Genomic DNA, 144,179 nt, shown 5'->3' with positions numbered 1-144,179 from the left:
TGAGCTCTGATCAACGGAGTCGGAGTACGTCGAAAATTGTTTCGACATGGTTAAAGGTAAGTCATGTTACTATTTTGTCGGCATAATAATAAATAATAATAATAATAATAATAATACACTGGGGTTATTTGTAAAACACGATGTAATGTTTATGTAATGTTTGTAGACCACCGTTTTTGCCGATGTCCACGCATCCTTTGACGACGACTTTAGCGGCGTATATCTAACACAATCAGACTACGGTGAGTCAACCGTTCATCTAAGGTAGTTATTATAAATGCTATTAGTTGGTGATTTATTTTATGTATGTAACAGATCTCGTGGCCGCGGCCACTAGGAAAAACAAGCAGCCGACACAAGCTGATTTTGAAACACAAACTCTAGTGCAGTGGTTCTGAAGGAATGGGGTCGAAATACAAAAAGTCCTGCCTACCTACAAAAACAGATATGCTCAAACCTCATTGAATAAAGTACGTAAGCAGACAAGTATATTCACATATTAAATCAATAAAAGAAACATTTTAAGCATATAATTATACCTACACACCAAATCAATAAAGGAGACATAATTAGACATTTTTGATAAGTGGTAATGAGAAAGGTTTTTATAACTTTATGATCTGATATATATTTCTGAGCACTTTGAAATAACAAATGTTTTTTGATATATTGCCTGAATAGCTTAATGACCCTTAAGGAACTGTTTAATGCAGGGGTGGGCAAACTTTTTGACTGGCGGGCCGTATTTGGTTCTAAATTTTGATCGGGGAGCCGAACCAGGAGCAGATGGATGTACTGTTTGTGTGAAGTAATAGAAATTACATGTAAAGGTCATTGCATAAAAGGTTTGTACTTTTAGTAGGTAGTAAAGCATGGATATTCCAAAAAAGCTTTTTGAAAACAAATGCATTTATTAACAGCATTAAAAAAATATTTCACCAAAAAACTACTATCAGTGATTCTCATTAAATACGACACTGTTATTATGAATAATATTTTCCATCACTTCAGCGCCTGCAGGTCAGATTTATGAAATATGTTTATCTAATGAGGCGAAATCACATCAAACGGCAACATTTTGACCAAATACATCATCTTGAAGAATCAGTGAAAGAATATTTCTAAATAAAGTAATAAATAAATCAATAGTATTGTTGGTCTCCCTTTTTTGCTAGTGCATCATGGTCTGGAGTAAAATTTGTTGTGGTAATTCTTAGGATAGAGCCGAGGTGTCGGTCCGTTAACCTAGAGCTGTGACAGGCTTTGTTGACGTTCATGTGGCAGAACGTCTTCTCACACACGTAGGTCGAGCCAAATTGTCCTCTCTATTTTTTTAAACACTCGGCACTCAGTGTCCACCTTTCTTTTCCTCGGGCCACTCATTTTCGTGGAAGGGTTCCAGGGGAAGGTTTGTGGGTGGCATCAACGTAAAACTGTATCTGAAAGCTCAGCGCGCAAATTACAAGAATGCTGTCGTCACAGCCCACACTCGAAATTCGGCACTGATGGAAATAGAGCGCGGAGTGCGCCGGGTCCGTACTACTTAGTACGTACACGCACTTGTGAGTGCGCACCGAGCTTTCTGACACGGCTTCCGGGAGTAAATGCGCGGGCGGGCGCTTCCCCATCTATTGGGGAAACATACTAATTGCAGGGAAAATGACCCCAAAAAAAGTTCAATAATACAATTTATTCAGGTTTGGCGGGCCGGATTAATTCGGCCCTGTGGGCCGGATGTGGCCCGCGGGCCGTAGTTTGCCCATGCCTGGTTTAATGCATGCCTGATGATTTTCTAAATCATGGACACTGCCAAAGTCGTCTAAAAATGTTCAGTACTTGATTGTATCTTATGTTTTGACTAATGCTAGACGCCAGTTTTCGATTACTACTGAACTCATCACCCATCAAACTCGGCCCACAATGTGCAACTGAATATAAGCTGACCAAAGAACCTTGAACGTTGCCTTTCTGAATGGAGACTTTCCGCTCTTGAGCATGGTCGCACGAAGGACCCAGCGCTGTATTGTACTTTCCTGAAAACAGAGCTTTCTTAACAAGAATTGTGATTGAACTCAACCAACTGTGTAAGTCTCATTTCTACTTCAGTGTCTTAGCATTTTCTTAAATCTGAAGAAATCAAACGAGCACACAGTGAGTAAATTGGATAACAGGTGATTGGCAATGGCTTTTGCCGTGAGGCGCAGATAGCGCGCTCCCTAAATTGTGGACAAAATCCAACAGTTCTTAACCTTGTTGGAGGTACCGAACCCCACCAGTTTCATATGTGCATTCACCGAACCCCTCTGTAGTGAAAAATAAAATTATTTTTTTGAAATTCAAGACATCGATGTTTTTTACTGGTGCACAAAATAAGCCGTGCATGAACATCCCCTTGTTCGAATAACAAAATCAACACAATGCATGAACTCACAACAAATTACATACTGGTAAATCAGAATTTACACAATAAATCAGGTTTGTTCGGACCTCCTCAGTGGAGGCTCTGCCGAACCCCTGAGACCGACTCACCGAACCCCCTCGATCGAACCTAGGTTAAGAACCACTGCTCTAGCAGAATCCCCTGTCAGGAAGAGCTTCAACTCCCACCTCCGGCAGAGCTTTTCCCACATCCCGGGGGAGTCCGAGTGGACCATTGTTGAGGCAGCCGAGCGGAGCTGTGGCCGTAAGGTGGTCGGTGCATGTCGTGGCGGCAATCCCCGAAACCGCTGGTGGACACCGGCCATAAGGGATGCCGTCAAGCTGAAGAAGGAGTCCTATCGGGCCGTTTTGGCCTGCGGGACTCTGGAGGCAGCCGACAGGTACCAGATGGCCATGCGGAATGCAGCTTCGGCGGTTGCTGAGGCAAAAACCCGGGCGTGGGAGGAGTTTGGCGAGGACATGGAGAACGACTTCCGGACGGCTTCGAGGAAATTCTGGTCCACCACCGGCGTTTCAGGAAGGGGAAGCAGTGCACCGTCAACACTGTTTACAGTGGAGATGGCGTGCTGCTGACCTCGACTTGGAACGTCGTGAGTCGGTGGGGAGAATACTTCGAAGACCGGACAGGTTTACCACAATAGAGTCGCCAACCGGGTCGTCACTAGAGAAGGAACCCCCGTCGATCGAAAGGTCATCCCTTTGGAGCAACGGGAAAGTCTCAGCTGGTGGAGAGATAGCAGTTGTAATTAGCCTGTTAATTAGGGATCGCAGACAAGGGATGCAACAACATCCACACAAGGTCAAAATGGCAAAGAAAACGGCAACGGAGACCAGGGCAGAGGAAACCAGGGTGCGGTACTTTCCGAACACGTTCAACCAGTCGGTCCAAACCTCTGTGTTCACCCCACTGTGTTCCTTCATCTTCCCGTTCAAGGTCCGCAAATAGCAATAGGAAAGCGAGGATCGATTCCAGAGGACCAGGCCCACAGTTGAAAACCCCAACAAGAAGTGTTAAACAAAGTGGCATTTGGAGGACGAATTTGACCATCAGGGAGTGTAAGAGTCAAAAGGAGGCTTGTGCCCTGATTCTTCAAAGTCACTCGTTTAGCAAAGAACACAGCCTCTTCACTGGAACCAGAGGGCCAATACTCTCGCATTTGTGTGGTGACAAGGGTGCCCCAGTTGGTGCTAACCGGGTGGCCAGTTAAATACCACCAATATCCGAGCCATTTATCCCCAGTAGTGGGGTGACCATTATGAAACCCTTATAAACTTTTCATAGGTAAAATAATAGAAGATGTATTAGGAGCCACCGTAAACATTAATGAGTTATTGTAAGTCCAAGACAAAAGCCATGGTACGCAAGTTGGAACGCGGACGGTTTCTGGAATACAAACAACCTGATCAAAAGGGGATTTAGTGTCGCGCTTATGTCTAGCAATTTTTTCCCATGAGCCATATCGATTAGAATTAGCGTTGGTAGTTGCCTGAGAGAAGAATGTTCGAGGCTCATGGTACTGTATCCATACAAATAAAATAACCCCCGAAAAAAACATAATGGTAACACAAACCAGCAAAAGCAACCAAAAACACATGGTAGACTTTGCGCAGGCTACAGCCCGATTAAAGTACTCACCAAATGACTCTCTAATGCTCATGTTTTCAGATCTCCTCAGAGTCAACACCCTGAGCTTCGGGTTGGTGTCTTGGAAATTGGCTTCTGCTAGCTTTCGTGTCAACTCTGGATCTTGGCACCAGGATCAGGCACTATTACCAGACTTTGCTCACCTTCCGTACTTAGGTTGGGTCTGCGGAGATCACCTTTTTACAATGAGATAAATGAATCCACGTGTTGCGTTCGGCTATTTTCAAAGCATTAGGTGTCGTGAGTAGTACCAAAAAGGGACCTTCTCACTTGGGCGAATGCCAATTCTTCCTCTTGATACTCTTGATCAAAACCCAGTCTCCCGGTCCCACTTTGGGGTCTTCCTGCGGAGAAATCATCATCAGTGTTATTGGTTAGATTCTTTTGACGTTCCAACATTTTTCTCATGTAATCCGCTAACGTGGCTTCCTCGGGGATCCCCCGTGTGTTCTTGAACTGAGGAAGCCTGTAAGGTCTTCCAAACATAGTTTCATAGGGAGTTATCCTTGTTGTACTTGTAATATTTATGTACATTTTGACCAGGTCTAAGCACTGAGTCCATGGTCGTTTGGTTTCTTCCATACATTTCTTTAATCTGTTTTTTATAGTCGCGTTAAATCTCTCAACAAGGCCAGCTGATTGTGGACGATAGGAACAATGGTTCTTTAGATTTATGTGGAACATTCTCCCAATGTTATGCACTATTCGATTTACAAAATGTGGACCATTGTCGCTGTAAATTGTTTCTGGAATACCGTATCTTGGAATGATGTCTTTGCATAAGGCTTTTGCCACTGTGAGTGCATCAGCATGTTTGGTAGGAAATGTTTCTACCCATTTAGAAAATGCGTCTATTATGACCAAACAATATTCTTTCCCTTCACATTTATGTAATTGGATATAATCCATATGTATTGTTTGAAACGGATACAATGGAGTCGGGAATTTCCCTCTCTGAGGTCGTAAATTGCCTTGTGGGTTATGTTTAGCACAGATCAAACACGCTCTGCAAAATTGTTGTGAAAAAGCTGCAAAGCCGTATGTTGTATAAATAGCTTCAACTTGTTTCACCATACCCCCCGTCGAGACATGGGTGACCCCATGACTCGAAATAGCAGCCCATTTGAACAAGTTACGAGGCAAGACAGGTTTGCCCAAAGGTCACACAAAAAGACCATCAGTGTTTTTAGTTGCACCCCGTTTTTCCCAAGAGAGCCGTTCCTGGGAGGGGCTCTGAGACTGCATGTCAAGCAACACATCAGGGGAGACGTGTGACATCGAATCATGAGCTGTGAGAGACGAGAGGACATGGAGCAGGCCCTGGACAGCGTCCAAAAGTTGAGTTAGTATTGTGGAATGGGTGACGGGCTTCCCTGCAGAAGTTATCATGCCACGGTTGCTCCACTGCTGAGCAAAAACGTGCACTGTAGCAAAAGCATACTGACTATCAGTCCAGATAGTGACGGATTTGTTTGCAAACAATTTGCAGGCCCCAGTCAAAGCAATGAGCTCAGCAGCCTGTGCCGACATATTGGATGGCAGTTTAGCAGCCTCCAAAACCTCGTCGGCAGTAACAATGGCATACCCAGTAAGGGTCACACCAGATTCATTTTTCTTAGAAGACCCATCAACAAAAACCACATGACCATCTGGCAGAGGTGTATCTTCCAAATCAGGCCGAGCCTTTGCAATCTGTTGGGCAGCATCAACACAATCATGGAATTCGCCGTCGTCAGGAAGGGGAATGAGAGTGGCAGGATTGAGTGTCGTGCATCTTTCAACGGTCAGATGCGGCTGAGACAGCAACGTAGCCATGCAAGAAAGATGACGTGCAGGCGACAGAAAGCTCATATTAGTCTGTAGCAGAAGAGCCGAGACAGCATGAGGAACTTTCAGCGTCAAAGGATGAAACAACACAACACCAGCACTGCTCTCCACAGCCATGGAGGCCGCCACCACGGCCCTCACGCATGGAGGGAGAGCACATGCAACACTGTCCAGTTTAGAGGAATAGAAAGCAATAGGTCGCAACTTTGAGCCATGTGATTGCAGCAGTCAACAGTTTGGACAAATACCTTATCATAGTTGGGCAAGGCTAGAGTGGAGCTGAAGACCAAAGTCTGTTTGATCAAAACAAAAGCATCCTCAGCTTCAGGAGTCCATTTTAAGTGAGTGGACATTGAGATGTCCTCCACATACATCAATTTGGACAGAGGAGCAACAATTTGGGCATAATCCAGTATCCAGCTTCTACAATAACCCGTGAGACCCAAAAAAGACATCATTTGCTTCTTTGTTAGTGGCTTAGGAGCTTGTAAAATAGAGGCTTTTCTGCTCTCAACTATGGATCGACCTTGGGAACTTAGATTGTGGCCTAGATACTTAATTTCAGTGGACCACAGTTGAAGCTTGTTCTTGCTGACCTTGTGGCCTTCACTTGCCAAGTGATGTAGCAGCGTGTCTTTCTGGCAAGAGGCAAAATCAGGAGGTGCTATCCAAATGTCATCAACATAGAGCAAGATTTGACTTCCCATTGGCGGGACAAATTTAGCCATGCTGGCTGCCAGCACCTGTGAGTAAATTGTCGGGCTTTTACAGTACCCTTGTGGTAACCTTGTAAAGGTGTACCTTGAGCCAGCATATGTAAATGCAAACCAAAACTGACTCTCTTCTGCAATAGGGACAGAGAAAAAAGCATTGCTAATGTCAATCACTGTGAAGATTTTCGCATCAGGTGTCAATGAATTCAACAAGGTATGCGGGTCTGGGACACAAGGTGCTCTCTCAATAACAGCATTGTTTACAGCTTGCAAGTCTTGCACCATTCTCCACCCCACAGAAGGGGGTGCCTTCTTTACAGGGAAAATTGGAGTATTGCAAGGAGAATCAGAGCAAGGAACAATGACACCCGCTTTTGATAAATCAGAAATAACATGCCTGTAAGGCATCAGGTTTTAAAGGATACTGCCTCACACAAGGGCGGTATTCAGTTTTAGGTCTTATGACAACAGGAAGCGCACCTGTCACTAAACCAACGTCAGAAGGACCCGCAGACCAAAGATGACTTGGGACCTCAGCGAGGATGCGCTCGTCATCTGACATCAACACAAAATCTCAAAATGAGGGTGTTTGCTCAACACCAGGATCAGCGTGGATTCCACTAATGAATGACAAGCCTTGAGTCATATTTTGTTTGAAGAGCTTGGTGGAGGGACTATAAAAGGAGTCAGGATTAACCTGAGTCCAGTCAGAAGCTGCCAAGGCATCACCAGCCATAAATCCTAAACTTTCCCACGTTGCGGTGTGAGGCCTGTAGAGAGAGATGTGGAGCGGAGTGGGAGAAACGTGCAACCTCTGAACAGCAGGGGGAGCCGTTTGTATAACTACACAAGCACGGCTTTCACCATCATGCAGAAGGAAAGATGTCGTCAAAGTGGCAGGTGTAGCAGCCTCAAGCATGTTCTCGTAGTTGTGATCAGGACCAGGTGTGCCTTTATGCCACATAGTTATGTGTAGTTTATTGGCTTCCATTGCCTGTTCAGGGCAGTGCAAAAGAGTGGCCACACGGGCCAAAAGAGGGGAACCAAATCCCATCACTTCTGCATCAGCCAAATCCAATGAATAAAAATAGTAGCAGTGAAATTGACCAAAAATCTGTAACTGGTGTCGCCTTTTGACAACAATTTGACCGTTAAGAGACACAAGGGAAAGCCCAAGGGCAGTGAGAGCATCTCTACCTAGCAAATTAATAGGGCAACTGGGCATCAGCAAAATGGGAATGCAACAACTTCCCCCTTCCGAGTCCCGTATCCAAACTGGTCGAGACTGGGGAACTGGAGTTGCCAGCCCATTTGCTGCTCTCACCCAAAAGGATTTACCGTTTTTTTGCACATCTGCAGGTATGTCACGACATGTGGTCACACATGCCCCTGAGTCACACAAAAAGGTTATTGGAGTCCCGTTTACCATTAGAGTTATCACTGGCTTCTCAATATTGTTCATCAACAAATCTTGAATGTTCAAATCTACATCAACAGGGGGAGCTGTTGACAAGACAGTTGTTTCAACTGTATTGTCATCGTCGTCTAGTCATAAGGGAGGTCTACTCCCGCCCTTGTAATTACCTGGGCAGTTTCTTGCTATATGGCCTTTTTCCCACATGACCAGCAAATAGGAGGTTCAGCATTGTACCGTTTTGACTGACCTGAGGCGGGCTGGTCATTTGTTCCATAATTGGGAGAATCACGACTATACCCCCCGCTACCTTTGCCACGGAATTTGTTATGACCACGCCCCCCTAGGCGTGGTTCGAAGGTCTTATTTTGATAGAACACTTCAGACTGCCCTCCTTCAACAAAAAACACGGTGTCTGTTTTCCCCTTCTCTTTTGCTCTTTTTGAATTGACAACTTTTTCGGCGTGTATAGCATGATCAATGAACTGTGGCAAGGTAGATGTCGGGAAAGTGATCATATGTTTAGTGATCCAGGTTTGGATTGCTGGTCACGAATTTGCATGTAGAGCATTTTTGAGTTGTTGGTCATAAACATCAGTTCCATGCTCCAAGCCACTATGGGCTTTGAACACTCTTTCGAGTCTGTGTCTAAAGTCTTCAAACAACTCATCTTCTTTTTGTTTGGTTCGGCCAATGTCTGTGTAATTTGCTCTACGTTCGAATTTTATTTTTATCCTGCCCAATAGTTGGTCAATTTCTGTTTGTAATGGCACCCTGTTACATTCCAATGGACGGCCCCAGGAATCAAAAGGATCCCAGGTGCCTTTAACGCTTGCCCAATGTTTGGTTAAGGATGCCATGAAAACCTGCTGTACTTCATCGCCTCTCAAATTATACGAAGCAATGAGTTGTTTCATGTCGGTACAGTATTGGTCAACATCCTCAGTGGGCAACGCTATACCCTCAATTGCTGATTTAATATCAGCGTTAGTCCATGTTCTGTACACTAAAATTGTGGGTCCTCCATCATCATGAGGATTGGCCACTTCAATCATCGGGTATGCGTCAGCCGAGGGACCCAACTTAGCACGGCTCCGCGTCAACATACCACGAGCAGAAGCACTATACTCAGGAGGATGATCTGTGCTTGGTAATTTGGGGTACAGAGACGGAAAAATTGGTTCGCTTTGGCGTGCTGCAATCTCCGTCTTTACAATTTGATCATTTTTCACATCCTCATTCATCGCATTGTCAGCTTCGGCCTTCAAGCGAGCCCGCGCTGACACTGTCATCATCCTCCTGCCTGTGCAACAGCAAGTTCTTTTTTTTTTCTTGTCTTCCTTATCTTTCAATTTTTCTCTTATCTGCCCACATTTTCTCTTCTCAGCTTCCAATTCCCATTGTACTATTAGATGATATCCGTCTTTATTCTTCTTTACGCCACATTTAGCATCAATTGCTTGCTTTAGGTTATTCAACGAATTCGCTTTCAGCTGATCATCAAATTTGTAATCGGTTATCCATTTGTCAAGATATCTTACATTTTCGGGGTCGACTTCTTCCATCAATTTCCAATCTTTGCATTTTAATTCATGTCGGGGTAGCGGCTTTTGTTTGCTACTTGATGTTCCCATGGTTTATTTTCTAAATTTCGGAGTTGGCAATTCGAATGCCACCTACAGTGTCCTAAAGCCAATTTAATTCACAGGACAGTGGTAAAATATTCAATGAGTGGTAAGTCTCCTTTCCTCTGCTTCCACACAAAGCCACTGTTTACAATCCTGTGTGTTTTATACAAAGGAGAGCTCAAATGAGATCACTCTCAGTCAAACCATACACACACACACACACAATGCGCACTCTTATCGTCCCACAGGCAAGCAGGGGAGTCCGCCCTCCCGTGGATTTTAACAAACTCTAAACTCTTTAACCTTCCTATTGTGTAAGAAAAAACTTATTTTCGCCTTTTTCTTAAAGTAGATATAAAACCTATCTTTTCATGGATAAAGAAGCCAAACCAGCTAAACAAGAGTTAAGAAAAAACACCACAGATGGCAGCAGAAAGCTAACAAGGTTAAGGTTAATTAGGAGGCCCCACGACACCTCAGCGGAATTTAACTGCTCCAAATTACCTGTACTTCTTTAGAAAACAGATGGGTCCGCTCTCCCATGGAATTTAACTGACTTATCAGTCAGGGGACTCCATCATCCCAGCGGAATTTAACTGTTTGTAATTGCACTTGATAGGGTCTAGAATTGTCAAGGTTTTAAGTGACCTCTTGTCACTGCACTTTCATTACTTTTAACAGAATCAAGTTTCGTACTCACAGTCTGCTGGGCCTTCTCCTCGGATGATCTCGTCAACCACTCCGGTGTCCAGCCGACTGATCGAGTCAGCCCCGTGAAAAGGGTTTCCTCTATATGCCTTGGCCAAGGACTTGTCCTGCGTCGAAAAGTCAGCTGGAATCCCGAAATAGGTCTATTGAGATCCCGGACGAGCCCCCAAAAATCTGTTAGGTTCAAAATCAGCAAAAGAATCAGCAGACAAAACCAGTGAGGCAGAATATTGAGTCTTTTCTCGCGAGGAGTGCATTCAGACTTACAGCAATCCGACTACACTAAAAATCTGTTTACACTCCTCACTCTTTTTATTTGGAATGCCCTACCCACAATGTGAGACTAGCCCCTGATAGGTGGGGGGGAAGCGTGGGCTTTGTCTCATGAGAGAAGAAACGAGATTCTATGTGAAACTAGAAGTCGCAGACAGGATACCACGGGAAACGAAGAGTGCATGGACAAAATGCTATATGAAACAAGAAGTCACAGACAAGACACCATGAGAAAAGAGTGCAAAGACAAAATGCCATATGCAGACATCAACAAAATAGATTGAGCTATCAACAACTTTCTTGGATTCCCAGAGGTGTAGAAGGTCAGGAAGCTCCAGACAGCATCGTTTGACTTGTTGTGGACTGGTGGACGTCTGCAAGGCGAAACAGCAAGCATTCTGCGCAACAACTTTGTTAATAAGTACTCATTAGGGAACGCATGATAACATATATATACAATTTATCTAACAGCGAGATCGACAGGCGGATCGGTTCAGTGTCGGCAGTAATGCGGACTCTGTACCGGTCCGTCGTGGTGAAGAGAGAGCTGAGCCAAAAGGCAAAGCTCTCAATTTACTGGTCAATCTACGCACCTACCCTCACCTATGGTCACGGGGTATGGGTTGTGACCGAAAGAACGAGATCCTGGATACAAGCAGCCGAAATGAGTTTCCTCCGCAGGGTAACTCTCTCTAAGGCTCTCCCTTAGAGATAAGGTGAGAAGCTCGGTCATCCGGGAGAGACTCGGAGTAGAGCCGCTGCTCCTCCACGTTGAGAGGAGCCAGATGAGGTGGTCCGGGTATCTCATCAGGGTGCCTCCTGGACGCCTCCCTGGGGAGGTGTTCCGGGCATGTCCCACCGGTAGGAGGCCCCGTGGACGACCCAGGACGCGCTGGAGAGAATACGTCTCTCAGCTGGCCTGGGAACGCCTTGGGAACGCCTTGGGATCCACCGGGATAAACTGGATGAAGTAGCTGGGGAGAGGGAAGTCTGCGAGTCCCTCCTAAAGCTGCTGCCCCCGCGACCCGACCCTGGATAAGCGGAAGAAATGGATGGATGGATGGATGGATGGATGGATGGATGGATGGATGGATGGATGGATGGATGGATGATGGATGGATGGATGGATGGATGGATGGATGGATGGATCCGTGACAATATGGGAAGTAGCTCCAGTGTCGACCATCATCCCTTTCTTCTTGATGATGCGCGCTGCGTGCTGGTCTCTCCCGATGTCTGCGTCCTTGATCCTAAATGCGTAGTCCACTGCTTCCGATCCTGATCCGTTGCCGCTCTCATCTGCGACTTTCCTTGCGCCATCTTGCTTCTCCATACGTCTACGCGTGGCGTCGTTGTGGGTGTCTTTCTTGCAATGGCCGCACCAAGTTTTTCATCGACATGCTTTCGCCCGGTGACCCTTCATGCCACACTTGAAACATGTTATGTCGATATCTTCATTTCTCCTGTCCCGTACACTTGGCTTTGCGGATCCCCGCCCGGCTCGTGAAACAGTGTGCTGCATCACATTGACGCTGGTCCCTGCTGTAGTTAGGTTCTCTATAGCTTCATAACTAACCAGCTTCATTTTGAAATCGACAAACGTTATCGTCTCTTCATGGTGGGCTATGTTTATTGCATATGGTTTGAATTGTTCAGGCCGTCCCCTCAAAACCATAGCAATTAGCAAGCCATCTCCGAAGTCTCACCTGCGTTCCGCAGCTCCGTAATGGTGGCCTTCGCCTTGATGATGATGACGTCTCTCTGCTCGGTTTCTGGAGCGAAGTCAGTGTGGTGTACAGGTTGATAATGCGGGCCTTCCCCTTCCCGACATAACACTCTCGCATGATCTTCCAAGCTATTCTTCCATTGTCCGGTGCATCTCTCATAATTACTGAAAGGCTTTTGTCATCCAAAAACTGTATTAACTCAGCATAAGCATCGGTGTTCTTCTTGCCGCCGGCTGCTCTCTCTTCTTCACTGTTTGGTTCTTCCAGAATAGTTTTCTTCAATCCTAATAAGTGCCAATGTCCAAGCATTTTGGTCTCCCACAGCTCGTACTTCGTTTCACCTCTGTCGAACATGAGTCGAGGCAGCCTGCTTGCTCCTCGAGCCTCCATGATGCTCTCTGTTAGCCGTTAGCACGCAGTCTGTCGCGACTTTCTCTCGGCTTAAAACACTCTTCTCCGAGTTGCTCCTGGGCCCATAACCTGTTGAGCTTCGTGCAGTTGTACTGTGTGACTCGAAGAAAGAGTGCGTTGGAGACAAAAGAAGCTTTTCTTTTTAGGCTCTTCTGAGCCCCTTTTATTCGGAACTATGTACATTCGCTTGAGGTTTCTTTCAACTCTCATAGGCACACTTGCAGTATTATATATACTCAATATTATACATATCACTACATCTGAGTACATCTTAACAACTGTTCCTTCTGCCACAGAGATACTAAGCTGGCTGTCCAAGTTGAACAACAGAATGAGGGAACTACTTTTTAGTGCTCCATATACTTTCTCCAGGCTGTTAGGGCCCTGAACTCGCTACCCCCTTCTGCGTAGCGTGTGGCACTGTTGCGCTATTTTCGGGAATGTCTGCTGTATGCGCACTTGCTCCTTTTTTTTTCTGCTCCTCCTATTTATTTATTTATTTATTTATTTATTTATTTATTTATTGTTGTGTTATTTATTCATTATTTATTCAGCACGCTTTTGTTATACTTGTTTACTTGTTTGTCTGTTGTGAGCCATGTCTTGTCACCGTGGGATAGTAGGGAACGAAATTTCGGTTTCTTTGTGTGTCTTTGGCATGTGGAGAAATTGACAATAAAGCTGACTTTGACTTTGACTTTGACTTTGATACTGCGGGGCTAAATAGTGATCGAAAGGTTAGGCCACGGGATAAACAGCCATAATCTGCGGTTGTGTCCGAATGTGCACCCCAATCACTTGGTCCGTACTATATAGCACTGTAAAGTAGGTCCCTCATACTGTTTGGCAGTTTGGACATCCAGTTTACTAATTTTATCTTTGTCGCATATCAGGTGACCATGTACGTGTACTCGAAACTCTTGTTAAACTCCCTCTAAAGTCTACAATAATTTGGAGTCCAGTATATGGCCACACATTAACAACTGACATGGCAGTTCATCATTCCTGTGATTGCAATAGAATCTCATTCTTGTTCCATAGTTTAAGGTCAGTTGAGAAAGTTCACATTCCAGAGAAAATGTGAACATGACCATTGGTCAAGTTGGTGGGGCAACAGGCATGATGCAAGAATGACTATATATTTGGAGCAGTTCTGTGTGAGCGAGGAACTTTTTTTCAATCGTTTTTTTAATTTCAATCTCACTACTATAAATCCTAACATGTGTTGTCAGTACTTTGTTGCTTTGTGGTATGTACTACTTTTGTTTAGTAGCTTTCATCTACTGGTGATGGAAACTGACTGTCTAAAATCACAGCAACAGCCTCCAAGCCAGTCCAACGGTGAGTAGTAAGTCAAAACTATTGCATGTTTGTCAACTGCTTTGTCACAGAGATGCTTTAAACTGTATCTTTAGAACTGTAATAATTTGTAATGAAGATCAGTAAATCTAAGATGACAGATTGCTTACCAATTCTGACATTAAGGGTTTGACATTATTATGACAATATGTGCAAAGCAAGAATGATTTGGGCAAAGACTAGACTTTGTTTTATCTGTATTTCATGTGTGAACTCAACGTTTGTAAAAGAAAGTGGCAGAGATTGCTGTGTAATATGTATTACTTAATTGTTACCTGCAATATATTATTCTTTCTCTCTATCTCATGTCAAATTATAGTGCTAGTTAGAAAGCCCCCACCCTTGATTTTTGTGTCCTTTTTCTGAGGGGTATTTTTCCTCACCTTTGACACCAGATGGGATTACTTTTGCAGACAAGTCAAGGAAATTTCTGTTACGTACGACCAATGCACGAATGATACCACCTGTCTTTCTCCCTAACCCAATGTAGCACCATCCCTGTTTGAGAGTCTACATCAGTCTAAGTCTGTTGGGTCGTTTGCAGCACCAGTTGGCCGTACGTGGTAGCGCCCGTAAATGGTTTAGATCAGGGGTCTCAAAGTCCAGTCCTCGGGGGCCGCATTCCTACATGTTTTCCAAGTTACCCTCGTTAAACACACCTGATTCAATTATCAGACTGCTGCAGAACGCGAGGATTAACTGATCATTTGAATCAGGTGTGTTTAACAAGGGAAACTTGGAAAACATGTAGGAATGCGGCCCCCGAGGACTGGACTTTGAGACCCCTGGTTTAAGTCCTATTTGGCTGACAGAATGTTTTATTGCTCTGAGTTGCGCACTGCCCCACTGTCGTATGGTGTTCCACAGGATTCAATTCTGGGGCCTCTGCTGTTTTCATTCTATCTGCTGCCTTTGGGTTCCATCTTAAGGAAATTGTATTTCCTTTCACTGCTAAAGAAATAACAGATTCATGTCCTGTTGAGCAAAAAAAAAAAAAAAAATTATTATTATTGAGGCCACTTTTGTTCTGTTTGGAAGAAGAAATCAAGCCCTGGAATTGTTGAATTTCGATGAAAAGAAAACTGAAGTTACAGTGTTTAGTCCCAGTGGCCCTGGTAAATTTCATCCTGTTAATATAGACTTCCTGGCGCCTTACCCAAAACCAATAGTTACGAACTTGGTTTTTCTCATTTTAGGCAGCTGACTAAGGCAAACCCTCTCCTTTCTCAAGAGCATTTTTAAACAATAATTCACTTTGTCTCATCTCAGATCGATTACTGTAATGACCTTTACATGTATTTTGGAGTCAGACAGGGCTCCAAGCGGCTCCAGTTACATAGTTCAAAATGTGGCTGCTACTCATAAGAGAAACACATAACTCCCACTCTGTGCCTTCACTGGCTCTCTGTACATTTTAGAGTTCTTTGAAAGATTTAGTTTGTTTTCAGATCTTTAAATGGTCTTGCCTCACCTTACCTCTCTGAGCTCCTTCACCCCTATGGCCCATAAGACCTCTGCCTTTGTACCATATTTCGACTCAGCATGAGACTAGGTTTTGGTTTTACTGTTTTTGATATTTTTACTGTCTCAGTTATTTATTGTTTTACATATGTTTGTTGCTGTATGATTTAATTTTGCTCCGTGTACAGCACATTGTATGCAGCCGTGGTTGCTTTAAAGTGCTCTATAAATACAGTTGAGGTGAGTTAAATTTAGTCTTCAGCGAGATCAACTGTTTCACATTTTAACTTGATAGGATTCATGTTAAATATGACATTGATCACACTATAAAAACATTTAAACATGACAGTTTAAACATGACAACGATCATGCTATAACATGTAATTACCAGTATCATTGAGACATTAAATGTATCACCTTTTAACTTGAAAGGACATTATATGAAGACAAGCATTTAGACGTATTTCAGCCTTTCTGATATCTGTACAATGATACTTAAAAAAACACCATTAAAATAAAGCCCAAAGCTCATGTATGAAATATATTGACAAAGATGAAAACAAAGAACTTTTCACCATAATTATAGTTGGTTTTAGTTTATAAACATCAAAATTGGTGTCAGTTGTATTTTTTTAAGCTTTTTTAGTGTAATTCATAAATGAAAATGTTTTTCCGTTGTAGGTTTTTTGTTAACAATAACTAACCTTGGCACAAAATTTGAACTCTGCATTTGACCCGTAATGGACAAAGAACACACATGAGAAGGGGGCTATTAGTCAAAGTCAAAGTCAAAGTCAGCTTTATTGTCAATTTCTCCACATGCCAAAGACACACAAAGAAACCGAATTTTCGTTCCCCCCTATCCCACGGTGACAAGACATGGCTCACAGACAAACAAGTAAAAAAGTATAACAAAAGCGTGCTGAATAAATAATGAATAAATAACACAACAATTAATAAATAAATAAGAGGAGCAGAAAAAAAGGAGCAAGTGCGCGTACAGCAGACATTCCACCAATAATCTTACCAGCCGTATTCACTATGCGCTGCAGGGCCTTCAAGTTCTGTTCAGTGCAGTTACCACCCCAGACAGCGATGCAACTGGTGAGGACGCTCTCAATGGTGCCACGGTAGAATGTAGACAGGACTGCCTGAGGAGCACATGCACGCCTGAGCTTCCGCAGGAAGTACAGGCGGCGCTGAGCTTTCTTTGCCAGTGACGAGGTGTTTGCGGACCAGGAGAGGTCCTCACTGATGTGCACCCCCAGGAACTTGGTGCAGCTCACCCTCTCCACCACAGCACCGTCGATGATCAGCGGCAGGTGTGTTGTGTGACCCTTCCGGAAGTCAACAATGATTTCCTTGGTCTTATTGACGTTCAGCAGGAGGTTGTTGTCCCTGCACCACGTGGTCAGAAGGTCAACTTCCGACCTGTACCGAGTCTCGTCGCCCTTCGTGATGAGACCCACCAGAGTCGTGTCGTCAGCAAACTTCACTATGCGGTTGTCGCTGTAGGTCGCAGTGCAGTCATGCGTCAGCAGGGTGAAGAGCAATGGACTGAGCACGCAGCCCTGGGGGGCCCCCGTGCTCAGCGTGATGCTGGCGGAGATTTTGTCGCCAACATGCACCACCTGAGGCCTCTAACAGAGGAAGTCCAGTAGCCAGTTGCAGAGGGAGGTACTGAGGCTCGTCGAGTTTGCAGATGAGTCGCTGCGGCACAATGGTGTTGAAGGCAGAGCTGAAGTCCACAAACAGCAACCTCACATATGAGTCCTTTCTCTCCAGGTGGGTGAGGGCCGAGTGGAGGGCAGAGCAGATGCCATCCTCAGAGGACCGCTTGGCACGGTACGCAAACTGGAAAGGGTAAATGGTGGGGGGGGGAGAACGGACTTGATGTGCTCCATGACAAGCCGCTCAAAGCACTTCATGATGATGGGCGTCAGTGCCACGGGGCGGTAGTCATTGAAGCAGGACGGTGCAGGTTTCTTCGGCACAGGAACGATGGTGGCAGCCTTGAAACATGAGGGGACGATGGCCTGCTGCAGGGAAACGTTTAAGATGTCCGTGAAGACATCCGACAGCTCCCCAGCGCAGTCCTTCAGCGCTCGACCCGGGATGTTGTCAGGGCCCGCCGCCTTACGGGTGTCAATAGCGGCAAGCGCCCTCCTCACACCGTCGGCAGAGAGGCGCAGGGGCTGCTCGTGTGGGGGGGGAGCGGTCTTCAGCGGGCAAGTGCTGTTCTGGGTGTCGAAGCGAGCAAAGAAGCGGTTCAGATCGTTCAGCAGACGGACGTCGCCCTCACAGCTCCTCGGCGCGGGCTTGTAGTCCGTGATGGTCTGAATGCCCCGCCAAAGGCTACGTGCGTCCTTGCTGTCCTTGAAGTCGGTGGAGACCTTGCACGAGAACGCCTTCTTCGCTTCTTTGATGCCTCGGGACAGGTCGGCCCTCGCTGTCCTCAAGCCAGCCTCATCCCCCGCTCTGAAAGCCTTGTCCCTGGGCCTCAACAGTCTGAGGACAGCCCCCGTCAGCCACGGCTTCCAGTTCGCGTGAGTGACGACGGATTTCGAGCAAGTCACATCATCGATGCACTTCGTGATGTAAGAGGTAACAGAGTCAGTATACTCCTCTATGTCCGTCCAATCGTTGTAGGTGGCTGCCTGCTTAAACAAGTCCCAGTCAGTGGTGTCGAAGCAGTCACGAAGTGCATCGGAGGCACCCTCAGGCCACACCCGAACCCGCCTCCGAACCGGCCTGGATGCCTTTACCAATTGTCTGTATGCGGGCAAAAGCAAAACGGTGAGATGGCCAGAAAGCCCCAGATGGGGGAGGGGGGTGGCTTTGAAAGCTTCTTTTTGCGCCGAGTAGACTAGGTCCAGGAAGCTGTCTCCACGTGTCGGAAAAGTAACATGCTGGTGAAGCCTCGGGAAAACAGACTTCAGGTTGGCATGATTGAAGTCTCCAGCGAAGATGGTGAAACCGTCAGGGTGCGCTGTTTGTTGTTCACTGACAGCCTGGTACAGTTCACCAAGCGCAGCGATCCTGTCGCCTTCGATGTTGGAAGGCGGGATGTATACCGCGACTAGCAGAATCGCGGTAAATTCCCTCGGCAGGTAAAAAGGACGGCACTTAATGATCACAAACTCCACAAGCGGCGACCGGTGCTTACATACCACCACAGAGTCACGGCACCATTCTTCTCGGATGTAGACGCATATTCCACCTCCTCGCGACTTTCCCCCTCGTACAATGGCACGGTCCGCCCGATAGCACGCTAGCCGCTCCAGATGCACGGCAGAGTCCGGAATGTTGTCACTCAACCAGGTCTCGGTGAACACGAGCACACAGCAGTTCCGCACCGTCCGGTTCGTAGACCTCAGCAGGCAAACGTAATCCATTTTGTTGTCCAGCGATCGAACATTCGCCAGAAGAATGGAGGGCACCGCCGGGCGCGCTGGGTTGGCCGCCAGCCTGGCCCGGACGCCTCCGCGCTTGCCCCTCTTCTGCCTCCTCGCACACCGTTTCCGACGGCTCCCAACCGGGGGAGGAATAGCGGGTGAGGTCGGCGACGTTTCAGGACGTAGCAGTCCGAGCGCCTTTAATGTCGACGCTTCAAAGTCCAGAACGCCGCAAAACCCACTTCTGCCGATGTCGAGCAGAACCTGCCTGCTGTACTTGTAGTACGATAAAGCACGACGAGACGAACACATAAGACTGTCAGACGAACACTCATTAGACGAACAAATCACCGTACTGACGGGACAGAGAGTGGCCGCTGCGTGTGCACGCGCCGCCATCTTGAAAAAAAAATATATATATATATATTATCTAAGGGCGGCTCGGTGGCGCACTGGGTAGCACGTCCGCCTCACAGTTAGGAGGGTGCGGGTTCGATTCCACCTCCGGCCCTCCCTGTGCGGAGTTTGCATGTTCTCCCCGAGCCCGCGTGGGTTTTCTCCGGGCACTCCAGTTTCCTCCCACATCCCAAAAACATGCTTGGTAGGCCGATTGATCACTCCAAATTGTCCCTAGGTGTGAGTGCGAGTGTGAATGGTTGTTTGTCTCTGTGTGCCCTGCGATTGGCTGGCAACCGGTTCAGGGTGTCCCCCGCCTACTGCCCGATGACGGCTGGGATAGGCTCCAGCACGCCCGCGACCCCCGTGGGGACTAAGCGGTTCAGAAAATGGATGGATGGATATATTATCTATTAGTGTCTCCATGTTGGCAGGCATCTTAGCCAATAGCCACTTAATCATTTGGCTGCCCTGTAAAATGTGGAACTTAAACAGTGAAATTAATCCATAATGTGGTCATGTTTTTTTCTGGTGTGGCAGCAATAAATGAGCCATATTTTTGATCTCTCTCTCTAATGATCTTTCTTCAGCTTCTAATGATGCTCGTCTGGTGGGAGGAGAAAGCTGGTGCACAGGCAAACTTGAATTAAAACATCAGGCAAAATGGAGATTTGTGACTATGACACAGGAAACCGTATCCACATTTGCACAGGTAGCCTGCAGGCAGATGGATTGTGGCTCTTTAGTCTCCATTCAACACAAAAGCACCAATGTCCACCAGCCAGTATGGGAGATTAATATCTTCTGCCGCGGCTCCGAGTCAACTTTGATGGAATGCTACAATCACATAATACGCAGGAGAGTGCAGGGAAGAAATTCAACATTGAACATTCTGGAGTTTATCTGTTCAGGTAACTGCATATAACTTCACTTTTATAGCAGCGTTACCTTAAACCAAATCTTTCACAATATGGTCTGAACCACAACGTCTCAACGTTTTGCTACAAACTACCACCAAAAGTTCATTTGTCTGCTTTGTTACAGATTCATTGAGGGTTGTGGGTCATAGCTATTGCTCAGGCAATTTGGAAGTTAAGACCATAAATGGCTGGGCCTCAGTGTGTGAAGAAGGCTTTGACTCAGAAGCAAAAAAGATGGTCTGCAGGGAGCTCGGTTGCGGCCCCTTAGAAGATACTTGGTCGTTTGGAGGAGAAAAACAAAGAAGGCAGCCTGCATTCAAAAAATTCCAGTGCAAAGGCAATGAGAGTCGCCTCCAAGACTGTACCAGCTCAGACCATGACGACTGTAGACCAGCAACTGCATTTGCATGCATAAGTGTCACGGAACAGAGACAGGACGACCAAGTGCGCACGATCCTTTATTGAAAAGGGGGAAAGGGGAAGTGGAACGCCGGACTTGCGGTCTGGCGTGGCTGAGCAGCAGAGCACAGCGCGTAGTCGTAGTCGGAGGCAGGCAGGCTGTCGAGACAGGCGGCGATCAGGAGCGTGGTCAAAGGACGACCAAGTAGTCAGGGCAGGCGGCGATCAGGCGTGGTCGGTCAGTTTACGGAAGCAGTTGGCAACAGAGATAGTTCAGGGGACAAAAAGGCAGTGGTGTCATGGGCAGGGTAAGGAGACGAACTGACAACCATTGGCAGAATGCACAGAGGTTAAGTAGTGGACCTAACGAGCTGTAGCAGGTGCTGGCAATTCCTTGATTGGGGCTTGGCTGGGAGTCCGGTGACGCAGGAACGTGACACACAAGTACACAAAATATTTCATTTAATGCCAGAGAATAGTTCAATGCCCTAAGCTTTGATGTCTATTCATATGCAAATGAGTTAGGGGTTATGACTTGTTATGGTATCATAAATCACCCTCTTTTGAATTGTGGCGGGGTTGGGGGCATCAAGATGGCGCCAGTCGTGACGGCGCCATCTTTGACTGTCGCCATTTTGGTTTGCTGGCGCCATTTTTAAGATGTGGATATGTATGGGCATGTATTTTTATGAATCAAGACAGGTGTAGCATCTGAGCTAGCTTTGGCCCGCGCGTGTGGGTTGAAGGGGCCCTGTTTTGTTGAGAAGAGGAGGGGTGTTTGTGTCAGTGTGGAGTCGTTAGCATGGTGCCAAAAGTTGTGTGGATGAGAGTCGCATATAATTTGAGAAACATTAGTTTAGCCAAAGGTGTCTGAAAGCGAGACGCATGTAATTTGACAAACAATAGTTTAGAGGATCAAGGGGGTTTTGTTGAGAAAATCATTGAAATGTCGTTAGCATGGTGCCAGAGGTATCTGAAGGGGATTTTGTTGAGAAAATCATTGAAGTATCTCGTCAGCATGGTGCCAAAGGTATCTGAAAGATAAAAAAAAGCAAGGTGTTGATGCATAATTTGAGAAACAATAATGTCTGGGGCCAAAGATATCTGATGAGCTAGAGCCTTTGATACGTCATCAACATACGGCCAGAGTTCTCTGATTTCCCGCGACACGTGATCCCATAGGCGTCGTCTTATCCCCGCCGAATTTAAAGTTTGGTGTGGACGAGCATCATTTTGGAGAAGACAAGACAAGACAAGCCATCGCTCTGAGCAACGGAGTCGAAGCGCGTCAAAAAGCTGTTTCGAGAATGGTTAAAGGTAAGTCATTTTAATACCATTCTCGCGATAATAATAATAATAACAAATAATAATAATAATACACTGCGGTTATTTTATAAAACAAAATGTAATGTTTATATAATATTTGCAGACATCATCGCTCTTGCTGATGTCCACGCATCTTTTGACGACGATTTTAGTGACGTTTACCTAACACAATCAGACTACGGTGAGTCATTAGTGCATCTACGATAGTTCATATAAATGTCGGTAGTTGATGATTTTATTTTATGTATGTGTGTATCAGATCTCGTGGCCGCGGCCACTAGAAAAAACAATCGGCCGACACAAGCTGCCTTCGACCGCCGTATTGACGCAGTCGAAACGACAGAGCCATCTAGACCGGCAACATCAGAGTCACGTGCTACTGTTGAAACCAATCCGATTGCATCCCACGCCAACCGACAGGAGGCAGCGACGGACTCGGAACTAGTTGAAGCTCTATCTACTTACGAAGGTTTAAACCATCATCATCAAGAGTCGACAAACAAAGTTGGAGGTTTGTATGCTATAGTCCGACATGCTATTTTCGGTATTATAAAGGATTAACTTGCAGGTGAGCGTCGTGACACGGAGGGTCAGAGAGAGAGGAAGAGGAGTAGGAGGAGGGGGCACCCCTTCTACAACACGCACCACTCAACCAGCAGGGGGTCTGTAAAGTGCCGTGGTAACTGTATCTACAAAACACGGTTACAAGAATGTTTTAAGATTATACGTGCTCTTACAGATTTAGCCGAATCAAAATAGGTTTGTGTTGTTTCTGTTGTGTTTTGTAAAAGAAAATATAATGGATCATCCAAACCTTACGTCAACGGAGTCAGATTTCTTAGCAAACATTGATGAAATAGATTTTCCACCATTTAGCGGGACAAGCCAAAGAAGTGACACACCAGAGCTAGATTTATCAAACGTTAACAATACGTGTACGAGTCAAATAACAGATTTGCTCAACAATGTGAGCACGGCTTTGTCAGAGGGGGAGAGACCAGACAGTCCTGCTATTCTCACCCATTTACAAGCTGTCATAGATGAATTGAACAATCAAAGTATGAATGAAGGTGGACAGAGTCCGACATCAAATCCCGTCACAATTGCTAAACATGATAGCAGAATTAAACAACCAAGCTAATGACAACAACGGGCGTATCAGTCCTGACATTCCTGTCCAGTTGCTAAACATTATCCAAAATCTAAATACGCAGCCTCTGGTTGATCCGTCGACCGCTAACACTGTCGATTCATAGCCGGTTGCTATTGACGACATTCCATCGACATTTCAACCTAACAACTGCTCTTTTATAATTGATCACGAAATAGATGTTATTGATGACAATACACCAGCATTTCAACACACGCCCCAGCAATCTAACAGCGGTTTTGTATTAGCTGATCAGCGCGGCGGTTCTGTTGTAATCAATAGGCCGCATTTCAATAATGTAGAGATAAGGCGACAGTTAAATATACCATCGCAACAGAACATTAATGATTTTGCCACCTTCTACCTCCAGATTGAAGATAAAATAGATGATGTCATGCAAGAGGTAGCTAGCAGAGCCCAAACAGGTGATGTAATTCAGATCGAGCTAGCTAGTGGTAACGATAGAGCTCACATCTACCAGCAAACTAGTGATATAAACTCTATCAGAGATAATGTATCAGACATGCTTGAACGTTTAGCCCAATCAAATACAGAGCTTCTGGCTGATGAGGGCTTAGAGCTCATTGTACAAATAGTCACACCATTGCGCGGTGGAATGCGTCGCAGGTTGTTGAACACTACCAACAGAGAGATTTTGAGGTTGAAAAAAACGACACCTACACATACCTCGTAATAAAGACAACAATTTGTGTTTCGCTCTCTCACTAACCTATCTGCTAAATGACACACTTAAAACAAAACAAGCCACAACGCAGGTACGGCTCTTACATGAGAGTGTAGGGTTGGATTGTCAAACACCTGTGAGTCTGGGCGATGTCCATAAATTTGAGAAAGTCCTCAAACGGAAAATAACTGTAATGTATCGAAAAGAGGACTGCCGCCCCATGACCTTTTTCGACACGCGTTACCCCAAAACAGATAACGATACCTTATTTGTCTTACACCTCGAGGACCATTATTACGGTGTGAAAGCGATAGAGGCATTCGTTGGTCATGCGTTCTTTTGCAGGCTTTGTTACAAAGGGCATGAGAATTGGCAACAGCACCAGTGTGAAGGACACTGTGGCGTTTGTCTTGATCCATGCTGTAAACAGCGACGGATTAAACCTCTCATCTGCCCCGACTGTAACAAAACTTGTCGTAATGAGGAATGCTTTACCAAACATAAAGAGTCTCGATCAATGAATCGTGTGAGCAACTGCACTTCATACAAAAAATGCTTGCAGTGTGGTCTTCACTATTATGTGAAAGCTGATGGTACCGGTGCTAAACATCGTTGCCCCGTTAAAAAATGCACAGTGTGTGATGAGATCTTAAATCAAGATGACGCCTTGTTGAACCCCCACATGTGCTACATTCAGCCCATCAAGCCTCAACCACCGTGCAAAAATGTAGTCTACTACGATTTCGAAACTTATGTAGATACAGACGGTTTACACAAACCTTTTCTCATCTGTTGCAAATCAAATAGACTGGCGAAGCATTGGTATGGCGCAGATTGTGTTGATGAATTTCTCATATTTTTCCGAAGGTCACGGTTTAAACAAACTACGTTTGTTGCACATAATGCGAGAGGTTTTGATTCATACATACTGATAAGGAGAATGCTTGAATTAGGTCTCAAACTTGACATTCTGATGCAAGGGAGTAAAGTTCTATCATTTGTCGATTTAGACACAAAATCTCGATTCATAGACTCTCTCTCATTCTTGACGATGCCTCTAAGTGCAATGCCTAAGGCCCTGGGGTTTGAAGACAAATCAAAGGGTTACTTCCCACACAAATTCAGCTCTTTAGAGCATCTAAACTACGTAGGGTCTCACCCTGACCCCACGTACTACGGCACCGAGCGAATGTCACCCTCCCAACGATCAAAGTTTGACGAGTGGTATGCCAAAGAAGCTAACAATGTGTTTGATTTTGCTAAACAGGCAATAGCCTACTGCGAGAATGATGTTGATCTCCTAATGCAAGGGTGTGAAAAATTCAGGAGTGAGTTTTTTGAGGCCACCGGAACAGATCCATTCAATGCAGTAACAATTGCGTCGGCGTGCATGAAAGTTTTTCGAGCTAATTTTCTAACCCCTCAAACACTAGCCATTACACCATCAGACAACTATATGCGTCAGCACAAAGCTTTTTCACACGATTCTATTCAGTACATGCAATGGATCATGCACAGCCAAAATATCCAAATTAGACATGCATTGAACGGTGGTGAAGTTAGGATAGACAACTATACTGTAGATGGCTATTCTGAAATCGGGGGCGTAAAAATAGTGTTTGAGTATTTTGGTTGTTATCACCACGGCTGCGCAGAATGCTTCGACCTCTCTAAAATATGCCCGACAACCAAACGCCCTTTTCAGGAGAGGTTTGATAAAACACAAAAGAAAATTCAGGATCTACAGCTTAGACAGGATGCGTACCTTGTAATTATGTGGGAGCATGAATGGTTGCAAATGAAAAAGATGGACATAGAGGTGAAGGAATTCCTTAAAAAAAACAAATTTCCTACACCGCTCAAACCGAGGCAGGCTCTTTTTGGGGGCCGAACAAACGCATTCGTTTTAAGATACACGGCAGAGCCAGACGAGCGTGTGTTGTATGTTGATGTGACATCATTATACCCATTCATCAACAGTACAGGCACCTGCCCTATTGGTCATCCAACGATTATCCACGGTGATTTTAAAGACCCTAGGTCGTATTTCGGTTCCATCAGCGCCACAGTCAACCCACCCCATGGTTTGTATTTTCCTGTTCTACCGTTCAAAACAGCTAAAGGTAAACTCGTCTTCACACTGTGCCGCACATGCGCGGAGTGTAACAACCAGCAGACGGCGTGTACACATAGTGATGAGCAAAGATCGTTAACAGGTGTTTGGACAACCCCTGAATTTGTTAAGGCACTTGATCTCGGGTACACGGTTAGATATTACCGAGGTATGGCATTACACAAGAACGAGCGACACAATTTTCCGCGATTATATGCGTACATTTCTAAAAGGTAAACAGGAATCTTCAGGTTATCCGGCTCACGCGGTCAACCAGGCTGATAGACAAAGATACATAGAAGGGTATGCCATTCACCAGGGTATCCAACTCGACCCTTCCAAAATTGCTGTAAACCCTGGCAAAAGGCAAGTGTCAAAACTCTGTCTTAACAATCTGTGGGGAAAACTCGCGCAACGTGACAACATGGTAAACACAAAAATTGTGACAAAATCAGAGGATTTTTTTGAACTTCTGTTTTCAGGTCTGTACAATGTGAAATTCTTCCATTTTATCAATGAGAAGCTTTCAATTGTGCAGTATTGTATCAACATAAACAATGAGATCCCCGCCTCAAAAACATCAAACGTGGCTGCAGCTTGTTTCACAACAGCCTATGCACGCCTAAAAATGTACAGCTATTTAGAAATTTTACAGAGGCGTGTCCTTTACACCGATACAGACAGCCTTGTGTACACTGTGAAGCCAGGCGAAAATGTTCTCCCTCTAGGGGATTATCTGGGCTATTTGACAGATGAGCTTTCGAATGACAGCATTTTAGAATTTGTCTCAGCCGGCCCCAAAACATACGCTTACAAAACACGAGGATCATCTCAGACGGTCATGAAAGTGAAGGGTATCACACAAAGTCACGAAAGCGGTCGCAGCATCAATCTCGATAGCATGCTCAGTCTGGTTCAAGGGTACATCGATACAGCAGGTGCAACCTCAGATGTGCTATACGCTTCCCAACATAATATCGTTCGCGATAAGAGAGGGTTTCATCTTTCCAAGCAGCTTCGTGTGGTGTACGATAAAAGAAGGCTGCTAGAGCGAGGCACCACTGAACCGTTTGGCTACTGATATTTCTATCTATCTACCCATACGTTTGTGTGTGTGGAAATGGCTTTTAACCAGATTGAATTTGACCCTAGATTAGAACTTCCTTTTTCATCTCTAGTAGCAGCCCCTTCAGGTTGTGGCAAGACTTTCTTTGTAAAAAATGTATTGCAAAATCCTGAACATGTTCTGAGAAAAAAACCTGATAATATTGTCTGGGTTTATACTTCATATCAACCAATGTACGATGAGCTCAAAAACCTGAATAAAGACATTGTTTTTATCAAGGGGCTGCCTGAATCTTTTGATGACAAGAAGCTGTTCCAGCCACAGGAGCAGCATCTACTGATTTTGGATGACGTCATCTTCCAAGCTTCGGATAACCCGGAAGTGGTCCGAATATTCACCCAATATAGACATCATAAAAATTTAAGCGTTATAATGCTAACGCAGAATGTATTCCATCGGGGTAAATTCAGCCGTACTATTAGTTTAAACAGTAATTATTTGATTTTGTTCAAAAACCCCCGCGATAAACTGCAGGTGAGTGTCCTGGCGAATCAAATTTCTCCCAGCAACCGGAAGTTTTTCCTGGAATGCTTTGAAGATGCTACAAGAGAGCCTCCAGGCTGTTAGGGCCCTGAACTCGCTACCCCCTTCTGCGTAGCGTGCGGCACTGTTGCGCTATTTTCGAGAATGTCTGCTGTACGCGCACTTGCTCCTTTTTTTTCTGCTCCTCTTATTTATTTATTTATTGTTGTGTTATTTATTCATTATTTATTCAGCACGCTTTTGTTATACTTGTTTACCTGTTTGTCTGTTGTGAGCCATGTCTTGCCACCGTGGGATAGGGGGGAACGAAATTTCGGTTTCTTTGTGTGTCTTTGGCATGTGGAGAAATTGACAATAAAGCTGACTTTGACTTTGAAAATAATAAAAATTTAAATCAATATGAAAAGATCAAAATTTATCAGACCTTAATGCAGCGTTACTTGGGGTTGGTCAAACAAAAAGACTCCGAGCAAATTCCTATTACGATTCGCAACGAAGCCAATGAGAGGGGTGAAATAAAGACCGCTGATGAGACCACAATTGAGGTGACAGGTAGACGCTATGAGGATATTTTGGACGATGCAATGCCAACTATGTGCTGAAAAGACTGTCGGCAGAAGATGTAAGCTGGACGCCGTTAAGTGAATTTGTTTTTAGAGGAAAAACTATCAAAGGCTCCCATATGAGCGATTTGTTGAGACATTTGTGTTCGAGTGGGAAAAAAATCAATGAGAAACCGGTAGGATGGAGTGAATTTCTTCGGACGTTAGCCCGGTTAAACTTACCGGAAACAAGCATCTCCAACCCCTTGGCTCGCGCAGATTTTAAACGTTTAAAATACGCTACAGGTGAAGATGAGGATGTTTCTTATGTAGAAGATGTAAGCATGATGAATAAAAAAAAAGAAAGAGGACATCGCCGGTAGTAAAATGGGTTAGTTATTAGATGATACTCTATTGTTGTTAGTGAAAAAAACAAAAACGCATGACTCTGTAACTCTCTTGAACAATGTTTATTGAATAAAAGAGATTTTATAAAACATTAACACGGTTTTGGACAATGACATTTTTTAAATTTATGCAATGAACATGATGTTTGCCTGCCGCACATCCGGTCTGGTCTTCGACATTTTTTGACAAACTCACTAACCATGGCGTCGTTATGGAGAGGATCGGAATTGTAATGAGTCAGCACTTCACGATAGGTGAGCCCCCACCCACGTTGGCTTAAATAATACACAGTGTTGGCCACAGGTGTCTGTCAGCTCGTGTTGCAGCTGCCCGTTCTGATATCTGACCCGTTTAGAATGCTTCTTCAAAAATCTGTATATACTCGACGGGTAGTACGGGCTGTCCGGTGGCAGACCAAAAGGATCAAAGAGGGTGGCCAAACCGTTCGCTTCTAAAGTCAAAGCGAGCAGTGTTCTCCAGGTAAATGTCTTGGATGCGTGTTGACAATGTAATATTTCGGAGGCGTGTCTCTGACGTCAGCTAACTCATCCGATGCGAAAACGCCTCCAAATAAGGTTCTCTGCATCCGGGTCATAATCATGTCCAATTCACGACCGTTCATAGTGTTAATAATAGTCCATCAATACTTCCCTCTTAGCATTAATCTCTATAAGCGAATCATAAGCCGCGTATACAATGAGAGTCGCTGTGTGTGGTAACGGTGTTCTAAAACGTAAATCGAGTCCCAGGACCCCGCTATTAATCGGCGTTAACTCGCCTGAATCATCTACCTGACTTAAATTGAAAACAAAAAGCGAGTAGCCCTGACTAAAATCCTGTTGATCGATACAGAGAGGTAGATCTTTTAAAAAACGCCCTGTTGCTGTGTATAAATTATGAAATTCACGTGTACATATCCCAGCTTCGAAATTGGGCTGAAAAGCTTTGGCAGGTATCTGTCGACCTTCGTGGCTGAGAGCTAAATACTCTATGTTATAATGCAAAAAATTAAACGGGTTTAAATCTCTCCGTCCCATGAAACTGTTGTGGTTTACGAGCGCTATTACAATTTGCTTGGGGATATGTCCGAGGAAGAGATTATCCCGATGACAAATTCTCGTTTTGTGGGACCGAGAAGGTCTTCATATTGATGCGAGTTAACGGATAAAGTGCGTTACCTTTCTGTAAAGCGGCGGCGTGACCTATTGCTACAGCCGGTGAGATTGATACTTTTTTCACAAATAAGGACGCTCCTAGTATTTTGAGACACGAATCGCTGTCTGGAGCGCTCATGAGACAGAAATCATCAGAAGCTCTAGTTAACTTTAGACACAGATCCACATTATTCAATAGATGGCGTTCGGAAAAGAAAATATCTCCATGAAGCGGTCCCATGAGATGGAATTCACGTGAGCCTGCAATCTGCTGTGCGCCGCACAAAACCATCGTTGGCCTCCACCCCTTCGAGAGAGATGGAGTCCATACGCCCCCTAGCGTCTTTTGCGAACATCCCTGCTGTGAATTGTGACTCCAAAGAATCGTTTGAAAAGTTTAACAACAGCTCGATGATGGATCTGTAGGCGTGTGTGGCACTAGATTGTGAGATTAACCGTCCACCCAACGAAATATCTAATTGATTAAAAATTGTGTTTATAGGGAAATTCACGATGCCGACTTGTTCTTGCGGTGGAATATTTGTCCCATCCCTACGCGTCACCTTTGCACGGAGATGTAGTAAAGTGTCGGATAAATCTAAATATTTTGAGCCGTCCCCAGGTATAAAAAATTCTATTGGTCCTTGGTCCACGATTGCGGATAACGGTTGAAATTCGACATATGAGCTATCTTCTATGGAGAATTGCGTCAGAAGCGCCGAAAATAGGTCAAGACTTGATAAAGTCGCCTCTTGACTTTTACAATGTAGAAGGGCCATTTTTTTAAAGAGAAAATATCTGTCTTACGTCTAGTTCGCTTTTTTTTTAACGACTGACCTGAGACCGGTGGAGCGCCTTTTCCTTTTAACGCTCCTTTTTCTCCGCCCACCAGGATGGAGCCCCCCATGTGACAATACAGCTAGCCCGGAACCTTCTTGCTCGGGGCCTTGTTTCTGGTGGATTCTTTGAATGACGCGCCCCGCTACATCCGTTGCTATGTTTTTAGCGGCGGCTTGAAGATGCGGCTTCGCCAAGTTAAACCCGTTTTTGAACATAGGCATTACGAAACGGAATAATTTTGCAAAAATAGACCCTAGGCCACGCCCATATTGCACTGGCAAACCTGCAAAACCTTGAAACGAGCCCCCCACTTGTGTTTCATAATAATCAACAAAACGATACAAGTCGGGATGCATTGACGATGTCGTCATTTTTTTATTTTATTTTTTTATTATTATTTCGATCTAAAATGCAGAGTGAGAATGACCTTCCCGTATTCGAAATCTATCGGATTGTTCTGGTCTGTTCGCAGGTAAACTGAAATGGTTTCAATGTGGCTTCTGCGCACATCTAAATAGTACACCGGATTAAAAGTTTTGTTTATTACATCGCCATAGTTACCCTCAAGAGGCAGGGTTCTAAGCATTGGAGCGTAGGCATCATCAACTGTCTGATGATGTATGACGTCAGTGTAGATGAACATAAAATATGATCCGGCCCGCCAATGCTCAGGATTCATTCCGACAATGTACGCCAGGGGGCTCTTGAACATAATTCTCAATCCTTCTTCGCCCGAAAACATGAACCTCTGTTTGTGTTGATCAAATTGGACGTCAATCTTTTTGTTACTTGCTTTAGTTAATAGAGTTTGAATGTCCAAAGCTAACAAGTCATGATTTTGATAAACCCCTCCTTTCGTTTTGAGCATGGTCCGGATTTCTGAGTCGTCTTGGAACACATCACCTCTAGGAAACGGATTTTTAGGTTGTTTTAGATAGAAATTCCGTTTTTTCTCAGGAATGGTGGGTATTGAGTTGATGTATGAAATCTCACATAAACCGACCTCCCACGAACCTTTTAAATCGATATGTTGAGCCAGTTCGGTTTTAAATTCTGTGAGGGTGTTTGAGCTAAATAGATGTATACTAGCATTTGACGCTAATGTGACGTAGAATTCTCTCTGGTGTTCACCCATCTTGTAATTTCCACAGAATGGCCGTTTTAGAGATCGTCAGATGTTTTTAATACTCTTTGTGGGTACCCAACTGTCGAATTTGGCTGGCCAGCCCACCCAGTGGACGAGGGACTCGCGTTTACCTGACACGGTGCGAGATTTAATTTTTTTTTTTTTTTTTTTACTTTTTGGAATTCCGCTTCGTAAAAGCTACCTTCTACAGGCATACCATCCAAGTCCGACATTTTATAGACGGGAGGAACACGGTGGAGACGTTGTCTTATTCTGAAAATTTCATCCGTGTAACTTTGTAAATAACCTTTTTCAAAATTGCCTTTTATTTTGGAAATTCTCACAGTTTCACCCGGAACTTAAATTTAGCATGCTTCATTAAGGCATCATACAAAAGATGAGCCACCATCAACTTCAGGCGTGTGTAATCTTCGATCACCAACCATTTAAGAGGCTCTATCGTCATATTATACTCTGCGTCCTGTTGTGTGTTGATTCTCACAGGTGTCGACGTCACCGTACGAACAATGCCAAACTCAAGATCCAGCGGGGGGTCATTGTCAATGATCGTGTCGTCAGCCTCCTCAAAATCACCGGGCACCTCTGTCTCTCTGAGCATGAATCTAATGTCAGCAGCAGACAAGCAGGGCAAATCCATGCCATTTTCAGGATAGCGTGTGCAGGCATCGTCAAACAATTCGATGGCTCGTGACGAGGACCATGGTTCATGCTGTTGCGGCCTCTGCTGCTGCTGCTGCTGCTGTTGTTGCCCCGTCGTGCTTGCTAGGTTGTACTCCGAGGTTTCAGGGGTTTCAAACACGTCAAAAGTTGATGCCAAAGCTCCATAGAGAGAATCGGGTTGCAGATCGTCGAGGCAGATCGGTGACGTCTAGTTCGCTTTTTTTTTAACGACTGACCTGAGACCGGTGGAGCGCCTTTTCCTTTTAACGCTCCTTTTTCTCCGCCCACCAGGATGGAGCCCCCCATGTGACAATACAGCTAGCCCGGAACCTTCTTGCTCGGGGCCTTGTTTCTGGTGGATTCTTTGAATGACGCGCCCCGCTACATCCGTTGCTATGTTTTTAGCGGCGGCTTGAAGATGCGGCTTCGCCAAGTTAAACCCGTTTTTGAACATAGGCATTACGAAACGGAATAATTTTGCAAAAATAGACCCTAGGCCACGCCCATATTGCACTGGCAAACCTGCAAAACCTTGAAACGAGCCCCCCACTTGTGTTTCATAATAATCAACAAAACGATACAAGTCGGGATGCATTGACGATGTCGTCATTTTTTTATTTTATTTTTTTATTATTATTTCGATCTAAAATGCAGAGTGAGAATGACCTTCCCGTATTCGAAATCTATCGGATTGTTCTGGTCTGTTCGCAGGTAAACTGAAATGGTTTCAATGTGGCTTCTGCGCACATCTAAATAGTACACCGGATTAAAAGTTTTGTTTATTACATCGCCATAGTTACCCTCAAGAGGCAGGGTTCTAAGCATTGGAGCGTAGGCATCATCAACTGTCTGATGATGTATGACGTCAGTGTAGATGAACATAAAATATGATCCGGCCCGCCAATGCTCAGGATTCATTCCGACAATGTACGCCAGGGGGCTCTTGAACATAATTCTCAATCCTTCTTCGCCCGAAAACATGAACCTCTGTTTGTGTTGATCAAATTGGACGTCAATCTTTTTGTTACTTGCTTTAGTTAATAGAGTTTGAATGTCCAAAGCTAACAAGTCATGATTTTGATAAACCCCTCCTTTCGTTTTGAGCATGGTCCGGATTTCTGAGTCGTCTTGGAACACATCACCTCTAGGAAACGGATTTTTAGGTTGTTTTAGATAGAAATTCCGTTTTTTCTCAGGAATGGTGGGTATTGAGTTGATGTATGAAATCTCACATAAACCGACCTCCCACGAACCTTTTAAATCGATATGTTGAGCCAGTTCGGTTTTAAATTCTGTGAGGGTGTTTGAGCTAAATAGATGTATACTAGCATTTGACGCTAATGTGACGTAGAATTCTCTCTGGTGTTCACCCATCTTGTAATTTCCACAGAATGGCCGTTTTAGAGATCGTCAGATGTTTTTAATACTCTTTGTGGGTACCCAACTGTCGAATTTGGCTGGCCAGCCCACCCAGTGGACGAGGGACTCGCGTTTACCTGACACGGTGCGAGATTTAATTTTTTTTTTTTTTTTTTTACTTTTTGGAATTCCGCTTCGTAAAAGCTACCTTCTACAGGCATACCATCCAAGTCCGACATTTTATAGACGGGAGGAACACGATGGAGACGTTGTCTTATTCTGAAAATTTCATCCGTGTAACTTTGTAAATAACCTTTTTCAAAATTGCCTTTTATTTTGGAAATTCTCACAGTTTCACCCGGAACTTAAATTTAGCATGCTTCATTAAGGCATCATACAAAAGATGAGCCACCATCAACTTCAGGCGTGTGTAATCTTCGATCACCAACCATTTAAGAGGCTCTATCGTCATATTATACTCTGCGTCCTGTTGTGTGTTGATTCTCACAGGTGTCGACGTCACCGTACGAACAATGCCAAACTCAAGATCCAGCGGGGGGTCATTGTCAATGATCGTGTCGTCAGCCTCCTCAAAATCACCGGGCACCTCTGTCTCTCTGAGCATGAATCTAATGTCAGCAGCAGACAAGCAGGGCAAATCCATGCCATTTTCAGGATAGCGTGTGCAGGCATCGTCAAACAATTCGATGGCTCGTGACGAGGACCATGGTTCATGCTGTTGCGGCCTCTGCTGCTGCTGCTGCTGCTGTTGTTGCCCCGTCGTGCTTGCTAGGTTGTACTCCGAGGTTTCAGGGGTTTCAAACACGTCAAAAGTTGATGCCAAAGCTCCATAGAGAGAATCGGGTTGCAGATCGTCGAGGCAGATCGGTGACATGCGTTCGCTCGGGTCGGGTGTAGGCATTGGAAGAATCTCAAACCTTTCCGCCCTTGTCTCAGGCCCCGCTGGCTTTGGTTCCAGTTGTTCAGCAGCCGTGCTTGGCCATGACGCCTCGATGAAAGCTGTGTCCGCATCATCTGTCTCGGCATCAGAGTTGTCAGGGCTGGACCAGAATGTGATGCCCGGCTCATTGCCCATAGGTACAAAATGTGGTAAAAGTCTTCTGGCAAGCATTTTTTGAGCCATCTTCTTTCTCTTGTGCGTGCGTGTGTGAAAGGGGGTGTCTGCATGTCCGCTCTTATACATTTTAGATAGTTATGCTAATGACTACAACCCCACCTTTCTGTGTCTGCAGGTGAGAAAAAGAGGGGGGTATGAGGGGGTAGGAGGAACAGAGTCTTGTGTGCTGTTGGGGGGCCAGGGGTTTAAACTTAATTTTTTAGTAAGGGTTAATCTAAAGCCAGTTTACGTTTCACTCCGACGACGTTTGTCCAGACACGGCTTGATAGAAAAAGCCCCGTAATACTCTCACCATATGCTTGCATCCTTTCATACCACTCTGTCAATGGTATATTCAATATCGTCTGGAAAAGTCCGCATTCGCTGCTAAACACTTCTAGTGTTAGATACAATAGATCGATCAGCTCTGCATCTTCTGCCCCATCAACAGTTTGAGGAGAAACTTTAAACCGGAAAAAACATCTCCCGCCGGCTGTGATTTTTGAAATCCATGTTGCATTCAGCTCACCTTCTAACCCGTATTCATTCAGTCAAAACCTCTGGCAGGAGTTGATTTAAAACACCCCAGTCATTTGAGTTCAACGTACCATATGCACCGGCCTGCTCATAGTTGCTGTTGTTTGATCCAGAGCTCTCTTGGTTTCTCATAAAGAAAGACAACTCACCAGTCTCGTAAAAAAATTTAAATCCCCATAGAGTCTCTGGTGTTAGATGCCAGCTCCGCTCAAGTTTTTCTGTAGGCCTTTGTTGCATACGCCTTAGATACATTTGTTTCTTCCTAGGGGCATCTAGCAAACCATCGGGGCCTTTACGGCGAAGACGGATACTGACTGGCATTTCTGCTATCATGATTTGAGCTTCAGGTTTGCAGTTTAACACCACAGCTTTAGCTTAGCTCTTTTCTATGAACTATCAGCAGAATACTCTCGCACAATATATGAACAACAGGTCCGGCCCCTCTCTCAAACCACAGCTCTGTGTATCACGTGTTTTGTTTGTTTTTTTTTTTTTTTTTGTTTTTTTTTTTTTTATTTTTTTTTTTTTAATTAGGATATGTTTTAAACTTAGACAGCCTTCATAAAAACAGAGGCCTTCGTCTGTCTCCCTCTTGCTTTTTTTTATCTTTCAGATACCTTTGGCACCATGCTGACGATACTTCAATGATTTTCTCAACAAAACGCCCTTCAGATACCTCTGGCACCATGCTAACGACATTTCAATGATTTTCTCAACAAAACCCCCTTGATCCTCTAAACTATTGTTTGTCAAATTACATGCGTCTCGCTTTCAGACACCTTTGGCTAAACTAATGAGTCGGGCAAAAATGAAGATTTAAACATTAACAATAACTTGACTGCTATTGTCAGCAAGCATAGTATGGGTCTGTCTTATTTCTTTATAATTGATTGATTACCTTTGATTTCAGAATCTCTGGATTTGAGGTTAATGGGTGGAGGTAGCCAATGTGCTGGGTGGCTGGAACTGCAACGTGACAAAGAGTGGAGACCAGTCAGTTAGCAGAACAACTGGGGTCTGAGAGAAGCTGCTGTGGTCTGCCGACAGCTTGGCTGCAATTCGGTTGTATAAACCAGAAAAGTTAACAAATCAACATAACCTGTGCCTGTTTGGCGTTTTTATTCAGATTGTGAAGGTTTTGAGCTTGCACTGATGGACTGCAGGACTGTGAAGAATCGGCATTCTTCTTCTGCAGTTGAAGTTGTCTGCATTGGTGAGAAAATTAGTATAAGTGGTCCCGAGTTGCTTCTTGGTTATAATGGTGGTCCCTTGGACAAAACCAGTTAAAAACCTCTGTAATAAGTCATTAATAGCCCCCAAAGTGAAAGCATAACTACGACGTGGGCCGCAACTAAATGAGTTTGACACCCCAGAATTGTAAAGGAATGAGGTAACCAAACAGAAACAAGTTCCAAATCATTGCAAACAACAGTTCAATTACAGCACTATTACAAAAAGTGTTAGTTAAAACTAATCATATCAAGCTAAAATATTTTCACATTTAATAATTAGATTATAATAATTCCGTAGTGTATCTTATGTCATTGGTCCCAACCTTTTTTGCGCCACGGACCGGCTACGCGTCAGAAATATTTTTGCGGACCGGCCTTTATATAAATAAATAATATATTTATAATAAATAAATGAATACAATTAAATAAAATGATACGACTGGCATAAAACCAAATATAAACCACACAAAAATAAAACTCACTATTACGTTGAATTTTTTGTAGCACCGAGCTTGTTTCTCAGAAAAAAGCCAGTCCCATCCAGGCGTAATTTGAGACAATGACACCCGAAGTGGTTAAGGTTTGTCTTTTAATGCAGGATGCTTGGTCTCCATGGGCCGAAGCAGTTTTGAAGGCTTCAAGGCCTGTCGCTGTCAGTGTCTGTGTGCTAGCCCCTCCCTTCTTGTGTCTACTCTCAATCTATGCACTAATCACAGTCACCTGCCTCTCGTTACCTGTTGCGTATATAAGTCCTGTCTGCGTGTCACACCCGTCGGATTGTTCTCATCTCGTCTGTTGTCGTCGTCGTCGTCCCTGTATTTATCTTTTCTTTTTGTTCAGTTAGTCTTGTCCCTAGTCGAGCTTCTTATAGTCTGTCTTTGAGTTCTCCAATAAACCCTGGTCCACGTTGCATTTGGTCGCCCTGCTCCATTCACTTCATGACAGTCGCCACATATGCTTAGCGCGTCAGAGTTACCTGTGGCAATAAGTCCATATTTTAAGTAGGACTCCAGAAATGTTCTTTTAAATGCAGCTTTCCTTTTCTTAGAGGTGGTAGCAGCTCCTTCTTCTTCAGTCTCCTCATTGGGCTTTTTTCCCTTTCCGAAGAAGCTTTCCAAACTTCTGTGTTTCTTACTCATTTTTGCTTGCCTCGCGGGATCGACTGGGGTGACATGTCACGTGACCGAGACGAGTGTCTTGTGTCAAGAGACACATCCAAATTTTTTATATTTTTCCAAATCAATTCTTACTCATTTTTACAAGCTTTGCGGGCTCGACTGGGAAAACATGTCACGTGACCGGGACGAGCGTCTTGACCAGGATTAACTCGTCGATATTTTTAATTTTTTTTTCCTGTGCGACTTGGCGGCCCGGTACCAAGTGACCCGCGGACCGGTTGGGGACCCCTGGTTTATGTGATATTCGGTATATACCGTATTTTCCGGACTATAAGTCGCTCCGGAGTATAAGTCGCACCAGCCATAAAATGCCCCAAAAAGTGAAAAAAAACATATATAAGTCGCTTCGGAGTATAAGTCGCATTTTGGGGGCAATTTATTCGACAAAATCCCACACCAAAAACAGTCATGAACGAGCAACAACAGGCTAAACGATAGCAACAACAGGCTAAACGATAGGTATGCTAACGTGACAAACACAAACAAAGAGCTGAGAACGGGCCTGCCGTAACATATAGAGGGATTAAGGACAACTATTACATGAATAACATGTTTATAAAACCATCAGTGTCACTCCAATTCATTAAATAGCAACAACAGGCTAAACGATAGGTATGCTAACGTGACAAACTCAAACAAAGAGCTGAGAACGGGCCTGACGTAACATATAGAGTGATTAAGGACAACTATTACATGAATAACATGTTTATAAAACCATCGGTGTCACTCCAATTCATTAAATAGCAACAACAGGCTAAACGATAGGTATGCTAACGTGACAAACAAAAACAAAGAGCTGAGAACGGGCCTGACGTAACATATAGAGTGATTAAGGACAACTATTACATGAATAACAAGTTTATAAAACCATCGGTGTCACTCCAATTCATTAAATCCATCGATCGTTCTTTGTCAACAATGGGTGCGCACGGCTGAGGGCGCTTGCGCTTCAAAATATTCCACAGGCTCATATAACGATAGATAAACTATATTTTAAATAACTATAATACAAGCCAATAATATGATCAAACCATCCGTGCACTTTAATTCCATTAAATCCATCGATCAAATTCCTCGTCCTTTGTCAACATCGCCGCGCGTGCGCCCTGACGTCAGCCTCGTCTTTATTCCACAGATCTACTATATAACTATATTGTAGCGTTAACAAAGTACAAGGATAGACGTAGGTTTGGTAAACGGCTCTTTATTAAACAAAACAAACTTCCAAGCGTGTGGCGGCGTGGACTTCCAGACAGACCGGGCGTGCGTAATGGCCATGTCCGAGCCCCGCGCACCGTTCGCGGACAGCCACTCGGCCGAGCGTCGGCCCCCGACTCAGTAGAGACCGGGCGTGCGTAAAAGCCATAATAGTTTTTCAAACCTTCTATGTCACTCCAAATCCTTAATTCCTTCAAACTCTTTGTCCTCCGTGTCACTTAGAAATGATCACCGCGAATGATGCCGGTAGTCCTTGTGTGGGCACGTTTGTATGTAAACAACCGGCGCGCCGCGCTACTGACGTCACTTGAAATAGTAATCCATTGGTACATCACGGTTCTCCAAACTTTCTTTCTGCTGCTCGATTACTGTTTTCAGCTGCATATTTTACAACTTGAAGTTTGTAACCTGCAAAATATGAGTTTCTTTTTGGTGCCATTTTTCTTAAGCCCACCCAGTTGATGAGTCACGGCCAACGGTAAAATTTAGAGCGCCCTCATCCAGTTTCGTCTGAAAATATAATTTTTCTTGGTTGTTTTATCAAAGTCAAAGTCTGCTTTATCGTCGATATATTTTTTTATATACTAAGACACACAAAGAGATTGAAATTACATTTCCACTATCCCTCGGTGAGATAGTACACATATGCATACAAGCAACACAAAAAAAACCAAGAAGGCACTAACAATGAATAAATAAGAGTATTGAATAAATGATAAATAAACAAATAATAATAAATAATAATAATAAATATAAGAGGAGCAGGGCGGCTCGGTGGCGCACTGGGTAGCACGTCCGCCTCACAGTTAGGAGGGTGCGGGTTCGATTCCACCTCCGGCCCTCCCTGTGTGGAGTTTGCATGTTCTCCCCTGGCCCGCGTGGGTTTTCTCCGGGCGCTCCGGTTTCCTCCCACATTCCAAAAACATGCTTGGTAGGCCGATTGAAGACTCCAAATTGTCCCTAGGTGTGAGTGTGAGTGTGAATGGTTGTCTGTCTCTGTGTGCCCTGCGATTGGCTGGCAACTGGTTCAGGGTGTCCCCCGCCTACTGCCCGATGACGGCTGGGATAGGCTCCAGCACGCCCGCGACCCCCGTGGGGACTAAGCGGTTCAGAAAATGGATGGATGGATAAGAGGAGCAAAAATGGAGCAAGTGTACATACAGCAGACAGTGGACTTGGATATGGTGCTTTAAAGTGTTAATTGCTTTATTTGATGTTTTCTCTATTTTTTATGTTTTGAATATGTTCAAGATAAAGAAATAAAAGCATGTGAAGTGATCAACTATACTAAAAATAACATGGGAAGTGGTCAACTATACTTGTAAGTGATGTCTTAATGATCAAGTAAAAATTTGTGAAAAAAAACATATATAAGTCGCTCCTGAGTATAAGTCGCCCCCCCACCCAAACTATGAAAAAAACCGCGACTTATAGTCCGGAAATTACGGTAAACTGAAGGGAAGACAACATTTTGACCGCATTACCATGACAAGTGGTATCAAATCTTCAGTTTTGATTGTGCCTGTGTAGAAAAGGCTCTGGAAAACTGGTTAATCGGTGTATGTATCATATATACTATTTTTGCATAATATTAATGTTTTCATCGGGACAGTGTACGTAATAGCAATTGTTCACAAGCAAAGCACATAGCACAAATGTAGATGTGAGCACTGTATAAACTATAAACTTACGACTGTATCATAGAATGAGGTTTAATTTCATACAAATGTTACTATTTTGATAACCACACTGAACAAAAACCAAAACTCATCTTTTTGCAGACATCCTGCCTCGACCAAATATAACGTTCTTCTCTGGCTGCACCGGAGAGAAGCGGCAGGAGAAAGTGGAGATCCTGAAGGGCTACATCTTCTCCATTAAGTGCTCTGTGGAGCCACATTAGCCTAAAGGTCACTTTAGCCTGAATTTTAGTGGCCTTCACCGAATTTTCAGCCAGAGCCAGCCAGATGTCGACCACTCTGCTCACTTCACGTTTCCTATTGCACATTTTCTGCACACTGGAAACTATACTTGTGTGTACCACAACTTTGTTTTCAGTCAGAGCTTCACCTCTGTGAGCGACACTTGCTCTCTCACCATCACTGGTAACACACTGTGGGCCATATTCTTCCTGTTCTCTGAATAATTTTGTCTGGACTAATAACTAGAAGCGTAACACAGGAGCATAGTCTGTGTGTGAAGGCCAGCAGATACATAGAAGAATATGGCCTCTACAGAACATAGCTTACAAGACAGTGCAACAAACTTACCTTGCCTTTCTCTGTTTTGTACATGACGATTTGATTTTGGATGATGGAGTGACCAGAGACAATGACAGCATATCATGTTTTGGAAAGGTGTTCGTGCGCCATGAAAACGAGCTGAGGATGCTGAGTGCAGAGTCATTGTTCTGGGACATGAAGCATGCTTCTGTGGTGTGCAGACAGATGGAATGTGGCACTGCAATATCAACCAAAGCCACATATCTTCTGAACAAGCAAGCTGTGTGGCGTTTCTTCTCTGACTGTGATGGATCAGAGTCTGCTCTGTTGGACTGTGGCAGTGTTGCTCCATGGTTTTCTTCCTCAGTTCTTGTGGTTGAGTGTGCAGGTAAGTCTAGGGCAGACCTGGGCAAAGTACGGCCCGCGGGCCACATCCGACCCTTTGTGCGTCACTGTCCGGCCCGCATGAGGCCAATTGTAAATTATATTTGATTACAACTTAATTAAAAAAAAAAAATCTGTGTCGTGCGTGCAATACAATTGTTTTGCTTTTATTTTGAAAGGTGTCACACTTCCGTGTAGCGTACGTGTATGTGAGCTGTGAGTGAAGGTGAACAGTGCGAAGTAATGCTGCCCTCGAAATGTGTGCTGACCCTCAGAAAAGAAAAGTTGACAAAGAGTGCCGTGTTTTCAACAAGACATGGACTGCCAAGTATTTCTTTACAGAAATGAAAGGTAAAGCCGTGTGCCTGATTTGTGGTACACAGGTCGCTGTGTTTAAAGAATATAATTTGAGGCGTCACTACACGACCAAGCATGAGAAAAAATACATCTGTCTGATAAACAGCGCGCAACAGAGGCTGATGCATTGCTAGCAAAACTGCAAGCCCAACAAGGACTTATCAAACTTCACACCCAGAGATGCAGCGACTTTGTCATTTGAGGAAAAGTTAAAGTTAAGAATAAATTGTACTGATTGTTTTTTATTTGACCTATACACCACAATTTCACATCTTAATATAAATATGAACAGAATAATTGTATTCTTCTAATTACCAGTACCAGCTATTCAAAATAAATAATTTAGTGCATTTTACAATGGAAGAAAATTGAGCAGGTTTAAGTTATCGTAGGTGTGGCCCTCTGACACAACTCAGGTTTTTCATGTGGCCCCTTGTAAAAATTAATTGCCCACCCCTGGTCTAGGGCTTTGTGTTAGTGGTCTCATCAGTGCGTCTCAGACCTAATTGTCTGATGAAAATGGTATGGTTGCAGCAAACCTTGCTACGGGTGGGACTTGATTAAAAATAATAGAAAACTTTAACAGAACGTTACGTCGGACTCGTACACTGCTAGGGGGAAGAGCAGGCTCCTCTCACAGACTTCCTATCTATTCTTTATTTTGCATTTTAAAAGTTTAAGTGTAACAAGTATTTAGAAGGAAGTTAACCGTTTGGGGTTGGCTCGTAATAGTCAACCTCTACTTCGCAGATGGCTGGCATTTTTTAGAACACAATCAAGGTAACACTGTCTTATCGCTTTATGTTGAATCGTTAGTAAAATTAAAAAAACTACCCTTGTTTAAGATGTATGCAAACTCCTTTTCATACAAAATCATGCTTTTATCTAGGCCGCCATCATGTTTTTTTAATGTAATTTTCTCATCAGTCCGAGCAATGCATTTTTATCTGATTCCTCCATTTTGGTAGCTGTCAGCCGAACTCTGATGTGTAATTGCTGCAAATGGAAATTGTACTGAGAAAGGTCCCACATTGTTTGGAATACAAACTGCGATCTAAATGCTTGATTCTTTTTTAATGTGTTAAGTATTTGTAATCAATTATTATAAATGAATGCTTTAAGTCCCACCTCTAGTTTCCAACAATTCAACATTGGCTCTTTTTTGTAGGTGAAGTGAAATGTGACAAAAGAACTGTAGCTTTGTCTGTCTTGTCTTTTCAGGCAAAAAGGAGGCAACAAATGAGTGATGACACAAAGCACCCACCGCCATTTTATTTTTAATCACTATTATTAGAATAGTCCATTGGTTAGCTTCAAAAAGCACTTGAGAAATAAAATGATAAAACACTTAGGATTCCTTTTGGTAAAACAGTTTTGCCTGTATTGAAACAGTAGATGTTTGTCATAATTTTGTATAATTGTCGGACTTGAACTAATGGACCTTTACGTAGGTGGATACTTTTTTTGGTATTTCAATCAGCACCAAATTGTGCACCCTCATAGACCTCTTCATAGACCCTCTTATGTCCCCCATTTCGTCAGCAAAGTGAAATAAATTCCTGGATCCTTACCATCATTATACAGGTTCTTCCCCTGTACCTCTAACTTGAATGATGTGAAATTATCCTGTCAAGCAACCCAAATAAATTTGTGTTTAACATATCTGCTTGACTGTTGAATGCATAAGTTCTTTCTGGGTAACCTAACTTGACTAAGTAAAAAAGCACATATGAAGACTTGCGAGTGATTGAATCTTTATTCGCAAAATGTCTCACAAGAACCTTCCCAATTTATGCAGCGATTCTTCAGTGAATGTGGGACATTACTGACTTGTCTTTCAAACACAAAACTAAGAAAAACTAAAACAAACGTAAACTCTCATTTTTCTTTTGAGGAACCCAATTTTATTCATGTATAAGTTCAAATCAAAGGTGCTCCCAAGGCATGTTTGATTAGGAGTAGGTCTATGACCAACCTCCAAGAATTCAGACAAATATGTGAACCTTGAGTATGAAGCAATTCTATTTTTTTTTTTAACGATGGTCGAAAAAACTTAAGTCTTCAAAAATGCCTTGAAAAATTATAATCTCCACTGCTTTTTTAACCAGACACTACCTTTAAAAGGACAATCATTCCTAATACACATTAAGAATGTACAAACAAGGATGTAAAGCAGATTCATTTAGGCTGTCAATTATTTGATCATTATTATTTATTATTCATTTCTATTTACTACGTATTTGTGGGTTGGAGGGAGATTATCGTTGCACTAAAAGAACTGGACAAGAAGATAACAGTGCACTTTTTATATAATAGAAATCATTTTTAATTTGAAGGTACAACATAGGCATAATTGTAAACAAGATTTTAGATTAAAAAAAGCGGATTTAATTATTAAAACTGCTGTCAGCCCATTCAAACGCAATCCTTGTTCTTTATCACAAAAACATACATTAAAATGACTCAAAGTGGCCATGCACACACACTCACTCGCACAAACACGCACACGCACTGCCTCAAGTGTGGGGGTGGATTGGATTGATGATCTGGAAACTTCTACCTGGATGAGGCAGGGATCCTGGGAAAGACAAAATATATTATCTTAGAAACTGAATTAATGAACAAAGCAAAACTTAATGTTCATTAAACAAAACTTAATGTTCATTAAATGAAGATTAATTTAAAATACAGTGTCTGTAGGCGAGTGTGTATGGTTGTGTGCCCTGCGATTGGCTGCTGCGATTGATCGGTGGCCAATCATTATCAGGCGATATTGATGAAAAAAATGCAAGATTGGTGAATTTAATGGACAAATGATCACCCTATCTACAGTATCTCACAAAAGTGAGTACACCCCTCTCATTTCTGGTATGTTTTAATTATATCTTGTCATGGGACAACACTGAAGAAATGACACTGGGACAATATTAAGTAGTCACTGTAGAGCTTGGATAGCAAAGTAAATGTATTGTTACTTCAAAGTAACTCAAAATACAACAACGAATGTGTAAAATACTGGCAACAAAAGTGAGTACCGTAATTTTCGGACTATAAGTCGCGTTTTTTCCCATAGTTTGGGTGGGGGGGGCGACTTATACTCAGGAGCGACTTAAGGTTTTTTTTTTTTCACAAATTTTTACTTGATCATTAACACATCACTTACAAGTATAGTTGACCACTTCACATGTTATTTTTAGTATAGTTGATCACTTCACATGCTTTTATATCTTTATCTTGAACATATTCAAAACATAAAAAATAGAGAAAAAATCAAATAAAGCAATTAACACTTTAAAGCGCCATATCCAAGTCCACTGTCTGCTGTATGCACACTTGCTCCATTTTTGCTCCTCTTATATTTATTGTTATTTGTTTATTTAATATTTATTCATCACTCTTATTTATTCATTGTTTGTGCCTTCTTGTTTTTTTTGGTGTTGTTTACTTGTATGCATATTGTGTACTATGGCTTAGTAGGAACGTAATTTCGATCTCTTTGTGTGTCTTGGCATATAAAGAAATTGACAAAGCAGACTTTGACCTTGATGAAACAACCAAATAAACAAAACAAAAAACTACATCTGAAAAAAAAAAAAAATTTTCAGACGAAACTGGATGAGGGCGCTCTAAATGGGAAGGGCTTAAGAAAAATGGCACCAAAAAGAAAGTCATATTTTGCAGGTAACAAACTTCAAGTTGTAAAATATGCAGCCGAAAACAGTAATCGAGCAGCAGAAAAAGTTTGGAGAACCGTGATGTACCAAAGCATTACTGTAATTTGAATTTCAAGTGACGTCAGTGACGGCGCGGCGGTTGTTAACATGAAGGACAAACGTACGTACTACCGGCATCATTAGCGGCTTTGTTTCTAAGTGACACGGAGGACGCAGAGATTGAAGGAATTAAGGATTTGGAGTGACATAGAAGGTTTGAAAAACTATCATGGCTTTTACGGACGCCCGGTCCTACTCTACTGAGCTCTCTTTCACCTCCGTGGATCGAAGTCGGGGGCCGGAAAAGTAGCAGGGGGATCATTTTTATATATATATATATATATATATATATATATATATATATATATATATATATATATATATATGTACACACATATATATACACACACACATATATATATATATATATATATATATATATATATATATACATATATATACACACACACACACACACATACACACACTACCGTTCAAAAGTTTGGGGTCACCCAAACAATTTTGTGTTTTCCATGAAAAGTCACCACCAAACGTTGTGAAATGAATAGAAAATAGAGTCAAGACATTGACAAGGTTAGAAATAATGATTTGTATTTGAAATAAGAGATGACGGATGGTGTCTTGTGAGATGTCCTCCCAGATCTGTCTCAGGGCATCAGCGAGCTCCTGTAAAGTCTGAGGAGCAACCTGGCGGCGTATGATGGACCAAAACATTATGTCCCAGAGGTGTTCTATCGGGTTTAGATCAGGTCATCGTGCTTAACAGATGGCGTCAGGCATTCTTCCAGCATCTTTTCATTTGTTCTGCGTCTCACAAACGTTCTTCTTTGTGACCCAAACACCTCAAACTAGGATTCATCCGTCCACAACACTTTTTTCCAGTCTTCCTCTGTCCAATGTCTGTGTTCTTTTGCCCATCTTAATCTTTTTCTTTTGTTGGCCAGTCTCAGATATGGCTTTTTCTTTGCCACTCTGCCCTGAAGCCCAGAATCCCACAGCCGCCTCTTCACTGTAGATGTTGACACTAGTGTTTTGCGGGTACTATTTAATAAAGATGCCAGATATTAAATTAAATTTTAAATTAAGTTATTAAATTAATGCCTGACGCCATCTGTTAAGCATGGAGGAGGTAATGTGATGGTCTGGGGTTGCTTTGGTGCTGGTAAGGTGGGAGATTTGTACAGGGTATAAGGGATTCTGAATAAGGAAGGCGACAACGCCATGCCATACCCAGTGGACAGCGCTTGATTGGAGCCAATTTCATCCTACAACAGGACAATGACCCCAAACACACCTCCAAATTGTGCGAGAACTATTTAGAGCAGAAGCAGGCAGCTGATATTCTATTGGTAATGGAGTGGCCAGCGCAGTCACCAGATCTGAACCCCATTGAGCTGTTGTGGGAGCAGCTTGACCGTATGGTACGCAAGAAGTGCCCATCCAACCAATCCAACTTGTGGGAGCTGCTTCTGGAAGCGTGGGGTGCAATTTCTCCAGATTACCTCAACAAACTAACAGCTAGAATGCCAAAGGTCTGCAATGCCGTAATTGCTGCAAATGGAGGGTTCTTTGACGAAAGCAAAGTTTGATGTAAAAAAATCTCATTTCAAATACAAATCATTATTTCTAACCTTGTCAATGTCTTGACTCTATTTTCTATTCATTTCACAACGTTCAGGCAGTCCTTTCTACATTCTACCGTGGCACCGTTGAGAGCGTCCTCACCAGTTGCATCGCTGTCTGGGGTGGTAACTGCACTGAACAGAACTTGAAGGCCCTGCAGCGCATAGTGAATACGGCTGGTAAGATTATTGGTGCTTCGCTCCCCTCCCTGAAGGACATTTACACTTCCCATCTCGCCCGCAAGGCAACCTCGATTGCGAGAGATGTGAGTCACCCGGCTCACTCTTTGTTTGACCTTCTGCCCTCTGGGAAGAGGTACAGGAGCCTGCGCTCCCGCACCACCAGACTCGCCAACAGCTTCTTTCACAAGGCTGTTAGGACCCTGAACACGCTACCCCCTTCTGCGTAGCGTGCGGCACTGTTGCGCTATTTTCTGGAATGTCTGCTGTACGCGCACTTGCTCCTTTTTTGCTCCTCTTATTTATTTATTTATTTATTTATTTATTTATTTATTTATTTATTTATTTATTCAGCACGCTGTTGTTATACTTGTAGGGGGGAACGAAATTTCGGTTTCTTTGTGTGCCTTTGGCATGTGGAGAAATTGACAATAAAGCTGACTTTGACTTTGAATAAGTGTGACTTTTCATGGAAAACACAAAATTGTTTGGGTGACCCCAAACTTTTGAACGGTAGTGTATACACACACACACACACACACACACACACACACACACACACACACACACACACACACACACACACACACACACACACACACACACACACACACACACACACACACACACACACACACACACACACACACAGTGGGGGAAATAAGTATTTGACCCCTTGCTGATTTTGCAGGTTTGCCCACTTACAAAGAATTGAAAATCTTTGGAGGGAGCTTAAAATTCGAGTTGCCAGGCGACAACCTCGGAACCTGAATGATTTGGAGGCTGTCTGCAGGGAGGAGTGGGCCAACATCCCTGCCGAAATGTGCACAAAGCTTGTCACCAACTATAAAAACCGTTTGACATCTGTGCTGGCCAATAATGGCTTTTCTACAAAATATTAACATGCTGTTTGTCCAAGGGTTCAAATACTTGTTTTTCCTCATCAGACAGTTATCAATTTTTATAAATTCATATGATGTGATTTTCTGGAATTTTCTTTGGGATTCCGTCTTTTACTGTTAGAATGTACATATGATTAAAATTATAGATCGTTGCATTCTTTGCAAGTGGGCAAACCTGCAAAATCAGCAAGGGGTCAAATACTTATTTCCCCCACTGTGTGTGTATATATATATATATATATATATATATATATATATATATATATATATATATATATATATATATATATATAGTAGCGCCAAAATGCTGACGAAAATAAGGCGGATGTCGCAATACTGCTGCCAGTCGCTTACCCCCATATATATAAAAACAATTTTCTCAATGGATCTACATGATTCACGAAAATGATACTTCCGACAGAAAAAAAACACGGAAATCCGCGGTAGATTCTCATCCCTGATTATTTGTTACCAAACGAAGAGGTCATCGCAATTTATAGCAAGGAATTGGCCTGGACATCACTATTTCACAACTGAAAGTTACAGCTTGTTTGGAGAAAAGAGAGAATGAAAAAAAGGAGTGACAAATGTTAGTTTAAATATGACACACATTCGATAACTGGTAAAAGAAACACATGACAAGGATTAACATCCTCACAACTTCATGAATTAAATGTATTGCAGCACGCAATGCACGCTGGTGACCAAGTGGTGCTAGATCATATGACATTTGTACATTGTTACTGCGTTCTGTTCATCAATCTGCACTGTACTCTGTACTGACAGCACACGTTTTGGGAATGACAAAAAGGTCAGCCACATGAAAGTTGTTTTTCCCTCTATGGGAACCAAGTACCGTCGGCAGAGGACTAGCATTGGCATTTTGCTTTGTTGTGCTCAGCTCAGCAGTTGGAAACGATAGATGGCTTAAGCCACATGTGTCAAACTCATGGCCCGCGGCCCACATCCGGCCCGCCGTGTAATCATATCCACCCCGCAAGATCATTTTACAATATCGTTATTAATGGCCCATCGATATGAAGTGCTGATAACACAATACTGCACAGAACTACAGCTCCTATAATGCAACGCTTCAGCTGCCTTGCCGCGCACTTCCAGCTGCCTTGCAGCGCACTTCTCGCGCACTTCTCGCGTCAATTAAGTCTAGCTATTACAAGCTATTACGAAGATAGCCGTTAGCCAAAGATACTCCTCACGATGCCGACGAGAAAAGGTGATTCTGAAAACAGAGCCTTTAATAACCGATGGGAGGCTGAGTATATGTTTACTGACATTGGCGGTAAACCCGTGTGTCTCATTTGTGGTGCTAATGTGGCTGAAATTAAAGAATTCAATCTAAGACAGCACTTTGAGACAAAACATAAGGATAACCTGAAAGACCTGGATGCAGAGCAGAAGAAACAGAAAGCAGAAGAGTTAAAGAAGAATCTGACATTCTAGCAGAGCTTTTTTAACCCGTGTAAAATCACAAAGTGAAGCTGCTGTCAAAGCAAGTTTTGTCATGGCAGAGGAGATTGCCAAATCAGCCCGGCCATTTACGGAGGGAGAATTTCTGAAGAGCTGCATGATCAAGATGTTCGACGTCTTATGTCCAGACTAAAAGCAGTTGCTGGCAAATATAAGGCTGAGTAGAAATACAGTTACTCATCGGATTTGTGAGATGGCCACTGATTTAAGAGTACAGTTGAGTGAAAGGAGCAAAGACTTTATTGCCTATTCTCTTGCTGTGGATGAAAGTACTGACATGACTGATACTGCACAACTGGCCATCTTCATCCGTGGAGTGGACTCCAATTTGTGCGTAACAAATCGATGCACGGGACAACGACTGGAAAAGACATTTTTGAAAACGTATGTCAAAGTGTAACCGACATGAAACTGCCTTAGTACAAACTTATTGGACTTACAACTGATGGAGCACCAGCTATGTGCAGTGAAAAAAATGGACTAGTGGGAAGGATGCGAGTGAAGATGCAGGAGGAGAACTGTACTGGTGAGTTAACAGCATATCACTACATTATACACCAGGAAGCACTATGTCCTGAAGATGGACCATGTAATGAGCACTGTAACGCAAACCGTAAACTTTATCCAAGCTTAAGGGTTAAATCACCGGCAGTTTCGGTCCTTTATGCAGGAGATAGATTCAGAGTTTGCCGACATTCCTTATCATACAAAGGTGCGTTGGCTAAGTCGGGGGAAAGTTCTCAACAGAGATTTTGAGCTCAGAACTGAAATCTGTCAGTTCATGGACAGTAAAGGAAAAGACTCCACCGTTTTGAGGGATGAAAAATGGAAGTGCGAGTTGGTGTTTCTGGCTGACATAACAGCTCATCTTAATGCCTTAAATCTACAGCTCCGGGGACATGACCGCATGATCACTGACATGTATAACGCAGTAAAGGCAAGTGAAGCTGCTTTTATGGGAGACACAAATTCAACATTGCAACTTGCCTCACTTTCTCTGTTGGCAAGTAATGTTGAACCAAGTCAGCACAACTGTGTTCCCCAAAACGCACTTTGCCGACAAACTGATTTTGTCAGTCACTAAAGCGCTGAGTTTGCACGGCGCTTTAGTGACTTTGAAGCACAGAAAAAGAGTTTAGAGTTGCTTCGCAACCCATTTGCTGTCGATGTTGAAACTGCACCTGTGTAGATTCAGATGGAACTGACAGTGTAATGGGACACTGAAGACAAAGTACGACACTGCAGGGCCTGCACGGTTCATTCACTCCATCCCTGCTACAATGCCCCAGCTCCGTCGTCATGCGGCTTGAACCTTGTGCATGTTTGGGAGCACATATCTGTGTGAGAAGCTCTTCTCAGTGATGAAGATGAACAGCACACAGAAGTCGTTTCACTGATGAGCACCTGCAGTCCATCCTGAGAATCTCCACAACACAGGAGTTCACACCAAACATAAACCAACTTGTTGCCAAAAAAAGATGCCAAGTGTCCAGCTGCGATCAGAGCATATGACCAGATCAGAGTCATAAGAGCAAAGAAAACTGAATGATTTGAATCGTTATTGCTGAAAAGCATGTTCATATTTCTAACTTCTATAATTTTGACAGGAGATATTTTTAAGGAGAGCAAAATCTTTTGGGATATTTAAGTTTATTCTTTTTACATACCGTAATTTTCGGACTACAAGTCGCTCCGGAATATAGGTCACATTAGCCATAAAATGCACAATAACGTGAAAAAAAACATATATAAGTCGCTCCAGAGTATAAATCACATTTTGGGGGGAAATTTATTTGACAAAATCCAACACCAAGAACAGACATGAACGAGCAACAACAGGCTAAACGATAGGTATGCTAACATGACATAAACACAAACGAAGAGCTGAGAACGGGGCTGACGTAACATTCAGTTATTAAAAAAAATTACATTAATAACACGTTTATAAAACCATCTGTGTCACTCCAATTCATTAAATCCATCGATCGTCCTTTGTCAACAATGGGTGTGCGCCGTTGACGGCGCTTGCACTTCAAAATATTCCACAGGCCCATATAACGATGTATAAATTAGATGTCAAATAACTATTACATAAGCAATAATATTATCAAACAAAACGTCATGATGGCGCCACGGATGGCCGCCACGGTGAGTCGCTCTCTGTTTCTTTGTCTTGTTTTGTGTGTTTTCTGTGTCCTCTGCTGTCCATCCCGGATCACTTTTACCAGAGAAGCACTGTTAAACATCGGTCAGTCTTCTTCTGGTATTTTCTCTCTTGTTCTCTCTGTCTGATTGTTTGTCGGAGATTTTATCCGGAGCAGCGGTGCTATACAAGCTAGCGCGACGGCGGCGACGCGGAAAACGAGCCGGAGCCCTTGTATAGCTGAGGCAGAGAGGGTTCCGTTCCGCCCTACCGTCAATTCATCTGGCGAATGTCCGCTCCCTGGCGAACAAGATGGACGAACTGCTGCTCCTCACTTCAAGGAACACAGACTTCAGCAGATCCGCCGCGCTGTGTTTTGTTGAAACGTGGCTTAGCGAACGAACCCCCACCACGCTGTGGAGTAAGCTGGGTTTCGGCTAACGCGTGCAGATCGCAGGGCGGAGCTCTCCGGAAAATCAAAGGGATGTGGTCTCTGTTTCTACATTAATGAACGTTGGTGTACTGATGTCACGGTGTTGAAAGAGTTTTGCAGCCCTCTCGTAGAAACACTTTTCATAAACTGCCGGCCGTTCTATTCACCACGGGAGTTCTCCTCGATCGTCATGGCGGCTGTTTACATTCCACCACATGCACGTGCGAGTGAAGTCACGCAGATGTTGGCTGACCAGGTGACCGACATGGAGAAACTTCTACCAAATTCACTAATCATTGTTCTGGGTGATCTTAACAGGGTGAACCTTGCACACGAACTCCCCAGTACAGGCAGCACATAACGTGTCCCACCAGAGGGTCACAGACACTGGACCTCTGCTACACCGTAATTAAGGATGCATACCACTCTGTGGCTCGTGCAGCTTTAGGACTCTCGGACCACTGTCTAGTTCATCTGATCCCGGCCTACAGGCAGAAACTAAGAACTTCTAAGCCTGTGGTGAGGACTGTGAGGAAGTGGACAGTGGAGTCAAGGCAGGACCTCCAAGCCTGCTTTGACTGCACCGATTGAAGCTGCAACTTCAGACCTGCATGAACTCACTGACACTGTCACATCATACATCAGTTTTTGTGAGGATCTGTGTGCGCAGACTAAGACCTTCTGCACGTACAACAACGACAAACCTTGGTTTACACCGAACCTCAGGAGGCTGCGCAAAGTCAAGGAGGAGGCCTACCGGAGCGGCGACTGGGACCTGTTCACGCAGACCAGAAACACACTGAACCGAGAGGTCAGGAAAGCCAGGAGGTGTTACGGGGAGAGCCTGGAGAAACACCTCTCTGCCAATCCTGATCCCTCAACAGTGTGGAAAGGTCTGCAGAGCATCACGGGCTTCAAGAAACGAACCCCCCGTCCTGTGGAGAGCCCAAGGCTTGCTAACCAGCTAAACAGGTTCTAATGCAGGTTTGATCGGTCCTCCCACACAACGGGACTTCCTGCAGCACAATCTACATACTCACCTCCCCCCCACAACTGCTCTGTCCACAGCTCCATCACCGTTGTCACTGACTCTCTCTCTTGCAGGGGCCGCGCCCGCACTCCAGATCCGCGAGGAGGAAGTGCGCCAGATGTTCCGGAGACAAAAGATCAGGAAGGCACCGGGCCCAGACGGCGTGTCAGCTTCCTGCTTGAAAGTCTGCGCTGAGCAGCTGGCGCCCAGCTTTGCACGGATCTTCTACCGTTACCTGGAACTGTGTGAGGTGCCCTCGTGCTTCAAGAGCTTCACAGGTTTGAATGACTATAGACCTGTCGCACTGACATCTGTGGTCATGGAATCTTTCGACAGGTTAGTGCTGAACCACCTGAAGGATGTCACGGGCCCCCTGCTTGACCCCCTCCAGTTTGCCTACCGGGCAAACAGGTCGGTGGATGATGCGGTCAACATGGGACTGCACTACATCCTGCACCACCTGGACACCCCAGGAACGTACGCCAGGATCCTGTTTGTGGACTTCAGCTCGGCGTTTAACACCATCGCTCCTGACATCCTCCAACAGAAGCTCATCCAGCTCGCGGTGCCTGCCTCCACCTGTCAGTGGATCACCAGCTTCCTGACCAACAGGAGACAGCGTGTGAGGCTGGGGAGCATCACATCTGACAACCGGACCACCAATACTAGAGTCCCTCAGGGGTGCGTCCTCTCCCCACTGCTCTTCTCTCTCTACACCAACGATTTCTCCTCAGGTGACTCTCCTGTGAAGCTCCTGAAGATAAATGGAATCAATCTCCCATCTATCCAAGACTTGTACCTGTCCAGGACGAGGAAACGTGCAAGTAACATCTCTACAGACCCTTCTCATCCAGGTTGCAGTCTGTTTGAACTACTCCCCTCCGGATGGCGTTATAGAGCTCTGTACGCCAAAACCAGCAGACACAGAGACAGCTTCTTCCCCCAGGCTGTTGCTCTGATGAACTCACACCACTCTTAGAGTCTCAGAGTCATTACTGTGCAATAACATCCTGCTCTCCACTCCTTTTTTGAATTGTCTACACTGTTTGTACTATGTGTCCTCTGCATCCATTGCAGCCTGGTCATCCTAGAAGAGGGACCCTCCCATCTGTGGTCTCTTCTCAAGGTTTTTCATTTCCCCTAGCTGGAGTTTTGAGTTTTTCCTTGCCCTCTTGGGAGTTTAAGATCAGGGGATGTTTGAGAATATTTGCCATTTTTCACATTTCCTGAGTGTTGTTGTTAGTCACCTAAATGTTGAAAGAGGCTGTGATTTACCGAAGTCAAATTCCTTGTTTGGCACGCTCAAACATGGCGAATAAAAACTCTTGAATCTGTGCACTCTAAATCATTAAATCCATCGATCAAATTCCTCGTCCTTTGTCAACAACGCCGTGCGTGCGCCCTGACGTCAGCCTCGTCGTTATTCCACAGGTCTAGTATATAACTACCATAATTTTCGGACTATAAGTCCCACCGGAGTATAAGTTGCACCAGCCATAAAATGCACAATACAGTGAAAAAAAAACATACAAGTCGCACCGGAGTATAAGTCGCACTTTTGAGGCAAATTTATTTGTCAAAATCCAACACCAAGAACAGACATAAACCAGCAACAACAGGCTAAACGATACGGTATGCTAACGTGACTTAGACACAAACGAGGAGCTGAGAACGGGCCTAAGTAACATTCAGAGTTTTTCAAATAAGTATTACATAAAGAACACTTATCAAACCATCTGTGTCACTCCAATTCATTAAATCCATCGATCGTCCTTTATGTAAACAATGCTGCGTATGCGCTGCTGACGTCGGACTCGTAAATTGCATTTCTAATTATTCCACAGACCCATATAACTATATATAAAGTATATTTCAAATAACTATCATATAACAACAATATTATCAAACCATCTGTGTCACTCCTAATCATTAAATCCATCGATCAAATTCCTTGTCCTTTACGTCAACAACGCCGCGTGCGCGCCGCACAGATCTATATTGTAGCGTTAACAAAGTACCAGGAAACACGTGGGTTTGGTAGACGGCTCTTTATTTAACAAAACAAGAGTTCAACGAGCCAACAACTACTGAACTGTAACAATAAAAACATACACAAGTTGCTACACGAAATAAAATATATCAAATAACTATAACATAAATACGTTTTTCAAACCTTGTGTCACTCCAAATCATTAAATCCTTCAAACGTGGGGCCCTTCGTCATCTTTGTCATCCCGTGATAGAATCCTTTGTCCTTATGTAAACAACCGCCACGCTGCTAACGTCACTTGCAGGTCAAATGACAGTAATCCCTTGCTACATCGCGGTTCGTTTATCGTGCTTTCACTACATCACGGATTTTTGAATTTTGAAAATTTGCGAAAAAATTCACACATAAGTCGCTCCTGAGTATAAGTCGCCCCCCCCACCCAAACTTAGAAAAAAAAAAAACGCGACTTATAGTCAGAAAATTACGGTATATTGTAGCGTTAACAAAGTACAAGGAAAGACGTGGGTTTGGTAAACGGCTCTTTTTTAACAAAAACTTCCAGGCGTGTGGTGGCATGGACTTCCAGCCACGGAGGTGGAAGAGAGATCCATGGCGTAAAAGCCATGACCGAGCCCCATCCACCGTCCCCGGACAGCCATCCGGCCGAGCGCCGGCCCCCGACTTCTATCCACGGAGGTGAAAGAGCTCCGTAGAGTAGGACCGGGCGTGCGTAAAAGCTATAATAGTTTTTCAAACCTTCTGTGTCACTCCAAATCCTTAAATCCTTCAAACTCTTCGTCCTCCGTGTCACTTAGAAACAAAGCCGCTAATGATGCCGGTAGTACATACTACGTGGGGCCCTTCGTCATCTTCGCCGTCCCTTGATCAATCTTTGTCCTTTTTGTAAACAACTGCCGCGCTGCCCCGCGCTGCTTACGTCACTTGAAATTCAAATTACAGTAATCCCTTGCTACATCGCGGTTTCACTTCTTTTTTTTTTTGTGAAATTTTTGAAAAAATTCACATACAAGTCGCTCCTCATTATAAGTCGCCCCCCCACCCAAACTATGGAAAAAAACGCGACTTATAGTCTGAAAATTACGGTACATTGACATAGGAGCAAAGGAATTTGAATGTTTATTTAATGTTAAGTTGTTTAAGTTAAGTTCTAAGTTGTATACTTTGACAAGATATTTTTATGGAGAGCAAAATATTAAATATAATTTATTTAAGGTTTAAGTTTGTTTCAGAATAATATTCCTGTCTGTTTTTATTCATATTTATTTTCCAAAAACATTTATTTTTAGTGTGTTCAACGAATGTTTATCCTGTTCAGCCCGCGACCTAAAGTGTGTTTCGAATTTTGGCTCCTTGTGCAATTGAGTTTGACACCCCTGGCTTAAACCATACATAGTTCATACATGACCTATGTATCTTCATACATGTGGTGTGAAGAGTGATGTGACTTACTGTAGTTTTTCCTGTAACAAGTCCAAGCGCTGACGGTCAATAAAGCGTGAGAAGAGGGTGATCAGGTTGGTAGGTGTGAAGAGAGGAGGTGAGAGGGATGTAGAGGGAATGCTGAGCAACTCCCTGGTTACAGAAAACACCAGCTCTGTCCTGGAGAAGGGTTGAGGGTTTGAAAAAAGTCGGGAGGACCAAATAACGGTAAATATTTTAAAAAGGCACGAGTACAGACAGTAAAACACACAAGAGTACAAGCACTGGTGAAACTAACATCACAAAGTATCTCACCATCGATTGTCATCCATGAGCTGACAGTTGGGGTCAGAACTTTGCATCCTCTCTCCTTCACTCAATATCAGATAGAGCAGCGTCACACCAAACTGAACAGAAACAAAATGACACATTCAGCCTTTGTGGCCAGTTACCTGTATGGCAAGACCACTACAAAAGAATACATAATGCCACCTTATGTCATATGTCGATACATTGCAGTGTGGCTGAAATGAACTTGCTGTCCGTTAATTGGTAAAAACGGGTGGGGTTGTACCATGAACCGGCACTAGTTACTAAGTACCAGTAAAAAACCTGGATGTCAAAAATTAAACAATACTACATTATTTTAGTACCAGTATTACTTGTGCAGGCAGCCCTTGTGTGTGTCAGCAGCCACCATGCTCTCTAAGTCCTCAAAAGTAGGTGGGTCTTTCTCACTCGTGAAAGCAAGTTTGGGAGACGTAGAGACAGATGAGCTCTTGTGCTCTAGTGAACCGTCTGCAGCACAAAGAAAGAGGCTCTATGGAGCCATTATTGGAGCAAAACTATTTGAGTATGTATAATTCAAGCTACAACAAATCTGACGTAACAAAATCCAATAATGTGTCAAATCTGAAAATGTGTCCATTGGTCTGTATGTGTAATGTGTACAGTGGAGTGGTGTCAGGATGGAGAGGCACAGTCAGAGGACTCATGATATACAGTCAAACCTCGGTTTTCGAATGTCCTGGCTCTCGAAGAAATCCGAATTCGAACAAAAAATTCGAGATTTTTTTGCTTCGGTTGTCGAACAAAATTCGGAGGTTGAACCTCGCCAGATGAGCCGGGAGGACCCGAGAAAACCTGACCGTGCGGTCCGGATGCCAACTGACTGACTCCGTTGTTATTGTACCGTAATTTTCAGACTATAAGTGGCGGTTTTATTCATAGTTTGGGTGGGGGGGGGCAGCTTATACTCATGAGCGACTTATATGTGAATTTTTTCACAAATTTTGAAAATTCAAAAATCCGTGATGTAGTGAAAGCGCGATAAACGAACCACGATGTAGCAAGGGATTACTGTAATTTGAACTGCAAGTGACGTCAGCGGCGCGGCGCACGCGGTTGTTTACATAAAGGACAAAGGATTCGATCACGGGATGACGAAGATGATAAAGGGCCCCACGTTTGAAGGATTTAATGATTTGGAGTGACAAGGTTTGAAAAACTTATTTATGTTATAGTCATTTGATACATTTTATTTCGTGTAGCAACTTGTATATGTTTTTATCATTACAGTTCAGTAGTTGTTGACTTGTTGAACTCTTGTTTTGTTAAATAAAGAGCCGTTTACCAAACCCACATCTTTCCTGGTACTTTGTTAACGCTACAATATGGTTATATACTAGATCTGTGTGGCGCACGCGCAGCGTTGTTGACATAAAGGACGAGGAATTTGATCGATGGATTTAATGATTAGGAGTGACACAGATGGTTTGATAATATTGTTGTTATGATAGTTATTTGATATATACTTTATATATCGTTATATGAGTCTGTGGAATAATTAGAAATGCGCTGCAGTTGCGCCATCGGACAAATTTAAGCTCCCTGCGCACTTAGGTCCACTTAAATTTTGAAAAGTACATCAGGACTTTAAAAATAAATTTCAGCGACGTCTCTTTCACAATAATGCGACCAGCGCCGTGCAGTTCCGCGATCGGCGACGCGCTACGGTTGTGCGTTCAGCGGTACGCTGCAGTTGCGTGATCAGACAAAAATGCGCAACTGAAAAAATGCTTAAAAAAGGCGTTTTTTTTTTTGGACTTGGAACGGATTAAAATTTTTTCCATTATTTGTAATTCGACCGATTCGCTTCTCAAACCGCCTTCTGGAACGGAAAACCGAGGTTTGACTGTACATGAAAGTCACTATTAATTAAACCTGGTAGATTGATTATTGAAATTACAGTGGAGCCTCGGTTTTCGAACGTCCCGGTTCTCGAACAAATCGGTATTGGAACAAAAAATTGGAATTTTTTTTTGCTGCGGATGTCGGACGAAATTTCGGTTGTCGAACCTCGCAAGATCAGCTGAGTGGAGCCGCATGCCAACTGACTCCGTTCTTTATTACATTCTCGTTACTCTGAGGATTGCATCAACTCTCATCATGCCTCCAAAGGAAGCAAGTGGGAGCAGTAAAGCCATCCTAAAACACAAAGACGCTCTTAAAGCTATGTGACCGTGAGTGCCCGGCGCGCTGCGGGTGCGCGATCGGACCAAATTAAGCTCCCTGCGCACTGAGGTCCACTTAAATTTTGGAAAGTACATCAGGACATTAAAAATATTTTCTAAATTTCAGCGACGGCTCTGTCACAATATTGCGACCAGCGCGGTGTGGTTGCGCGGTGGGCGACGCGCTACGGTTGCGCATTTGATGGTGCGATGCAGTTGCGTGATCAGACAAAATTAAGCTCCCTGCGCACTGAAGTCCACTTAAATTTTGGAAAGTACATCAGGACTTTAAAAATATTTTCTAAATTTCAGTGATGGCTCTGTCACAATAATGCGACGAGCGCAGTGTAGTTGCGCGGTCGGCGACGCGCTACGGTTGCACGTTCGGCGGTGCGCTGCAGTTGCACGATCGGACAAAAATGCGCAAATGAAAAAATGCTTAAAAAGGCGTTTTTTTATGCTTGGAACGGATTCTTTTTTTCCCATTGTTTGTAATGGGGAAACATGATTCGGAATTCAAACGATTCACTTCTTGAACAGCCTTCTGGAACGGATTGTGGCCGAAAGTCGAGGCTCCACTGTGTACATTTGTTTCTGAAAGCTATCCTATTCTTAATTTCGTTTTTTTCAAAATGCTGATACGTAAATAAAGCCGAAGAAAATGGACGGATGGATGGACGAACAATATTTTTATCTCAAATGTCTTGGCCTGGGGCGGCACGGTGTCGCATTGGTTAGCACGTCCGCCTCACAGTTCAGAGGGTGTGGGTTAGATTCCACCGCCAGCCCTCCCTATGTGGAGTTTGCATTTTCTCCCAGTGCCCGCGTGGGTTTTCACTGAGCACTCCGGTTTCTTCCCACATCCCAAAAACATGTATGGTAGGCTGATTGAGCACTCCAAATTGCCTATAGGTCTGAGTGCAAGTGCGGATGGTTGTTCGTCTCTGTGTGCCCTGCGATTGGCTGGCAACCGGTTCAGGGTTCCGGTTCCCAACCGACTGCTCGATGACTGCTGGAATAGGCTTCAGCACGCCCTTGACCCCCGGGGGGACAAGTGGTACAGAAAATGGATGGATGGATGATGTATGTTTTGGAAGTTGAAAATTCGTTCGTAAATAGATGCAAAAAAACGCGAAGCTCCGGTTCGTATCTTGAAAAGTTCTTAAAGTTAAAGTCCCAATGATCGTCACACACACATCTGGGTGTGGTGAAATTTGTCCTCTGCATTTAACCCATCGCCGTGTGATTTTGATCCATCCCTTGGGGGAGAGGGGAGCAGTGAGCAGCAGTGGTGCCGCGCTCGGGAATCATTTGGTGATTTAACCCCCTAATTCCAACCCTTAAAGCTGAGTGCCAAACAGGGAGGCAATGGGTCCCATTTTTAGTCTTTGGTATGAGCCAGCCTGTTTGAACCCACAACCTTCTAGTCTCAGGGTGGACACTCTACGACTAGGACACTGAGCTAAGTACAGTGATCCCTCGTTTATTGCTGATAATTGATTCAAAGACCTCCCGTGAACTCTACGATATGGAGTCAATATTGTTACGATATTCGCATAAGACTTTTATCATTTTATTTTTAAACAATTGTATTTTTAAAAACGTTATTGTACTTTTAAACACTTTTTAAACATTTTAAAGTTAAACTAACTTTTAGAAACATTCTTTAGGGCGTAAAGTAAATTTTGGAAAGTACATCAGGACTTTAAAAATATTTTCTAAATTTCAGCGACGGCTCTGTCACAATAATGTGACCAGCACAGTGCAGTTGCGCGATCGGACAAAATTAAGTTCCCTGCGCACTGAGGTCCACTTAAATTTTGGAAAGTACATCAGGACTTTAAAAATATTTTCTAAATTTCAGCGACGGCTCTGTCACAATAATGCGACGAGCGCGGTGCAGTTGCGAGGTCGGCGACGCACTCCGGTTGCGGTGCGCTGCAGTTAGGGGATCGGACAAAAATACGCAAATGAAAAAATGCTTAAAAAAGGCGTTTTTTTCTTGGAACGGTTTAAATTCTTTTCCATTATTTGTAATGGGAAAACATGATTCGGAATTTGAACGATTCACTTCTCGAACAGCCTTCTGGAACGGATTGTGGTCGAGAATCGAGGCTCCACTGTACTTTAATTGCGGCATTTATCACACACAGCTGTTCTTCTGACAAGTGTGACTTTGTAGCCATTTTATCAAACACCTTCACTCGCTGCCTGGTTCTGAGAGCCTATAAAATGCCGCAGGATTTGCCTTGAAATTAGGTCAAAATCATAGTGCCGGATTGACACATTTTCTGATTGGGCCAAGGAAAACGAAACCACGCGAATCTTTCCTGGAAATATTTGATTTCAGACGGATTTGAATGATCGACTGAAAAAATGCCAAAATATAGAAATTATACCGTTAAAGAGAAGCTAGCAATTGTAGCTGCTTCCGATGCAACTTCTATTAATGCAGCTTCTAAAGAATATAATGTCGATCGCCCATTTCAGTGCCTCTTGGCGATCGGACAAAAAGTGTTCTCTATTAATCGCCCACCTGGACATAAACCATCTCTAATTATCGCCCTGGGGGTTAGTAGTTTGGGTGGGGGACGACTTATACTGAGGAGCGACTTATGTGAATTTTTTCACAAATTTTCAAAATAAAAAAGTGAGACCGCGATAAACGAAACGCGATGTAACAAGGGATTACTGTAATTTGAAATTCAAGTGATGTCAGCAGCGCTACGTGGCGGTTGTTTACATAAATGACAAAGATTCGATCACGGGATAACGAAGATGACGAACATCGACATCATTAGCGGCTTTGTAAGTGACACGGAGAACGAAGAGGTTGAAGGATTTAATGATTTGGAGTGACACAGAATGTTTGAAAAACTATTATGGCTTTTGCGCACGCCCAGTCCTACTCTACGGAGCTCTCTTTCACCTCCGTGGATGGAAGTCGGGGACCGGCATTCGGCCGGGTGGCTGTCCGGGGACGGTGGATGGGGCTCGGACAAGGCTTTTACGCACGCCCGGTCCTACTCTGCGGAGCTGTCTTTGGCCTCCGTGAATGGAAGTCGGGGGCCGGCGCTCGGCCAGGTGGCTGTCCGGGGACGGGGCTCGGACATGGCTTTTACGCACGACCTATTCCAAACCCGGGCAAAATACGGCCCGCGGGCCATACCCGGCCCTTTGTGCGTCTCTGTCCGGCCCGCAATCATAAATTACATTTGATTACAACTGAATAAATAAAAAAAATCTGTGTCGTACATACAATACAACTGTTCTGCTTTTATTTTGAAAGGCGTCGCACTTCCGTGAAGCGTGGGTGCATGTGAGCTGTGCGTGTAGGTGAACAGCACGAAGTAATGTTGCTCTCAAAATGTGTGCTGACACAAAGAAAAGAAAAGTTGACAAGGAGTGCCGTGTTTTCAACAAGACATGGACTGCTAAGTATTTCTTTACAGAACTGAAAGGTAAAGCCGTGTGCCTGGTTTGTGGCACACAGGTCGCTGTGTTTAAAGAATATAATTTGAGTCGCCACTACACGACCAGGCTTGAGAAAAAATACATCTGTCTGATAAACAGCGTGCAACAGAGGGTAATGCATTGCTAGCAAAACTGCAAGCCCAACAAGGACTTTTTATCAAACTTCACACCCAGAGATGGAGCGGCTTTGTCATTTGAGGAAAAGTTAAGGAAGTTAAGAATAAATTGTACTGATTAATGATTGTTTTTTATTTGACCTATACACCACAATTTCACATAGCTTAATATGAATATAAACAGAATAATTGTATTCTTCTAATTACCAGTACCAGCTATTTAAAATAAATAATTTAGTACATTTTACAATGGAAGAAAATTGAGCAGGTTTAAGTTATTGTAGGTGTGGCCCTCTGACACAACTCAGGTTTTTCATGTGGCCCCTTGTAAAAATTAATTGCCCACCCCTGCCCTATTCTATGGAGCTCTCTTCCACCTCCGTGGCTGGAAGTGCCACCTCCGGGGGGGATGGAGGTTCACGGCGCCACACGCCTGGAAGCCGACGCCGGTGCTTGGGGCTGTGTGGCAGTGAACTATTTATGTTAGAGTTATTTGATATATCTTATTTTGTGTAGCAACTTTTATACGTTTTTATCGTTACAGTTCAGTAGTTGTTGGCTCGTTGAACTCTTGTTTTGTTAAATAAAGAGCCGTTTACCAAACCCACGTCTTTCCTTGTACTTTGTTAACGTTACAATATAGTTATATACTAGGTCTGTGGAATAATGACGAGGCAGACGTCAGGGCGCATGTGCAGCATTGTTGACAAAGGACGAGGAATTTGATCGATGGATTTAATGATTTGGAGTGACACAGATGGTTTGATAATATTATTGCTTATATAATAGTTATTTGATGTATAATTTACATATCGTTATATGGGCCTGTGGAATACGTATTTTTAAGTGCAAGCGCCGTCAGTGGCAGTAATTTTGGGGGAGGGGGGGGGGGATCCAGGGAGCTTGCTTATAGCACTGTGTTGGCTCATATGTTGAGCTCTTGTTTTGTGAAATAAAGAGCCGGTTACCAAACCCACGTGTTGCGTGGTACTTTAGTAACGCTACAATATAGTCATATATGCAGATCTGTGGAATAATTGGAGCCGCAACTGATGACGAGACTGACGACGAGGCTGACGACGAGGTTGACGTCAGTGGCGCACGTAGTTCCGGAGTGAACAGCTGTTTTTTTTTCTTTTCTAAGTGACACAGCGGATGAAGATTCCGATGGATTTAATGATTTGGAGTGACACAGATGGTTTGTTAAAATTGTTGTTTATATTACACTTATTTGATATATCTAGTCTGACGTCAGCGGCGCACGTACTCAACAGCTGTTTTTATTTTCTTTAAGTGACACAAGATGAAGATTCCGATGGATTTAATGATTTAGAGTGACACGGATGGTTCGATAAAATTGTTGTTTATATTATTGTTATTTGATATACAGTTTATATATTGTTATATGGGCCTGTGGAATAATTTGAACTGCAGCTGACGACGACTCCGACGTCAGTGGCGCGCCGCACACGCGCTGTCGTTTACATAAGGGACGAAGAATTCGATCGATAGATTCATTGATTTGGAGTGACACAGATGGTTTGATAATATTGTTGTTTATATTATAGTTATTTGATATACAGTTTTTATATCGTTATATGGGCCGGTGGAATAATTTGAACTGCAACTGACGATGAGTCCGACGTCAGCGGCGCGCCGCACGCACAGCGTTGTTTACAGAAAGGACGAAGAATTCGATCGAGGTATTCAATGATTTGGAGTGACACAGATGGTTTGATAAACGTATTATTTATGTTATAGTGATTTGAATAACTGTTAATGTTACGTCAGGCCCGTTCTCAGCTCCTCGTTTGTGTTTATGTCACGTTAGCATACCGTATCATTTGGCCTGTTTTTGCTGGTTCTGTACTTGCTGTTGGATTTTGTCACGTAAATTTCCCCCAAAATGCGACTTAAACTCTGGTGCGACATATGTTTTTTTTTCCCCCCTTTATTGTGCATTTTATGGCTGATGCGACTTGTACTCCGGAGCGACCGAGTCAGAAAAATACGATATATATATTTTATATATATATTTTTTATTTTTAATGTTGGTGTTTTTTGGTATATAGTATATAGTACAAATAGTAACAAAAGTTTCTCAAAATGTCCATCGTTATTGAGTAACTTGTTACTAATGCATTATCGGCATCACTGATTATAACCCCTTGGAAATGTCCAGCCATCATACTGTTCAGGAAGGCGATTTTCCATAGATTTATATTTTTCATTTATGAAGTTTTATGTCCCTGAGCTAAACATGCTTTGTTCCGAAATGTGCAGATCCCAAGAACTTGTGAACATATTGCTTAAGTTGCTAAGAACATGAACATGAAAATACTTTGGGATTTAAAACTAAAATTTAAGAGGAAAAAATAATAATAATGGATCATTACTGTTCTGTTTAATCTAATTGGATGTGGGAGTCCCATTGTCATGCAGGGTTTGACGTGTAGTAAGCTGACTCTTCTGTTGTTTAACATACAAGTGTGTGTACCTTGTTGTGTAGTACAATGGCAAGTTGACCCTCACTGCCCTGAAGCTCCTGGAGCAAGTCTGTGAGGGCAGAGCTTGATAAGGACATGATCACCGCAGAGACAGGCTCCACTAACAGGCACAGCACCTAATAATGACAGAGAAACATCAGTCCTGATGTGCAGATACAATACCTGTAAAAATAAATAATAAAATCACTTCCACAAATACTGTACTTGACAGCAATTCCAATCTACTGTAGATCCTACCCCATACTTTAACCACCCATCCCCCTCAACATCAGGACAAAACAGTTTGAAGCCATCACCTTTTCAAGTGAGTAAAAGGATTGGACCTTGGAACTGACATGACTTAAATTAAGTTAATAACGTTTAATATTTGGTGGCATACACCTTGCATTAACTTTGGACCCAGACCCTATTTTCACGACATATTTGCATCTCTAAACCAATAAAATGCAAAATCATGATGATGAAAAAACACTGCTGGCTAATAATTGAATCCTGACAGAGGCTTGTAAACTGAAGAGGTAATGGCTGCACTCACTGGTCATTTCTCAATATAAAGAACGCGGAGGACACCAAGTGTAATCTTTCTAACACACACCCATGCACGCAGGAACTATATTGTGATTGAATCTTGTCGCCAGAACCGCTTGCAATATATTTGGTGTAAATACAGCATTACACATGAACCCATAAGCACATTTTTCATAGCTCAAGTATGATGCTTATAAATTATTATATTATTTCATTCATTAAATGTTTGGGACAAAATGTCCTAATACTGTACCCTGTCTTGTTTAATAAACGGCAAACGGTGTGGTAAATGGAGTTACATTCGACCTAAGTTTAAAAAATATGTGAAATCGTGATTCAAGAGGAACATTTTTTTTTTTACTTCTTACTGTTTTTTGACGGCTCGGTGGAACACTGGTTAGCACGTCCGCCTCACAGTTCAAAGGGTGCGGGTTCGATTCCACCTCCGGCCCTCCCCGTGTGGAATTTCCATGTTCTCCCCGTGCCTGCATGAGTTTTCTCAGGGTACTCTGGTTTCCTCCCACATCCCAAAAACATGCATGGTAGGCCGATTGAGCACTCCAAATTGCCTGTAGGTGTGAGTGCGAGTGTGGATGGTTTTTCGTCTCTGTGTGCCCTGTGGTTGGCTGGTGTCCCCCGCCTACTGCCCGATGACTGCTGGGATAGGCTACAGCACGCCCACGACCCCCATAGGGACAAGCAGTACAGAAAATGGATGGATAGATGAACTACGTGTTTTTCATCAATTTAATGTTTAATATAACAGATGTAAATGGAATTCATAAGATGAGCATGAGAGTGACTGATTATATTGTCCTCCCCAAAAATATTCAAGTGGCATTTGACTTGAGACTTTTTTTTATTATAGACACAGGATGACAAAGACATTTTAAGCACCTACTGTATATAGTAGAATATATTTGTATGTTTTAGTGCCGGGGGTCCAATGGTTTTGCAAAGGGAGCCAGATTTGATTTACAGCGGCTGTCTGGATTCTCGTGGAATATCAAGAAGAGGGAACTGTAGCGGATTATCCCCCTCGAAGACACTGGCAGGACAATCGAGGGCACCTCCTGCAGTTCTTCGCTTTGAACTGGCCATCCACTTTTCTTTGATTTTTTTACATTATGTATTTTACTATGTACTCTTTCTGCATCCATTGCAGCCTGGTTATCCTGAAAGGGAGATCCTCCCATCTGTGGTCCCTTCTCAAGGTTTCTCATTTTTCCCCTAGTTTTTTTTTTTAGTTTTTCCTTGCCGTCTTGGGAGCTTCAGATCAGGGGATGCTTTGAGAATAATTGTCAAATTATTTTGTATATGTGAAGCCCTTTGAGACTGCTTGTGATTTAGGGCTATATAAATAAACTTGACTTTATTTAGTTAGATGAAATGTATAGGGGTCTGTATTTGGACTGACATTCCTCAGCCATTACCATTGTAAATTAACTTGTAAATATGTAACTTTGCTCTATGCAGATAGGTTGATATTGCAAATGAGAATATACCAGCATAGTTAAAGATTAAAGTATTAATAAATTAACGATTTTATGAAAGTTGAATGAATGCTTTCATTACATGTATTGAGTTTATTTTATTATTGTTATTGTTGTATTAATGAGAAGGGTGCTTATTGGTGTTTCGACAGCAGTAAACAGGCCAGGTAGTATCATGTCAGACTTTTAATCCAAATTAAATCATTCTCCGTTTTATCTTTTTTATTTTAAATTCATACACAAAAAAATACTTCATACCGTATTTGCCGGTGTATTGGTCGACCTTTTTAGATCCAAAATCGACCGAAAAAAAATCGACCTCGACTTATACACCGAGTCATAAAATTTAACTTCGTATTCATCGCTTCAAATGTGATGGTTACCAAGGCCGTTTCTCATGCATCTCATTGTGCGTGGGTGTGCGTCCGTCAGGCTCATCAAACAGCGAGAAACTGAATCATTATAAAGCGTTCGTCACATTAACACGCATCCTCAACAACAATTTCAAATATTCTCACCTCAATAACGGACATCGAAAGCCAGGCAGCGACGATGACTGCTAGGGGGAAGTACTGGGTATTGAGCGAATGTGCGAGTCATCGCGCGTCAAGCAACGACAATAACTACCGGTACGTAAACATTCAATCGCCATGTCTAAATGAATGTCGTTGGCACTTAGAAAATATTCGCCAAACTTGGCCAGACTTCCAGGGGAAGAGGCCGAATTTTCACTTGTTCTGGCCGACTGGAGGAACCAGCCGAGGCGGACACTTTACGGCGGTTGAGTCGTTGGCACTTAGAAAATATTCGCCAAACTTGGCCGGACTTCCAGGGGAAGAGGCCGAATTTTCACTTGTGGTGGCCGACACGGGGAACCAGCCGAGGCGGACACTTTACGGCGGTTGAGTCGTTCGCACTTTGAAAATATTTGCCAAACTTGGCCAGACTTCCAGGGGAAGAGGCCGAATTTTCACTTGTGGTGGCCGACATGGGGAACCAGCCGAGGCGGACACTTTACGGCGGTTGAGTCGTTGGCACTTAGAAAATATTCGCCAAACTTGGCCGGACTTCCAGGGGAAGAGGCCGAATTTTCACTTGTTCTGGCCGACATGGGGAACCAGCCGAGGCGGACTCTTTATGGCGCAAGAGCCGTTGGCACTTAGAAAATTTGAACCGGGCGGCGTGCGCGAGTGCGCGGCCCGCTGGAAGTCGAACGAGGGTCCGCGATTTCATCCGCGGTGCTTATAAAGTGCCGATCCGCCGGCCGGAGCTATTTTCGGCCACCCGGCGCGTGCGCACGGCCTCACGGCTGTGCCGGGCGGCGTGCGCGAGCTCGCCGGCTGCTGGAAGTCGAATGAGGCTCCGCGATCTCCTCCGCGGTGCTTATAAACAGCCGATCCGCTGTGCGGGAGCTATTCCCGGCCACTTGGCGCGTGCGCACGGCCTCCGGATGTGCCGGGCGGCGTGCGCGAGCTCGCCGGCTGCTGGAAGTCGAATGAGGCTCTGCGATCTCCTCCGCGGTGCTTATAAAGAGCCGATCCGCTCGGCGGGAGCTATTTCCGGCCACTTGGCGCGTGTGCACGGCCTCCCGGTGGTGCCGGGCGGCGTGCGCGAGTGCGCTGGCCGCTGGAAGTTGAATGAGGCTCCGCGATCTCCTCCGCGGTGCATATAAAGTGCCGATCCGCTCGGCTTGGAGCTATTTCCGGCCTCCCGGTGGTGCCGGGCGGCGTGCGCGAGCTCGCCGGCCGCTGGAAGTCGAATGAGGCTCCGCGATCTCCTCTGCGGTGCTTATAAACAGCCGATCCGCTCGGCTGGAGCTATTTCCGGCCACTGCGCATGCGCCCGGCCTCCCGGAATTTGAACACATTTCGTCAATAAATTTCGCATATTTCTGATTGAATTTTGAAGTTTAATATAATGCAACAATTGAGCTCGACTTATACAAAGGATATATCATAAAATCGTAAATTTCCGTCGAATTTTAGGGGGTCGATTTATACACCGAGTCGACTTATACACCGGCAAATACGGTAATCCCTATTCTTTTTGCTGATCACTGTGAGTGGGTGGCGCGGACGTGTCTGTAGAGTTGGTAGTAAATGGACAGAGCTTTCACCAGTAGTCCGTGGGTTATTTTGTCTTTCCCTGTGCAGCGTCACTGGCAGAGTCTCTGATCTTAGCGTCGCCTTAGTCCTTGGTGTGCGGACATTTGAATGAGGAATTGTCTGTCACTGATTATCAGATTATCACAAACGGACACCTGTGTGCGCGTGAACTGGGAAGGAACGGGGGTGACTGCGCTCGCACCTGATCATGAGCGCTCCCTCATGTGCGTTCGTACGCGTTTCATTTCTGTGGCTTGCTCGGGGGCGTGCAGGTCCCCGCGACAGTGCCAGCGGGCCACATATTATTGATTTTATGACACAATGCTTCGGGACGGTCTAAATTTACACACCGGATTTGGCCCACGGGCCGGACTTTGGTCATGTCTGTTTTAGTGTGTCTCAGTATAATTGTAATTTAATATCAACTTTGACTTCTTAAAAATCCTAAATTATGACTTCAAACCAGAGCTCTGAAACTTTATGCAGCAACCTTTGAGCACTACCAATTTGAAATAATTCCCTTTTAAAAATTAAGAGATCAAAATTAAAAATAAAATGAGATTCACTTAATAATAAAAAAAAAAAAATGAGACTGATTAATGAATTCTTAGTATAATTATTAGTCGCAGCTCCAATATGGTAGTAAAAGGTCTTGATTACCTGGTCCTGCTTGTCCTTTTTGGCCAGGGTCGGAAGGTTTCGAGCAATTGCCATGACAACGGTGGCAGCATGAGAGGGGGGTAGGTAGGGTAGGAGCCTGGAAATGAGCCGCTTGCCTTTCCTCACCGACATGATCATTACGCAACGTTCATCGCTCACCCTTTCCAAAGAGCACAAGGAAAATAATTAGTGTGTGCAACATGTGTTTCTGTGGGCATGATAAAATCTTTCATTTATACAGTATACCCTCAGTGATTCGCAAATTGCCATTTGAAAACCATTCTCTGAAACACACACCTACGGTTTTGGCACTAATGAGTGGATTACTAAAAATTCCCTAATTTATTTTTGAGGGGTCATTGCCAGAGTGGAGCTGTCGTATAATGTCTCCACTTCACAATACATAAAAATGTCAGTTACCGTATTTTCTGCACTATAAGGCGCATCTAAAAACCTTATATTTTCTCAAAAGCCGACAGTGCGCCTTATTATCCGGTGTGCCTTATACTATATGGACCAATATGGATTCGTGGATGAAGACTAATTTATTAAAGTAAGCTTTACGTCAGACCAGGGCAAAATACGGCCCGCGGGCCATATCCGGCCCTTTATGCATCTTTGTCCGGCCCGCAATCATAAATTACATTTGATTACAACTTAATAAATAAAAAAAATCTGTGTCGTACATGCAATACAACAGTGCTGCTTTTATTTTGAAAGGCGTCGCACTTTTGTGCCAGGTTTGTGGCACACAGGTCGCTGTGTTTAAAGAATATAATTTGAGTTGCCACTACACGACCAAGCATGAGGAAAAATACAGAAATCTGTCTAATAAAGCGCACGCAACAGAGGCTGATGCATTGCTAGCAAAACTGCAAGCCCAACAAGGACTTTTTATCAAACTTCACACCCACAGAGATGCAGCGGTCAGGACAAGTTTTGTCATTTCCCGCAAAATTGCCAGAACAAGTAAGCCGTTTACTGACGGAGAGTTTATTAAGGAGTGCTTATTGGACTCTGTTGCATTGATATGCCCGGAGAAAAAGAGCGCATTTGAGAATGTGTCACTCTCCCGACGTACCGTAACAAGGCGGGTTCAGGACACATTGATATGTTTCTATAAATGTGTTGTAATTCACAGGTTGAGGAAAAGTTAAAGAAGTTAAGAATAAATTGTACTGATTAATGATTTTTTTATTTGACCTATACACCACAATTTCACATAGCCTAATATAAATATAAACAGAATAATTGTATTCTTCTAATTACCAGTACCAGCTATTTAAAATAAATAATTTAGTGCATATTACATTGGAATAAAGTTGAGCAGGTTTAAGTTATCGTTGGTGTGGCCCTCTGACATAACTCAGGTTTTTCATGTGGCCCCTTGTAAAAATTAATTGCCCACCCCTGCTTTACGTGTTTATTTTGTGTGTTGTGTGATATTAACGTTTGAGCAACATTGAGTTATTGATGTACAGTCAAACCTCAGTTTTCGAACGTCCTGGTTCTCGAACAAATCGGAATTCAAGCGAAAAATTCGAGATTTTTTTGCTTAGGTTGTCGAACAAAATTCGGGGGTCGAACGTCGCGAGATGAGCCGCAAGGACCCGAGAAAACCCGATCGCGCGGCCCGATGCTGCCTGACTCCGTTCGTTATTTTATTTTCGTTACTTTGAGGATTGTATTAACCCCTAATCATGCCTCCAAAGAAAGCAAGTGGGAACAGTAAAGCCATCCTAAAACACAAAGACGCTCTTAAAGCAATGTGACAGTGAGCGCCCAGTGCGCTGCGGTTGCGCGATTGGACCAAATTAATCTCCCTGCGCAATGAGGTCCACTTAAATTTTGGAAAGTACATCAGGACTTTAAAAATATTTTCTAAATTTCAGCGACGGCTCTGTCACAATAATGCGACCAACGCGGTGCAGTTGCGCGGTCGGCGACGCGCTACGGTTGCATCTTAGTTATGTAGTTCCAAAACAATTTTGCGAATCGAAAAACGAAAACCTTTCTGGGATAAAGTTTATAAAGTGACCATGGTCTACCAGTGCCATATGACCATCTGCAATTTTGTGCCATTTAAGGTCTCTAACCACCACGAAAAGCCAGGGTCGACTGTACATTGTCCCTACCTGTCATCCCACTCCTTCTCTTGCAGAGAATTACAGAGCTGCATAGTATTGGTTTTGTGCTGCTCCAGTAAGGTCTCCCTGTCCTCCTCTGGTGCATGGACAAAACGTTTCTCAAAGTCTTGGACCTCAAGCAGCAAACTGTAGATCTGAAGACGGTGAGTGAAATTAAACTTTCAGCACACGGGTTGAATTTGTAGAAGGTTCATCAGATTGTCAATTTACCTTCTCCACAGTGTATAGAATCTGTCGTCTTTTATTCCAAACCTGCTTTTCTCTCTTTTCCTGGTGATGAAAGCATACAAAATGTCAGAGAAAATATTCAAGAAGACATAAAATACAGTACGGTGTTTCTGAAGGTAACAAACAATTTATATCGTTTTCTCAAAAGTAAAACACAAACTTCCGATGTACCAGTAACAGAACACGGCGTCAATTTGAGTGCAAAATATGTGTGGCTTTTGAAGTATTTGATGACAGTACTCAAATTCTCAATAAGGGGAGCTCAGTGGCCTAGTGGTAGAGTGACCGCCCTGAGACTGGAAGGTTGTGGGTTCAAACCCTGGCCGGGTCATACCAAAGACTATAAAAATGGGACCCATTGCCTCCCTGCTTGGCAGTCAGGATTAAGGGTTGGAATTGGGGGGTTAGATCACCAAATGATTCCCGAGCGCGGCACCGCTACTGCTCCCCTCTCCCCCAGGGGATAGATTAAAATCACACGGGGATGGGTGAAATGCAGAGTACAAATTTCCCCACACCCAGACGTGTGTGTGACGATCATTGGGACTTTAACTTTAACTTGCTGGCTAGAGAGATGCCAGTCTGTGAGATTTTGAGCACGAGTGTGCATCTAACCTATATGACACTTTTGAAAAAAATATTTCCACCCTGGGAAAACAAGCAAGGTTCTTCGTCTAGTTTTGACAATTCAAAACAATGTAATCATTGATAAAAGAAAATCGCACAGACACGCTGTATGAAACGTACCTCGTCATCTGAGCGCGTGGTGACAACTGCATCAATCATTTTGCGTGGATTGTTGACACTAGAAACTGTCAGTTTACCCAAAGAGCCTGCAAATTGAACTGTGAGAAAAGAACAATGAATCAGGGATGAGAATAGCAAATGTGAAAAAACACTGAAAAGTAGCTGGGGGTCTAAGGGGCCGACCGGGGGTCTGGGGGGCCTTGTGTGAATGTGTGGAAGTGGAATGAGGCTCAGCGATCTCCTCCGCGGTGCGTATAAACAGCCGATCCGCTCGGCGGGGGCTATTTTCGGCCACTCGGCGCGTGCGCACGGCCTCCCGGATGTGCCGGGCGGCATGCGCGAGTGCGCGGCCCGCTGGAAGTCGAATGAGGCTCAGCGATCTCCTCCGCGGTGCTTATAAACAGCCGATCCGCTCGGCGGGGGCTATTTTCGGCCACTCGGCGCGTGCGCACGGCCTCCCGGATGTGCCGGGCGGCGTGCGCGAGTGCGCGGCCCGCTGGAAGTCGAATGAGGCTCAGCGATCTCCTCCGCGGTGCTTATAAACAGCCGATCCGCTCGGCGGGGGCTATTTTCGGCCACTCGGCGCGTGCGCACGGCCTCCCGGATGTGCCGGGACTACAGTCGATCATCGAACTGTGGCCTAGGGTGTCCTGGTGCCAAGTGCACACATGGACGCCCTTATGTTAGAACATGGTGTTCATTATAGAAAATCTGTGTCAAGCACAGAAGTCCAATAATAGAACACCGTTCGAGTTCAGATCGGGGGGGCCGTTCCTCCCAATCACGCCCTTCCAGGTCTCACTGTCATTGCCCACGTGAGCATTGAAGTCACCCAGTAGAGCAATGGAGTCCCCAGAAGGAGCGCTCTCCAGCACTTCCTCCAGGGACCCCAAGAAGGGTAAGTACTCTGAGCTGCTGTTTGGTGCATAGACACAAACAACAGTCAGGACCCGTCCCCCCACCCGAAGGCAGAAGGAGGCTACCCTCTCGTTCACCTGGGTGAACCCCAATGTGTAGGCACCCAGCTGGGGGGCAATAAGTATACCCACACCTGCTCGACGCCTCCCACCGTGGGCAACTCCAGAGTGGAAGAGAGTCCAGCCCCTCTCGAGAGGGCTAGTACCAGAACCCAAACTGTGTGTGGAGACAAGTCCAACTATGTCTAGTTGGAACTTTTCTGCCTCGCACACCAGTTCGGGCTCTTTTCCAGCCAGAGAGGTGACATTCCATGTCCCAAGAGCCAGCTTCTTCAGCCGGGGATCGTACCGCCAAGGTCCCTGCCTTTGGCCGCCGCCCAGCTCACAATGCACCCGACCCCTTTGGCCCCTCCCACAGGTGGTGAGCCCATGGAAAGGGGGACCCACGTTTCCTTTTCAGGCTGTGCCCGGCCGGGCCCCATGGGCAAAGGCCGGCCACCAGACGCTCGCCTTCGAAACCCCACCTCCAGGCCTGGTTCCAGAGGGGGGCCCCGGTGACCTGCGTCCGGGCAAGGGAAATCTGAGTCCATATATGCTGTTCTTCGTAAGGGTTTTTTTGAGCCGTGCGTTGTCTGGCCCCTCAGCTAGGACCCTTTTGCCATGGGTGACCCTACCAGGGGCATGAAGCCCCAGACAACATGGCTCCTTGGATCATTGGGACACGCAAACCCCTCCACCACGGTAAGGTGATGACTTCCGTGTAAGTTAACGAGTGGAAATTATGTGATGAAAGTAGTGCCAAAATGCTGCTGAAAATAAAGCGGATGTTGTCACATCACTGCTGCTAGTGAGTTAGGTTTACAGAAGCAAGACGATTTCCGTAATCACAGCTTAACTAATTTTGCCTTGAGATGTGCCAAAAGATGCCGTTGCGGCAAGCGGGCAAATGCTCGCGAGTCGCCGAGGCTAACGTTGCCCGGCCAGATGGCCGGCCGCTTCCACACCACCCTTATATATAAAAAAAATAATTGTCAACGGGTTCACACGATTCACGAAAATGATACTTTCGACGGAAAAAAAACACGGAAATCCGCGGATCCGTGGAAAATTCTCATCCCTGATTAATAGAGCCCATTATTATGTTTATAAGGAACTATAAACTCAAAGTCAACAAAGTCTACTCTTGTGAATTGAAATCAAATCGAATCAGGGAAATAGAATCAATACCCAGCCCTTGTCTTATGCAAACAAACTACATTTGGCAAGAGTAATTAAATGAATTAAAATGGTAACTGCTTTGCCTTTTATTGTCTGCCCAAAGCTGCTGGAAAAAAAGTCATCCTGATGCACTGGGGAAGTAGTGTGGGAGTGCACCTGCAGGACAGGAATCTGTTCAGGTTCTGCAAGCGTCTGAATTTACCTGGTCTGTAGGTGTGTTCAATCTTGGCAACTTGTGGAGTGATGAGCTTGGTAGTGTGCTCTTTTTTACTGCTGTCTCTCTCTTTCTCCTGACGCTTTTCCATCTTTTCATAGTAGTGCTGTATAACAATATAATGATGGATTATGACCATAGAATAATAACATAAATTACAGCATAATTTGATTGGCCAGGATTTAAATCAAACTGAAATGCATATATGAGTCTCTGTGCATTTTCATAATGGAATCCTAGAGGTTGAACACAATCCAATCCAGTTTGACCTTTTAATTGTTCTAGATTTTTTATATTCTTATTGTAGGAGTAGAAGGAAATAATTACAATTTTAGAGGAGCAACAATTAATGGATAATTATTTTCGATAATCGATGAATAATTTGGATAGTTTTCTAATTCAAAATTGTCCAAATGCCCTGAACTCTCAGGTTCTCAACATTATGCAATTTATGTAGTTCTCTATGAAAGCAGCCCAAAAATATTTGTGTTAAATCCAAATTTAAAAAAATGCTTTTACTTTGGAAAACCATTTTGTTACAAATTATACAAGTAACTGAATCGTAATTAATTCACGTCAATTTGAAATAATGAAGTAATAAAGTTTTTAAATAACTGCATGAAAATTAAAACATTAAAATAATTAGATTCACTGATTAATCAACAACATTTTAATCAGTTGTCAAAATTGTTAGTTGCAGGCCTTTTGTTATCATGCTTACAGAAGTGAGCTCTCATGAGATATAAGGTTTTGCGTGACGCATATGCAGCACATTCTTTTGGGAAAGCTGTCGCAAAAAAGCCACAAAGCCACACTGAACTGAGGTACATCTCACAATATGATGTTCCCTGTGACACCGCACAACATCACTCCAATTGCTAATATTTTGTGTGACTTTAGACGCATATGTTACAAGAAAATGTAATCAAGTTATACTGTAAAACTTCAGAGGCTCCATTGCATGGACAAAGTGACATGTCAAAGTTTCAACATGAAATACACAGCCAGATAACATTCTAACAAACCTGATAATAGTAGTCATCCAGGAAAGGGTCAGTACTTTGAAGTTGCATCATTTGGATTTTAGTGACCCATTCCTTCTCTTTCTGAGTCATCAGGTTACTGTATGGGTCCCTGCTGCGCCAGTCCCCTCCTGTTCTGCTTCGCTCTCTTCAGGGTCAAAAAAATGGTACAAATGAGATTGGTTTTATGAGAAGGCTCAGCTCTTGCATTGTTAAAAGTACATAATAAACGACAGATGATCACATACCCGCTCCTGTTTTGCATGCGCTGGGTAAGTATGCGCCGATGTTGAGGATGGAGATGAGTGGCGTTGTGCCTGATGGGTGGCATGTGGTTAGGATGACCATGAGGATGCGGCGGCCCCATTCGATGACCGAGTGTAGGGTGTGGGGCACTGAAAAATGGTCTGAAACCACCACCAGCTGGTAACAAAGGAGGCACTGGACCACCACGAGGAACTCCTGCCACCTAGAAAGAGAAGAATGTGTGATATAAATAATGTCATACATACAGGACAGTACATACAGCATCCAGTGTCCAAATCCAGTTGTGGAGCGCAGCTATCCTGCATGTTTTAGATGCTTCTTGCCTCAAAAGCACCTGATCCAAATGATCAGGATTGTTATCAGGCTTCTGCAGAGCATTTGACTCACGTGGAAGAAGGAAACATCTAAAACATGTAGTATAGCAGCCTTCGGGAGCTGGATTTAGACACCCCTGCAATACATGCGCACAGTTGCAAGAAAAAAATTAGAATTGGAGTTAATAGGAATTTTGAAATTGGTTATGTAATACAATCTGATCTTCATTTTCTCATTACAACAAATCGTGTTTTCTTCCTCATAAGAAACAATCATACATTTCTATCAATGTTCCCTCTAATTCTTCATGCTTCGGAGCATTCGCACAAACTCCTTGAGCATCCCTCGGACCATGGTGAGCAACATCAGACATGCACATGATGAGTAAATCAGTATCCCATCCGTCCAAAACATCAGATCCTAACAAGTTATATGATATAGCTGTTATGAAAAATGAAAAACACCTTTATATCAAAACAGAACAAATAATTGAAGAGGTTTGTAGCTTTCATAAAAAATAAGGCCAAGTTTGTTCATTTCTAGTCACTTGACCATCTGAAACGTGCGGCCTCATTGAAGGGTCTCGTAAACTACGGCCACGTTTGGAATTTCTGAATAGAGTGCCTGAATCTGAGTGTCACCTGCAGCGTCATGTTTGCAGTGAGTGTGATTGTATGCGTCAATGTATGTTTTGAACTATAGCAGAAAATCCGTTTGCACCCTTGGTCGCACTAGTGAAACCGTAAGGGAAGTGGGAATGTGTGGAGTGTCCTGTTCGTGAATTACACTGGGGTGGAAATGAAGGAATGAGTGTAGAAATGCCATGTGTGTGCATGGTGACTGAGATTGTGCAAAAAGTGTGAAATTGCTCAGCATGCGTTTTAGAAGGAACATAGTTTTCCATGTTTTTACTGAACATTACAATGCAGGATGTAAAAAGTGTATGATCCACTGGATTTAGGTGAGTATCCTGGTAGCTGTTAGGGTTTTCAGGTTAGTTTGATCCTATGATTATGTTGGAATGTAGACTGTAATGATTAAATCAATCACGTCTGGCGCTCACAATGTAATAATTAAATCAATCACGTCTGGCCCTCACAATGCAGAGTCTGTTTCCCACAATAGTGTAAAACACCCCCTGCTCTGATCTTATCAGAGGCCGGGGGTTCACCAAACCTGTCCACTCCCACCCCCACTCTGTTCCTCCTAATAAATATGCCCTTGCAGGGAGGAGACTTTTAGACTTCATTCGATAATCGCTGTTCAGACAGCGACGAATGGACTCTCCACCTGCAGGTGTCTAAAAGAACTTGCTTGTCTTCTGTTTGGTTCTTGCAAAATAAGTTGGAGTGAGCAAATCTCTAACAGTAGCAATGACCTCAACCTAAGGTTTTTTGAAGTTGAGACCTGCACAATGGGCCGAATGAGTTCTGGAACATTTCTTTTTACAGAACAGTTTTAGTAAACAATATTCTTGGGATGCCAGTGTAAATTGCTCTCTTGGGGTCAAATTGGGTTGAGGTCAGGAGTCTGACTAGGGCATTCCATAATTTACTTCTACCCATTGGGTGAATGTCATTTCACATCGTCCAACCTAGACAGATGGTGTTGTAAAGGAAAAAGTATTGGTACAGTTGGGATATCCTGTTTCCAGTAACTGATAGAGCAAAGCAATCCCAAATCATGAAGCCCCCTCTACCATACCTCACAATTAGGAAAGGTTTTGATGGTGGTGTGCATTGTATATATTCCTGACTGAAAATGACATCACAGTGACAAGGGCTCAACGTGTAAATGTCACATGACCAAACCCAGGGCTGTACGAATGAGTAAGCCCCAATATCTCCACAAAGATGTGAAAGACGCATTGCCAGTTGTGAAGAAAACTCTAGATTTCGGCTGTTGTTGCTGAGGATTGACCAGGCAGTAGGTTTTAATATTATTTTCCCACTTAATAAATAAAATGGCCAAATAAAAATGCAGCATTTTATCATTACTTGGATAGTGTTCGTCAAATCATTTGATTATTTTAATTATCTTAAATGTTTAAATGGGACACTGCAGAAAACTAAGAATTAGAGAAGGGGAAATACTTATCCACAGCGCTCTATGTATGTGCAGTCTGTCTGTAAATTTGAACGTCGGATAAATCAAAAACTTGTCTGTAAACAGATTATTATTTTTTACTGTGGCTGTACCACTGACCTGAGAGTTGAGGAGCTGGGCCCGTTGAATCTGTGACAGCATCGGGCCGACTCCTGGAGGAAATGGTCCACGACACAGTGGCGAGTTCTTGTGGGGGAGAGGGCAAAAATTAAATAAAAATCTAATTTATAATGGAAAGTTTTGATGATGATAGAACATCACGCTGAGCACGGGGCCCCCCAGGGCTGCGTGCTCAGTCCATTGCTCTTCACCCTGCTGACGCATGACTGCACTGCGACCTACAGCGACAACCGCATAGTGAAGTTTGCTGACGACACGACTCTGGTGGGTCTCATCACGAAGGGCGACGAGACTCGCTACAGGTCGGAAGTTGACCTTCTGACCACGTGGTGCAGGGACAACAACCTCCTGCTGAACGTAAACAAGACCAAGGAAATCGTTGTTGACTTCCGGAAGGGTCACACAAAACACCTGCCGCTGATCATCGACGGTGCTGTGGTGGAGAGGGTGAGCTGCACCAAGTTCCTGGGGGTGCACATCAGTGAGGACCTCTCCTGGTCCGCCAACACCGCGTCACTGGCAAAGAAAGCTCAGCGCCGCCTGTACTTCCTGCGGAAGCTCAGGCGTGCATGTGCTCCTCAGGCAGTCCTGTCTACATTCTACCGTGGCACCATTGAGAGCGTCCTCACCAGTTGCATCGCTGTCTGGGGTGGTAGCTGCACTGAACAGAACTTGAAGGCCCTGCAGCGCATAGTGAATACGGCTGGTAAGATTATTGGTGCTTCGCTCCCCTCCCTGAAGGACATTTACACCTCCCATCTCGCCCGCAAGGCAACCACGATTGCGAGTGATGTGAGTCACCCAGGTCACTCTTTGTTTGACCGTCTGCCCTCTGGGAAGAGGTACAGGAGCCTGCGCTCCCGCACCACCAGACTCGCCAACAGCTTCTTTCTCCAGGCTGTTAGGACCCTGAACTCGCTGCTCCCTTCTGCGTAGCGTGCGGCGCTGTTACGCTATTTTCTGGAATGTCTGCTGTACGCTCACTTGCTCCTTTTTTGCTCCTCTTATTTATTTGCTGTGTTATTTATTCATTATTTATTCAGCACGCTGTTGTTTACTTGTTTACTTGATTGTCTATTGTGGGCCATGTCTTGTCACCGTGGGATAGCGGGGAACGAAATTTCGGTTTCTTTGTGTGTCTTTGGCATGTGGAGAAATTGACAATAAAGCTGACTTTGACTTTTTGACTTTTTATTCATCCCACAGCAGGGAAATTTACTTGTCACAGCAGTGTACAAGAGTGCAAGAATACAAGTGCCAAACACAATTTTATCAGGCGCCACGCATGTTGTAGAGTCTGACAGCAGTGGGAATGAAGGACCTGCGGAATCTTTCCTTCCTACACCGTGGGTGAAATAGTCTGCTGCTAAAGGAGCTGCTCAGGGACCGCACAATGTCATGGACATGGACATTTTCAGTGACAAATGAAACTAAATAAGGAAATATTTTGTTTTGTTGATATGAATATCACAGTGATGAGAATGGCAAATGTGAAAAAACACTGAAAAGTAGCCGGGGGTGTGGAGGGCCGACCGGGGGTCCGTATTTTTCGGACTAAAAGTCGCTCCGGAGTACAAGTCGCAATCAGCCATAAAATGCACCATAAAGGGGAAAAAAACAAGTCGCACCGGAGTTTAAGTCGCATTTTGGGGGAAATTTATTTGACAAAATCCAACACCAAGAACAGACATGAACCAGCAACAACAGGCTAAACGATACGGTATGCTAACGTGACAAACACAAACGAAGAGCTGAGAACGGGCCTGATGTAACATTAACACTTATTCAAATAACTAACATAAACACCTTTATCAAACCATCTGCATCACTCCAACTCATTAAAGCCATCGATCAAGTTCGTCCTCCTTTATGTAAACAAGTCTGACGTCAGCGGCGCGTTGCAGTTCAAAATTTTCTATTCAAATAACTATAACATAAAGAACACGATTATCAAACCATCTGTGTCACTCCAAATCATTAAACCCATCGAATTCCTCGTCCTTTGTGCAAACAACGACGCGTGTGCGCCGCGCTGCTGACGTCGGACTCGTCGTCAGTTACAGGTCAAATTATTCCACAGGCCCATATAACTAGATATAAATTATATATCAAATAACAATAATATAAACAACAATTTTATCGAACCATCCGTGTCACTCCAAATCATTAAATTCATCGAAATCTTCGTCCTCTGTGTCACTAAAAAAACAAAACAAAAAAAACAGCTGTTGACTCCGGAAGTCCATGCGCCACTGACGTCAGACTCGTCGTCAGACTCGTCGTCAGTTGCGGCTCCAATTATTCTACAGATCTACTACGTATATAACTATATTGTAGCGTTACCAAAGTACCAGGCAAGACATGGGTTTGGTAACCGGCTCTTTATTTCACAAAACAAGAGCTCAACACACAGCAAGCGCCCTGGATCGTTCTTCCCGTCTCACCGTCCCCCCGCTGCCTTCACGGCCTTGCTAGACAATCACAAACTACTGAAGTCTAACATAGACGTTGGTACTCTAAACAAACTATATATCAAATAACTATAACATAAATAACAAGTTTATCAAACCATCTGTGTCACTCCAAATCATTAAATCTCCTGACTCCAGAAGTCATTGAATGGAACTCATTGTCAGTGAGGCTCCAATTATTCCACAGCCATAGTGTGCCCTCATGCATTTTAAAGTGACAATAACATGTGAAGTGATCAACTTTACTAGTAAGTCAGTAATGTGTTAATGCTCAAGTAAAAATTTGTGAATAATTACACATAAGTCACTCCTGAGTATAAGTCAACCAAACTATGAAAAAATGCGACTTATAGTCCAAAAAATACACACATATACAGTAATCCCTCGCTACATCGTGGTTCGTTTATCGCGGTTTCACTACATTGCGGATTTTTTTTCAGAATTAAAAAAAAAATTAAAGTCAAAATAAAACTTCTAAATTGAGGAATTATGGCACAAAACTTGCCCACACGCCAGCAGAAGGCAAGGAGTGCCACACAATTGCAGTGCGTACACTTGTACCTTATTATAAAAACGTTATAATAAGAGTTCTAAAAACATATTTAGTGTTGTACCTTGTTATAGAAAAATTGTTATAATAATAAAAGAATTCTAAAAACATATTCACAGTATGTACACTTGTACCATGTTACAAAAAACTTATAATAATAAAAGTTATTCTTATTATGTAAGTGGGTCTCCTAACAAGAGAAATGAATGATCACGTGTCTAACCTTTAGGACAATGTAGTATTGCTCCACATGTTCGTGTAAATTCTTTTAGAGGTCCGTTTTCGCGTGTTAGCACGATCGCGAATTAGCATCTTTCCGCTAACTTGTTAGCCTGCCCAGTACTTCTTGTTAACATGTTACACGCACACACGTATAACGTTTATATTTTCAATATTTATACAAAATGTTATGTATGTTATTTATACTATTAATGTATTATTTACATGTTTGAAACAATTATTTAATGTTCTAATCATAAAATATGCACTTAAATGGCTTCATGTACATTTAGTGACACACACAAAATGTATAGATAAAAAAAAATGTACAGATGAGAGGGTGACCGTACTTCACGGATTTCGCTTATCGCGGGTGGTTTTTGGAACCAATTATCCGCAATAAATGAGGTATTACTGCATATATATATGGTCTGGGGGGGGGGGGGGGGGGGGGCGATGATATATATATATACCGTAATTTCCGGACTATAAGTCGCGGTTTTTTTCATAGTTTGGGTGGGGGGGCGACTTATACTCAGGAGCGACTTATATATGTTTTTTTTTCACAAATTTTTACTTGATCATTAAGACATCACTTACAAGTATAGTTGACCACTTCCCATGTTATTTTTAGTATAGTTGATCACTTCACATGCTTTTATTTCTTTATCTTGAACATATTCAAAACATAAAAAATAGAGAAAACATCAAATAAAGCAATTAACACTTTAAAGCACCATATCCAAGTCCACTGTCTGCTGTATGTACACTTGCTCCATTTTTGCTCCTCTTATATTTATTATTATTATTTATTATTATTTGTTTATTTATCATTTATTCAATACTCTTATTTATTCATTGTTAGTGCCTTCTTGGGGTTTTTTTGTGTTGCTTGTATGCATATGTGTACTATCTCACCGAGGGATAGTGGAAATGTAATTTCAATCTCTTTGTGTGTCTTAGTATATAAAAAAATATATCGACGATAAAGCAGACTTTGACTTTGATAAAACAACCAAAAAAAATTATATTTTCAGACGAAACTGGATGAGGGCGCTCTAAATTTTACCGTTGGCCGTGACTCATCAACTGGGTGGGCTTAAGAAAAATGACACCAAAAAGAAACTCATATTTTGCAGGTTACAAACTTCAAGTTGTAAAATATGCAGCTGAAAACAGTAATCGAGCAGCAGAAAGAAAGTTTGGAGAACCATGATGTACCAATGGATTACTATTTCAAGTGACGTCAGTAGCGCGGCGCGCCGGTTGTTTACATACAAACGTGCCCACACAAGGACTACCATCATTAGCGGTGATCATTTCTAAGTGACACGGAGGACAAAGAGTTTGAAGGAATTAAGGATTTGGAGTGACATAGAAGGTTTGAAAAACTATTATGGCTTTTACGCACGCCCGGTCTCTACTGAGTCGGGGGCCGACGCTCGGCCGAGTGGCTGTCCGCTGAACGGTGCGCGGGGCTCGGACATGGCCATTACGCACGCCCGGTCCTATGCCATGGAGCTCTCGTGTCTGGAAGTCCACGCCGCCACACGCTTGGAAGTTTGTTTTGTTTAATAAAGAGCCGTATACCAAACCCACGTCTATCCTTGTACTTTGTTAACGCTACAATATAGTTATATACTAGATCTGTGGAATAAAGACGAGGCTGACGTCAGGGCGCACGCGCGGCGATGTTGACAAAGGACGAGGAATTTGACCGATGGATTTAATGGATTTAAAGTGCACGGATGGTTTGATAATATTATTGGCTTATATTATAGTTATTTGAAATATAGTTTATCTATCGTTATATGAGCCTGTGGAATATTTTGAAGTGCAAGCGCCCTCAGTCGCGCGCACCCATTGTTGACAAAGAACGATCGATGGATTTAATGAATTGGAGTGACACCGATGGTTTTATAAACATGTTATTCATGTAATAGTTGTCCTTAATCACTCTATATGTTACGTCAGGCCCGTTCTCAGCTCTTTGTTTGAGTTTGTCACGTTAGCATACCTATCGTTTAGCCTGTTGTTGCTATTTAATGAATTGGAGTGACACTGATGGTTTTATAAACATGTTATTCATGTAATAGTTGTCCTTAATCACTCTATATGTTACGTCAGGCCCGTTCTCAGCTCTTTGTTTGTGTTTGTCACGTTAGCATACCTATCGTTTAGCCTGTTGTTGCTATCGTTTAGCCTGTTGTTGCTCGTTCATGACTGTTTTTGGTGTGGGATTTTGTCGAATAAATTGCCCCCAAAATGCGACTTATACTCCGGAGCGACTTATATATGTTTTTTTTCACTTTTTGGGGCATTTTATGGCTGGTGCGACTTATACTCCGGAGCGACTTATAGTCCGGAAAATACGGTATATATATATATATATATATATATATATATATATATATATATATATATATATATATATATATATATATATGGTCTGGGGGGGCCGATGATATATATATATATATATATATATATATATATATAAAAATAAATGCCAATCTGATAAATATATCAGATTTATTCTTTAACGCTATGACAATATCATGACAATAGCGCAACATTAGCTTACATGTAACATCATGTTACTTTCTAAACCCACATGCTTGTAAAAGTAAAAAAGTACCTACCTCCAGTTGATCATATTTTGACAGAAAATACACAAAACCTTCCCCGGGACCTCTACTTTAAGGATATGTTCCGTCAGGCACGTGGTTACGGACTGCGTTCCGAGTTGTACAATGACGCTGCTCTAGAGCCATGCCCATCTGAAGCAGTTCTTGATCCCGTTTAGCTTGTCTATTTCCCTGGCACGATCCTCATGCTGGCGAAAACCTTTGCTGAGTAGGCCCTAGATCAGGGGTGGGCAAACTTTTTGACTGGCGGGCCGAATTTGGTTCTAAATTTTGATCGGGGTGCCGAACCAGGAGCAGATGGATGTACTGTTTGTGTGAAGTAATAGAAATGACATGTAAAGGTCATTACATAAAAGGTTTGTACTTTTAGTAGGTAGTAAAGCATGGATATTCCAAAAAAGCTTTATGAAAACAAATGCATTTATTAACAGCATTAAAAAAATATTTCACCAAATAACTACTATCAGTGATTCTCATTAAATACGACACTGTTATTATGAATAATAGTTTCCATCACTTCAGCGCCTGCAGGTCAGATTTATGAAATATGTTTATCTAAAGAGGCGAAATCACATCAAACGACAACATTTTGACCAAATACATCATCTTGAAGAATCAGTGAAAGAATACTTCTAAATAAAGTAATAAAGAAATCAATAGTATTGTTGGTCTCCCTTTTTTGCTAGTGCATCATGGTCTGGAGTAAAATTTGTTGTGGTAATTCTTATATAGTCATACCAAAGACTATAAAAATGGGACCCATTGCCTCCCTGCTTGGCACTCAGCATTAAGGGTTGGAATTGGGGGGTTAGATCACCAAATGATTCCCGAGCGCGGCACCGCTGCTGCTCACTGCTCCCCTCTCCCCCAGGGGATGGATTAAAATCACATGGGGATGGGTTAAATGCAGAGGACAAATTTCACCACACCCAGATGTGTGTGTGACGATGATCATTGGGACTTTGGGGACTTTAACTTAGGATAAAGCCGAGGTGTGGGTCCGTTAACCTAGAGCTGTGACAGGCTTTGTTGACGTTCATGTGGCGGAACGTCTGCTCACACATGTAGGTCGAGCCAAATTGTCCTCTCTTTTTTTTTTTTTTTAACACTCGGCACTCAGTGTCCACCTTTCTTCTCCTCGGGCCACTCATTTTCGTGGAAGGATTCCAGGGGAAGGTTTGTGGGTGGCATCAACGTAAAACTGTATCTGAAAGCTCAGCGCGCGAATTACGAGAATGCTCACAGCCCACACTCGAAATTCGGCACTGATGGAAATAGAGCGCGGAGTGCGCCGAGTCCGTACTACTTAGTACGTACACGCACTTGTGAGTGTGCACCGAGCTTTCTGACACGGCTTCCGGGAGTAAATGCGCGGGCGGGCGCTTCCCCATCTATTGGGGAAACATACTAATTGCGGGGAAAATGACCCCAAAAAAAGTTCAATAATACAATTTATTCAGGTTTGGCGGGCCGGATTAAACGGCCCCGTGGGCCGGATGTGGCCCGCGGGCCGTAGTTTGCCCATGCCTGCCCTAGATCTATCTAACTAAATAACTCATCTATAAGTGATGAAAACCCATCCCAAATTTACATTGTGGTGGTGTAAAAACACGAGTTCTCCGCGTAAGTTAACAAGTAGAAATGATGTGACGAAAGTAGCGGCAAAATGCTGCTGAAAATAAGGCGGATGTTGTCGCATCACTGCTGCCAGTGAGTTAGGTATACTGAAGCAAGCCGATTCTGTACTCACAGCTGCGGCGGGAGGGCGGGCAAATGCTCGTGAGTCGCGGAGGCTAACGTTGCCCGACCAGCTGGCCAGCCGCTTCCCTAACCTTAACCCCCCCCCCCTTATTTTGACCATATGATCATTTTTATGCATATTTTCCAACTCCATGCTGTATAAGCTTGAATGCTTACTCAATACAAGCACATCAAGTGATGTGTATTTATGTTATGAGGCGTGGTGGAGGGTGGTGGGGCCTCAGCAGATCAACACCCAATATAACAGCGCATACCGTATTTGCCGGTGTACAGGTCGACTCGGTGTGTAAGTCGACCCCCTAAAATTCGACGGAAATTTACGATTTTATGATATATCCTTTGTATAAGTCGAGCTCAATTGTTGCATTATATTAAACTTCAAAATTCAATATGCAAAATTTATTGACGAAATGTGTTCAAATTCCGGGAGGCCGTGCGCATGCGGCTGTTTATAAGCACCGCGGAGGAGATCGCGGAGCCTCATTCGACTTCCAGCGGCTGGCGAGCTCGCGCACGCCGCCCGGCACCAACGGGAGGCCGGAAATAGCTCCAAGCCGAGTGGATCGGCACTTTATAAGCACCGCGGAGGAGATCGCGGAGCCTCATTTGACTTCCAGCGGCCGGCGAGCTCGCGCACCCGCCCGGCACATCCGGGAGGCCGTGCGCACGCGCCAAGTGGCCGAAAATAGCCCCCGCCGAGCGGATCGGCTGTCTATAAGCACCGCGGAGGAGATCGCGGAGCCTCATTCGACTTCCAGCGGCCGGCGAGCTCGCGCACCCGCCCGGCACATCCGGGAGGCCGTGCGCACGCGCCAAGTGGCCGAAAATAGCCCCCGCCTAGCGGATCGGCTGTTTATAAGCACCGCGGAGGAGATCGCTGAGCCTCATTCGACTTCCAGCGGGCCGCGCACTCGCGCACGCCGCCCGGCACATCCGGGAGGCCGTGCGCACGCGCCAAGTGGCCGAAAATAGCCCCCGCCGAGCGGATCGGCTGTTTATAAGCACCGCGGAGGAGATCGCTGAGCCTCATTCGACTTCCAGCGGGCCGCGCACTCGCGCACGCCGCCCGGGACATCCGGGAGGCCGTGCGCACGCGCCAAGTGGCCGAAAATAGCCCCCGCCGAGCGGATCGGCTGTTTATAAGCACCGCGGAGGAGATCGCTGAGCCTCATTCGACTTCCAGCGGGCCGCGCACTCGCGCACGCCGCCCGGCACATCCGGGAGGCCGTGCGCACGCGCCAAGTGGCCGAAAGTAGCCCCCGCCGAGCGGATCGGCTGTTTATAAGCACCGCGGAGGAGATCGCTGGGCCTCATTCGACTTCCAGCGGGCCGCGCACCCGCGCACGCCGCCCGGCACATCCGGGAGGCCGTGCGCACGCGCCAAGTGGCCGAAAATAGCCCCCGCCGAGCGGATCGGCTGTTTATAAGCACCGCGGAGGAGATCGCTGAGCCTCATTCGACTTCCAGCGGGCCGCGCACTCGCGCACGCCGCCCGGTTCAAATTTTCTAAGTGCAACGCACAATGAGATGCATGAGAAACGGCCTTGGTTACCATCACATTTGAAGCGATGAATACGAAGTTAAATTTTATGACTCGGTGTATAAGTCGAGGTTGATTTTTTTCGGTCGATTTTGGATCGAAAAAGGTCGACCAATACACCGGCAAATACGGTAATTATTAGGCAGCTTGTATTCCTCAGGCAAAATGGGGCAAAAAAGAGATTTAAGTGACTCTGAAAAGTCAAAAATTGTAAAAAGTCTTTCAAAGGAATGCAGCACTCTTGAAACCGCTAAGATAATGGGGCGTGACCTCAGAACCATCAAACATTTCATTGCAAATAGTCAATTTCACTATTACTCTCTTAAAGATTCAAGTTTAAGGTTTATTAACATTTTGGTAGACTGAGAGCACTGTAGTTGTTCAAAAACAAAATTAATTCTCAAAAATACAGTTTGCCTAATAATTCTCCACTGTATATTTTTTCCATGGCATCAAAACTATGAATGAACACGTGGCGTTATGTAGTTCACAAAAAAAAAAAAAAGGTGAAATAACTGAAAACATGCTTTATATTCTAGTTTCGTAAAAAATAGCCACCCTTTGCTCTGGTTACTGCCCCGCACACTCTTGGCATTTGATCGATGGGCTTCAAAAGGTAGTCACTTGAAATGTTTTTTCAAAAGTCTTGAAGACGTTCCCAATGGTGCTGAGCACTTGTTGGGCCCTTTGCTTCCACTCTGTGGTCCAGCTCACCCCAAACCATCTGATTGGGGTTCAGGTCCAGTGAATGTTGGAGGCCAGGTCATCTGTCGCAGGAATCTCTTCTACTTGTTGCCTCTCTCATGGTCAAGTAGGGGCTACTTGACCATGAAGGTCAGATTCAATCAGTCTCCTTTTAACAGTTGTTCTAGAAATGGGTCTGCCACTAGAACTCTGCATGGCATTCATCTGGTCTATGATTAAAGCTGCGGTTAACTTTCAATTTCTAAGGCTGGTGACTCAGGTGAAGCCAAGGTGACTCTTGGTCTTCCTTCACTAGGTTGGTCCTTATCTGTTTCAGTTTCATTGTCACGCTTGATAGTTTTTGTGACTCTACATGGGGACACATTTAAAGTTTTTGCAGTTCTCCGACTGATCTTCATTTCTTTAAGTAATGACGGCTACTTATATTTGTTTAGTTAGCTGATTGGTTTTGCCATAATTTGAATTTCAATAGTTGTCCAATAGGGCTGTCGATCGCAACAAGCAACAAGATGGCGGCGCCCTGTGAGGCTGCGGCCAAGCCGGCTCCCGATAAAAATGTGTGTTTTGTGTTAAATGTACCGTCCAAATCGTCTCCAAGAATCGCATACGACAGAAGTACACTATTGGGACTTAGAAGCAACAACTGCACAAAGGATATATCCGGAGTTAACTTTGCCATGGATCGCGAAACTCTTCGCGGTCTTGGAATAATGTCCCGAGACAAAGGAACCTCCGAGGCAGCGGGCTCCCCCTCCCCCACCAGCCGACACTGGAAGCAGCTGAAGCGGCGGTGGAGTCTGAGCACACGCCGGAGGAGAAGGCGAGGTTCCCGAGCCGGCATCACACACCGACTGAAGAGAAACCCTCACAAAACAGCACTTCCATCTATTCTCCTTTCAAACGTGCGGTCGTTGGAAAATAAAATGGACTATCTCAAGCTGGACTTAACTACAGAACGAAAGGTGAGAGAATGCAACGCGGTCATCCTCACAGAGACGTGGCTTCACAACAACGTTCCGGACAGCGCCATTAAACTGGATGGGTTTACAACTTTCCGCGCGGACAGAAACCACGCCAGCACGGGTAAATCTCGAGGAGGTGGTGTGTGCATTTACATTAACAACAACTGGTGTACAAACGCTGTCGTTACTACAAGTCACTGCTCAGAGAACATTGAGTTTTTAACCCTCAACTGCCGTCCATTCTACCTACCGCGTGAATTCAATACCGTCAACATCACAGCTGTTTACGTCCCCCCCAGCGCTAACACAAAGGACGCACTCTCCATACTGTACAAGTCCGTGAGTACACTACAGAACACACACCCGGACTTGGTCTGCATAATCGCTGGCGATTTCAACCAGGCCAAATTGAAAACAGTAATGCCACACTTCCACAAGTGTGTGAACTTTGCAACAAGGGGAGAAAACACACTTGACCAGGTCTACACAAACATCAGACAGGCCTTCAGAGCGGTTCCCCACCCCCACCTGGGTTCATCAGACCATCTCTCTGTTATGCTAATTCCAGCCTACAGACCTCTGTTGACGAGAAGCAAACCAACTGTGAAGCAGATCAGGGCCTGGCCAGAGGGCTCCACAGCAGCTCTACAGGACTGTTTTGAACGCACAGACTGGTCTGTCTTCAGGGAGGCGGCCACCACCAACCAGGACGTCAACCTCACCGAATACACAGACTCTGTAACTGGATACATAACGAAGTGCATGGAAGATGTAACCGTCACCAAAGACATTACAGTGAGAGCAAATGAAAAACCCTGGTTCACCAGGGAGGTACGTGAGCTCCTGAGGGCACGCAACGCTGCTTTCAAGTCTGGGGACAAGGAGGCCCTCAAGACTGCTAGGGCCAACTTGCACCGGGGCGTGAGAGTAGCCAAGCGTGCATATGGTCAAAAAATCAACTCACACTTCACTGACACAAAAGACCCAAGACGCCTGTGGCAAGGCATCCAGTCAGTCACAGACTACAAACCATCCCCCCCACCGTGTGAGGACAACATAGACTTCCTCAACTCTCTCAACACCTTCTTCAGCCGGTTTGAAGAAAACACCACCACAACACCCACAAAAACCCCAGTACACCCAGACAGCACAACACTTCAACTGGACCCAGCGGACGTGAAGAGGACCCTACTCAAGGTGAACCCCAGGAAAGCTGCAGGTCCAGACAACATACCCGGGCGCGTGCTCAGAGACTGTGCAGACTCACTCACTGACGTCCTCACAGACATCTACAACACCTCTCTGAACCAAGCCATCATACCAGCAATTTTCAAAGCTACCACCATCGTACCACTACCCAAGAAGTCACCAGCATCATCACTGAATGACTACAGACCCATAGCACTCACTTCCATCATGATGAAGTGCTTTGAGAGACTGGTGAAGGCCCACTTAACATCCACCCTCCCCACTACTCTGGACCCATACCAATTTGCCTACCGCCCCAAGCGCTCCACTGATGACGCCATAGCAACAGCACTCCACCTCTGCCTGGCTCATCTGGAGAACAAAAACAGTCACGCGCGGATGCTGTTCATTGACTTCAGCTCTGCGTTCAACACAGTCATCCCCCAACATCTGGTGAATAAGCTGAGTACAATAGGCGTCAGCACTCCACTGTGCAACTGGCTGCTGGACTTTCTAACGAACAGACCGCAGACAGTCAGAGTCGGAAACAACTCCTCAGCGACCACCGTCATAAACACCGGGGTGCCGCAAGGATGTGTGCTATCCCCCCTGCTGTTCACGCTGATGACCCACGACTGCTCTGCCAGATTTGAAACGAATCACATCATCAAATTTGCAGATGACACAACAGTGGTGGGCCTCATCAAAGACAACGATGACTCAGCATACAGAGAGGAGGTACAGCAACTCATCACCTGGTGTGATAGGAACAACCTGCTTCTCAATGTAAACAAAACAAAAGAAATCACTGTGGACTTCAGAAAGAAACAACCAACACACATCCCACTCATCATCAACGGCAGTGCAGTAGAGTCTGTCCATCCATCCATCCATCCATCCATCCATCTTCTTCCGCTTATCCGGGGTCGGGTCGCGGGGGCAACAGCTTCAGGAGGGACTCCCAGACTTCCCTCTCCCCAGCCACTTCATCCAGCTCATCCCGGGGGATCCCAAGGCGTTCCCAGGCCAGCTGAGAGACATAGTCTCTCCAGCGCGTCCTGGGTCGTCCCCGGGGTCTCCTACCGGTGGGACATGCCCGGAACACCTCCCCAGGGAGGCGTCCAGGAGGCATCCTGATAAGATGCCCGAGCCACCTCATCTGGCTCCTCTCAACGTGGAGGAGTAGCGACTCTACTCCGAGTCTCTCCCGGATGACCGAGCTTCTCACCCTATCTCTAAGGGAGAGCCCGGACATCCTGCGGAGAAAACTCATTTCGGCCGCTTGTATCCGAGATCTCGTTCTTTCGGTCACGACCCATAGCTCGTGACCATAGGTGAGGGTAGGAGCGTAAATCGACCGGTAAATTGAGAGCTTTGCCTTTTGGCTCAGCTCTCTCTTCACCACAACGGACCGGTACAGGGTCCGCATTACTGCCGACGCTGCACCGATCCGCCTGTCGATCTCACGCTCCATCCTCCCCTCACTCGTGAACAAGACTCCAAGATACTTGAACTCCTCCACTTGGGGCAGGATCTCATCCCCGATCCGGAGAGGGCATTCCACCCTTTTCCGATCGAGGACCATGGACTCAGATTTGGAGGTGCTGACCCTCATCCCGACCGCTTCACACTCGGCTGCGAACCGTTCCAGCGAGAGCTGGAGATCACGGCCTGAAGAAGCCAACAGCACCACGTCATCTGCAAAAAGCAGAGACGCGATGCTGAGGTCCCCAAACCGGACCCCCTCAACGCCTCGGCTGCGCCTAGAAATTCTGTCCATAAATATTATGAACAGAATCGGTGATAAAGGGCAGCCTTGGCGGAGTCCAACCCTCACTGGGAACGAATCCGACTTACTGCCGGAAATGCGGACCAGACTCTGGCATCGGTGATACAGGGACCGAACCGCCCTTATCAGTTGGCTCGGCACCCCGTACTCCCGAAGCACCCTCCACAGAACCTCCCGAGGGACACGGTCGAACGCCTTCTCCAAGTCCACAAAACACATGTGGACTGGTTGGGCAAACTCCCATGCACCCTCGAGGATCCTGCCGAGGGTGTAGAGCTGGTCCACTGTTCCACGGCCAGGACGAAAGCCACACTGCTCCTCCTGAATCCGAGGTTCGACCTCCCGACGGACCCTCCTCTCCAGCACCCCTGAATAGACCTTACCAGGGAGGCTGAGGAGTGTGATTCCCCTGTAATTGGAACACACCCTCCGGTCCCCCTTCTTAAAGAGGGGAACCACCACCCCAGTCTGCCAATCCAGAGGCACTGTCCCCGATGTCCACGCAACGTTGTAGAGGCGTGTCAGCCATGACAGCCCCACAACATCCAGAGCCTTTAAGAACTCCGGGCGGATCTCATCCACCCCCGGGGCCTTGCCACCGAGGAGTTTTTTAACTACCTCAGTAACTTCGACCCCAGAGATTGGAGAATCCGCCTCAGAGTCTCTAGGCCCTGCTTCCTCAATGGAAGGCGTGTAGGTGGAATTGAGGAGGTCTTCGAAGTATTCTCCCCACCGACTCACGACGTCCCGAGTCGAGGTCAGCAGCACGCCATCCCCACTGTAAACAGTGTTGACGTTGCACTGCTTCCCCCTCCTGAGACGCCGGATGGTGGACCAGAATTTCCTCGAAGCCGTCCGAAAGTCATTCTCCATGGCCTCACCGAACTCCTCCCACGCAGTAGAGTCTGTGAAAAGCACAAAGTTCCTGGGAGTGCACATCACTGATGAACTCTCATGGACTACCAACATCACTGCGCTGGTCAAGAAGGCGCAGACACGACTCCACTTCCTGAGACGGATGAGAAGAGCCGACCTCCCCACCTCTGCTCTCACCACCTTCTACAGAGGTGCTATTGAGAGCATCCTGACCAGCAGCGTCTCTGTTTGGCATGGCAGCTGCCTAGCTGCAGACAAAAAGGCGCTGCAGAGGGTGGTGAGGACAGCAGAAAAGATCATCAGGTCACCCCTTCCAGCCATTCAGGAACTGTACACTTCACACTGTACCAAGAGGGCAATGAACATCATCAAAGACACTACTCATCCTGCACACAGACTGTTCTCCCTTCTACCATCAGGGAAGCGGTACCGCAACCTGCGGTCCCGCACAAGCAGACTGAGTAACAGCTTCTTTCCTCAAGCCATCAGACTCATGAACACACTGAGGAAAACCACTTGAACATTCCAAAGTCACCATGCCACTTGGCACTTTACTCTTGCACCTTATATACAGTTATACACTTTTTCACTTTACTTCTATGACCACTGATTGTACTTCTGCTGCTGTGTATGTATGTGTGTGTGTGTGGGTCTGTATTGTCAATACTCTTATTACACACCGTGTGTGTGTGTGTGTGCGTGTGTGTGAATGTGAGAGAGAGTATTTTATTGTATAGTACTGCACATGTTTATCAGCATGTTAGTGTTTGAATGACTGCAATGTGTAAGTGTGCATTGTCTATGTTTATGTTGTGAATGAATATGTCAGAGAAAGAAATTGTAAATTCAGTATGAGAAAGTTAGCTGTGTGTGTGTGTGTGTGTGTTGTGTGTATGTGTGTGTGAGAAAGAAAGAGATTTATGTCAATGTCTTATTTAAATGTTTTTAGTTAATCTGCACATTGGAGACTGGTCAAACGCAATTTCAAACTTCTGTGGTAACCCTGTTACATAGGATTTTTGACAATAAAGTAAACTTGAACTTGAACTTGAACTTGATCGGCTGTGTACTTCTGCACAAAAAACTGATGCTCCCAACCCAATTGATGAAGCAAGAAATTCCATTAATTAACCCTGATCAGGCACACTGTGAGGTGAAAATTTCAGGTGACAACCTCTTAAAGCTCGTTGAGTTGTTAAGTATGCACATCTGCATGAGTTATTCAAGGTTTTGATGCCTTCAGTCAGAATCTACATGTAAATAGTCCTGAAATAATGCATTGAATGAGCATCGAATGAAGCTTTTGGCCTGTACTGTGTGTTATCAGATTGAATTTGAAAACCAATTATGTTGGGATTATTTATCAAATTGGTAAAATAAGGATCAATCAGTTGCTTTACCGTTTCTCCCCTGAAAATTTCTCAATAGGTTTGCACTTACGTCGAAAGTGGTTATTTTTGGTCTGAAAAAATTGGAAATCTGCCAATCGGAAGAAAATCTTCATCTCTGTCATCAATATTGCAGTTGTGTAATATGAATTAAATAGCAAAATCTATCCAATTTTATCTATCTCAGAAGGTGGCCATTTTGCCATATACTGTCAACTGAAAATGACATCAATGATTGACCGTATCGAAAGATACTTGAAATAAAGTGACTCACACTGATGCAAGAGGTAAAATTAGATGATGTAATACAAAAGCAATGTGGCATTGATACCCATCGAAGAAGGTAGGGAAAAAACTCACGGCAAAATTGAGCAGAGTGTTGGGTGACAAACGTTCAGGGAAAGGAGGGTATCTGTGCTGGATTGGGGCTCTCACATGAACTGTAGGATGATGAATCTTCATACACACAAACACAGAAACAAACAAAAGAAGAAAACAGTTTTAGTGTGGATAAAACCGAATAGCTAATAGTGGTGCAACGGAACGTCTTGATCGGTGATCTGTAACGGACCACCAATCAGGGTTTGGCCAGCACATGGTTGGTGAAAAAAAATCTGTTAACGTGAAGGAAACATTAGCAGTCCAGAGAGCAGAGGAATTTGAAAACTCTCGTGGATCATGCAAGTCAGGTATCACCAAATGTGGCGCCCGGAGCCCCCTAAGGACCACTTCAATAGCTCACGGGCCTGTTCGCTGACCATTGACATGCATCTATTTTTCTTTTGTTATGTTAACTGTTCTAAAACAGTTGCCAGTAATCTGCGTTATTTTTTGTTGTTGCTATTCTTATTGAACCACACTTGTATTGATCTAAATGTGGAGACGGCACTTATTCTCTATTTTTACACTAGTGAAGGTCAAAGGTCAGCATTGTAGCACATGACCAAATCAAGAATTAGTAGGGGAAAAAACAGTGGGTGAAATAAGACTTACTGCCGAATAATTTGAGCAAAATTGTGACTTATTAATCACGAGATAACATCACATGACTGCTTTTTGTTTTAAATATGCAGTGATGCTTCAATTAGCCCTAATTAAGACAGCTGAAACGTTGGCAATAAATTCCTCTGCTAGAGTGCCTTAGCTTCTCCTATGCTTTTAATTCACAATTTTTTGGCCATCAAGCTTGAAAAGCACCTGTTAAGCGTTGACATGACTACGCGTTCAACGTTTTTGATCCACAGTAGCACTTTCATCCTCTTCCCTTTTTTTCTTCAAATATATTTTTGCTGATCTGAAAAACTGTGAGAATTGTGACTCAAATCCGTGATTCGGTCTGAACTGTGAGTTTTTTTATTCGTTGCACCTGTAACATCTGAATTCTGACATGACTTAGCCAATTTATGTAAATAAAGGTTTTAGTTAGCTCATACATGTAGTCTTGTCTGTTTCTCAAACAAAATCGTCTGCAAAGAAAATCAAACAAGCAAGAAAAATAAGAAATGTATCCCTGGAAGCTGTGATCTGCTTTGTACCTGATGATTTAAGGCGTGACTTATTGGTTGCTTCGGCGGAGTTCCAATGGGCACTGCCCGGACTGGAGGAGAGCCAATCACAGGAGAAGAGGAGCGTGGAGGTGGAACCCTTTCTGACAGATCCCGTCCATCGTTCCTCCCCTGAGATGGACATTTTGGAAGTCCCACCTCTTTTATTATTGACATTAATGGACTATCCTGAAGAGCCATCCAAAAACAAGCATGGGGTATTAAAACAACAATGTGATTAATCTCATAACACATAAAAAATGTGCCAGATTACCGTAATTTCCGGACTATAAACCGCTACTTTTTGTTCAAGTTTTGAACCCTGCGGCTTGTCGTCCGGTGCGGCGTATCTATGGATTTTTCGTGATTTTTGTGATGACTTGATCACTTTTATATACTCGTAAAAAGGCTGTGGACCGCTGTTGTGTGGCACTGCTTTGGTGGATGGAGGGATATGTGACATGGTCACTGGAGAGAAGAGTGGTGTGTTGATCGCATGTCCTATCCGCCAGGCAAATAATGCCATGTAATTGACACAAAGGAGAGACAGAACGAGATCAAGAAGTGATTTGTTAGAATTCTAAATCTATTTTTCCCATTACAAATAATGGAAAAAAAATTAATCCGTTCCAAGACTAAAAAAAAAAAAAACGCCTTTTTTAAGATCATCAAAGAGATGTCTCGCTTTGCCACAAATGCCGTCCTCGCTAACACGATCCCCCGCTAACTGTTGCTCGTTTATGAAAATTAGCAACAGTTTCTCCACTTCTTCCAATACTTGTGGCCTTTGTTTGCTAAGCACAGTCGATCCTTTAGCAACATCACTTGCTTGAAGAGCGTCTTTGTGTTTTAGGATGGTGCTTATCGTTGATTTTGCCATGAAAAACTCCTTAGCTAACTCGGACACACGCACACCAGACTCATATTTTGCTATTAATTCTTTCTTAAACTCAACAATTTTGCGCACTACTTTCCTCCTTTCACCATCAGCAGCTTTACTGCTCCCACTTGCTTGACAATCCTCAAAGTAACGAAAATACAATAACAATGAACGGAGTCCGTCAGCATCCGGGCCGCGCAGTCGGGTTTTCTCGGGTCCTCTCGGGACCTCTCGGCTCATCTCGTGAGGTTCGACCTCCGAATTTTTCTTCGACATCGGAAGCAAAAAAATCTTGAATTTTTCGTTCGAACTCCGATTTGTTCGAGAACTGGGACGTTCGAAAACCGAGGTTCTGCTGTATACATTTTTCATAACAAGGTACAAGTGTACATACTGTAAATATGTTTTTAGAACTCTATTATTATAATAATTTTTCTATAACAAGGTACAACACTGTAAATATGATTTTAGAACTTATTATAATAATTTTTTAAAAAAAAGGTACAATTGTACGCACTGCAATTGTGTGGGCACTCCTTGCCTTCTGCTGGCTGCTCAATTTAGAAGTTTTATTTTGACTTTTAAATATTTTTTTAATTTTGAAAAAAATCTGCGATATAGTGAAACCGCGATAAACGAGCCGCGATGTAGTGAGTATGTACGTATGTATGTGTGTGTATGTATATATACATGTATATATACATACACACACACACACACGTATATATATATATATATATATATATATATATATATATATATATATATATATATATATATATGCGGTGAGGTTCATGACTGGGGAGGCACTGACAATAAATTTACTTTGCTATCCAAGCTCTACAGTGACTATTGGCTCAAAGTGTAATTTCTTCAGTGTTGTCCAATGACAAGATATAATTAAAACATTGCAGAAATGAGGGGTGTACTCACTTTTGTGAGATACTGTATATTGGCAGTATTCAGGTTTCGAAAGGCCACGTAGATATTAAATCGGGATATTCAAATGTGAGAGTAACTCGCGCATGTTAACAGGTTACACCGAATGTTTCCAAAACCAGAATTTAGATTTTCACCAAAATTTTGATTGCATGTAAATGAAGTCAATAACTACTCCAAATTGTCCCAATGTTTTAGTGTAAATAAAATACATACTAAATAGAAAATCACATTAATTATCATTATGTTGCAAATCTGAAATTTGCAGTTAATGTGTTCTACTTTGCCAAAATCCTCCACAAGGGGTTGAATAGACCACTGGACGGACTGGTTTTGGCTGCGGGCTCTACGTTTGACACCCCTCCTTTTGAAAGGAATTTTTTAAACGAACAATTAAAATTTACATTTTGTATCAGAGCGTTCAAGCTTTTTCCTACAATGGTTCTTCCATAGGAATGTCTCCAATGTTCCAATGGCACCCCGTTAGTGTTTCTTAACCATACACCAAAAGTAAGGGCCTACATTCATTTCTCTTTGCTGTTGATAAAGAAGTAAAATCTAAAATAATAATAAAAAAATAAAAAATTTAAAAAAAGATTCCAACATTGTAACATGGCTTCAGATATTTTCAATTCCATCCGATACACAAAATTCTTAGTGGTCAAAAATCTGTCTTCTAAAATCTGTATAATAATAATTAAAAGAAGTGGGGAAAAAAATTACTCACCTCCATGTGTGTAACTAATCCAGGGCTAACACTGACTGGTCCAAACCCCATACTGTTCTCCCAGATATTGCGTGAGTTCATCTTAGGGCGATGAGGGGGAAATGAATAAATATTAAAAAAAAAAAAAAAACATGACCATCACCATATAGACAGCTTAAGCAAAAACAAGCTGCTGCAAGGAAATATTTGTATACTGTATATTAAAGACTCACATGGTTGACCTGGTAGTTATGTATTGTTTTCTGCTCTTGAGCTTTAAACCGTGTGTAGCAAGGTAAAACAAGTTTTAAATAAAGTTTAAAATGACAGAAGAGCAATGTATTGGTATATTCATAATTTGATGGCGGTGTTAGCAACCTAATTTTGAAATAAGGATGTCTTGATTATTGGGGCCAATGATGTGATTTTGAGCTGATCTGGTATTGCTTGACAAGATGAGTTTAATTTATTTTCTGAACATTTAAAGGGTACTACAAAGCCACACAATAATCCAAATGTGTACATATATGTGTTACAAAATAGAACAGTAATAGCTTATTTTTAGACAACACACCATTACGTTTTGGGTTGTTTTTTTCCTAAGCAGTGTACCGTATTGGCCCGAATATAAGACGGTATTTTTTTGCATTGAAATAAGACTGAAAAAATGGGGGTCGTCTTACATTCGGGGTCTACACATTACACCCATTCACAACGACAGATGGCAGCAGATATCTTTAAAGCGAATGCTGAACTTAAAGGGCTAGAGACACCGGTATATGTATAAATCGGTTTTAGTTAGCTTATGAGCTTATAAATATAAATTGACGCTCGAAACAACGAAAAGGAAGCTGTTGCTCTGAAAAATATAATTCAAATTTGCCGCACAGACGAGTTTGACTGCACCGAGCCGCCAGCCGGAAGTGACGTCTCATGACGTCTCAAGTTGTACGCGTTTAGCTTCAGTGAATGTAAACAAAAAGAGAAGAGGGGCCACCGCGGAGACGTCGGGCCAGGTTTGCGGCCAACCCAGCTCGCCTAGCCGTGCCTTCCATTATCCTGGCGTACGTTCGTTCGCGGGACGACAAGATGGGTTGAGTTCACCTGATAGGATCCACGAACCGGACAGTGCGTGCCTGCTGTGTGCTCGTGTTCACAGTGGCCTGGTTGACTGTCATCTTTCCGGACTCTGCTGTGCATCGGGAGCGGCTAGCGTGCTATCACTCTTATTGTTTATCTTCTTGTTTTAATTTTCCTGTGTTGTTTACTTGTATGTGCGTTGTGAACTCTGTCTTGTCACCCTGGGATAGTGAGAAACGTAATTTCGATCTCTTTGTGTGTCTTGACATGCAGAGGAATTGACAATAAAGGAGACTTTGAGACTTTGACTTTGAAAAGTATGTCGAAGCGTGACGGGAGGGGCACAATTCAGAAAACGTGCTCAGCTCGTCGAGAAAATGCGATTTAAGCAATAAAATTAAAAATGCTTATAAAACCTAAACCAAACGTTGCAGGTGGTCATGTCTTCATGTGCCGAGATCAACTCGGCACTCTAAAGCCCCCAAGAGCACTTTTTACTATGCCAACCTAACCAGAGTGACGGGAGGGGCACAATTCAGAAAATGTGCTCAGCTCAGCCCAAGTGAACTGCTAGATTCATCATATTCTGCGTCAAAAGAGGTTTCTGAATCGGATAAAATGATGCTAATATTGCCGCTAGAAACGGAGCTGTCGCTATCATCTGCCATGTTGTTTGGGTTTGTTGACATCCAGATGTACAACTTGTGACGTCACAGTAATGGCGCCGCCAGTTTGGCTTTGTGCGGGACCCGATCGATAAACTGGCATTTCATTTCAGCTTTATTTTTAGTAATCGGTGTCCATTTTTAATTTCCAATGCGGCAAATGTGTTCACTTTATACATTCTATCAAATTCCATTCTAATTGAAAAAAAAAAAAAAAGGGATGTCCCTAGCCCTTTAACTCCCCAGGCCAAAGCGAACCCGTCACGAAGAAGAAAAAGAAAAATAGCGGTAGCACGAAGAAGAAAAATAAAAAATAGCGGTAAGAAAGAAAAGAGAAGATAAGAGAAAAGATAACAGAAAATGTGAGGACAGTGACATTGAGCACAGCTAGGCAGAGGATGTTTGTGAGGAGTAATGTTCTGACATGACAGATCTCAGCTACTCTCAAGTTTAAACCAGTTTGCATTATTTTATTACAATGTTTTTCCTTATTCAGAATTGTTTCAAGACTACAGTTACAGTTAGACTTCACTTTGATGGTTAATGCAGTTATTGTAATTTTGTTGTTTTATCACAGTAGATTGGTTTATTTACATTTCAAAAACCAGAAGCCATTCATTGTGTGAAGGCGATGGCCTTCACACGTTATTCTACACCATTATCTATTGTTCTTCTTCTATTTTATTCTCCACACTTTTTTGTCCCGCTTCTTCTTCCACATAATTCATCCGATTCACTCTGTTCCATTTTTGACGTATTCCAAATATTCACGACATGAGCGCTTCCCTTTTTCTCGTTCCGAAAATTTTCCGTTTTCGCAAAATTCCGACAAATTTTTCCCCATTCATTCTTAATGGCACATTCGACATTTCACACTTACGTCGTTCCAACTTGAAATTCACATCATTCAGCACATTCGAATCACATTCGGAAAGATTCTCGACATTCCTAAAATTGCCAAATTCAAGAATTTCACGTTTTCACGTTTAAAATTTCGACAAAATTTCATTTTTCACCTCTAATTTCTACATTTTACAACTGATTCAACCCATTCCATCTTTCAACTGTTCATGTTTTGCCTACCTATTCCACAACTTCTCACCTACCAAAAATTCCAAATTTTCAAATTTGAAATTCAACCAAATTCTCCAAAATTTCATTTTTCTATGCTATCTTCTACGTTTTTCAACCGATTCAACCCATTCCAACTTTCAACTGCTCATCTTTTTTCTACCTATTCCACAACTTCCCACTTACAAAAAATTCCAAATTTTCAAATTTGAAATTCAACCAAATTCTCCAAAATTTCCTTTTTCTACTCTAATTTCTACATTTTTCAACCGATTCAACCCAGTCCAACTTTCAACTATTCATTTTTTGCCTACCTATTCCACAACTTCCCACTTTCCAAAAATTCCAAATTTGAAATTCAACCAAATTCTCCAAAATTTCATTTTTCTACTCTAATTTCTACATTTTTCTACCGATTCAACCCATTCCAACTTTCAACTGTTCATCTTTTGCCTACCTATTCCACAACTTCCCACTTACCAAAAATTCCAAATTTGAAATTCAACCAAATTCTCTCAAATTTCGTTTTTCTACGCTAATTTCTACATTTTTCAACCGATTCAACCCATTCCAATTTTCAACTGTTCATCTTTTGCCTACCTATTCCACAACTTCCCACTTACCAAATATTCCAAACTTTCAAATTTGAAATTCAACCAAATTCTCCAAAATTTCATTTTTCAACTCTAAATTCTACATTTTTCAACCGATTCAACCCGTTCAAACTTTCAACTGTTCATTTTCCTTTGTATTACACAACTTCCCACTTACCAAAAATTACAAATTTTCACCACAAATTCTCCAAAATTTCGTTTTACACTTCTATTGTCCACATTTCTCAAGTAATTCGACTCATTTCAACATCATTCGGCATCATTCCCCAAGAAGTGATTCAAAGTCTTCGCCTTCACACGCAATTTCTCCAGAAATTGCATTTTCTAGTTTACAAATGTGATTGCACTTTAGTTTACATATTTAAATGTTCATATATTAAGATGTGATAGACAGTTTTGGTATGATTTGAATGAGGCAAAATAACATGCTTTTTCTCTCGAATATATTATTATAATAATTTGCTTCAGATGTACTGTAATTATTTTCTGTCTAAAAATTAGATTGTGTTCAAAAAATCTTTTTTAAAACTTAGTCTGGAAAAAGAGGGGGTCGTCTTATAATCAGGGTCGTCTTATATTTGGGCCAATACGGTGGTTAGTGACAGTCACACACAAACGTCTCCAGATCTGATGCTGGCAAAAACAGAGTGGTGTGTTTGCCTCGATAGATTGTTTGGCGAGAGAGGCAAGCCGAAAGATACCCCTAAATAAGTCTGCCTTGTCTGATATAACGAAGCCTCTTGACTAAATGGTATAGTCAAAATTGAGAGTTGCACCTGTGTATAGGTTTTTCCCTCTCCCATCATCTTTTTAACCAAACCCTTTTAACTGTTCTTCTGAACAATGTCTTGATCGTCCCAAAGCACGTTCACCGGATGCTGGTTCCATCTTTTAAAAGACACCTGAATCACAAAATCGTCAAATTGACTGAATGTCATACGTAGACCAGGGATGTCAAAGTCAAACACACCGAGGGCCAAAAAAACAAATTTGCTACAAGCCGAGGGCCGGACTGGTTCAATGTTTATTAAAATATATCGGAATGATTGCACATAGCCTTTTGAACTAAGACCTAACACAGTGTACATTATTTAATGATTAAATGAATATGGCAATATTTTGTTATGGCTCTGTCAGTAATTTCAAGGGAAAACATTTTCAACAGCCAAGCAGCAAAAAATTCAATTGTTTTAAAAACAAAATGTGTTTCTTAATATCAACATAAATGCATAAGTAAAAGTGCATGCATTATAAACTGAAAATGTATTATTGTGCTGCTCTATGATCTACCGATCATTGCTTTCAAATCGTAAAATAAAAAAATAATCAAATCAGTTGTATTCTTTCTCATGGCTCTTATCTGCAATTTTCCCTTGGTCCATTCAACTGAAAAATAAATATAAATAAATAAAATTCAAAAATTTACGGCACACAGACAAAACAATCAAGTCTTGTAGAAACAAATGTAAAAATGTAACCGAATTAAAAAAACGGAAAATACGTTACTGTTCTGTGATGCTCACTTGTCTGAGGCTGAGCCTGATACTTAGAGGTGTCTCATTGTTTGTACAAGTTCATCAATGTTCGGGGTTAGGCTCTGAGGCTCAAAACCCGTTTTTGATCAACTCTCCTTCTGCAAAGGGCCGGGCTGATTTGGCGATCTCTTTTGCCACAATAAAGCTAGCCTTGGCAGCAGCCTCGCTTTGTGATTTAGCATACGTGAACATAGCCTGTCTGGACTTAAGGCCTCGTTTTAATTCTTCCACCTTCTGTAGCTTTTGTTCATATTCCATATTCTTGTCTTGGTCTGTGTGTTTCTTAGACGTTTGATAGTGCCTTCTTAAATTTAATTCTTTCATTACAGCCGCATTTTCTCCACACAGAAGACACACAGGTTTGCCTCTTACCTCCGTAAACATGTACTCTGCCTCCCACCTGGCCTGAAACCCCCTGTTCTCAGCGTCCACCTTACGTTTAGCCATTTTTGAGGAGGGAGGTATCAGAAAGTTGAACTCTGCTCTGACTACTGATGAATAATGAAGCCGCTTGTGCGAGCTGCAGGGACATCACGGGCTACCGTTGCATTGTGGGAAATGTAGTGTTGGTGCGTGCAAAACACCAGCGGGCGGCTGTGGCCTACAGGCCGGTTCTAATAGTAATTCAATATCATCCAGGGGGCCATAGATAATCAATTCACGGGCCGGATCTGGCCCGCGGGCCGTAACTCTGACATATGTGTCATAGACTACTCTTCTTGTGAGCATCCGTTTTCTACTTTTCCTTACTTATAGTGCAATTTCACAGCCTTACGAGAGTACATATTGTGAATGGTCTTATTGGATTTGTGAGAATCTACTAGTACCTTGTAACAATAAAAAACACTCAAAACCTGGATTAATCTTTGTAGTTACATAGCACTACTATTACTCTGAACACTACTCCATTTGTTGCCTTGACTACTATTCTTTCATCTGCTTCCATTTTTTTTCTTTTGACGGTTGGCAAACATTTGGTACATTAGTCATTTTCTTTAGCATGCTATGACGCTGGCCACTGGCAGTAATTCATGACTACTACTACTCCTCAATTTCGTCTTGTATCTTTTGACAATTGGCAAATGACAATTTTAGATGTAATTTTAATAAACATAATTTGCACCCGAGTGTCACAGACCAGCCAAAGTTTGCAGAAAAGTGTGATGTAGAGTTGAAGCTGAAGCAATCATTTTAAGTAATGTTCTGGCAGTATGTTACCCAAATAAAACATGTTTTTTTTGCTTAGTCACACACTCATGCATCCAGGTGACTCACTGTTCCATATTCGGCAAGTAAGTGGAGATCTTCACTGAGCCACAACAATTTGCCCAATAATGAGTACGATTGAAAACTAACCTGGCCAATGGAACCTGGTGCAGAACGAAGTAAATGTTGCTGCTGTTGGTAGGTGAGCATTGGTGGAGGATGGCCTGGAGTGGTGCAAGAAAATATTTCAGTCAAGCAGGTCATAGAATGAAACTACATTTTACAAGACTAACATCGTACCACGTTCCATACATTCAATTGTCATGTGTGACAATGGTGTTGAGAGAACACACTTGTATGATTGTTTTTACCGTAATTTCCGGACTATAAGGCGCAACTTTTTTCCAAAATTTTGGACCCTGCGGTTTATAGTCAGGTGCGGCTTATACAAGATTTTTTTCGTGATTTTTGTGATGACTTGATCACTTTTACTTTTAACATTATTATATACAGTAAAAGCTACAAAAAAAAGTGACAAATAACTCGTTTTCAAATCAGATGAGTAAAAACTGGTCAAATATTTAAAAAAAAGATATTGTTAAAAGTGAAGACAATTTGCAATTCTAGTAATGACACACGAATTTGATGCACAATATGTTTTCACAGGCCACATAGAATGATGTGGCGGGCCGTATCTGGCCTTGAGTTTGACACCCATGCTCTAAACCCTTTCTCTTACTCTGCCATGTCACTCAGAGATTACACAAAGCAGTGGCGCTGTTTGGACCATCTGCATTGTATTAAAATCCAATCAATCAGCATTTAAATTAAATTCTTCTGACATTTTGCTCACCAAAAACAAGTTGTAATGAATGTGAACTTTTAATGCATTTTATTCAGAAGGTTACTTTGAACCTTAAACGGCGGCGCGGCGTACCTATGGATTTTTACGGCCTCCGGCCTCCAGGGGGCGCTCTAGCAGGAAGCAAGAGCGAGACAGGCGAAGAAGAGATAATGCGCCGAAGAAGACGTGCTAGTTTGTGTTTACATTTCGCGCATCACGCAGAACGCGATCAAGACGGACATTACTGAAAGGAAGCCTTTATACACAAACCGTCATCATGGGGGACAAAAGAAATGCATATGATGCCGCTTTTAAGCCAAAGGCAGTCGATGTTGCTGACATTATCTTGTGCCTACTCTGGAGCGTACTTATGGATTTTTACGGCCTCCGGTCTCCAGGGGATGCTCTAGCAGGAAGCAAAAGCGAGACAGACGAAGAAGAGATAATGCGCTGAAGAAGACGTGCCAGTTTGTGTTTTGATCGTCTCGCGCATCATTCACACACCCGCATTCACACAAAGACAGGAAGCTTTTATACACAAACCGTCATTATGGGGGACAAAAGAAATGCATATGATGCCGCTTTTAAGCTATACGTGTCGCTCGCTAGTTTAACGTAATTTAGCGCTTCGTGCATGAATAAGATTAGCATGAACAGACCCTCTTCACACTCGAAGAAATGCATAAAACCGACGACGAAAGAAAGACTGAGAAAGTGTGAGGCGAAGGATATCTAACGCTATTCCAATCGGACACTAAGGAGGAAGACTTCGATGGTTTCAGTGCACAGGAGGAAGATGAAGTCGGCTCTTTTTTTACTTTTACTGGTATGTTTTTTTTTTTAACCAGCCCTGTTAGTGCTGTGCTACCGTGTTGCTGCTGTGTTGCTGCTGTGTTACCGCCGCGTCTCAGGGACTTTGCTGTGTTACTTCCGTGTTGCTGCGGTATTACTGCCGCGTCACAGGCAGTGTTTGGAAAGAAATGTTAAGGTATGTTATTAAAGCTTTAAAAAAAACTTTGTGTCCAGTCTTTCTTTGCTAATAACTTGCGTGCACACTTCCGCGTTGCTGCGGTACTACTGCTGCGTCACAGGCAATGTTTAGAAAGACATGTTCAAGTATGTTATTAAAACGTTAAAAAGGCTTTCTATGTACTGTCTTTCTTTGTAAAAAACTCGTGTGCACGTGCGGCTTATAGTCCGGTGAGGCTTATGTAAGAAAAAAACTGAAATATCCCTGAATTTTAGCTGGTGCGGCTTATAATCCGGTGCGGTTTATAGTCCGGCAATTACGGTACTTCTCACCTGAGGTGGAGGACCCAGGAGGCTGTTGATTCTGATGGGGCTGTTGGTGGGGTTGAGGTGAATGTGAAATGGGGGAAGGTTGGTGCAGAACCCCGGGCCTCAAGTCATGGCCCAACCTTTGGTTTTTGATAAAAACAGGCCTCTCTGCTGCTCCGACTCCAGCAATAGCAGGGTCAGCTTCCAGGACAAGTCTTGCCAATGACTCAGCCAAGTGACCTTCCCTTCTTCCATCTTCCACATCTGGTAGCAAATGGCAACAAAAATATGCAGGGTTTGGGTCCAACCTATTGCTCACACACGGTGCTTCAAAAAATATTCATATCTCTTGAACTTCATCACATTTGTGACCTCACAATCACAAACCTAAATGTATTTTGTTGAGATTGCATGTGACAGACCAACTCAAAGAAGCAAATTGTGAAGTGAAGCAAAAATGACATGGTGTGTGCATTCGGTCCCCTGTACTCTGAGAGCTCCAAACATACTCCAGTGCAGTTGACTTCCTCCGGAAGTCACTTCAGTCTTCATAGCTGCTAGGTTTAATATAGTTTCCGATTTTTAATTAGCTTTTATTTCATTTTGAGTTTTGTTTTTAAATGTAGTTTTAAGGGAGGGTAAAGCGATCCAACATTGGCACTTGACTGTATTAAAAATTATGTCAGTATCGCAATTCTCCGCTGGAGAGAAAAAAATCAGAAGAGATTTAACGGTATTTTGGAGCAGAGTGGCGTGGACTTAGTGATGTCCACTTTTCTGTGCAGAATCTGCTTGATTTGACATAGGCTGACTACGTCACAGAAGGAAGCGATCACAATTTCCCCGTTGGAAATCATTGTACAGACTATCGCTTAAATGTCCAAAAACAGCTATGGATTGGCACCAAAATTGACAAACATTTCTACTTATGACTACTTCAACATTTTAAAAGGATTAGCCTCTCCATGGCTGATTTAAGAGAAATGAGCTGCCTCTCTGCAGCTGAAGTGCACCGTCACGCCTGTCTATTTCCTTTCACCAGTCACCAACATACGCAAATACAACGCGTTCTGAGAAATTGGTAAGGGTTCATTTGACTTGTTTCAAATTCAATTCCAATTGAATATATAAAAACATATGAACAATTCAGCTTACATTAAGCCTCTCAAAATTGGATATAGACAGGCTTGACAAGGCACGTCAGCTGCAGAGAGGCTGCTCATTTCATCAACCAAGACATGGAGGGGAGGGTGCGTGGCCCAATGAATGGGTAAAATAAATGCTAACTTTTTTCATTTTCCTGATAAAAAAAGAAAAGTGAAAAGTTAGTTAGTGAAAAATTAACTATCTTCACTTCTGTGTCCCTTTAAAGTAAAAAATGCATCAACAATAAGCAGGATGTCAGAGAACATTCCGTATTTGGTTATGTCTATACCCAGATTTCAAGCTGTAATTGATTGCGAAGGATTTCCAAGCAAGTATTGAAAAGTCCAAGTCTGATTTACTTTTGGTAGTTGGTCCTATTATTTTTGATTCCTTAAAAGTGTGAGCCAAACATATATATAAATTGCTCCAATTCCTACACTGTTCACCTGATTCAGATGTAACTACTCTAAAATTAAAGCTGAAAGGCTGCAGTTAAAGCACGCCTTGCACGCCTTAGTGTGCGACTATGTGATCCATGTTGCAGACACATTGGCAAACGAATTTGAAGGAAAACTTGAAAAGAAATTTGAAAGAAAGCTAAATTCACAATGACTTTCAGAAATAGGCATCTTACGAAAGTTACAATTATTTCAGACTTCACGGGTGAGCAAGCACTCCAGAGATGAAAAAGCAATTAAAAAAAATTAAATACCCATAATTTGTCTCCTTTATGGTCAATTATAATACAATCTATTTCAGGGTTCAACAAGTTATATTTGTTGATTAATGTCTTCAAACTTTACATTTAAAAATAAGATTAATAGATCAATTTGAGATTTTGTTTAAATTAACAGATTAAGGTGTGCGCTTATTTCTACAGAGGTTTTCTTTTTGACCATTTGAGTGCATATGTTTCCTTTGTTATCACTAACCTGGTTGGTGTATACCAGAGGAAAAGGAGTGTTGGGGTAAAGAGAAGGGTGAGTGATAGGGAAAATGGCCTGCTGCAGATGTGACATGGGTGGACGATGAATCCTCCTCAGCTGCTCCTGAATTTGATTCATTTTTCACGCTCACTCCAATTCCAAGCCCCTCTCCGAGTTCATCAAGCTCAGCAAGGCGTTTATGTTCCTCTTGCCAATCATCATCTGGAAGAAGAAAGAAGTCAAATTAGTTGTTTGTTCACAGACACTCCTTTTGCAAAAAATCATTTTTATTTGTAAATATTACCATAATTTACAGACAACAAAGAACACTTGGTCAGTTAGTCCAGCTCACCCCAGGTGATCCCAAGGCATTCCCAGGCCATCTGAGAGACATAATTTCTCCAGCGTGTCCTGGGTCATCCCTGGGGTCTCCTGCACTAAACCTCACCAGGGAGGCACCCAGAAGGCATCCTATTCAGAGGCCAGCTCATCTGGCGCCTCTCAGTATGGAGGAGCAGCGGTGAGACTCTGAGTCCCTCCAAGATGACTGCGCTTTTCACCCTATCTCTAAGGGAAAGCCCGCACACCCTGCGGAAGAAACCGATTTCGTCGTTCTTTCATTTACAACCCGTACAGCATCACACCAGACGCTGCAGCGATCCGCCTGCCGATCTCCTGCTCCAGCTTTGAGAAGCCAACAGCACCGTATCATCTGATAAATGCCAAAATGTGATCCTGAGGTCGCCAAACAAAACCCCCTCAACACCTCGTATGCGCCTTGCTATTCTGTTCATAAAAGTTATGAACATAATCGGTGACAACGGGGAGCCTTGATGGAGTTCAGCCCTTACCAGAAACAAATCCAAACTTACTGCTGGAAATGCGGACCAAGTCCACGAAACACATGTAGACTGGTTGGGCGAACTCCCATGCCCCCTCGGGGATCCTGCTGAAGGTGTAGAGCTGGTTCACTGTTCCACGGCCAGGACAAAAGCTCCTCCTGAATCTGAGATTCGACCTTCCGACAGACCCTCCTCTCCAGCACCCCTAAATAAACCGTGTAGGCTGAGGAGTGTGATTAGTCTGTAGTTGGAACAAAGCTCACCGTCTGCCAATCTAGAGACACTGTCCCCAATGTACAAGTGATGATGTTTGCATGTGGCCAATTTTGGTAAAATATTTCATCATCAACGCCTCCAACGCAACTAAGCTGATATGAAGAGGGTGGAATTGGACAGTCGAACTGTGATGTGTTTGCCAATTTCACTGGTCGGATATGAAAAGACTTTGTGTGAATCGATCGATGGCATGAAGCCATCCATCCATCCGTTTTTTTAACCGCTTTTATTCACAAGGGTAGTTAGTCGGTAAAAAATTATGATCACATTTGAAGCTGCAAGGACCAAAGCATTGAAAAAAATGTAGTGGTAGATAATCCGGAAAGTATGGGACATTTTCAGCAACTGATGTACAACACAGCATAACTAACCTATAGCCCCAGCCCCAAAGGTGTCATCATTAAACTGGTCAATTTCATCTTCATCTTCTTCTACTAGTCCGTCATCTTCTTCCTCCAACGTACAGTCTTCATCCAGGGACTGGAATATAAAATAAGATAAAATATGAAGAAATTGCAATTAGATTTTGAAAAGACGTTTGAAACTGAAAATTTCGTGTAAAATGGTTGGATGTTATACTTTTAGAAAAATATCTCAATATGGAGGTTGTGCATCGCACAGACACCGGTGGACGAATGCATGGACACTAATTAATTTTGTTCGAGCAGAATTACCCACAGTTTCCTTTTTGAATGAACAGCGAGAGGTGCCTTGTCCCTTTTTAGTTGGTAAAGATGCCAGGGACATTATTATCATTGTTTAAATTTAGGTGCATCCCTGTGCCAGATTAGCATTGACTACAGGGTGCTGCAGTCCCACTCACACGAGGCTGTATATGAAGCCTCCTACCTAAAAATAAAGAGACGACAACACAAATGCAATTGTTGAGTTTATAGCTCAGGATATGAGGCCCGTTAATAGATAATGGCCGTTTTTTCCCTCCCCAATGAACAATCGGACGGTTGAAGATTTGGACGACTGAAAGTTGACCAAGACTTTTGGGGGTTGACTACAGCCCTAATCACTACACAGCAACACGATTTTGGCAGCAAGAGATTTAAACTGTACGCTTGTGTATCTGTGTAAGGAATTTTGACCAGAAGTGGAAAATAAGACAGATGAAGCTGAAAAGTATTTCTGGAAAATGAGAAGACAGATGAAGCTGAAAAGTATAACTTTAAGGTGTTACTCAACAGTGCATTTTTATTTTGTCTCCAAAACAAAACTGATTTGGTCTATTTTTTAATATATTTCATGTTTTTTAAGCATTATATTTATTAGAACAACGACCATAATTGCAAATTTTGCTAATTGTCTGTAATTGCAATATATTTAAAATCATGTTAAGCTGTTAATAACACAATGTTGTCATTGCATTAGACATACAGTGCCACGAGAAAGCATAATTATTCCAAGATGCACATATTTATTTATAACAGAAAAGCACAATGACAAAAATGTATGCTTTTCTATTCAAGGCTCCACCCAGCTGAAGTAGCTTTTGTGTAGTTTAGCCACTTTTATCAATTTATTAGCTAGCTACAGTTCTCTGCTGGGTAGCATTAAGCTAACTTAAAGTTCAGGATGGAAATGTGGGATACTTATTTATTTCAACATGAAAGCAGCCATGTGTATTGAGGTCAACACACAAATTATCAATAATAAGACTATATTGAGAGAACTATTGATTAGAAAATTGGGCTTAAAATGACTGAGCTCGATCTCCGTGTGTAAAACGTAGCATCAAAAGTCACGTCCAGAGTGTGTGTCAAATGTTTCACCAATACGTCAATGCCTCCCGATTGCATGAGCACGATGTACAAACATCAAAGACCGTGAGAATCAACGCATTCTGTTGGATTCTCTGTCAAGAGTGAGTAACAAACAGGTCAACCCCTTAGCAAAAATCAAGCTAATTCTGACGTTAGCTTGCATCACACACGACCTAGAATTTCATTCTTAAACGTAACCGACTACGTGCAGTTTCGGCAACCATTAGGGACAACAATGACACACAGAGGTGGGGTAACCGTATGATTTAGGGGTAAAGATGATGTGAGCCTCCGCGGTCTGCAGGCAAACAGTGCCGCGTCGCTCTTTCTCCTGCAGCTCATTACGGCAGGCTATGGGCTGCTTCGTAGGCCTCCAATGAAGAAGATTCTAAACGTAACTCACCTCCAAACTGGTGTTGCTTTTTGAAATGTCAACTGTTTTCCGAAACGTTTTAAAATTCGAGGTAAAACACTCACCTGAAATCGAAACATTTATCCGTAGATTTTAGGCTAGGTAAGCGCATCAACAGTGAAACGGCGCGCGAGTGACGCATTCGTTACGTTCACATGAACGTGCGTTTGGAAATGACGTGAACGCGCACACATTCGGACCCACGCGAGTACCTCCGGTCCTCTTCGCTGTAATCTTGACTCAGTCACTATATCGAGTCTACTGTGAATTAATTTGCTGGTGGGCCTTTAGTGGAGCATTTTTAATGTAATATCCCTTCCAAAATAGTTAACTGTGTATTATTATAAATGAAAAAAACTCATGTAAAGTTAAGAAAGGTTAACTTTGGGAATGCACATTTTGGTTCCTTGGGGGTAAAACAATGCTGCTAAATAAGTAAATACATACATACATACGTACGTACGTACGTACGTACATACATACATACATACATACATACATACATACATACATACATACATACATACATACATACATACATACATACATAGATACATACATACATACATGCATACATACATACATACATACATACATACATACATACATACATACTTGTTTAAGCAGGCAGCCACCTACAACGAACGGACGGACATAGAGGAGTATACTGACTCTGTTACCTCTTACATCACGAAGTGCATCGATGATGTGACTTGCTCGAAATCCGTCGTCACTCGAGCGAACTGGAAGCCGTGGCTGACAGGGGCTGTCCTCAGACTGCTGAGGGAAAGGGACAAGGCTTTCAGAGCGGGGGATGAGGCTGGCTTGAGGACAGCGAGGGCCGACCTGTCCCGAGGCATCAAAGAAGCGAAGAAGGCGTTCTCGTGCAAGGTCTCCACCCACTTCAAGGACAGCAAGGACGCACGTAGCCTTTGGCAGGGCATTCAGACCATCACGGACTACAAGCCCGCGCCGAGGAGCTGTGAGGGCGACGTCCGTCTGCTGAGCGATCTAAACCACTTCTTTGCTCGCTTCGACGCCCAGAACAGCACTTGCCCGCTGAAGAACACTCCCCCCCACACACGAGCAGCCCCTGCGCCTCTCTGCCGACGGTGTGAGGAGGGCGCTTGCCGCTATTGACACCCGTAAGGCGGCGGGCCCTGACAACATCCCGGGTCGAGCGCTGAAGGACTGCGCTGGGGAGCTGTCTTTGACCCTTTCCAGTTCGCGTACCGTGCCAAGCGGTCCTCTGAGGATGCAATCTGCTCTGCCCTCCACTCGGCCCTCACCCACCTGGAGAGAAAGGACTCTTACGTGAGGTTGCTGTTTGTGGAGTTCAGCTCTGCCTTCAACACCATTGTGCCGCAGCGACTCATCTGAAAACTCGACGAGCTGGGCCTCAGTACCTCCCTCTGCAACTGGCTACTGGACTTCCTCTGTCAGAGGCCTCAGGTGGTGCGTGTTGGCGACAAAATCTCCGCCAGCATCACGCTGAGCACGGGGGCCCCCCAGGGCTGCGTGCTCAGTCCATTGCTCTTCACCCTGCTGGCACATGATTGCACTGCGACCTACAGCGACAACCGCATAGTGAAGTTTATTGACGACACGACTCTGGTGGGTCTCATCACGAAGGGCGACGAGACTCGGTACAGGTCGGAAGTTGACCTTCTGACCAGGTGGTGCAGGGACAATAACCTCCTGCTGAACGTCAACAAGACCAAGGAGATCGTTGTTGACTTCCGGAAGTGTCACACAAAACACCTGCCGCTGATCATCGATGGTGCTGTGGTGGAGAGGGTGAGCTGCACCAAGTTCCTGGGGGTGCACATCAGTGAGGACCTCTCCTGGTCCGCAAACACCTCGCCACTGGCAAAGAAATCTCAGCGCCGCCTGTACTTCCTGCGGAAGCTCAGGCGTGCATGTGCTCCTCAGGCAGTCCTGACTACATTCTACCGTGGCACCGTTGAGAGCGTCCTCCCCAGTTGCATCGCTGTCTGGGGTGGTAACTGCACTGAACAGAACTTGAAGGCCCTACAGCGCATAGTGAATACGGCTGGTAAGATTATTGGTGCTTCGCTCCCCTCCCTGAAGGACATTTACACTTCCCATCTCGCCCGCAAGGCAACCTCGATTGCGAGAGATGTGAGTCACCCGGCTCACTCTTTGTTTGACCTTCTGCCCTCTGGGAAGAGGTACAGGAGCCTGCGCTCCCGAACCACCAGACTCACCAACAGCTTCTTTCTCCAGGCTGTTAGGACCCTGAACTCGCTACCCCCTTCTGCGTAGCGTGCGGCACTGTTGTGCTATTTTCTGGAATGTCTGCTGTACGCGCACTTGCTCCTTTTTTGCTCCTCTTATTTATTTATTTATTTATTTATTTATTGTGTTATTTATTCATTATTTATTCAGCACGCTGTTGTTATACTTGTTTACTTGTTTGTCTGTTGTGGGCCATGTCTTGTCACCGTGGGATAGGGGGGAACGAAATTTCGGTTTCTTTGTGTGTCTTTGGCATGTGGAGAAATAAACAATAAAGCTGACTTTGACTTTGACATACATACATACATACATACATACATACATACATACATACATACATACATACATACATACATACATCAGAATCAGAAATCAGAAAACCTTTATTGTCATTCTACATAGTACAATGAAATTGGAGGCCTCCATTCAGTGCATGAGAGGTAGATAAAAGTACAAGTCAAATTATCAACAGAAGAAGGATACATACATACATACATACATACATACATACATACATACATACATACATACATACATACATACATACATACAGTCATTCATTCATTCATTCATTCATTCATTCATTCATTCATTGTTGGATTTTGTCCACAATTTGGGAAGCGCGCTATCCGCACCTCACGGCAAAAGCCATAGACAATCACCTGTTATCCAATTTACTCACTGCGTGCTCGTTTAATTTCTTCAGTTTTAGGAAAAGGCTAAGACACCGAAACAAAATTTTGCCTTACAGAGGTTGGTTGAGTTCAACCACAATTCTTGTTAAGAAAGCTCTGTTTTCAGGAAAGATACAATACAGCGCTGTGCCTTTCGTGCAACAATGCTCAAGAGCAGAAAGTCTCCATTCAGAAAAGGCAACGTTCAAGGTTCTTTGGTCAGCTTATATTCAGTTGCACATGCCGGTGTGGGCCGAGTTTGATGGGTGATGAGTCTTTGGGGGTGGGGCAAGTTCGCAGGAGAGTTTGATTCCATGGGAGTGGGTGCTGGTTCGGTGAGAGCTGGTTCCGTGGGGTTTGGTGCTGATTATGGGCAATTCGGTGTGTTTGACTTGGTGTTGACTTGGTGACTGTTGTTTTCCTTCCCGTCTTTCGGCCTTGGCGATCACCTTTGGCCGGGTTCTTGGCTGTCTCCCTCTGGAACCTCTGCTGGTTTTATCTCCAAGTGACCTTCCTGTAAACAGTTTCCTCTATTCTTGCACATACACTGTCGCACCTTGTCCATTCATCATCCTTCCACTTTTGTCATTTTGTACGAACTTATGTGAAGTTTTGTGTGTGACATCATCAATTCGTTAATGTTCCCTGACCATGCAAAGTTCTTACTCACCACTTACCATGCATTTGTTTGTTTGTTCTTTTGACACTCCATGTACTTGCTAACTTCGTCACATTCTTAGTTTAATCGTGCTTCCAACCATATGTTTTCATTGTTAGTCAACATATTTTCCTTCTGTCCAGAACATTCAATAGTAATCCAAGGCTGGCGTCTAGCATTAGGCAAAATACGACGTTACATCAAGCATTAATCAAAACATAAGATATAATCCAGTACTGAACATTCTTCATCAGGCATGCATTAAGTCAAAGTCAGTCTGCTTTATTGTCAATTTCTTCACATGCCAAGACACACAAAGAGATCGAAATTACGTTCTCACTATCCCACGGTGACAAGGCATAGTTCACAATGTACATACAAGTAAACAACACAAGAAAATAAAACAAGAAGGCACAAACAATTGATAAATAAGAGTGATGAATAAATAATAAATAAACAAATAGCACAATAAATAAGTACAGGACGCTACGCAGAAGGGGGAAGAGAGTTCAGGATCCTAACAGCCTGGAGAATGAAGCTGTTGGTGAGTCTGGCGGTGCGGGAGCGCAGGCTCCTGTACCTCTTCCCAGAGGGCAGAAGATCAAACAAAGAGTGAGCGGGGTGACTCACATCACACACAATCGTGGCCGCCTTGCGGGCGAGATGGGAGGCGTAGATGGCCTTCAGGCAGGGGAGTGAAGCACCAATAATCTTTCAGCCGTGTTCACTATGCGCTGCAGGGCCTTCATGTTGTATTCAGTGCAGCTACCACCCCAGACAGCGATACAACTGGAGAGGACGCTCTCAATGGTGCCATGGTAGAATGTAGTCATGACGGCCGGAGGAGCACTTGCTTGCCTGAGTTTCCGCAGGAAGTACAGGCCGCGCTGAGCTTTCTTCGCCAGTGACGCGGTGTTGGCGGACAAGGAGAGGTCCTCACTGATGTGCACCCCCAGGAATTTGGTGCTGCTCACCCTCTCCACCACAGCACCGTCGATGGTCAGCGGCAGGTGTTGGGTGTGACCCTTCCGGAAGTCAACAACAATTTCCTTGGTCTTGTTGAAGTAAATAGTTCCTTGCAGGTCATTATGCTATTCAGGCAATATACCGTAATTTTCGGACTATAAGTCGCGTTTTTTTCATAGTCTGGGTGGGGGGGGCGACTTATACTCAGGAGCGACTTATATATGTTTTTTTTCACAAATTTTTACTTGATTATTAACACATCACTTACAAGTATAGTTGACCACTTCACATGTTATTTTTAGTATGGTTGATCACATGCTTTTATATCTTTATCTTGAACATATTCAAAACATAAAAAATAGAGAAAAAATCAAATAAAGCAACTAGTCAAAAGTCAAAGTCAGCTTTATTGTCAATTTCTCCACATGCCAAAGACACACAAAGAAACCGAAATTTCGTTCCCCCCTATCCCACGGTGACAAGACATGGCTCACAACAGACAAACAAGTAAACAAGTATAACAAAAGCGTGCTGAATAAATAATGAATAAATAACACAACAATAAATAAATAAATAAATAAATAAATAAATAAATAAGAGGAGCAGAAAAAAAGGAGCAAGTGCGCGTACAGCAGACATTCCCGAAAATAGCGCAACAGTGCCGCACGCTACGCAGAAGGGGGTAGCGAGTTGAGGGCCCTAACAGCCTGGAGAAAGAAGCTGTTGGCGAGTCTGGTGGTGCGGGAGCGCAGGCTCCTGTACCTCTTCCCAGAGGGCAGAAGGTCAAACAAAGAGTGAGCCGGGTGACTCACATCTCTCTCAATCGAGGTTGCCTTGCGGGCGAGATGGGAGGTGTAAATGTCCTTCAGGGAGGGGAGCGAAGCACGAATAATCTTACCAGCCGTATTCACTATGCGCTGCAGGGCCTTCAAGTTCTGTTCAGTGCAGTTACCACCCCAGACAGCGATGCAACTGGTGAGGACGCTCTCAATGGTGCCACGGTAGAATGTACTCAGGACTGCCTGAGGAGCACATGCACGCCTGAGCTTCCGCAGGAAGTACAGGCGGCGCTGAGCTTTCTTTGCCAGTGACGAGGTGTTTGCGGACCAGGAGAGGTCCTCACTGATGTGCACCCCCAGGAACTTGGTGCAGCTCACCCTCTCCACCACACCACCGTCGATGATCAGCGGCAGGTGTGTTGTGTGACCCTTCCGGAAGTCACCAATGATTTCCTTGGTCTTATTGACGTTCAGCAGGAGGTTGTTGTCCCTGCACCACGTGGTCAGAAGGTCAACTTCCGACCTGTACCGAGTCTCGTCGCCCTTCGTGATTAGACCCACCAGACTCGTGTCGTCAGCAAACTTCACTATGCGGTTGTCGCTGTAGGTCGCAGTGCAGTCATGCGTCAGCAGGGTGAAGAGCAATGGACTGAGCACGCAGCCCTGGGGGGCCCCCGTGCTCAGCGTGATGCTGGCGGAGATTTTGTCGCCAACACGCACCACCTGAGGCCTCTGACAGAGGAAGTCCAGTAGCCAGTTGCAGAGGGAGGTACTGAGGCCCAGCTCGTCGAGTTTGCAGATGAGTCGCTGCGGCACAATGGTGTTGAAGGCAGAGCTGAACTCCACAAACAGCAACCTCACATATGAGTCCTTTCTCTCCAGGTGGGTGAGGGCCGAGTGGAGGGCAGAGCAGATGGCATCCTCAGAGGACCGCTTGGCACGGTACGCAAACTGGAAAGGGTCAATGGTGGGGGGGAGAACGGACTTGATGTGCTCCATGACAAGCCGCTCAAAGCACTTCATGATGATGGGCGTCAGTGCCACGGGGCGGTAGTCATTGAACCAGGACGGTGCAGGTTTCTTCGGCACAGGAACGATGGTGGCAGCCTTGAAACACGGGGGGACGATGGCCTGCTGGAGGGAAACGTTAAAGATGTCCGTGAAGACACCCGACAGCTCCCCAGCGCAGTCCTTCAGCGCTCGACCCGGGATGTTGTCAGGGCCCGCCGCCTTACGGGTGTCAATAGCGGCAAGCGCCCTCCTCACACCGTCGGCAGAGAGGCGCAGGGGCTGCTCGTGTGGGGGGGGGAGTGTTCTTCAGCGGGCAAGTGCTGTTCTGGGCGTCGAAGCGAGCAAAGAAGCGGTTCAGATCGTTCAGCAGACGGACGTCGCCCTCACAGCTCCTCGGCGCGGGCTTGTAGTCCGTGATGGTCTGAATGCCCCGCCAAAGGCTACGTGCGTCCTTGCTGTCCTTGAAGTGGGTGGAGACCTTGGACGAGAACGCCTTCTTCGCTTCTTTGATGCCTCGGGACAGGTCGGCCCTCGCTGTCCTCAAGCCAGCCTCATCCCCCGCTCTGAAAGCCTTGTCCCTGGCCCTCAACAGTCTGAGGACAGCCCCCGTCAGCCACGGCTTCCAGTTTGCGCGAGTGACGACGGATTTCGAGCAAGTCACATCATCGATGCACTTCGTGATGTAAGAGGTAACAGAGTCAGTATACTCCTCTATGTCCGTCCAATTGTTGTAGGTGGCTGCCTGCTTAAACAAGACCCAGTCAGTGGTGTCGAAGCAGTCACGAAGTGCATCGGAGGCACCCTCAGGCCACACCCGAACCCGCCTCCGAACCGGCCTGGATGCCTTTAACACTTTAAAGCGCCATATCCAAGTCCACTGTCTGCTGTATGCACACTTGCTCCATTTTTGCTCCTCTTATATTTATTATGTTATTTGTTTATTTATTATTTATTCATCACTCTTATTTATTCATTGTTTGTGCCTTCTTGTTTTTTTTTTGTGTTGTTTACTAGTATGCATATTGTGTACTATGTCTTGTCACCGTGGGATAGTGGAAACGTAATTTCGATCTCTTTGTGTGTCTTGGCATATGAAGAAATCGACAATAAAGCAGACTTTGACTTTGATGAAACAACCAAATAAACAAAACAAAAAACCTACATCTGAAAAAATATATATTTTCAGACGAAACTAGATGAGGGCGCTCTAAATGGGAAGGGCTTAAGAAAAATGGCACCAAAAAAAAAACCCCTCATATTTTGCAGGTAACAAACTTCAAGTTGTAAAATATGCAGGCGAAAACAGTAATCAAGCAGCAGAAAGAAAGTTTGGAGAACCGTGATGTACCAAAGCATTACTGTAATTTGAATTTCAAGTGACGGGTTAGGGTTAGGGTTATATGTTACGTCAGGCCCGTTCTCAGCTCTTTGTTTGTGTTTGTCACGTTAGCATACCTGTCGTTTAGCCTGTTGTTGCTATCGTTTAGCCTGTTGTTGCTCGTTCATGACTGTTCTTGGTGTGGGACTTTGTCGAATAAATTGCCCCCCAAAATGCGCCTTATACCCCGGAGCGATTTATATACGTTTTTTTTTCACTTTTGGGGGGATTTTATGGCTGGTGCGACTTATACTCCGGAGCGACTTATAGTCCGAAAATTACGGTATATGACAAAACATTTATTTCAAAGCGCACAGAAATACATATCAGATCATGAAGTTATAAAATCCTTTGTCATTACCATATATAAAAATGTCTAGTTATGCCGCCTTTATTGATTTGGTGTCCAGGTATAATTATATGCTTAAAATGTTTCTTTTATTGATTTAATATGTGAATATACTTGTCTGCTTATGTACTTTATTCAATGAGGTTTGAGCATATCAGTTTTTGTAGCTAGGCAGGACTTTTTATATTTCGACCCCATTCCTTCAACATGCATACATACATACAGGACTGTATGTAAAAAAATAAAATAAATAAATAAATAAATAAATAAATAAATAAATAAATACAGGACTGTCTCAGAAAATTAGAATATTGTGCTAAAGTTCTTTATTTTCTGTAATGCAATTAAAAAAACAAAAATGTCATACATTCTGGATTCATTACAAATCAAAGGAAATATTGCAAGCCTTTCATTATTTTAATATTGCTGAGTATGGCATACAGCTTAAGAAAACTCAAAAATCCTATCTCAAAAAATTTGAATATTTCCTCAGACCAAGTAAAAAAACAAGATTTAAAACAGCAAAACAAAATCAAACATTTGAAAATGTCCATTGATGCACTCAGTACTTGGTTGGGAATCCTTTTGCACGGATTACTGCATCAATACGGCGCGGCATGGAGGAAATCAGCCTGTGGCACTGCTGAGGTGTTATGGATGCTCAGGATGCTTCAATAGCAGCCTTTAGCTCATTTGCATAGTTGGGTCTGGTGTCTTTCAGCTTCTTCACAATAGCCCACACATACTCTATGGTGTTTAGGTCAGGGGAATTGGCAGGCCAATCGAGGACAGTAATGCCATGGTCAGTACACTGGTGGTTTTGGCACTGTGGGCAGGTGCTAGATCATGCTGGAAAATGAAATCATCATCTCCATAGAGCTTTTCAGCAGACTGAAGCATGTAGTGAAAAATCTAAAAAATCTAAAATCTGCATTTACTCTGGACTTGATTAAATTTAGTGGAACAACACCAGCAGCTGACATGGCTCCCCAAACCATCGCTTACTGTGGGAACCACACTGGATTTCAAGCAACTTGGATTTTGCTTCTCTCCAGCCTTTCTCCAGAATCTGGCACCTTGACTTCTAAATGAAATACAACACTTGCTTTTGTCTGAAAAGAGGACTTTGGACCACTCTGGAAGTGTCCAGTGCTTCTTTTCCATAGCCCAAGTCAGACATTTCTTCCGTTGTCTTGAGTTCAGAAGTGGCTTGACCATGGGAATAAGGCTATTGTAGTCCATTTCCCCGACACGTCCGTGAACAGTGGCTTTTGATACCTAGACTCCAGCTTCAGTCCGCTGTCTTTGAAGCTCCCCCAAATTCTGGAAGCAACTATTCTTCATAATGCTGTTAAGGCTGCGGTCATCTCTCTTGGTTGTGCAGCGTTTCCTGCCACATTTCCCCCTTCCAACAGACTTTTTGTGGATGTGCTTTGAAACTGCACTCTGTGAACAGGTTGCTCTTTGAGAAATTTCTTTTTGTGTCTTACCCTCTTAATGGAGGGTGTCAATGATGGTCCTCTGGACAGCAGTCAGATCAGCAGTCTTTCACATACTTGTGATTTTGTTTACTGAACCAAGTTGAGTGTTTTTCAAGGCTCAGGAAACCCTTGCAGATGTTTCGAGTTAATTAGACAATTCAAGTGATTAGTTGAATGCCCTACAAGTATACTTTTTCATGATATTCTAATATTTTGAGATAGGATATTTGAGTTTTCTTAAGCTGTATGCCATAATCAGCAATATTAAAACAATAAAAGGCTTGCAATATTTCAGTTGATTTGCAATAAATCCAGAATGTATGACTTTTTTTTACTTATTACATTACAGAAAATAAAGAACTTTATCACAATATTCAAATTTTCTGAGACAGTCCTGTACATACATACATACATACATACAGACAGACAGACAGACAGACAGACAGACAGACAGACAGACAGACAGACAGACATAATAAATAATGGGCAGATCTCAGCATCCTTGCTTTTCAATTGATTTTTAAAATATGTCTATTGCATTGAAGGTCATCATCACCATCAGTTCTTTTGCTCAGCGACAGGGGTGCCGCCATGCGTAGAGCCAATCAGTTTAGTTAGTCTTTGCCAGTTGGTTCGGTCCAGTGCTAGGGGCTCAGCTTCAGCTAGCGACAGTCCCAGGTGATGTAGGTCCATGGTGACGGCATCGATGAATCGAGTGCGGCGGGCACCGCAGGGTCGTTTCCAGCCGGCAATTTCTGGTTGGAAATTGAGGATAGCGTGAGTCGGGTGTTAAAGGGGGAGTCTTTTGACATGGCCATACCAGCACAGCCAACGTGCTGCCAGGTGGGATGCTGGGGGCTGTTGGGTGCGTTCCCGCAGCACAGAGTTGGTGGCTTTATCTGTTAAAGGGAAATGTGCTTTCGGGAGTTTGCAAACATATTTTAAGGTTGTGTTAAACTTATAATCATATTAATATCTAGTATTGGAGTGCTCGTGTGGATTGGTGGGTGGCGAAGAATGCGCAGGCAAACTGCATGAACTTGTTTTCGTTGAAGTGTTGTGGATAGGCCCAGACAGCGAGTACCGGACGAGAACACCTCAAGGTCGGTGAGAAACGAGAACAACAGCACGTCTATGTGGTCGGGCTTCGCGGGGAAATCCAACCACCTGACCTCAGCGATAACACCGACATGGGGAGGAGATGGCCATCGACCAATCATCTCACAATATTTTGCATGTTTTAATATTCATATTGTGTTTCTTCAAAACTGGGCAACCCGGAAGAATTTGTCGTCTTTTGGTGGTCACAAAAACGCACGAGTTTTAGTGTGAGGGACCCGGGACCCAGGCCTGTATTAGTGCGCTTTGTCAGGAATAAACAATTGGTAAATTTGGTCTGATTGATCTACTGATCTTCTCTTTGACAGAACGAACTCGCAAAATTGTTAGGCGCGCCAGTGTGTGGATTAGGACATAGCAATTTATGTGTTAGGTGTTGATCGCAATTTGGAGTCAGATCAATAACTAGAATCCGTAACCTAACACTGTCCATTTTTTCCCCTCTACAGTGCGCAGTGCTCTGGTGTCAAAGCCATCGATTCTGGCAGCCTGGGTCTTGTTGAGATGCCAGGTTTCTGCTCCATAAAGGAGGATGGACAAGACTGAGGAGTTATATAGCCTTAGTTTGGTCTCTCTTGATATGGAGTGATGTCTCCACAGTGGTTTCATGGTAGTGGGGGCCAGAGCACGTCTCCGATTTATTTCTGGTAACATGTTGCCGTTGCTGGTGATTATGGAGCCAAGGTAGGTAAAGGAAGTTACAAAATGGACTTCTTCTCCATTGTTATGCAGCGGCGGAAGGGATGGGCCTCCTATGTGCATCAGTTTCGTTTTGGGCCAGCTGACCTTCAGACCAGCTTGTTGGCTTCCTCTTGGTAGATTTCCAAGGCTTCTTTCAACTGATCAGGGGTGTAGCAAAATAGCATGGTCAATTAAAAGTCCCAATGATCATCGTCACACACACATCTGGGTGTGGTGAAATTTGTCCTCTGCATTTAACCCATCCCCATGTGATTTTGATCCATCCCCTGGGGGAGAGGGGAGCAGTGAGCAGCAGCGGTGCCGCGCTCGGGAATCATTTGGTGATCTAACCCCCCAATTCCAACCCTTAATGCTGAGTGCCAAGCAGGGAGGCAATGGGTCCCATTTTTATAAGCCATTTTGGTATGACCCGGCCGGGGTTTGAACCCACAACCTTCCAGTCTCAGGGAGAACACTCTACTACTAGGCCACTGAGCTGGTGGTCATCTGCGTATTCCAGATCAGTGAGGCTATAACTGCCTAGTTTAATCCCTGGAATACGCGCACATATCCATTCCATCAAATGGTCAATGATACAGTTAAAAAGGTCTGGTGCAGCTACACATCCCTGTCTCACACTGCTGTTGATTGAGAACCAGGTGGAGTTGGTACCGTTGACACGCACACAGCTTTCGGCATCACTGTAGAGCTTTTGAAAGAGGGTGGTAATTTTTCTTGGTGCTCCAAGGATGGTGAGAATCTTCCAGAGGGAGGTGTGGTCCACAGTGTCAAAAGCCGCCTTAAGATCAAGAAAGGCAATATAGAGGTGTCTGTCTTGGCGGAACCCGTGTACCTTCTCTATGATGAGGCGGAGGGCAGAGATTTGGTCTGTTGCAGAGCGGTTTGATGAGACATGCATTTATCTTGATATTAAGAAACACATTTTGTTTTTAAAAACAATTTATTTTTTTGCTGTTTGGCTGTTGAAAATGTTTTCCCTTGAAGTTACTAACAGAGCCATAACAAAATATCATATATATACGGTATATATATATATGGAGTAGACAGTGGCATTAAAATCTGCTAGCACAATAATGATGTCATGTCTGCTGTATGACCAGATGTAGTTGATCAAAGAAGGCATTCTTTGCCCAGTCGTCTGCGACCTCTGTTGGTGCGTAGGCGACAACAACTGACATCCTGCCGTGTTGGTGTTGGAAACGGGCAGTTAGTAGTCGTTCGCTAACTGGGGTCCATCCGATAAGGGATTTCCTAACCTGACACGGCATTGCTAGAGCGAAGCCATATTATATTTATAAGCCTCTGTTATATTTTGGGCCGGTCCAGATGTAGCTGTGGTCACCCTCTTTTTTCTCACCGCTATCGCACCAGTGTGATTCACAGAGTCCCGTGATGGAGATGTTGTATCGAGACACTTCACGAGATAGAAGAGTGGCGTGACCTGTTCATCGAAGTGTTTGCACATTCCATGTAGCAACACAGAAGGGATGTCGGAGATTGATAGATCGTAGGTCAGGGACGGGCGGGGGTCGATACTGTCAGGTTTATTTTACTGACATGTGTACTATAAAGTAAAGAGAAAAGACTCAGCAAACAGAAATCACAATGAGACAAGAATATTAATTCAAATGTTCGCGCGGAGTGCAGTACAGATAGCTTACAACAATCTCACTACACTAAATATCTGTATGCACTCCTGCTCTTTTTATTTGGATTTGTCCTACCCACAATGTGAGACAAAAGCCCCTAAGGGAGGGGGGAAAGCATGTGGGCTTTGTCTCGTAAGCAAAACTAAAGCACAAGGTGTTACATACATATATGGCAATATCAGCAAAACAATTTAAGCGATCAGCATCTCTCTTTGTTTCTGTGATCAAAACAGGAAACGTGATGTTCTCTTGCTGTTCCATCTGAGAGTGTAAAACTGCGGTTAAGCGTGTTGTTTCCAGGAATCGTCTCGGTAGATGTTCTCTTTATGCTGAGTTGCCAGCTGGTAGCTGCGTCCTGCCTGATCCAGCCGTAACCTCTCTCGTGACCCAGCTGTAACCTTTCTCTTCTGGTGCACAACATAAAAACAGCAAGGCCAAACATGTATTGCAGTAATATTGCGGTAAAGCATTGATTAGAGAATGCATGATTACATATATATATATATATATATGTTTACACCTCCCATCTCGCCCGCAAGGCAACCTCGATTGCCAGAGATGTGAGTCACCCGGCTCACTCTTTGTTTGACCTTCTGCCCTCTGGGAAGAGGTACAGGAGCCTGCGCTCCCGCACCACCAGACTCACCAACAGCTTCTTTCTCCAGGCTGTTAGGGCCCTGAACTCTTCTGCCCTTCTGCGTAGCGTGCGGCACTGTTGCGCTATTTTCGGGAATGTCTGCTGTACGCGCACTTGCTCCTTTTTTTTCTGCTCCTCTTATTTATTTATTTATTGTTGTGTTATTTATTCATTATTTATTCAGCACGCTTTTGTTATACTTGTTTACTTGTTTGTCTGTTGTGAGCCATGTCTTGTCACCGTGGGATAGGGGGGAACGAAATTTCGGTTTCTTTGTGTGTCTTTGGCATGTGGAGAAATTGACAATAAAGCTGACTTTGACTTTGACTTTGACTTTGACATTTTTCTAACAGATACCTTATGTCATGCGGTCGCGTTTATTTTTCCGGGTTTCTGTCTCGTCGATGTCGTAATTTTACTTCCGGTTTTATTTTGTCGTTCCTTCCGTTTCAGTTTGTGTTTCCTTCCTCGGTGTTGGTTGTCTTGTCTTCCCTGATCCCGATTGTGTGCACCTGCGTAATCGATATTAATTGTCATCACCTGTGTCCCCGCCCTTTTGTGTGTATTTAGTCCATGTCATCCCCTTGTCTTGTGCCAGTGTGTCTTGCCTCGTCCCGACCACCAGCGATCCCTTGATGTCCGAACTCTCTGTAAGAACCCTCCTTTTTGTCTCGCCACCGAGCGACGCTTTTGTTTGTGCCTTGGTCTCCATCGCCTTTTTGTCTCGCCCCAGTGCGACTCCTTTAGTTGGTACTTTTTGCTACGCGTTTTCCCTCGTAAGAGGCGTTTTGATTTGTACTTTTAGCCTTTTGACTCGCCTCAGTGCGACACCTTTTGTTTGTACTTTTTGCCACGTGTTTTCCCTCGCAAGAGGCGATTTGATTTGTACTTTTGCTCTGTGTGCTTGCTGGAATAAATCCAAGATAGAAACGACTCTGCATCCGAGTCCTTCGCCTTGTTCCCGGCCTGACAGTACACACTGGCCAGACATGGACTCGGCAGAGTCGGAGCACCTGTGCGCCGCAGTGCGCTCCCATGCCTCACTGCTCGCCCAGCACCAGAGGGAAGTGGGCGACTTGGGAGAAGAGATCCGAGGACTCGCTAAGAATCAAGAAGATTTCAGAGGAGCGGTCGCCACCCAAGTAGCAAAGCTGGGTCAGCAAATGCAGGAAGTGCTCTCGCTCTTAAACGCGGGACCAGCAGCGACCTCCAGTACACCCGTCGCTTCCCCCGTTACTCCCCTTGCAATAGCTCCCATGACTGGCGGCGCCAGACTGGCTCCTCCAGAGCGCTACTCCGGAGAACCCGGCCTTAGCCGGGCCTTTATTACAGAATGCGAGATGCATTTTGAGAGTTCCCCAGCAGATTTCCCCACCGAGCGCTCCAAGGTGGCCTACATGGTATCATACCTGACGGGAAGGGCCCGCACGTGGGCCACCGCGGAATGGGCCAGGGATTCCATCTCCTGTCGCTCTCTCCCCGCTTTCATCCAGGCCCTGCGAACGGTGTTCGATCCAATCTCCGCTGACCGAGACAAGGCTCGCCAACTCTGTCAGATAGTCCAGGGACAAGACACCGTCGGAGACTACGCCATCCGGTTCCGCACGCTGGCCGCGGTGTGCGGTTGGAACGCGGCGGCACTATATGACATCTTCCTCCGGGGCCTGTCTGGACCCATACAGGATCAGCTAATCCCCTTAGACCTTCCCACCGACCTCGACGCCCTCATCGCTCTGGCTATCCGCACTGACAACCGGCTGCAAGAGTGGAGGAAGCACCGAAGCAGCAACGCCCCCGCCTTCGTCCCAGTAGCCGGCCCTGACGTTCACCACTCCAGGCTGTACGGGGATCGGCAGCGCCAGGAGCCAGAACCGATGCAGTTGGGCAGAGCTAAGTTAACAGAGGAGGAGAAGTTACGGCGGCGCCGAGAGGGAAGATGCTACTACTGCGGCGAGCTCGGACACCTCCTTCTCTCCTGTCCAGTGAGGAGGACCCTGAAGGTAAGCGCCTTCTCAGCGGCTCTGTCCCCGGGGCGAGTGCTCCCCAAGGGCAGGATTACACAGTTGGGAAGAGAAATAGAACTCGAAGTATTAATAGACTCCGGAGCGGACGAAAGCTTGATAGCATTTGCTCGCCGGTGGGGGGTAAAGACTGAGCTACTGAACACTCCCGTGAAAGCTAAGGCACTCAATGGACAGGCACTCTTTGAGATAACTCACATAACAGAACCAGTCTCGCTGTCAATTGGTCCCCACCAGGAGAACATACGGCTACATGTCGTGACCTCTCCAATGAACCCTCTCATTCTCGGGTATCCATGGCTTCAACGCCACAACCCCGCTATAGACTGGGGATCAGGGGAAATAACGGGATGGGGGTCCGACTGTCATGATTCCTGTATCAAGTCTAACCCGCGCCCTGTGCCTCCTGCTCCAGACGCGCCAACCCCAGACCTAACCGGGGTCCCTGCGTGTTACCACCAATGGGCCGAGGTATTCAGCAAGGCCAAGGCTACCTCTCTGCCTCCCCACCGTCCGTATGATTGCGCCATTGACCTCCTGCCGGGTTCAACTATACCCAAGGGGAGGCTTTATTCTCTTTCGGGACCTGAGAAGCAAACCTTGAATGAATATATAGACTCCTCCCTGCAAGCAGGACTGATTCGACCATCGTCGTCGCCTGCGGGGGCGGGGTTCTTTTTCGTGGGCAAGAAGGACGGCACCCTACGTCCCTGCATTGATTATAGTCCCCTCAATCAGATCACCATCAAGAATCGGTATCCGCTCCCACTGATGTCGACCGTGTTCGACCAATTACAGCAAGCCCGGGTGTTCACAAAGTTAGATCTGCGCAACGCCTACCATCTGGTGCGCATCCGGGAAGGGGACGAATGGAAGACAGGGTTCAACACCCATCGAGGACATTTTGAATACCTCGTCATGCCATTTGGCCTCACCAATGCTCCCGCTGTGTTTCAGGCCATGATAAACGATGTTTTGAGAGACTGTTTGGACCGGTTTGTGTACGTATATTTGGACGATATTTTGATTTATTCCCCAGATCTGAAGACCCATAGGGTTCACGTCGAGACGGTGTTGCAACGACTCCTTGAACACCAACTATACGTAAAGGCCGAGAAAAGTGAATTCCACAAGAGCACCGTTTCTTTTCTCGGCTTCATCGTAGCCCCGGGCAAGGTTGAGATGGACCCGGCGAAAGTAAGCGCGGTAACGGAATGGCCTACCCCTGACTCACGCAGGAAGGTGCAGCAATTCCTGGGCTTTGCCAATTTTTATCGGCGGTTCATCAAGGGCTTCAGTGCCACAGCGGCTCCCTTGCACGCGCTCACGTCTCCTAAGGTCCCCTTCCGCTGGTCAGCAGAGGCGGAGGCGGCCTTCCAGGAGCTAAAGAACCGTTTCAGCACCGCTCCCATCCTCACGCTTCCTGATCCGTCGCGGCAGTTTGTGGTGGAGGTGGACGCCTCCAATCAAGGAGTAGGTGCCATCCTTTCACAGAGGGCCAAGAGCGACAACAAGCTCCATCCGTGCGCGTTCCTGTCTCGACGGCTGACGCCCGCCGAACAGAATTATGATGTGGGGGATCGCGAACTGTTGGCAGTAAAGCTGGCATTAGAAGAATGGAGACATTGGTTAGAGGGAGCACAGCAGCCTTTTTTGGTCTGGACAGACCATAAAAATTTAGAATACATAAAGTCAGCTAAGAGACTGAATTCACGCCAAGCCCGCTGGTCCCTTTTTTTCAATCGTTTTAACTTCACTCTGTCCTACAGACCGGGATCCAAGAACACCAAGCCTGACGCCCTCTCCCGTGTTTTCAACTCGGATCCAGAAATTAAGAAGCCCGAAACCATCCTGCCTCCTCATTGCCTGGTTAGAGCAGTGACCTGGCCTATCGAAGGCCGGGTACAGCGGGCCAATGGTAACAAGCCACCCCCTAGTGGTTGCCCTGAGAACCGACTATTTGTCCCTGCTCAATTGCGATCCCAAGTCATCCATTGGGCTCACACCTCCAGACTCTCCTGCCATCCGGGCATGCGCCGAACGCTGTTTGTCATCCAGCAGCGATTCTGGTGGCCCTCCATGAGGGCAGACGTCAATGAATACGTTGCAGCCTGTCCCGTCTGCGCCCGGAATAAGAACTCCCACGGCGCCCGTATGGGGTTGCTGCATCCCCTACCCATTCCTTCGCGCCCATGGGCGGAGATATCCATGGACTTCGTCACCGGGCTTCCGGCCTCGCATGGGCGAACCACCATACTCACAGTGGTGGACAGATTCTCAAAGATGGCTCACTTTATCGCCTTGCCCAAGCTCCCGTCCGCTAAACGAACGGCCACCGTGATGATGGACCACATATTCCGGGTTCATGGGTTCCCGAAAGACATTGTTTCCGATAGAGGGCCCCAATTCGTATCCAGGTTTTGGCGGGAGTTTTGCAGGCTCATAGGGGCAACCGTGAGTCTCACGTCAGGCTATCACCCGGAGGCAAACGGACAGACGGAACGTATTAACCAGCAGTTGGAGACAAGTCTCCGCTGCCTGGTCTCCCAGAACCCCTCCTCGTGGAGCAAGAACCTCTCCTGGGTGGAGTATGCCCACAACTCCCTGCCCACCACGGCTACAGGTATGTCCCCCTTCAAGTGTGTGTATGGCTACCAGCCCCCTGTCTTCCCTGACAGTGAGCCGGAGGTGACGGTGTCTTCAGCCCACGCCTTGGTGCGCCGCTGTCGTCGCGTCTGGTCGGCGGCTCGGGCCACGCTGGTCCGACAGGGGGACCGGGTCAAGCGGATGGCTGACCGGAGGAGACGTCCGGCGCCTGTGTACCAGCGAGGTCAACGTGTCTGGCTATCCGCCAAGGATCTTCCCCACCGGGGGGACTCCAGGAAACTGGCGCCTCGCTTCGTGGGTCCGTTCCCCATCGCCAAGGTCGTGCACCCGGCCGCGGTGCGTCTCCGCTTGCCCAGGTCCCTTGCAGTCCACCCCACCTTTCACGTTGGGAAGGTCAAGCCGGTGGTGGACAGTCCGTTGGTGCCAGATCCTGCGCCCCCTCCGCCTCCGCGGACTGTGGGAGGTGGGACGGCCTACACCGTTAAAGAACTATTGGATGTGCGCAGAAGAGGCCGGGGCTGGCAGTACCTGGTGGACTGGGAGGGTTATGGGCCGGAGGAGCGGCAATGGGTGCCGCCTAGTTATATTTTGGACCCGGGACTTTTTGAGGACTTTTATGCGGCTCACCCTGGGGCTCCTGGGCCGTCTGGGATCCGGCCCTAGGGGGGGGGGGTTCTGTCATGCGGTCGCGTTTATTTTTCCGGGTTTCTGTCTCGTCGATGTCGTAATTTTACTTCCGGTTTTATTTTGTCGTTCCTTCCGTTTCAGTTTGTGTTTCCTTCCTCGGTGTTGGTTGTCTTGTCTTCCCTGATCCCGATTGTGTGCACCTGCGTAATCGATATTAATTGTCATCACCTGTGTCCCCGCCCTTTTGTGTGTATTTAGTCCGTGTCATCCCCTTGTCTTGTGCCAGTGTGTCTTGCCTCGTCCCGACCACCAGCGACCCCTTGATGTCCGAACTCTCTGTAAGAACCCTCCTTTTTGTCTCGCCACCGAGCGACGCTTTTGTTTGTGCCTTGGTCTCCATCGCCTTTTTGTCTCGCCCCAGTGCGACTCCTTTAGTTGGTACTTTTTGCTACGCGTTTTCCCTCGTAAGAGGCGTTTTGATTTGTACTTTTAGCCTTTTGACTCGCCTCAGTGCGACACCTTTTGTTTGTACTTTTTGCCACGTGTTTTCCCTCGCAAGAGGCGATTTGATTTGTACTTTTGCTCTGTGTGCTTGCTGGAATAAATCCAAGATAGAAACGACTCTGCATCCGAGTCCTTCGCCTTGTTCCCGGCCTGACACCTTAGGTCAGTCCGGCTATTTCTGATTGGTTTCGTAACAAAAGGGGTTTTCTCTGGAGTAGGTTGTTAGCCCACTGCCAGATAGCCAGCTGGGGGGGCTGCCCCCTTGGGGCCTGCTGGCCTGCCCTGAACCATTCTTTGTCGGGCCCCTCGCCTGAGACCAGTTTGTCATGGGAGGCCCTACCAAGAGCTGAAAGCTCCAGACAACATGGCTCTCAGGGTCATAGAGACGCGCAAACCCCTCCACCACGATAAGGTGATGGTTCCCAGAGAGGCATTGAAGGTACATTATTTTAAGTTGCAATTTTAGACTTTCTCCAGAGTCTAGACAGGTACGGCTGCAGGTTTTTCTCTTCCAGTGGTAACTGATCAACCTCTGAAAATGTTGTCACAGGTCAATATTGGGTAGTAATAATGAAGCGTTTTGGGTTTTGTTGTTTCACCAGTTTTGTTTGCTTGACCTGGACAGGAACTACACAATCTGCATTATGGCCATTTTCATGTTGAACAAGTATTAAAAAGTGAAATTACGTCCAGCAAGCACCAAATTCAATGGTATAGGCCCTATCCAAATAGCCATAATGCAGATTGCCTATACTATAGGCCAGGGGTGCCCAATACGTCGATCGCGATCAACCGGTCGATCGCCTGGCCACCACTGGTCGATCGCGTGACATTAAAATGTTTTTGGGGTTTTTTCACACTTGACGCGTGCGCAAAAAATGGCGCTAACAACACAACACGAACACGCAAGCTCGCGAGTTCCCTCCAATTGTCAGAACCCTATTTTTTCTCTTAAACTTAAGAAAGGGTATAAAAATGAGTGGGGCAGCTGGACATAGTAAAAAGATCAAAAAAAGTATATAAGTATAAAGTATAAAGTTCAATGTGTGATCATTTGGACTTCGGAAAATTACGTCAGCCATATAATATATATATATATATATATATATATATATATATATATATATATATATATCCATCCATCCATCCATCCATGTTCTTCTGCTTATCCGGGGTCGGGTCGCGGGGGCAGCAGCTTCAGGAGGGACTCCCAGACTTCCCTCTCCCCAGCCACTTCATCCAGCTCATCCCGGGGGATCCCAAGGCGTTCCCAGGCCAGCTGAGAGACATAGTCCCTCCAGCGCGTCCTGGGTCGTCCCCGGGGTCTCCTACCGGTGGGACATGCCCGGAACAGGCATCCTGATGAGATGCCAGAGCCACCTCATCTGGCTCCTCTCAACGTGGAGGAGTAGCAACTCTACTCCGAGTCTCTCCCGAATGACCGAGCTTCTGCGGCCACTTGTATCTGGGATCTCGTTTTTTCGGTCACGACCCATAGCTCGTGACCATAGGTGAGGGTAGAAGCGTAAATCGACCGGTAAATTGAGAGCTTTGCCTTTTGGCTCAGCTCTCTCTTTACCACGACGGACCGGTACAGAGTCCGCATTACTGTCGATGCTGCACCGATCCGCCTGTCGATCTCGCGCTCCATCCTCCCCTCACTCGTGAACAAGACCCCAAGATACCATAGACCCTCACATCAATCACTTAAACCTGGAACCTGTAGGAACTTTTGCAAGAACTTGGATATTCACACCACAGGAACCTTTATTGGGTGTTGTTACGTTCTACTTCAAGATGTCCGTCGTTGAGCAAGGAAAACAAAAATGTGAAGTAACAGTTGTTTCTTTATTTGCAAGATCTTGGGTTGTTTAATGGCAGTCAGTACACAATGCACTTCAGCAGATGACATCATCATAGTTCTGGTCAGAAGGCTTTATAGTGTACACAAGCAGGAATAAGAAAGAGAAGAAAAGGGAGAGGAAAAGAAGGAAAAACATATCCTCATAAGGCAGACATTTGTTCTGTTATCACCTGAATATCCTGTTATATACTGAATGTTTTATATCTATGTGTCATGGGGTGTTACTGAAATGTGCCTTATGTGTAATGGAAAGTTACCAGCTCTGTGTGCCGTGCCTGTGCTCTGATGGAGCAACTATGTTTGTATAAATTAATAAGAGTATTTACACATTGATTGACATGATTATTTAAATTAATAGGAATATTTACACATTGATTGATATGATTGATTGACACATTGATTGATATGAAAAGTATGAAAAGTATATACGTAGGTTCGTATAAACTAATAAAAATATGTACACATTGCTGTTGCTCTCTCTTCAATCCCCCTTTTGACCTCGAAAGAGGTCAACCAAAAAGCAAAAACAAACTAAGCGTGCCAACCGGGTGAATGTCAGGTGCATCATCCGGAACATCACTAGGAACAGGGGAATATTGGATCATCTGATAGGCGGAGGGTCGGCCAAAGTCGCGTTTCTTAATAGCAGTAAGAATCAGGCGGTTACACAAAGACCGAATCCAAGGAAAAAAGGGGGAGGGGGGGGGCAGCCTTATATGTAGATAAAAGACTAAAATACAGGATTGTCAACCGTATGACTGCTACCATTAAGGATATATGTGAATGTATTACCATAGAGATCAACATTGAAAAAAAGAAATATATCACTGTCAACTGTGTTTATAGAGCTCCTAGCTCCAGTATAGATACATTTAAGGAAATAATGGAAAATATCTTTACAAACATTGAGCAGAAGGTCATTTTTATTTGTGGTGATTACAACATAGATCTTTTAAATCCTAATAATTTACCAGCCATTGATGAATTCACTGCTACAATGTACAGTATGGGCCTTTATCCGACCATTACAAAACCCAGCAGAATAACATCTCAATCAGCTACAATTATAGATAACGTATTTACTAATAACTTGGAAGACAACATGATAAGTGGACTACTAATAAATGATATAAGTGACCATCTGCCAGTGTTTGTTATTTATGACTGTGATTATAAAAGGCCTAAGAAGGAAAACTTACTAAGACAGAGGAGAGTAAGAACGGAGGATACACTTGAAGTATTGAGATCTGAACTGCTGAGACAGGATTGGCGAAAAGTATACAAAGCAATGGATGTTGACTCCGCGTATGACTCTTTCTTGAAAACGTTTATGACAGAAGCTGTCCAACGCAACAAAGTAAATATACAACAAAAAATACTGACAAACCATGGATCACATAGGGACTATCAAATGCCTGTAAAAAAAGAACACCTTGTATAAGCAATTCATAAAACATAGAATTAGAGAAAAAGAAATCAAATATTAAATACCGTATTTTCCAGTCGCTCCGGAGTATAAGTCGCTCCGGAGTATAAGTCGCACCAGCCATAAAATGCCCCAAAAAGTGAAAAAACAACCATATATAAGTCGCTCCGGAGTATAAGTCGCATTTTGGGGGCAATTTATTCGACAAAATCCCACACCAAAAACAGTCATGAACGAGCAACAACAGGCTAAGCGATAGCAACAACAGGCTAAACGATAGGTATGCTAACGTGACAAACACAAACAAAGAGCTGAGAACGGGCCTGACATAACATATAGAGTGATTAAGGACAACTATTACATGAATAACATGTTTATAAAACCATCGGTGTCACTCCAATTCATTAAATCCATCAATCGTTCGATACGATAGCAACAGGCTAAACGATAGGTATGCTAACGTGACAAACGCAAACGAGGAGCTGAGAACGGGCCGACGTAACATATAGAGTGATTTAGGACAACTATTACATAAATAACATCAAAAACCGTCGGTGTCACTCCAATTCATTAAATCCATCGATCGTTCTTTGTCAGGAATCGGTGCGCGCGGCTTAGGGCGCTTGCACTTCAAAATATTCCACAGGCTCATATAACGATAAACTATATTTTGTCATGCGGTCGCGTTTATTTTTTCGGTTTTTTGTCTCGTCAATTGTCGTAACTTTACTTCCGGTTTTATTTTGTCATCCCTTCCGTTTCAGTTCGTGTTTCCTTCCTCGGTGTTTGGTTGTCTTGTCTTCCCTGATCCCGATTGTGTGCACCTGCGTAATCGACACTAATTGTCATCACCTGTGTCCCCGCCCTTTTGTGTGTATTTAGTCCGTGTCTTCCCCTTGTCTTGTGCCAGTGTGTCTTGCCTCGTCCCGACCACCAGCGATCCCTTGATGTCCGAACTCTCTGTAAGAACCCTCCTTTTTGTCTCGCCACAGAGCGACGCTTTTGTTTGTGCCTTGGTCTCCATCGCCTTTTTGTCTCGCCCCAGTGCGACTCCTTTAGTTGGTACTTTTTGCTACGTGTTTTCCCTCGTAAGAGGCGTTTTGATTTGTACTTTTAGCCTTTTGACTCGCCTCAGTGCGACACCTTTTGTTTGTACTTTTTGCCACGTGTTTTCCCTCGCAAGAGGCGATTTGATTTGTACTTTTGCTCAGTGTGCTTGCTGGAATAAATCCCAGAAAGAAACGACTCTGCATCCGAGTCCTCCGTCTTGTCCCCTGCCTGACAGTACACACTGGCCAGTCATGGACTCGGCAGAGTCGGAGCACCTGTGCGCCGCAGTGCGTTCCCATGCCTCACAGCTCGCCCAGCACCAGAAGCAAGTGGGCGACTTGGGGAAAGAAATCCGAGGAATCGCTAAGTGCCAAGAAGAATTCAGAGGAGCGGTCGCCACCCAAGTAGCACAGCTGGGTCAGCAAATGCAGGACGTGCTCTCGCTCTTGAACGCGGGACCAGCAGCGACTTCCAGTACACCCGCTGCTTCCTCAGTTACTCCCCTTGCCATAGCTCCCATGACCGACGGTGCCAGACTGGCTCCTCCAGAGCGCTACTCCGGTGAACCCGGCCTTAGCCGGGCATTTATTACAGAATGCGGGATGCATTTTGAGAGGGCCCCAGCAGATTTCCCCACCGGGCGCTCCAAGGTGGCCTACATGGTTTCATACCTGACGGGAAGGGCCCGCACGTGGGCCACCGCGGAATGGGCCAGGGATTCCGTCTCCTGTCACTCTCTCCCGGCTTTCATCAAGGCTCTGCGAACGGTGTTCGATCCAATCTCCGCTGACCGAGAAAAGGCTCGCCAACTCTGTCAGATAGTCCAGGGACAAGACACCGTCGGGGACTACGCCATCCGGTTCCGCACGCTGGCCGCGGAGTGCGGTTGGAACGCGACGGCACTATATGACGTCTTCCTCCGGGGCCTCTCTGGGTCCATACAGGATCAGCTAATCCCCTTAGACCTTCCCACCGACCTCGACGCCCTCATCGCTCTGGCTATCCGCACTGGCAACCGGCTGCAAGAGTGGAGGAAGCACCGAAGCAGGACCACCCCCGCCTTCGTCCCAGTAGCCGGCCCTGACGTTCACCACTCCAGGCTGGACGGGGATCGGCAGCGCCAGGAGCCAGAACCGAGGCAGTTGGGCAGAGCTAAGTTGACCGAGGAGGAGAAGTTACGGCGACGCCGAGAGGGAAGATGCTACTACTGCGGTGAGCTCGGACACCTCCTTCTCTCCTGTCCAGTAAGGAGGACCCTGAAGGTGAGCGCCTTCTCTGCGGCTCCGTCCCCGGAGCGAGTGCTTCCCAAGGGCAGGATTACACACTTGGGAAGAGAAATAGAACTCGAAGTACTAATAGACTCAGGAGCAGATGAAAGCCTGATAGACTGGGCATTTGCTCGCCGGTGGGGGGTAAAGACTGAGCTGATGAACACCCCCGTGAAAGCTAAGGCACTCAATGGACAGGCACTTTTTGAAATAACTCACATAACAGAACCAGTCTCGTTGTCGATAGGTCCCCACCAGGAGAATATAAGGCTACATGTCGTGACCTCTCCAATGAACCCTCTCATTCTCGGGTATCCATGGCTTCAACGCCACAACCCCGTCATAGACTGGGGATCAGGGGAAATAACGGGATGGGGTCCCGACTGTCATGATTCCTGTGTCAGGTCTAACCCGCGCGCTGTGCCTCCTGCTCGAGACGCGCAAACCCCCGACTTAACCGGGGTCCCTGCGTGTTACCACCCATGGGCCGAGGTATTCAGCAAGGCCAAGGCTACCTCCCTACCTCCCCACCGTCCGTATGATTGCGCCATTGAACTCCTGCCGGGTTCAACTATACCTAAGGGGAGGCTTTATTCTCTTTCGGGCCCTGAAAAGCAAGCCATGAACGAATATATAGACTCCTCCCTGCAAGCAGGACTGATTCGACCATCATCGTCGCCTGCGGGGGCGGGGTTCTTTTTCGTGGACAAAAAGGACGGCACCCTACGCCCCTGTATTGATTATAGCCCTCTCAATCAGATCACAATCAAGAACCGGTATCCGCTCCCACTGATGTCGACCGTGTTCGACCAACTACAGCAAGCCCGGGTGTTTACAAAGTTAGATTTGCGCAACGCATACCATCTAGTGCGCATCCGAGAAGGGGACGAATGGAAGACCGGGTTCAACACCCATCGAGGACACTTCGAATACTTAGTCATGCCATTTGGTCTCACCAATGCTCCCGCTGTGTTTCAGGCCATGATCAATGATGTTTTGAGAGACTGTTTGGACCGTTTTGTATATGTATATTTGGACGATATTTTGATTTATTCCCCAGATCTGAGGACCCATAGGATTCACGTCGAGACGGTGCTGCGACGTCTTCTTGCACACAAACTATACGTAAAGGCCGAGAAAAGTGAATTCCACAAGGACACCGTATCTTTTCTCGGCTTCATCGTGGCCCCGGGCAAGGTTGAGATGGACCCGGCGAAAGTCAGCGCGGTTAAGGAATGGCCTACCCCCGACTCACGCAGAAAGGTGCAGCAATTCCTGGGCTTTGCCAATTTTTATCGGCGGTTCATCAAGGGCTTCAGTGCCACGGCGGCTCCCTTGCACGCACTCACGTCTCCTAAGGTCCCCTTCCGCTGGTCAGCAGAGGCGGAGGCGGCCTTCCAGGAGCTAAAGAACCGTTTCAGCACCGCTCCCATCCTCACGCTTCCTGATCCGTCGCGACAGTTTGTGGTGGAGGTGGACGCCTCCAATCAAGGAGTCGGGGCCATCCTATCACAGAGAGCCAAGAGCGACAACAAACTACACCCGTGCGCGTTCCTGTCTCGACGGCTGACGCCCGCTGAACAAAATTATGATGTGGGGGGATCGCGAACTGTTGGCAGTTAAACTGGCACTGGAAGAATGGAGACATTGGCTGGAGGGTGCTCAGCAGCCCTTTTTGGTTTGGACAGACCATAAAAATCTTGAATACATCAAGTCAGCGAAAAGATTGAATTCCCGCCAAGCCCGCTGGTCACTTTTTTTCAATCGCTTTAACTTTTCTCTATCTTACAGACCGGGATCCAAAAACACCAAGCCTGACGCCCTCTCCCGTGTTTTCAACTCGGATCCAGAAATTAAGAAGCCCGAAACCATCCTGCCTCCTCATTGCCTGGTTAGAGCAGTGACCTGGCCAATCGAAGGCCGGGTACAGCGGGCCAATGGAAACAAGCCACCCCCTAGTGGCTGCCCGGAAAACAGACTTTTTGTCCCAGATCAATTCCGATCCCAAGTCATCCATTGGGCTCACACCTCCAGACTCTCTTGTCATCCAGGCATGCGCAGAACCCTGTTTGTCATCCAGCAGCGATTCTGGTGGCCCTCCATGAGGGCTGACATCAAAGAATACGTGGCAGCCTGTCCCGTCTGCGCCCGGAACAAGAACTCCCACGGCGCCCGTATGGGGTTGCTGCATCCCCTACCCATTCCTTCGCGTCCATGGGCAGAGATATCCATGGATTTCGTCACCGGACTTCCGGTCTCGCATGGGCGGACCACCATACTCACAGTAGTAGACAGATTCTCAAAGATGGCTCACTTTATCGCCTTGCCCAAGCTCCCGTCCGCTAGACGAACAGCCATAGTAATGATGGACCACATATTCCGGGTTCATGGGTTCCCGAAAGACATTGTCTCCGATAGGGGGCCCCAATTCGTATCCAGGTCTTGGAGGGAGTTTTGCAGGCTCATAGGGGCAACCGTGAGTCTCACATCAGGTTATCATCCGGAGGCGAACGGGCAGACGGAACGGGTCAACCAGCAGTTGGAGACAAGTCTCCGCTGCCTTGTCTCCCAGAACTCCCTGCCCACCACGGCCACAGGTATGTCCCCATTCAAATGTGTGTATGGCTACCAGCCCCCAGTCTTCCCTGACAGTGAGCCGGAGGTGACGGTGACTTCGGCCCACGCCTTGGTGCGCCGCTGTCATCGCGTCTGGGCGGCGGCTCGGGCCACGCTGGTCCGACAGGGGGACCGGGTCAAGCGGATGGCGGACCGGAGGAGACGTCCGGCGCCCGTGTACCAGCGAGGGCAACGTGTCTGGCTGTCCGCCAAGGATCTTCCCCACCGGGGGGACTCCAGGAAACTGGCGCCTCGCTTCGTGGGTCCGTTCCCCATCGCCAAGGTCGTGCACCCGGCCGCGGTGCGTCTCCGCTTGCCCAGGTCCCTTGCAGTCCACCCCACCTTTCACGTCGGGAAGGTCAAGCCGGTGGTGGACAGTCCATTGGTGCCGGATCCTGCGCCGCCTCCGCGGACTGTGGGAGGTGGGACGGTCTACACCGTAAAACAACTATTGGATGTGCGCAGAAGAGGCCGGGGCTGGCAGTACCTGGTGGACTGGGAGGGTTATGGGCCGGAGGAGCGGCAATGGGTGCCGCCTAGTTATGTTTTGGACCCGGGACTGTTTGATAACTTTTATGCGGCTCACCCTGGGGCTCCTGGGCCGTCTGGGATCCGGCCCTGGGGGGGGGGTTCTGTCATGCGGTCGCGTTTATTTTTTCGGTTTTTTGTCTCGTCAATTGTCGTAACTTTACTTCCGGTTTTATTTTGTCATCCCTTCCGTTTCAGTTCGTGTTTCCTTCCTCGGTGTTTGGTTGTCTTGTCTTCCCTGATCCCGATTGTGTGCACCTGCGTAATCGACACTAATTGTCATAACCTGTGTCCCCGCCCTTTTGTGTGTATTTAGTCCGTGTCTTCCCCTTGTCTTGTGCCAGTGTGTCTTGCCTCGTCCCGACCACCAGCGATCCCTTGATGTCCGAACTCTCTGTAAGAACCCTCCTTTTTGTCTCGCCACAGAGCGACGCTTTTGTTTGTGCCTTGGTCTCCATCGCCTTTTTGTCTCGCCCCAGTGCGACTCCTTTAGTTGGTACTTTTTGCTACGTGTTTTCCCTCGTAAGAGGCGTTTTGATTTGTACTTTTAGCCTTTTGACTCGCCTCAGTGCGACACCTTTTGTTTGTACTTTTTGCCACGTGTTTTCCCTCGCAAGAGGCGATTTGATTTGTACTTTTGCTCAGTGTGCTTGCTGGAATAAATCCCAGAAAGAAACGACTCTGCATCCGAGTCCTCCGTCTTGTCCCCTGCCTGACATATTTCAGATAACTATAATATAAGCCAATAATATTATCAAACCATCCGTGCACTTTAAATCCATTAAATCCCTCGATCAAATTCCTCGTCCTTTGTCAACATCGCCGCGCGTGCGTCCTGACGTCAGCCTCGTCTTTATTCCACAGATCTAGCATATAACTATATTGTAGCGTTAACAAAGTACAAGGATAGATGTGGGTTTGGTGAACGGCTCTTTATTAAACAAAACAAACTTCCAAGCGTGTGGCGGCGTGGACTTCCAGACACGAGAGCTCCATGGCATAGGACCGGGCATGCGTAATGGCCATGTCCGAGCCCCACGCACCGTTCGCGGACAGCCACTCGGCCGAGCGCCGGCTCCCGACTCAGTAGAGCGTAAAAGCCACATTAGTTTTTCAAACCTTCTATGTCACTCCAAATACTTAATTCCTTCAAACTCTTTGTCCTCCGTGTCACTTAGAAATGATCACCGCTAATGATGCCGGTAGTCTTTACGTGGGTACGTTTGTCCTTTATGTAAACAACCGCCGCGCCGCGCCGTGCCACTGACGTCACTTGTAATAGTAATCCATTGGTAAATCACGGTTCTCCAAACTTTTTCTTTCTGCTGCTGGATTACTGTTTTCAGCTGCATATTTTACAACTTGAAGTTTGTAACCTGCAAAATACGAGTTTCTTTTTGGTGCCATTTTTCTTGAGCCCACCCAGTTGATGAGTCACGGCCAACGGTGGAATTTAGAGCGCCCTCATCCAGTTTCGTCTGAAAATATAATTTTTTTTCAGATGTAGTTTTTTGTTTTGTTTATTTGGTTGTTTTATCAAAGTCAAAGTCTGCTTTATCGTCGATTTTTTTTCATATACTAAGACACACAAAGCGATTGAAATTACGTTCCCACTATCCCTCGGTGAGTACACATATGCATACAAGCAACACAAAAAAAACAAGAAGGCACAAACAATGAATAAATAAGAGTGTTGAATAAATGATAAATAAACAAATAATAATAAATAATAATAAATATAAGAGGAGCAAAAATGTAGCAAGTGTACATACAGCAGACAGTGGACTTGGATATGGTGCTTTAAAGTGTTAATTGCTTTATTTGATGTTTTCTCTATTTTTTATGTTTTGAATATGTTCAAGATAAAGATATAAAAGCATGTGAAGTGATCAACTATACTAAAAATAACATGGGAAGTGGTAAACTATACTTTTAAGTAAGTGATGTCTTAATGATCAAGTAAAAATTTGTGAAAAAAAACATATATGTCACTCCTGAGTATAAGTCGCCCCCCCACCCAAACTAAAAAAAAAAAAACGCGATTTATAGTCCGGAAATTACGGTATAAAAAAAACAAACTAACTGATATACTAAGAAAATGTAAGAAGGATTATCATAATAGAGTGCTAGAAAACAACAAAGACAATATAAATGTCACGTCTCATCCCCAACTGCTCCACTATGTGTCTGTTGTCTTGGTTTCTCTCTGTGTGCTCGCCCCTCCCCTCCTGTGTGTCCATGATCAGTGTGATTATTCCCACCTGCCTCTCGTTACCTGTCATGTATATAAGTCCTGTCTGCCCCTCACTCCCTGTCGGATCTGTCATGCGGTCACGTTTATTTTTCCGGATTTCTGTCTTGTCGGTGTCGTAACTTCACTTCCTGTTTTATTTTGTCATCCCTTCCGTTTCAGTTCGTGTTTCCTTCCTCTGTTTTCGGTTGTCTTGTATTCCCTGATCCCGATTGTGTGCACCTGCGTGATTGGCGCTAATTGTCAGCACCTGCGTCCCAGCCCTTTTGTGTGTATTTAGTCCGTGTCTTCCCCTTGTCTTGTGCCAGTG

At 44.6% G+C, this 144,179-nt stretch overlaps 1 protein-coding gene and 1 long non-coding RNA gene across 6 annotated transcripts; one reads left to right on the top strand and one right to left on the bottom strand.

Annotated features, from left to right (window-relative positions):
* The first annotated feature begins 21,249 nt into the window (after positions 1-21,249).
* LOC125969450 (uncharacterized) lies at positions 21,250-28,543 on the top strand. Its single transcript, XR_011086920.1, has 4 exons — positions 21,250-22,032; positions 22,145-22,222; positions 22,301-22,552; positions 22,610-28,543. It is a non-coding gene; the product is annotated as an uncharacterized lncRNA (long non-coding RNA).
* Positions 28,544-44,252: 15,709 nt separating this feature from the next.
* On the bottom strand, positions 44,253-113,670 carry patl1 (PAT1 homolog 1, processing body mRNA decay factor). Of its 5 annotated transcripts, XM_049721521.1 has the most exons (20): positions 113,511-113,670; positions 111,633-111,741; positions 110,150-110,365; positions 108,096-108,335; positions 106,100-106,173; positions 99,800-99,880; positions 97,245-97,442; positions 96,070-96,165; positions 79,592-79,678; positions 77,053-77,273; positions 76,808-76,952; positions 75,771-75,888; positions 73,434-73,531; positions 72,669-72,728; positions 72,447-72,592; positions 70,312-70,471; positions 65,516-65,641; positions 57,231-57,322; positions 56,946-57,095; positions 44,253-44,531 (listed from the first exon to the last, which is right to left on the bottom strand). In XM_049721521.1, the coding sequence occupies exons 1-20, from the start codon at positions 113,523-113,525 to the stop codon at positions 44,510-44,512; spliced, it is 2,454 nt and encodes an 817-aa protein (XP_049577478.1). In that variant the 5' UTR covers positions 113,526-113,670; the 3' UTR covers positions 44,253-44,509. The 5 variants fall into 5 exon arrangements, 3 of the variants coding, with proteins under 3 accessions (XP_049577478.1, XP_049577480.1, XP_049577479.1); XM_049721523.1 differs by lacking the exon at positions 79,592-79,678; XM_049721522.1 differs by lacking the exon at positions 99,800-99,880.
* Positions 113,671-144,179: the final 30,509 nt, after the last annotated feature.

Source organism: Syngnathus scovelli, chromosome 5 (assembly GCF_024217435.2).
Source record: "Syngnathus scovelli strain Florida chromosome 5, RoL_Ssco_1.2, whole genome shotgun sequence".
Lineage (NCBI taxonomy): Eukaryota > Metazoa > Chordata > Actinopteri > Syngnathiformes > Syngnathidae > Syngnathus > Syngnathus scovelli.
Note: the sequence above shows the minus strand (reverse complement) of the source record. Positions and strands in the feature narration are given on the sequence as shown.

Coding starts and splice junctions, on each gene's coding strand:
- patl1 (XM_049721521.1), bottom strand. Junction 106,174..108,095: donor TCCTGGGTCCTCCACCTCAG/GTGAGAAGTACC, acceptor GCACCACTCCAG/GCCATCCTCCACCAATGCTC. Junction 57,096..57,230: donor CTCATGGATGACAATCGATG/GTGAGATACTTT, acceptor ACCCTTCTCCAG/GACAGAGCTGGTGTTTTCTG.